Here is a 143,714-nt window from a genome sequence, read left to right as displayed (position 1 = left end):
CATTAAAGGAGTAATTTCCATGCTCCTTTTAAAGGGTATCAAATGTGTGCCCCAAGAGGGTCACTTTGGTGCATATAAATGTTCATGAAAGCAGGTTCTTTCTTTTTTCCTAGTATCCCCATCTTGATTATTAGGATATTTGATACTGGCATTTTTGGCTTTCCATGCATGAGCAGTTCAACACAAATGTGCATGCTTGAGAACTTAAAATGATAATCCAGATTAGGTAATTCCATCATTAAATTGACTATAATTCATAATTACCAGCTGCTTCAGTATTTTAGCAAATTAGAATAAATGTTTCATCACAGATAGATCTCTCTCTAGCAGTGCAGTCCATAACATTTGACCATGAAGAGTAAGAAGAAAGTAAAAAAAAAAAAAAAAAGGAAATGTTTCCAGTTACACAGTTACCCTCCAGTGCACTTTTTAAGGATTTTTACAAAGCCAGAAAATACCTTAAGAGGAGAAAACTCGTCAACACACATTTCATTTCTTAAATGAAATCAGTGGTTTTCTTTCTGAAGTGAATGTGTGAAACCCCCTGAAAGAGAAATCAGACACTTGGACAGCACGTGTTTAAAGACCTGAGCTCTTCCATCCAACACCGGTGTGTTGCAAGTAATCAGCTCTCCAGTGTGTAGGGTACAAGTCAAGCAGCAAAAGAATTTCCAGAGCCTTGTAGAGAATATTAACTTGTTTGTGTTGAGAGAAGTTTTACTTGTGGATTTGCCCATTTAGTTGCATTTCCCTTGTCCTTTCTTTTAGATGGCCTACCAGGACAGCAAACACACCAAGCTATTCCTGTCCTGGACAGGGGAAAAATGGCAGGTAGGTCATTTCTAGAAAATGGCTCCCTATTGCAGTGGCAAGTACTTTCCTTCTGCCTTAAAAGGAAAAAAAAAAAAAAAAAGAGATAGTTGGCTGGGATATCCCATGTCTGAGGATGGATAAAAGAGGAGCTGCCATTTCTAAAAAATTTCAAGTAGTTCTTCAGACATCCAAGTAACAAAAAAGATGCTCAATCTGTTAATAATCTCACTGTAATTGGATACTGAATTTGCAACACTGGAATTCCACAAAACCCGTATAAATGAAACTGCAATTAATCTTTAGGTCTGAGCATTTTTTCCCTCTACCCAACACAGGTCAGTTACCATAGAGATAGTACCTATGTGATCTGCAGATGTGACTCAAGAACCGCTGGAGTCTCCAGCTCAGCCACATCTCAGTATGGCATCAGGATAATTAAAAACCTGAAACACTAATAAAGGGGGAAAAAAGGAAAAAGAAAAAAAGCACAACTGTTAAAAGGAAAATTGTCATGGGCGAAAGGACCTTGAAACTTGGAAAAAAAGACTCCTTTTATCAAGACAAGATGCTTGGCCAGACCCTGATAGTGTCCTCTGGAGGTTAACGCTCCGTGAATGTTTGGTGTCTCATGTGGCTCAGAGCCCAGCACAGAGCAGGTCCCGCTCCGTTCACCAGCTGAACTCAACGGGCTCAATGCTTTATAGCTGAGCCACGCAACACCATGCACTTACACCCTATAGTAATTGATTCTACTTGTCTCTGAGTGTAGCTCTCTGCAGCCATCGAAGGAGTACACTGACACACTGAAATAACTGTTCTAGCCAATGCTTTATGAAGAATGCATTTAAATTAGTTGGCAGGAGAGATCATGCTTTCGTGATGAGATTTTCTCAAGGGCTTTTCACCAGCTTCCAGAAAAGCCTGGAAAAGATCAAAAACATAGTGGGAGGGTGCTATAAGGAATCAAACAGAAAGAGGAGGCTTCACAGTTTTGATTAGCCTCCTAATTTTAGGTAGAATTGTATCTTGGTTGCCCTTCCAAAATTATCTATATAGGCATTCACATGATACAATTGCCACAGAATCTCTACAATGCCTTCTAAATGGAAAAGCTTTGTGCAGTTTCTTTTAGGCATCATCTGAGAGGTTTGTTAAAAATTCTTTCTCCGATGGGTTCAAAAGGAAATTTGGCTGCACGGCGTTCTCATTTATGGCATGGATATTCCTTTGAGAGAGTAACCTGGGCTTCAGAAAGAGCCAAGAGTGCACAAAGTGCTTGGAAAACACACGTGGCCTTTTCCTCTGCAAAAGAAATGAGATTAAAAGTAGTGCCTGTGTCCCACAGCCTGGATGGTGCAGTTAGTGCACTGCTATGTTTTTTGGGAACCATCATCATAAACTTCAGGCAGGGCTGCCCATGTTAATGTATCACAAAAAGCTTCCCAGGCTGAGGAACATCTAGAGAAGCAAGACAATCATTTATGGAGCTCTGCAGAGGAGCTGTATGAGTGGATAATGTACTCATAATATACTCTGTATGTACACAGTGCCTTTTACCTTGACAATTGCAACTGGGAAACTGAGGCAAGGACAATTAATTTTTCACTCCAAAATGTGAAATACATATCAGAAATACAGTCCCTGTTCCCTGATAGAGCCTGTGCTTCTAAGCAATGCATTGCATTGCCTTGAAGTTCCAGCAGAAGGAAGGAGGGGAAAAGAGAGCTGAAGAGATAAAAGCGTTGAAAAGCAGGGGATTTTCATCTGAAATCACAGCAAAGGTATTAAATCGGTTACATAGATAGGCACAAAGCAGAATCTTGGATGAAAAGCCTTATGCATTTGGCTTTCTTGGGGAGAAGATAAGAAAACTAAGTACCAGAACCCCAACACTCCAGAAATGTCAGTTGATGAGCAGGGGTCAGTGTGCACCCCTGTCATGAGCTATAGCTGCTCGGGTGATTTGCTTTGAACCAGTCTTCACAGCCACCCAGCAAGCAGTGCAGAAAGGACTGATTACATGGGCCCTAGCACATCCTTCCTGGATTTTACTTCCCAGAAGCTGGTGATGGAAATTATTCTGAATTGCTGTTTCTACAGTGCTTGGGCAATGTAAATCACTGTTTCTTTCTAAGTCACATGCATTATTAACGCTATCGCCCTCATGAAACTAAACATCTTTATTCTACTGGGCGAAGTGTGTAGAAATTAATGACCAAAGTAGAGTAGCACTGCTGTAAAAGAACAACACCGTTCTTCCCTTTGAAACAAGGCCAGGAAGTAATCCCAGATGGAGCTGAAGTACATGACATGGGAGGCTGAATATCGCTTCTGCTACCAAGCTATGTCTGTGTGCAAGAGGCAGAAAGTGCCATTACCTCCACTTGTGCATGAAATCCTATTCAGAACATTTCAGTGATATGGATAGGAAGGGTAAACCTGCCACCTGGGATTGCTTAATGAACATTGTAATTAGCAGCACCAATTAACTAATTGTTAACCTGTCAGGAGATAGCGCAGAAGCAGCCAGCCTGCCTGTGTTGTCTAGGATGGTGTTTTAGAGCTAAGGAGTCTTGTAGCATATTAGGGCTCCTTTCCCTCATGGTTTGAAGCTGATGGCTTGGTATTTTTCCTAATGCATCTATCTTAAATGGAGTACCAGCACTGCCTTGAAAAATTTCCAATGCAGCAATCAGAAATTGCCAGTTTGCCAACCCAGACAACACTTCTGCTCCCGATAAAGGTTTTTTCTTCTTTTCCCCAGGCAAACCCAAACCAACCCTTGAAGAAAATTTTGATTCTGATGGTCAAAGTTTCAGATAAGGAAGAAATTCTAGAAAGATTAGACCAAGCAGAAGCTCAAGGAAGACCTGTGCCCTAAAAGTGATGCTGGATTTTAGGAGCAGCAGAATGAAAGATAGTTTCAAACTAGTTGATATGAAATTATAATCCTGAGTACACCCTCGGTAAATCTGCAGATGATGTCAAATTGGGTGGGAGTGTTAACCTGCTCTACAGAGAGATCTGGACAGGCTGGATCAATGAGCTGAGCCCAACTGTATCATGTTCAACAAGGCTCAGTGCTGGCTCCAGCACTTGGGACACAACAACCCCCTACACCACTACAGGCTTGGGGAAGAGTGGCTGGAAAGCTGTTGTGGGGAAAAGGACCTTGGGATTTGGTCAACAGCTCGGTAAACATGAGCCAGCAGTGTGCCCAGGTGGCCATGAAGGCCAACAGCATCCTGGCTTATATCAGAATTAGTATAGCAAGCAGGACCAGAGAAGCGATCATCTGGTGAGGCCACACCTTGAGTACTGTGTTCAATTTTGGGATTCTCACTACAAGAAGGCTACTGAGGTGCCAGAGCATGTCCAAAGAAGGGCAACAAATCTGGTGAAGGGTCTAGAGTACAACATTTATGAGAAGTGGCTAAAGGATCAGGGTTTATTTATCCTGGAGAAATGGAAGTTGAGGGGATACCTTATTGGTCTCTACAGCTACCCGACAGGAGGTTGTAACCATGTGGGTGTTGGTCTTTTCTCCCAAGTAGCAAGTGATAGGACAAGAGAAAATGGCCTCAAGTTATGCCAGGGGAAGTTTAGATTGGATATGAGGAAAAATGTCTTCACCAAAAGGGTTGTCGAGCACTGGAACAGGCTGCCTGGGGAAGGGGTTGAGTCACTATCCCTGGAAGTATTTAGAAGAGGTGTAGACTTGCTGCTTAGGGATGTGGATTAGCTGTGAACTTGGTGGTGCTAAGTTAATGGATGGACTCGATGATCTTAAAAGTCTTTTCCAACCAAAAACAACCCTCACTGCTGCCCTGCCACTGAGCCCAGCCTGCTCCAGGGACTTGATGCAGCCCCTGAGTCCAGAGGACTGGCCTTCTCATCTGTGTGGTTTCCTAGAACAATGTCCCACTTCTACAGATGCATTGTAAATGTCAATGCTTGTCAGCATGTGGGTAGCATATGGGTTTGGTTTCACTACAGCTAAGCACCAGCAAAGTTTGCAGTAGCAACTGCCATAATGTATAGTAATCTGTTCCTGAAGGAATGAAAGGAAACTGCACTTGATGAGGAAATCATTGGAGGTTCCACCTTGCTTCCTGCAGATTTCTAGCGAAATGCAGATTTATTTCTGAATGAATAACTCATAGAATGCTGGTGGAAATAAGGAAATACAGTGACACTAGCTAGAATTAAACACTTTCCCATTTTTCTGCCATCCCTAGATACTTCTTCCTTAAATTTTACTTAGGCACACCCAAGCCAGTCAATGAGCAGAAGTGTGCTCCTCCAGAGCTTTTTAGTCCACAGCTACCCCCACTGCTCTACTAATCTCTTCACAGCAGTCTCCAGTGCTCTGGGCACCACATCCCTCCCAGAGTGCTGTCAGCTTTAGCAGTCCGGATGGCTCTGTATGAAACTGTAGTGTTTGTTTAAATGCCAAAAGTCCCTCAGCACTTCCGTGAGGTATTCCAATGGCTTTGGAATCCCTGTATTCGTGTCACACACACACAAAAATGCAACTTCTGCCCCAAATACTTGCAAGCAGGACAACGTATAACACTGAGAAGCAAAGAAAATTCAAAATGCAATCTATAATGTTAATTACAATCTCTTAACTAGCTTGTTTAGATTATTTCTAACTTACTAGCACTATTTAACTGAATGGACTAACATTAAGTTTACATTTGGCAGACATTCAGTGGTACAGAGGACTAAAATCACCATTTCAGAATGTTCAGTGTGTTTTGATATGCTGAATCTAGTTCTAATTACATGGCAGGGATGTTTGTAGTCTGCAGAATTCAGTGTAGCATACAGAACCTAAGTTGGCTTTAAAAAAAAAACCCACTACCTTAGGTACCAAAAATAGCTTAGCTATGGCAACACAGGTCTCCATTTAGGTTAATTTACACTTTACCCAGGCAATCATCACTGCAATAGGATCAGTCTTCCCGATGCAGCAAACTTACACAGGAGGAAATAGAAAACCCCAAAACTGGAGCTGGAGAAATGAGGGAAATAGGGCAATAGCAAGCTAGAACAAAATGTATGTTGGAGAGTTCTGATAAGGCAGGATTTCATCTCTGAAGGGATGGAGGCACAGGCTGCTAGTGGGGAGACACCCCTTATTACCCTCTATTATAGGAGCCACCTCCTAGAGCCCAGTTCCAGCTCTTTGCCTTTGGAAAGTAAGGCAATAATGGGACCCAGCTTATGTCACTGCCCCTCTTGCTCACTTTACCTTCTGGTTCTTGATCCACCTCTCCCAGCTGTTTAAAACTATCCCAGGTTATCAGTGCTACAGCACAGTCTGACCATGGTGTAGCCTTACCCCTGGTGTGACTCGGTGTGCCTCTGACTCACTGGGCATCAGGCATTCCTGTTGTTACTGCCAACCAGACTCACTTTGAACATATGAGATGTTTGCCTTGAGTCATCAAAACAAGCTGACACTTGTTGGCGGTTACATTGGAGATTTCTATTTTTGAGGAGGGCATATGGCATGAGTAGCCCCTTTCCTTTTTAGCAGGGGCTCTTCTAGGTATCCTGGCAGGCTTCTACTTTTGATTCCTTCAAGCTCCACTGTACCTACGCTGATAAAATGAGAATCTGAGTCTTCAGGGACATCAAAAAAGCTAGCGCCTTCAATTAGCATCAAATCTCCTGAAAGTACTATTTATAGATGCCTTTTGTTTGACTTGTTCTTAGGGGTAAGATGACATCAGTGAGTTTTGCAGTGTTTAGAATTTTCTCATCTATCCTTCAATATCACTCTGTGTCCTATATTTGACATTTCTGTTAGGGAATGCACATCACGATGCTATCTGACTTTTACCCCATAATAACAATAAAACAAAAAGCCAGACCACCTAACTGTGTGTCAAGCACACATCATTACTTCTCTTTTCTATTTCTCAGGGTGTGACTGAGATTCTTTCATTGCCTAAAGAACTTCTTGCAGCTTATCTAGCTTCAAACACACTTTGAAGTCCAAACCCACGGTCTCACAATAATGACGCTTTCACATCTTCTGATCACTTTTGGGAAATCCAAACTGAAAAGCAGATTTGAGTGGCAACTTTGGGTCATGTGTCCATGCAGTGGAATTCTTAGCTGGGGCTTCATGAGGTGTGACCAGCACAGGAAAGACAGAGGAGCTGATCTATGCTGTAAGGTGTACTTGAGGGGCAAGAAAGTAGAAAATGACATAATAGGCTTATTTGAGGGTAAACTCTTTGATAAAAGGCTGTAGTAAGGAGAAGCGGACAAGTTTCATACAAAAGGTTGTGAAGTGACAGAATTTTTTTAAGTTTCTCTTTGCATTCTGAGTATCTCAGAGAATGTAAGTTTTTATTCCTCATTCGTACTTAGAGAAGGTAAGCAGATACATTTAATTTGTCCAGGATTGCACAGCTAATGACAAAGGCGGCAGAAGAACCAAGAAAAGAATCCATAGCAAAGTCCCCAGGTGTGAGGGACCTAGGGGCAGAACTTCCTGCTGTGTTGTACTCACTAGGTCTCTCTCAATTTGTTCTAAAAGCTCTTCCACTTCCTAAAAACATAGTTGTTTGCTGGGAAGCGGGAAAAAATAAACTTGAGATGACTGAAATGTGTTTCAGATGAACATTTAGTAGGTTTCATACAATGAGAGTGGGAATCTTCTGAGAATGTTTCCAGATATTCTAATCGCATCTAACTGCGACTTGTCACAGCTCAGGTAATAGATGATGAGTGTTGGTTAAATAAAATGGGTCTGTAAATACCAAACAACTTCAGGTGTCCAGCCCTTAAACTTCCATTCACAGCTTGAATGCAAAAGGAAAAAAAAAAAAAAAAAAAAAAAAGAAAGACTTTTTAAATGGAAAAATGAATGGCACCCTTTGTAACCAACCTCCTCATTAAGTTTTCCTCTTTCCTCCTTTGGGCTCCCCAGTACTCAAGATTATGCTAAATTACGCTTACAGTGCAGCGTAGTTGAACAGTCTGTATTTTCATCTTCTTCCCTGGGAACTGTCAAGGTCAATCTACTAATCAGTTCATTTTTCTCAGAGATCCACAAGGGTTGATTACTCCAAGGGTAGCACTAATTAATATTCAGGGTTGCAATAGAAGACAGTTAAGCTTGATGCTAATTAAAGCTGGAGACTTCCATCCCCAGAAGCCCACAATGAAATCAGTTTTAGTGTTAGAATGTTTTTTGCACCACATGTTTTTTCTTCTCTTTTACAATTTCAGAAATTTCTTCTGGAATCAAACATGCCAGACATTTTTTCAGTCCAGTTTAATTGTCTGAGACACATTTGGTTTGCTTTGAAAATCCCTGCTACTATTTCAAAGGTCATCAGACACCTTACACTACTTTTTCTTCATGCAATCTAGAGGGGCATTTGTGAACATCTAGCAAACTCCCCATCTTAAAGCATTCACAACACAGACTGCTTCCTCTTGCAGCTTTGCCCTTGACAGGAGATCTCAGTGGGCATGAATCAGTTCAGAAGATCAGAGAACTTTTCTTTGGCCTCACCCAAGCAAAGCTGGTTACAATACCCCCCAATACTTATACAAAGTTCTCTGAAGACCTCTACTAAACCCTGTAAAATCAGTGGGAAGATTGTCACCTATTTAAATGGTCTTCATATCGCACCTTAGAAAGACTTGAAAGTTTTATATGCCCCTAATGTATATTCATGCTCTCAGATATCTTTACGTTACGGAGTTCCTGCCGTTCCTAACTTACCCCCTGGATATATGCAATAATTACTCTCAATACACTCCAGGAACTCTCAATAGACTATTAACTTGTCATTTCCAGATCTATACACAGGGCACTGCATCACCCTCTGTGTCACTGACATTTGATGTCCTGATATTTGCTTGATAGGGTCAGGGTCTCTGAGGGACAAAGGATTGGAAGTAATGTGCTGCACCCATTAAAATTAATTGCATTCAAACATTAGAAACCAGCCACCCATCTCCGTCATGAAATATGGATAAGGATTTGCTGAAAGCCATTTATATTAAATTACTTTTATGATAATATTTAACTTTTTGGTATTAAATATTTAGGACCCTTTAGCTTCCCCAATACGATGAACGTTCAAGCTTCCATATTTTTGACAGAACTGCAGAAAGTGGTTCACTAGTACCTTCCACACTTGTCTTTGAACCTACAATGTGATCCTTAAGAGCAGGGGGTGGACAAACAAGCCAGAGCTGTGAGCGCTTGCATGACACAGCACTGGACCACGTGCCAGCCAGTTCAGATGAGGGTGGTGCATACATTCCCTTCCACAGCCTAGGTAAAAGGTAGCTAATATCTCACGTACCCGTGATGGTAGGTCTTTGTCACCAAACCAACCCTTTCCTGACAGCGAGTCACCAGACAGGGCTGCAGGGCTTGTCTGTGCTGTAGCAGTACATCCACAGTCACCCCCGGGGTCTTTCCTAGAGCTCACTGAGAGGATTTGCCAGCCTTTCAGGCATCAGAGAACTTTGTGGCCTAATGTAGAACAGCAAATGCCAGAGACCAGCTCCAGTCTCACCTCCATGTTGCAGCCAAGGAAATCTTTGGCACTACAACAGCAGTCCCATTTAGCTCAACTGGGAGTTCTTGCTGTAGTAGAGCCAAGATTGCCTCCCACTCCCTTACAAAAAACCCTTTTCCCTTATTGCCTTTTTCCTTTATGTTCCACAATAATTCAAAGGGGGAAAAATAACATCAAAAGCAATTCTGTATCTTGACTCCGCTTCTCTTCCCAGTTTATGCAAACTTGATGTTGACCTGAACTTCCCAGTTAGTTAACATGGGAGCTCTCTGTGTACCAGCTGCCTCTGCTAATATGACGATCAAAACCAATAGCTCAGATTATGTTGCACTAACAGCAAAAGAAATGTTTCAGCTGCTCATAAGGGAAAGACTGGAGTGGGATCAGCATTTATGGTGTTGAAATATTGGCCTCTGAACAGCCTGGAGCAATAATATGATACACAGAAAAGCACCCAGCTGCTGGTTGTGAACAGAATCTAAAGTGAAGGACCATGCAAATAACCCCAGCTTATCACTGGTAGTATCAAAGATTATGGAAGGCACATTCACTGTGCCACACAGAGTTGTTGAGTCCTGGGGATGCAGAGGAATTAACGACAGGAATACTAACTGACTGGGGAAGCTGGTGGTACTTGCCCTCTTGCTAAAGAAGTGTTTTTGTTTAGGTGACTGAAAAGCTGTCCAGAGCAGTTTAATCATGCCTGTGGCAAATATTTCATGTCTTTCATAGATATCTATGCTTAGTTCACATTTAATTTCACTTAAATGAGAAACTACTGTACAGTGTTGAAATACTAAATTAATATTTATAGGTGTTTACTTAGCATTAATAGCAAGCAATTCTGTGGAATTCGTTTTGTGAATATAATCTAGGGCAAAGCCTGGGCAAAGCCAGTTTAGAATTGGGTCCATCTATTTTGTGTTTTTGAATCAAGTAAAGACAGAACACCTCCAACCAATTAGCATAAGCAGGCTCAAAGCTCCCCTTCAGTCTCAAAGAGAAGCCACTTCCATTGCTTGAGTCAGAATCATTTGTTCCTGCCCCATCCACTAACACTAAAATGAACCATCAGGTTTCTTCCTCTTCTCTCCAGAGGTAAGGAGAGTCTGTGTTTAGTGGTGATGAGCACTGCAGTACCTTTTTGGAAGTATCCAGCATGTTTCTTCATTTGCTTAAGTGCTTCAAGGAGAATTTAGACTACCCATCAGTCACTGTCAGCAGTAATCAGAGGAGCAGCTCTGTTATTCAACCAAAGCTCATGAATGAAAAGCAGGTGCTTGAAGTTGAATTCAAGCAAGTTAGGCCAACTGGCAGTGCTCTGCTCATGGAGATCACAGTTATGGTGCAGGCACCTTAGGCTATGGATATAAACGCCCATTTGGTCAATGCTGTGCAGAGATAGAGTTCCTCAGTCTCTGATGGCATACTCACAGTGCTTCATAGGAAAATCCAGCCAGTGAAGAAAGCTACAGTACATTAGCTCAGCTACAGGGGTTATGGCAGATGCACCTACCAGTCTTCAGCTCTGTACATGAGCTTCCCAGAGGACATGGAATTAAGTTCTTAGTCTTGGTCTCTATCCTCAACATGTTCAATGGCTTGAGGCCAAAGTAAGCTAGAAGCTAGGCACCCAGAAAATGAGAAACACACACATGCTGTGTTAGAAAAAAAATGTTTAAATGACTTGCCAACTTCATAATAGAATTCTCCTACGAAGATTTTTTCAGAATAGATGAGGAAATGGAGAAGTAAGCGTAACATCTTCTTCTGTAATATGTCAGGCAGCTGCCAATTCCTAAGAACTTCCTTTTCTTTCCGACACTTTTTGTCTTATTGACTGCACATAGTTTAACATCTCCAGCACACAACAAAGTCATCTCACATGAAATGATTTCACGCCCTGTGTAAACCTGACACAGTCCACAAGCAGAGCCCATGCTGTGTTGTGAATGAGACTCCCGGAGAAAAGGTATGCCATTGCATCATCAAAGAGTACACTGTGAAGTTGTAAAAGGACAGCTAAGATTTCAAGGGCAAGTTTAGTCACATTTACATTTCTTGCTGCGGCTAAAACCCTGTTATCTGAGCTGTCCCAACTTCTATTGCCAGGTAGTGTAACGACTTAGAGTGAAAAGGTGAGTGAACACAAGGCAGAAATCAACTAGTTTGGGCTTCGGTGCCACCTAGGCCCCTGAGATAGTATAAAAATACAACCTTTCTTAGTGCATCCTTTACTGTTCTTTGGCTTGTGGAATTCACAGGCTTAATGTTCTTCCTGTGGTGTGTAAAGTCTCAAGCTTTTCTCAAACAATGTTACCCGGGAGTGTCAGCTGAAAAGCAAGTCCTCACTGATTTCTGTGGAGGCAAGGCCAGAACCTAAATGAGAATGATGATCCATCAAGCCTGCCGATCTGCTCCTAAGGGCCTTGACCCAATCCATAAAATTGCAGCTTTTCTCCTGTTTGAGGAGGTATCTCTTCAAGCATCACTTTGCGCAGGAGAGCAAGCTGTAAAAACCCTGAGTGTTTGAATTTTTTAAACATTATCTTTGAGCATACAAATTCTGCGTGCTGGTGGTGGGCAGGATCAGACCCTCCTGCTCTTCCTATCCTCCATCACCTAGGTTTTCCTTTGTACCTTCTCTGGGGCATGGCAATGCATTCATAGAGCAGAGAGCAGAAAGTGGCATAAAGCCTTAGGGGCCTACAAACACTTACCGCAGAAATAGCAGGTAAGAATTAGACCTCTGCACTCACTGGGCCAACTGAGTCTAGGGGGCAATTGCCTGTAGAGGAAAAAGGTTGTACTTTGCCCCACCATGTAAAGAGTTTTGTGTTATAGTGGCACAATGGTCCACTGGAAATATTTAGGACAGGCTCCTTTGTACAAAATCAGAGCATATCCTGAACATCTTCTGATCCAGAGTTGTGGGCCTGGGTGCTGAGCTGCCTTTCAGCTTGCTGCTGGTGAGACATAGAGCTCCTTGTGCCTTATGCCTCATCCTCTGACCCGTTGGTGTTATGGCCTGCTGTTCAGAGCAGGCTCTGCCAGATCCTACCAGCTTCTTCACTCTGCTTCTGCATATTATTTCCTCACTGAGTGAGTGTGAGGGTGCTGTAACTCCCCAGTCCTATGCTACTAATGTCCAATGTTAGGCTGAGAGCAAACGATCGACTGAGAACCACCTTTGATCATAACGTGGCAAGTAAAACTTGGCCTGTAAGTGGCATGTCTTGGCAGAGTAAACACCAGTCGTTGGAGGCTGGTGACATTTTGCCTCCCACTATGTAGAGATGCTCACTTGTTGCAAGTACATGTTGCGCTTGTCTCATGCTTTACAGCCATCAGCCCTTTGCTTGGATTTAGGTGAAATGGTCTGAAAGGGACAAAGGTCCGTGGTGTGGCAGCAGCAGCTTAAGAAGTGGTTTTGATGTCTGCCCAAAGAGCCATTAGAGGCAAAAGAAATGCCAATCTGGAGCGTGCAAAGTGTTTCAGGGGCTGTGAGTGCACACAACTGCGTGATGGAAGTGACAATCAGATGAGGCCCCAATCATCTGTTCGCATTGGAAAAAGCTTAAACGCACAGTCACTCTCTAGGAGGTAAAATTATTTGAGGGAAGAAGGTCTAGTTTGAGAGCTTGATGGGGGTACTGAAAAAGCCAAAACATATTTTAAAGAAATCATTCATAACCAGTGCATGTATTAGAAATGTCTAGGGGAAAATTAATCATATCAAGAAAGATGAAGGTATTAAAAGCATAAACCTCTAGTGGAAGAATAAAACAAACATTTGAAGAGTTTCATACCTGATATAATTCCATCTTTTCATGAAATCCATCCCCTACATCATGTTGGTTATTCCAGTCTCCAGAAATGCATGAAAAAGAAAGAATTTTGATTTTCAGAATTAAATGATGCTTTCTAATCAGCCTACAAAACTATGTTCTAAATACTACCATTTCAATTTTTCTAGAACAACCCATAATTTGACTTGATTATCCCAAAAGACTATCCCTTGAGATAATCTCATCAAGCCAGGGTCTTCTAAAACTATTTCAGTTCTTCTGTTGACTCTGGCAAGTTTTTCTCAGAACTGTTGCCATCCCCACTGAGCAATTCCAGTTGTCACTGTAGGGCCCTCTCCAGCGTGCAGCATAGATGCCCACATGCATCCTTTATTTGACTGAGGGAAGAACTATGCTGCTATAGGCACAGCTGTGGATGGAGCATACAGCAGGGATGCACATGTTCTGACTTGATTTAATACTGCATTTTGCTGAGCAGAAAAATATCCCAGCGTATAAATGTCTTTGGCAGAACCTCACCCTGTAATGTCAATCCTCCCTTCCATTCCCCTGCATCTCAAACAGCTGTGGTACTCTCCCCAGTGTTACTCTCATGCCAAAATGTTTGTTCATATCACAGAGATTTTGGTGATACAAGCAAGGGGTGGGGGACAAGGTGTCTCTGTGTCTGTGTAATGATTTTTGGAATATCTCCCCCACTGTCAGCAGAAAGGCACCACATGGGAAGGATCCAAACATCTGCAAGAACTGGTGAATTTAGTCACCTGTAAAAAAAAAAAAGTACCTGCCAGAAATTCTCTTCTTTATCACTCCACAGACCTCTCCTTCCTATCCCATGTCAGCAAAATGTGCTTAATGGATAATTCTGAACCTTTGCAGAATAGCAGCTGCTCATTTTACAGATCTAATAAATTAAAGGCCAGATCCAATGGGCTATGAGCCTGCTAGAGCCAGACACCAATTGCTCGAAAAGCACATGCTGGATCTGGGCTGTTCTGTGATCTTCATTTTCCCAGACTACAGGCCAAGAATTCAAGTTAAATGGCCAGCCATAGCAGTAGTGAAATAAGAGTTTGTCAAAATCAATACAGAAGGTGCCACACTTGTGAGCTGAGTTCAATAATACACGTTTTATGGTTCCAAGCAATAGCCCAGTTGAGAAAAAAAAAAGGCTCCATTAATTCAACAAAGGACCTGTAGCTGTATTATTGCTGGTAGACTCTGAAAAAAATAAACATTGTCAAAGAACCGCCTGAGCCCCTCACCGCTGAGCTGGGTTCTCAGCCATCTAAGTCAAGGTGAAGTAGTAATGATTTTCATCCAAGAAAACACTCAATCACATCCCTAACTTTGGTATTATAACTAGTCCTGCTGGAATCTATTGCACAGCTCGAACGCTTAAAGGTAGACACACGTCTAAGCATTTTCCTGCCTAAATCCATCAAAAGAAGGCCTAATGTGTATAAGCAGGAGACAAGCTGAATAAAAGAAAGGGATCGAGACCAGGCAAAAATGGAGACAAGTAAATGCAATTGCAGTAGGGGAGAGGCAGAGAGAGACTAAAGGTATGCACAGCTCCAGAGGTACACATCAGATGTTGTACATGGATTGCAGTACTGAGTAACGATGCAGCAAAAGGAGCGCTCTCCCGAAATGCTTGGGCACAGTATTGCCACTGAGGAAATTAACTGAATTAGATTGATAAGAATATGAAAGTCGCCTTTGAAAGCATAAATGCTCGCACACAAATGTAATTATTTTGTGTTTAACTGACAGGATAAGTTTGTGTGTGAAATTACCAAGGGGAAGAACTATTGCAAACCAAACAGACAGCATGGGAAAGTGCTAACTGCAGCCACTGCGGCAGAGAGCCGGTGTGCTGCCTGCGACTCCAGGAATGGAATAGAAAAGTTAAGAGCTCACACCATGAGCTCCCAGCAGCGTGACTGTTTATGTGCAACAAAAGGACTAAATAAATACAAGGAAATGGGCAGAAAAAAAGTTCCATCAGCAATTTTTAACCATATGTTTTCTAAAGAAATAGCATCTCATGGAGCTTTAGCTCCACTTACTGGCTGTAAATTAAAGTCTGTGTATATATATCTATATACATATATCGTCTCAGGACAGTTCTCGGATAATTTTTACCACCTTCAGTCTGATCTCCCTCACTGCCCAGCCCAGTTACCCTGACTGGCCTTGGTGCAGCATAAATCAGGGGCACAGCATTAAGTAGAAGTCATTGAGGTCTGCATGACCAACCATCACCGCGTTTGGGATGCTCTGAGCTCCTCTAGGCTACCTGCTTCTACCAAGCAGGTCCACACCTGGCAAAGCGAGGATGCAGAGAGCTAGAGATAAACTCACAAGCAGGAAGAAGGCAAATCTCTTCCAAACTAGGGGAAACAGCACATGCTGTCCATCGTCCATGTAAGGGTATTAAGCCCTTACTACCCCAATTAAGCCTGAACAACTAATGGCAAAAATTCCTTTACAAGGCCAGAAAGCAGTAAAAGGTGGGCTCAGAAAGCCATGAGACAACTGCCTACCAAAAAACCCACACTTTCATGATGCCTATAACATCAGACCATCCTCAAGAATGGAAACATGGTGTTTCAGTACTGTGTATTCTGAATGTGTACAGCTTTACAGTTGCTAATTTTCACAAATTTTTCAAACCTTCAGTAGGGTGAAACAGGCTGGGGGTTTCCTTACAGATTTCCCTGCCATTCCCTAGTTCTCATGGAAGGAATCTAGTGTGAATTAACCTGCTGCTCTTGCTCCCAGCCACATACTTCACCCAAGCACCTGATGCCCATTGCGACCGGACAGGCTGTGGGTTGCATGTGCAGGCAGTGGGTAAAGCAGCAGCAGAGGAATAGAAAATGTTGCAGGGAGTCCAGGCTACCTCTTGACCTGCTCTTCTGAGGTAAAAAACGTTGCAGCACAACTGTACTAGCAAAGCAGTCATCTTTAGGCCAGAGTGAGATGAACTGAACGTGACCTTACCTCTGCTCATTTCTCTGGTGTAGAAAAGCCCAAAGGCAAAATGCAAAGTCACATGTATTAAGAGGGGCTACCTCAGAAAGGTTACCTCTTCATTTAATCATGCATTTCAGTTATTGCTCAATTAACTTACCTCATGCATTTTCATCCCTCTATTACAGCAGCAGTATCTTTAGACCTGGGGCTGTATGGCTCTGTGCCAGGCATTTACTGTTATCTGCTCAGACAGGTAAATCATTTTCTTTAGTGCAGGCTGTGAGCATGTATCCTTCCAAAGCAGAGGGTAATTTCTTGGTCTTTTGTGAGGAAGTGTGCCGGGTGTGTAATACAGTGCGAGCAGCCTCATTTCTTGTCAGCTCCCTACCCACATGGGGATTGAAGGTAGGCCAGGCTGTGCACAGGATCCCCATCTCTAAAGCCTCCTGCTCATCAGGAGCTTTGATCTCGATACACCAGATAGCACCTAATTTCTCTGTCATGGCTGTGAATAAGACGTCCAATGCAACACTTTGGAAGTTCAGAAAGAAATGGTGAGGAATTTCACAAAGTTTCTTTTATGGATGGAATTATCCCTGAAGCACAGGGTGAAAGATTTTATTCGTTTATACAACAGCTTGTCATCATGACTGTCTTGCACCATAAATTAGAGTGCACACATGCAAGCAGGTCCCCAGGCAGTACAGCCCAGCACAGGTCCAGAGAGAATTAGCTACATCTCATATAGACCTTCTTGCTGAGCCGATCATGCTACTTTCAGGGCAAAAGCTAGTAGCCAGAGCTACTGCCCTACCTATATGTGCCAGCCTACTTCGTGGTCACGCAGAGGCCTTGGTCCAGCACCCCACTGCACTGGAGATGAGTGTTGTGCTGCTTATGATGTGAACAAACAGGATTTCTAAGCATGGCAAGTGAGTCACTGTTTTGTCCAAAGTGAACTCTGGACTCCCAGATAGTTCTTACTGCATCTCTCTTTTGCCTCTCCAGAGGAATCCCCTCTGGCACGTCACACTCAGGCTTTACCAGTTTGTACACAGTGCAACTGCTGCCCCAGCTGCTTGTCGCTGTGAGTGGCTGAAGCTTAAAAGGGGTGTACAGAAAAGATCAATTGGGTTCAACACAGGAACACTGTGTGACCATCCTGCGGGACATGACCTTCCAAATCCCTAGGGAAGAAAAGGATATTAAATAATAGGTGCACACTGGTAGAAAGCTACTTTGCACAAGCAACTACCATGTTCAGGCTTAAAGGGCTGTTTGACTCAGTTGATGAAGTGGAGATGTTGCTGTTCTGGTGAATGGGAGAGTGAGTTCATGCTCCCACAGCTCCATATGCAGAGCTCAAGGTTTATGTCTTCATTTTCCAGTACAAAGCACAGAGGTTTTATGCCAGCTATCTCCACAGGGAAGAATCATTCCCAACAAAAGCCAGGAGAAAAAAACCACGATCACAAAAGCCCTTCTAATGGAAATATATAAAGGACAAAGAGAAAAAAAAATTAAACCCAAGAAGGCTTTGCTTGCCCAGAAACATTTACCTATTTAATATAAAGCCCCAGGAAGGAAATGCAATAATTTACAATATTATCACTGAACTGCTGCATTATCTAAAATATACATTAAAATGTCACCCTGCTGCAAGACAAAATATCATTAACTTCCTGATCTTTACAGCAGCCAAGTCCTTCAAGGGATACTTGCTATCAAAGCATAGCCTGCCTCAGTTCTTACCATTGAGGTGGCTCTGTACAAAGTACAGAAAAAACACAGGTCTTATTGCCATTAAGCTTGAAAGCTGAAGACTACAACAGAAAATGTTGATCCTTCCATACCTCTGAAATGGAACAACTGTATGAAAGAAGTACAGCTTCATGGAGAAATTGTCAGGTTTTGGAATATGGTTTTTGTTTTTCCTTGGGGTGTTTCAGATAAAGATAACAGTGATGCCAATGCACCTGCCAGCCAGAAAAGCCTCAGCAAGAAACAGGTATGGAGTTCCTTGGGCAAAACTGAGTGGAATAGGCTGCAGGAGGCAGAGTTCACAACTCGTGTGCAATCATTTAGAGTGGGATTCTTGTTCAGAAATTGAGCTCGACGTCTTTCTATTGCTTAAGTCCTATAAAGAGTATTAAAATGGTGCAGAGGCCTTGAGCTGGCCAAGTGTGCAGCTGTTCATACTGAGCTGTGAGCCTTATCTAAAACCAAATGATCCATTATACTTATGGCAAATTCATAGGAGATTGGTGAAGATTAAGGGATTGAAAATCAATATAACATTTAAATGTAGTTTTGAAAGTAATTCTTAACGGTTCCTGAGTCTGATGCTCTTGAAATGTGGGGGAATAGTAGGCACGCTATGAGGAGTCACAATCCATTTCTACATGCTGACTGTGGAAACAGAAGTGCCTATGGCAAAACAGTGGCAATGGTCTTGCAATATCTCTTCAAGAACAGGTAAAGATCAAAAGATTACGGGAGAACATCTAAATCTCATTTTATCTCCATGTACTCTCTTACAGGTGGAAATGACAACCCTCTGAGTCTGCTTTTTCCTCACGATGGGATTTACCACCTGCTCCCTCACCCCAGCGTTGTAGACAGCACCAGTGCCTTACACACCAGACACGCTTCTGCAAAACAAGGTACTGTGCATATATAGAAAGGAGGAAATAGAATTTAGTATAAATTTAGGGTCACTGTTCCATGAGGATTGCTCAAAAATGTCACAAGTTATGAAAGGATACTGTGTTTCTCTTATTATTGCTAATGTGGAAAAGATAGTGGGATGCAGAGAAAATTACCTGCAACAGGGAAAGGAGACTTTCCAGGGAAAGGAGTTGCATGTAACTTCACTACTCCTTTAAAAAAAAGGTGTTTAAAAACTCTAGATGTGTAGGCAATTTGGACTTCCAAGAAATTAAATGCCAGTATAGGGTGCTGTTGTGCACTGGATTATTTTATGCTCTAGGTATCTGTAAATGTTCCCTTGTGTTTAAGGGAGCTTAACTAACACAGTATGTATCCACCTGAGAGGTGTATATATGAAAAGCACGTAAAGTGATCCCCTGGCATGCATGTCAGTGTTGTGAACTGACGGACACCTTAAATCACGTTTGCAAGCACATCACTCCTCTCATGGGCTGCCCCTCCCCAGCATGGTGTTCAGGGATATTCATTAAAACTGGTGATGCAGCTTGAGTAAAGGGAATAATAGAGGGGTACTTGGAAAGGAGGGCTCAAAGCACGAACAGGACATCTTTGTATCCCACCTGCCAATGCTGTTTGTGGCAGTCTTGCCACAGCCCTGCAGCAGCACCAGGAGCGGAGCAGCTGAGCGCAGAGGCTCTTTTCTCTCTGGGTTCTCAGCCCTGTGTAGCTCTCACTCCTGCAGGCTGCCATCTGACAGCCAAAATAAGGGGAAAAAAGGGCTTTTTCATGTTTTTTTTCTCTGCTTAAGTCTCAGCTGACTCTTCAGCCATGTCAGTTGCGACTGGAGTGGTACGTAGTGGCAAAGGAATAAACTCCAGCTTTGGTGCTGTACAGTTTGCAGTGGCTGCTTTTACCTCTCACCTGAGACATCTGTAACAGAAATATTAATACTAGAAATACAAACATTAGAATGAATGAGATGTGAACGGAAATGTGGGTAATGGTTAGACTTGATGATCTTAAAGGTCTTCTCCAACCTTGTAATTCTGTGATTCTGTATATAAAAGCATAAGGAAAAGATACCAGAACAAGTGTCAAAGGGCTGGTGTGCATTAATTGCTATGGAACACCTTATCTGTGATTTTATGCAAATTACTAAAATAACGGAAGAAAAAATTCACTTAAGCACAAGGTGAAGGTGGAGAACAGTGCTGGAGCCATAAAATACTCAGATAAGGAAAAACTTAAATTCATGGGTTTTAACCAAAAACCTGTATCGGGCGAGAAATAATACGGGGCAACAGGTCCAAACACCACGAACTCCACATAAAGGCATGTATATTTCTTATATTCCTTGTTTTTAACTGCAATAGCGTAGCACTGCAGAAGCATTTCAGAATGAGCATGTGTATATATATGTATTTTCTTCTTCATAAGTCATTTCCTCCATCCCTTTATTGTCTGGTCTCACTCTAGTTTACCAGCATCCTGTCTTTCTAGGACGTCAAACAGCAAAAGAAATATCTCCACAGTTCCTTTGGTGCACACCCTCTTCAAAAATTGTGCCTTCTGATCTACTTGGATAGTTACTGTTTGCTATGTGAGTCTCCTAACAAGCAGTAAGCAGCCTGCAGCACACAGGACAAAGAGCTTTGTTTGCAGGTCTGATGTTTCTCTTCTAAAAAGGTGTTAAGAGAAGAGTCGATAGGTCCTTGAAGCTGCTTAAAGTGTGTTGCTTAGCTGCTGGAGTGATGGGCATTTCTTCACTGGAAACTTTTCAACACCAGAGATAGACCTAGGACTGCCACTGCCCTTGGCAGTGTTTAACAGCAGTAGCAGGAGACTGGCCCCTGCGGCAGGACACAAATCACTGTGAGGTTTTAGGTGAGATGCTGACAGGATCAAAGTACAGAGCAGACACTTGGCCTAAGGATGGACTCTGAGAACCAGACTGCGCAGCCCATGATAACGCCCAGTTTAAGCTTGTCAGAATAAAACACGTGGTGCACAGCTCCTGCCTGTGGCAAGTTTGAAATAACCATTGTTGGCCCAAGAAGACTGTCTTCCTTTCATTCACCCACAGTACCTAAGCCCTAAATCCAAGTTATAGCCAAAGGAGGAAGCACTACATGCAATAGGTGGGTTGTGCTGACCACGGCAGGGACATTTCATTACAGTGCCTCTTGTGACTCCAGGTCACAAACATCAGTCTGACCTCAGCAGACCAGCAGCCAGCTGCTGAGAAGGCAGAAGCACTCAGTTTCTGAGCCTTGTGCTCTATGGGAGAAGAACCAGTTGAAGTCTGCAGAACAAATGTGTGCATGTTGCACCCGGACAATTCTCAGCCCATTCCTTTGCTGTCTTTGTCTAGCCCTGGCACAGGTGAAAAATTAGGTCCCCTTAAAACAATCAAGCAATGGAATACATTCTCTAAGTTTCTCTTAAGGATGTAACTGAAGACAGAGTGGGTTGGGCTGCCACATGAAGTGAGATACATGTAGGGAAGGAACTACACACCCCGTGAAATGTCACATTATTCTAGCCTGTGAAAGAGGCCACTTACCAACTTAATGAAGGATCAGGAAGAAAGCGATGGGTTAGGAGCAAGACAGAGCATGAAGAGAAAAACAGGAGAGATTAAATGGAATGAGAAAGTACAACCGAGCTCTCCTAAATCCACTGCCACGTGATGTACCACACTCAGACTGCTGGATTGAACGTAATGCTAATGCAGAAACAAGAGAGGTAACTTGGCCGTTTCACTACCTGCAGCTATTGCAGTTAATCCAGTTTCAACACTGCGCTTTTCTTTCCTTTTTCTTCTACCCCAGACTAATCCAACACAGAGACAGTGTGTTCCCGCAAAGGAGCAGGGGCCAAAGAAGCAGATGGGGACAGGCCTGTTCCTCGCTAGTCCTGGTTTGCTTTTCACATCATTTCCTGTGCTTTGCCTTGTGCTGTTAAAATTCCTGCAGGCAAGGGAGAGAGGATGGCTTGTAACACAAGCACAGCATGTGAGCTGTGAATTTTGTCTTTATTTCTAGTCCAGGTCCCTGCATCATAGAACATGTGTTAATTCTTGAAGCAAGAAGATACTCCTCAACTGCTTCAACAATCTCATTTTTAAAAAATTAATCTCCTGTTTCTTCTAGCATCTTGCAACTTCAGTCTCTCTTTAGATATCTCTATTATTCTTATTATTGCTCAAATCAAGATAGAAGGTGTACCATACTATTGAAAACTGACAGAGATACTTGCACAGAGGATGCACTTCATTTGCTCCACCACAGGCTGACTGCATCCTCCCAGAGGTAAGAGCTGTTATTCTTGCTTTTGTCAGACCTTTTCCCATGCAAGGCTATACAAAGTTATACACGCCACCCTGTTGGAGCAGCTCTCCTGAGGGAAGCCCATGCTGAATACCACAGCGTGCTTTCTTCAGCAATTACCCAGCTGGTGCTGTTTCCACGTCGCTGCAGACTTCCGATGACACTAACAGAATGGTAAGTCAGACAGAACTACCTTCGGTTCTGATGCATTGGGAACGTGGTCATTGTGCAGCCTAAGTTCGCTCTTTTTGTACGCTTGAAGACAGCATCTCCTATTTTATTTTATTCTGGGCTATGCAACAGAAGGGAGAACACCAGATGATTTGCCAAATGGAGAGGAATTTTACTGTGCCAAGTGCTATCTGGAGTTTACTCACAGACACATACGCCCATATCACAAACTGTCTCACTGCAATGTCTTCCCATTAAAAGTAAAAATGGTGCAAGATGCCTTCCTTCATAGGTTACAAGCTTCCTGTGTACTCCAACGCCTCTGTATTGGTTATATGTGCCCTGCTGCTTTTGAAATCCATGTTTGCTACATCAGATCTGTCGGCATTGAAACTGTTAATGCATCAGATGCAACAAAGCTTCAAGAGAAATAGCACCCCCTTAAATGCTTTCCTTATCGTTCTGACTCAAGGCCTCTGAGGTCTCTTCCAGCCCTGACAATTTCTTACACAACACACCAACCCCAGGTGTTCACATGCAGTGGGCACCCCTGTGTCCTGCAAACAGGACTGTAAGTTTATTAGAAATGGCTGGGCTCTCAAAGCCGGGTCTGTTGAAATACATAGGCCATCTTGTAATTGACTGTCAGCTTGATTTACAATGGCAGTTGTGATGGGTTTGGAGATTTCAATCCAAATTGCTCTCTGAAATAAACGAGAGGAAAAGTCAATCCAGTGAGGCAACTCGATTTGTTAATATCATCAAAGAACAGGGAAAGGTTTAGGCAACACATCAGCCCCAAGCAAAATGCACCAGGGACAGAAGCAGCCCAGGCAGAGGCAGTTTATAAACCAAATCACAACAGCTGTAGAAATTACAGAAGCAGATGGAGGAATGAAGGTCAGAAATGGGAAATAAAAAAATCACTTTGTTCAGAAACAAAGCAAGGAATGAGCAACATTTTAGTTCTGAAGATTTTGACCTTTCAAATGCTTCATAAGGACCCGCATCATATTTTATGGGTTTGAGTTAGTGGCACCGTGCATCTTCCTGTCACAGTTTGCTTCAGTCACAGCATGCCTGGCCATTTCATTTTCATAAAATCCTGACCCTCTGGTTTAAAATTAGGAAGGAAGGTAAAGGGGAAGAAAATGTTGATGGAGACCTCCGTGTTCCTGGGCTGGTCTCTGGAACAGCAGAGCCTCATCTTCACACCTTGCATTTTGCAGCCATTGCCTTTCCATTTTTAAAATGAATAGAGACACTTCAGACACAGTCAGGTTATCCAAAACGGAGAGGACTAAGGGGAAATGGATTTTGCACCTACTGCAAGAGCTTCTCATTAGGTGGAAAACATTAATACCTTGTTTTCCAGCCACAACTTTGTCAAGTCTCACTCTTGTGTTTAAGCTCATTTTCCTTGTCTGAAGAGTTTTGCTGAGCTAGAATCATTCATGGACGTTTTTGCCTTTGTTCAGATGTAATAAACAACAGTAAAAAGTAAAGTAAAGCTGACTTCACAATCCATCACATATTTTACACAGAAATGTATGCATTACAATCAGACAAATTAATCCTTGATTCTTCATATAGACTCAACTGACTGATTTGCATAGTTAATTGCTTTGCCACAGGTATCCTCACATCTCCTGCTTCTGATTTCTCTGCTTTTCTGTTAGATGACAAGAGCTCAATAAATCAAACAATTAACCACCTCAACAAGCAGCTGCTTGGTAATAATACTTTCTCCATGCCAGTTTTGAACTTGACATTGCAAGCTGCGGGTGCTGGGGCCTGTCTGTAGGTGTACCAATCCTGTGGCCCACCCCTTTGGTAACTGATGTGGGCACACACCGACATTGGGTTCAAAATCAAAAGTTTCTCCAAAGTGACCAACAGAGTAAGTCTCCATTTACTAGCACTGCAATGAAGTCACCTCTGTCCTCTTGCCACTGAGGAAGGACTTTGCAATGCGTGATTCCCGTCAGCAAGGGGACCATATATATCCTGGCCTCCGTCAGAAGAGGGGTGGCAGCAGGGACAGGGAGGGGATTGTCCCTCTCCTACTCTCCCCTTGTGAGGTCCCATCTGGAGTCCTGTGTCCAGAGCTGGGGCCCCCAATACAAGAAAGATGTGGAACTGTTGGAGAGGGTTCGGAGGAGGCCACAAAGATGATTAGAGGGCTGGAGCATCTGTCCTACAAAGAGAGGCTGAGGGAGCTGGGTTTGTTCAGCCTGGAGAAGAGAAGGCTGCGGGGGGACCTCATGGCAGCCTTCCAGTACCTGAAGGGAACATACAAACAGGAGGGGAATCAACTTTTTAAAAGGGTAGACAATGGCAGGACAAGGGGGAATGGATTAAAACTAAAGGAAGGAAGGTTTAGATTAGATATTAGTGGGAAGTTTTTTACAGAAACAGTGGTGAGGTGCTGGAACAGGCTGCCCAGAGAGGTGGTGGATGCCCCGTCCATGGTGTTCAAGGCCAGGTTGGATGGGGCCCTGGGCAACCTTGTGTAGATCCAGGCTGGAGGTTGGTGTTCCTGCCTGTGGCAGGGGGTTTGGAGCTTTGTGATCCTTGGGGTCCCTTCCAACCCATGCCATTCTGTGATTCTATGATTCTGTGATATACATATGCCAGATATCCAAGCCCAAGTCCCATTCCTAGTGCTCCAGTTCTCCTCTTCCCTTGTATAGTTAAGGCACAGTTCTTCACACCTTGAGAAGGTTTGATTATTTCTGGATTTAAAACACTTTTTCTCCCTTAGGAAATTATGTCCATATTGTTTCAGTGACAATGTTTACAAAAAAGTTCTTTTTTTCAGCTAAAAATGAGTATATTTTTAAAAGAACATAATTCTGTTCCAGTTTCTGTTGAAAAATATTTACCTTAGGAAATCAGAGGAAAACATAAACCAAAAACTGTGTGAAAATATGTTCTAAATAAACTGATATACTAAAAACAGATGGTGCTTTTCACTGACCTTAATTCTCCTTCTTTACATCAACTTCACTCCTGTTTTCCTCGTCTTCAGAGCTTAGTATAAGTTGATTCAAGATGCATCACCATTCTCCTTCCATTACTTCCTATCTTCTTGGACACATATTGGAAACTCTCTTACCTTTCCATTCACAGGCACCTCCTAATATCATATTGATACCTCCTCTTTCCTGCTGCCCACTACTCCCAAAGCGCCTTTCAAGCCAGAAAAAAGCAGTGTTCTAGCTTTACAGCTCTACCACAGCTACTCCGAATACATCAGCTACAGCTATGTTCCCTGTTACACATAAGCACATCCATTAACCAGAGATTTATGATTCTCTTGACTTAATTCATTGAATTTTGTCTTTGGATATTATCACTTACCTGGCACAAAACAATTAAAATTGCTTTCTTTTGCCCTTCTCCCAGAAAGCAATGTAGAACAACTGTATTAATTAAAAAACAGGTAGCTCCTGAAGTCTCAACAACATGCTCACAAAATTACATCCATTCACATTCCCCAGGATCTGGGCTGTCTGTAGCCCTCTAGGGATTGTTGGCTGGAGACTGTCAGAGGTAAGGGAGGAACTGCTGCAGCTGCATCATGCAACTGAGATGAATCGTTTAGCACATTTCCATATACAAATGGCTTTACTGAAGTCATTTAAATAGGGCCAGAGATGCTGAGGTTCAAATTGGAAGTCTTTGAATATAATCTGAAATAAGGGTATGCCAAACATAGCATCATCAGCATGTTGTGATCAGTGAGTTGACTTAAACTAGGTTAAAACAGGAAGAAGCAGATGCTTCCTTCAAAGCTGAAATTTAAAAAAAAAAAAAAAAAAAAGGATTGAGAAAGGATAAAATATAAAATAGCTGGAGTTCCCTGAAAGATGAGATACATCAAGAGAAAACCTCTCTGGGAAAGCTTGCTTTTTACCACAGCACTCTGCTCCCCAGGACTGTCAAACCCACAGCCTGGGTAGCAAAGTGCAGTTGCTTGAAAAGGAGGTTTCACTCTGATTCTGAAGGAAGTGGCAATTGTTTCCACATTGCCCTGTTCAAAAATGCAACGACAATGTCTTACAGTGAGAAAAGCTGCCGTGGAAGTAAAGGATTTCAAAGGATAGCCCAGGAAGACAAGGTAAGGAGGAAGAGGTGGTCAAAGGCAGCCTTCCGCAGAGCACAGGGAACTTCTGAAAGAAACTTGGAAAGGACGGTCCCCAAATTAGGTAGCATTTCTATGCTGAGAGCTGTATGGATAAAATCAGGCTTTGAGTTCTGTACCTCCTTTGGATCCATCTGCTTCTTGACTGTTACATCTAAGTTCTGCTTCGAAGCTGGTATTTTACATGCTGACAGGAAGATGGAACGAGAGATACAAACTAATGCATATTCTCAGTAGAAGGCTCCTGTGAACATAAAGGTGGGAGGACTGAGGGCCAGAGACTGGCTCAGTGTTCAGGAACAAATCCAAAATTATGCCATTGGCATCAGAAAGCCTATTCCAGTTTTTGCTGCTGTAACTGAGAGCAGAATCCACCTTTATTTAGTGCTGGTCAGTCACATTGCTCCCCAGCGAGATGTCCCACAGCACAGAATCACAGAATCACAGAATTGCAGAATCACAAGGTTGGAAAAGACCTTTGAAGATCATCAAGTCCAACCATTCCCATCCTATGCTAAACCATATCACTAAGTACCTCATCAACCCTTTCTTTGAACACATCCAGGGAAGGTGACTCAATCACCTCCCTGGGCAGCCTGTTCCAGGCCCTGACAACTCTTTCAGTAAAAAAATATTTTCTAATATCTAATCTAAACCTGCCCTGGCACAGCTTCAGGCCATTTCCCCCTGTCCTATCTCCTGTCACCTGGCTGAAGAGACATCACCCACTGCTCTACAACCTCCCTTCAGGTAGTTGTAGGTGGTGATAAGGTCTCCCCTCAGCCTCCTCTTCTCCAGGCTAAACATCCCCAGCTCCCTCAGCCGCTCCTCATAGGATTTGCCCTCCAGCCCCTTCCCCAGCCTGGTTGCCCTTCTCTGCACTCGCTCGAGGACCTCCATGTCCTTCTTATGGTGAGGAGCCCAAAACTGCACACAGTACTCGAGGTGTGGCCTCACCAATGCTGAGTACAGGGGCAGAATTACTTCCCTAGACCTACTGGCCACACTGTTCTTGGTACAAGCCAAGATGCCATTGGCCTTCTTGGCCACCTGGGCACACTGCTGGCTCATATTCAGCCTGCAGTCACCCAACACCCCCGGGTCCTTCTCTTCCTGACAGCATTCCAGCCAGTCTCCCCAAATCCTGTAGCGCTGCATGGGGTTGTTATGTCCCATGTGCAGCACTCTACACTTGGCCATGTTAAACTTCATCCCATTGGTCTGAGTTCATCCATCCAGTCTGTTCAGATCCCTCTGAAGAGCCTCCCTACCCTCAGGCAGATCAACACTTCCTCCTAGTTTAGTGTCATCTGCAAACTTACTGAGGGAACATTCAATCCCTTCATCGAGGTCATTGATAAAGATGTTGAACAAGACTGGACCCAGGACTGAGCCCTGGGGGATGCCACTGGTGACTGGCCTCCAGCTGGATTTTGTTCCATTCACCACCACCCTTTGGGCCCGTCCATCCAGCCAGTTTTTAACCCAGCTGAGGGTCCACCTGTCAAGGCCAGTGGCAGCCACTTTCTCAGTCAGAATGCTGTGAGAAACCGTGTCAAAGGCTTTACTGAAGTCCAGGTAGACCACATCCACAGCCTTCCCCTTGTCCATTAAGCGGGTCACCTTGTCATAGAAGGTGATCACATTAGTTTGGCAGGATCTACCTTTTGTAAACCCATGTTGACTAGGCCTGATTCCCTGGCCATCATGGATGTGCTGCATGATAGCTCCCAAGATGACCCTCTCCATGATCTTCCCCAGAACTGAGGACAGACTGACAGGCCTGTAGTTCCCTGGATCCTCCTTCCAGCCATTCTTATATATGGGTTTCACATCTGCCAGCCTCCAGTCGAGTGGAACTTCCCCAGTCTGCCAGGACTCACCCTGTCAGGTGGTGCTACCCTGCTGTCTACCATGAGAGGATGTCTGTAACAGACAGGAGCTGTATACCTGGAGCATCCTCTGGGTAGGAAGCTGTTGGGGAAAGCAAGGGAAAGATGCTTTTATCTGCCACTCAGAAACAGTTTGCTGGGTGTTTGTTTGATTTCAGAGCTGGCATAGGATTTTTATTATTTTTCTTCTTTTGCCTAGCCTCTGAAAACATTCTTATTCCTCTTATACAAGAGAGTGAAGCTTATTCAGCTCTTGTGAAAATTCATTAACTCATGTTAGGGCTAAATTTGCCCCTCAGGACTCAAAAGTAAGCAGTCAAAGCATTCTGGCATGCAAGGAATCACACCTGCTTCTAAAATCCTTCCTGGGGTAGAGCATATTCTTCTCACCCACGCAACTAGCAGGCTGTGATAGCTGGTACGGGGATGGAAGCAGAACAGTATCTCTGCATCTCCTCCTTCTCACCTTGCTTTTCACCAACCACTCTCCCACCAGACTGCATGAGAGCTACCTGCTGAGCACTGCTTAGCCCTTCTGTCCTGGTTCTGGCCAGGTCAGGGTTAACGTCCCCAAGCAGCCAGCCATGGGGAGCTGAGTGAGCCCTGTCTGTTCCCACACTACCTGACATCACTCCCCCATAAAAGGGCTGGTTGGGGAAGGGCAGGGGCTTGGTGCCTCTAGGACAGGCTGAGAGTGGATGGGGTGTCAGCTGGTCCTTGCTGTCAGGCAGCACTATGTAGTACTAGGGTAGGTAAGGTACTCTGTGTTATCACTGAGCATGAATGTAACTGGCTGTTACTGTTCTATGTTCACAGTGATTTTTGTCGGTGAACTGTCCTTATCCCAACCCACAGAGGCTCTGCCTGTTTCTTCTGTGGGAGTGAGGGAGTGGCATGTGGTGCTCAGCCACAGCTTGGAGCTGAACCACCGCAACTCCCCAGGCACAGAACACAGAAAGGCTATCTCCTGTCACAGAACCACAGAACTGTAGGGGTTGGAAGGGACCTCAAGAGATCACTGAGTCCAACTGTCTTTGGCCCCACATGCTTCCCCAGTCACTTGCCTGAACACCACCAGGCACACTCACTTATAGACTAAAACCTTAGAAGTCCTCCCAGCTGACAGGGGCTGTGGAACCACAACATGAATCTTAATGGCTTCCTGTTGGTAGTATCTGGGATCATCCTTGCCTGCCCACAAGCATTTATTGAGGTCAGTAAAACGGCTCTGACATTTATGTGTTGTTTGCAGAAGGAAAGGGGTGGGTAAAAAACTTGCATTGAAGGCTGAGTCTCCTTTTTGTCAGGAGCTATTTGAAGAGTGCTATTTGAAGAGTCAGACTAGATTTAGCGATGTGGTTCAGGAGGGATCAAGGGAGCTTTATTTCATATAGTCCGGACTTGAAGAGCAGGATTGCTTTAGCTGAAGTTGCTCTCAAGCTGTTTCTGAGCAGAATGCATGTGGATTTTATGCAACTTGCCACCATCTTCTCTCCTTAAAGCCTGTTAGCTGATGTCTCAAGATTTGAATCTTTGAGGCTGCATTATTTGACTTTTACAAGATGACCTCTTTGATGCATCAGGGTACACAAGGAAGCCTTACAGTTGCAAAAAGGCCCAAAGCAACAGTATTAAGTAAGCACAGGAGGCAGGGTTTTCTTTGATATAAATATATATATAAATAAAACCTACAAAATTTCCATGGTGAAGTTCCCATCTTTATTTGTCTCCCAAACAGACCAGGCAACAGCAACCTTTATCACGTCATCAGTACCAGGAATAACACTGCAGTTTTGGGTGCTCACTGGAGGGTAGTGCAATTAGGTCAGCAGAGAAGATCCCCAAGTTCAGCCCTGGCACAGGCAGCTCTGCCAGACTGCTCTGCATCTCGCTGAGGCCCAAGCACCTCACACAATGAGTCCCCTCCAGATTCTTCCGCGTGTCCTTTCGAACACGTAAAAGATGCTGTGCCAAACCAGCCCAGCCTCCTCGCTTCATTGTGAGGTTCGGCAGCTTTCCTTAGCCCAAAGCAGAAAAGGAGACAGACAAGGTCACTGCTGAGAACCACGTGTGCTTCATCCCTCCTCTCCGAAGTCCCAGAGCGCAGGAACTAGGATACGAGACTGACCTCCTCTGCTCTGATACTCCTAAGTTCTCTGAAAGTAACAGCTGAGTTTTTACCAAGGGCCTGTAAAAGTCTTTTAACTAACATGAGGCTGAAAAGACTAACTCATTATTGAGACCAGACTGTGATTCTCCTGATTCAGCAGTACTCACTCAATGTGCCTGAAAGTGCTCATGAATTTCATCACTCAGAGCCTACGTGGGTGACAGATGGAGACAAAGTGGTGATGACAGGGGTGGAGGGTGCTCTATTTCCTTCCCTTTTTTTGTTCCTTAGTCAAACAAATGACAACCAAATAACACACTCCAAACTCCACCATCCCTGCATGTCAGTGGTGGCTACAAGATGTAATATTCATTACTTCAGTGGTTTGCACTGTAACTGAAGGCTCAGCTGGTATTTTTCACGTGGAATGAGGCAAGAAAATGTAATTGGAAGGCTTGCTGGCTGCTTGATGCCTATTTCTAATTTCTCCAACTATACCTGAGAGTTAAGTGTGAAATTTTGCTTTAAAAAAAGGTTATGTCATAGTAATAACCCAATAAAACTGACTGTGGAGCTTTTAAAAAGTTGGAAAGCAATGAACTCTTAGTACTCAATTCTAGGAGTATTTCAAGTGGTCCTTTTAATTAGCTTTTATTCTTGACCATTTTTTCCAATAAATTGATTTGGTACTGGTGAAAAAAAAAAAAAACCCACAGCAAGAATCTGGGAACCTGAAGCTGGCTCACTGAAGAGTAACTGTAGCACTTGCAGCAGCAATAGAGTCTCTCCATCTTTCATTATTATTATTGCCATCTTCTTGGTGCCAAAAAAGTGGCAAAGCAAACGGTGTCCTTGCTTTGGGCCATATATCTCTTAATCCAGGTCTTTGGGTGTGGAGCAAGAAATGTCAGTCTTGCTCCTAGGTTACATCTCTTTAATCCATGGGCCAGATCTGCTGGCCTGTTCTCTATATCCTCTTTATTCCCTGTGCCAAAAACACAGGCTGTAAGTGCCCCAAATAGCTCTGTAGGCCTATTTTCCTATTGTTGTTTGCTGTTACATTCTTCCAGCTTCTTCCTCTGTATCTACACATCTATTATCATTGACCCTGTCGTTTTCTACATTTGATTCCCTGTGAACACATCCATCATACAGTTATATTAACTGTGCCTCTTCATGCCCAGCACCTGCCTCTCACCCCAGCAATGCCTGCATATTGCAAACGCAACAGGAATGGACTGCTAAGGAGCAAACATTCTGCTGCTGCCTGTTTTCTGCCCTTCAACGAGTTGTCTGCTCCTGAAGAAATTATTTTCCTTGCTAACTTAGAAGCTAAAGCTTTGCTATTTTTATGGTGGGTGGGTTTTTTTTGCTTAGCTCAGTAATGGTCTGTTGTTATTGTCCAGAAGGGAGCCCCAGGTGGGATCTAGGCCTGAGACATCAGCTGTTTAAACAAGTGGAACGTCTGTCATTAATCTTTGCTTCTGGAGCTCATAACAGGAAAATGGAGCAAGCAGGGAATTGGTTCTCAATAAAAGAAGCGTCCTTCAGCCTTGCAGAGTTTCGTGTCCAGCCACTAATCAATATATATTGTTCCCATAGATCCCAGTAGCAGCAGGTGAGAAATTGCTTGGGCTAGAGGCTTGTGCAGAGTGGACATGTGAGGATTTCCCATGTGCACTACAGACAAATCAATCTTCTGGAATAAGACTGGAAAGAAGTATCAGGAAAAGGCAAGAGAGGATACCACGGATGTTTGGAAACAGACCTTTTGAGGGTAATATTTAAGACAGAAGGAAAGTCTGGTTCTTGTCATAAGGGCTTCCTGGTACTTCAAAGATCAATATAAATATGTTAGAAGATATGTCTTTGCAAAAATACTGTTAGCTGAGAGCTAACTGAAACGTGTTGCCTGCCTGCACACCAGACCCTCCTTGTCTCAATGCCTCACGTCTCAAACACATGCATCCTCTGGTCCACACAGGGCATATTTCTCTATATGGCTTCTTTAATCTGACCTTCTTTCTTCTCTCCACTAAATCTTTCTTTGCCACACTGGGGCCATGTTCATCAGTAAAAAGGGATTCTTCTCACACAGGAAGGTTCTTGAGTGCTATAAGCTGATCCAGCAGCCCTTCTGCACTCTTGGATTGGCAAAGCAGTTGCTGTAACTTACAACAGCCCATGAGAGTGGCCCCAAGTTGCAAGAGACCCTTAGATACAGGAATGTAATCTTCAGATTAAGGCTGCATGAGTACACAGAGCTGAGTTCAGTCTGGCTGAGGCATTACACTGAAATTTGACAGCAAGACAGAAGTTCCTATTGTGCCCTTGGTTCTGTGTTAACAGCTACTAAAACTTCGCCAGTTCAGAGCTATGTTTCTTGCTAGAGGCTTTGGATACAAGCAAATCAGTTTTCTTCAGGAACAAAGTAAAATAGCAACAACATTTAAGTGGTTCTGGTGATAAAACTCTGTGCTAAAGCTGCTATTTCATGGCTCATCACAACCTTATCTCTTTCCACGGCAGGACAGTAGGGCATGTTAGTTCTGGCATACACTGGATTGAGCAGCTCTGAAGGAATGGTTTAATGGGCCTGACAGCTGTCTTTTATGTTAAGAACAGAGGGTACCTTAAAGTAGACTGTGATGGAGAATAGAAAGGTTTTAATGGCTGAGAATTTGCCCAGTAGGTACCACAGCCCCTGTGTTTTCAGCTGCTGTGCCAGAGAGGTTACAGCGAGAGGCGATTCAATTCCCAGAAGGAAGAAAGCACTTCTCGTTGTATTACCAAGACAAACAGCACAGTGAAATCAGTTGTGAGAGACAAGAATTGGTCCCAGAAGATTGAGTGAGTAAATTTTCAATACAATTCAATTCATATGCTCCTCTGGTAGGTTCTGTTTTTCCCTGTAAGCAGGTGGTAGGCAGTGCAGAACGTGGTGAGCTCTTGTATATGATTGACGGTTTAGGCCCTTCAATTAAAAGCACATTTGCAGGTTTGAGCATGTCTCTGTGATGAGGGAGAAGAAAGAGCTCTGTGTGTGTAAAGAGGAAAGACACGTTTTGTTTGCCGTTTGTTAGCACCTCCGCTCCTCTTTTAATTCCGTCAGCACTTGGCCAAGGGGCAGGAGGCACCAGGGCACACTGCTGCTGGCTGGCAGTGACACCCAGCTCCTTCCCCGGGCAGTGCCCGCACCACCCTGCCAAGGACATGGGGAAATCCAGCATGAGCTGGGAGTTCTGCCACTGCTGACTGAGACTGGGTGCCACCACCACACAAGGACTGAACGAGACGTTGTTCTTGATGCCTTCTGTCACCCACCTCCTCACTCTCTAAAGGCCTGGCTAGGGGCACTCAAGGAAGCTGTGTGTCATACAGACCCCAGCGGTTGGGAAAAAACAGGAAAAAAGGCAAAGATTACTTCTGCTCTGGGACTTTATTGTGCTGTTCCCTTTTTCTCCTTGAGAACACTGGAAATACCTGCTGCAGGTGTAACGTCTCCTCCAAGCCAAGGAATGCCTTGCTTTGGTTCAGCAGATCTGGGGTCACAATGCACCCTTGATCCAAGGCTGTGCCCATGGGCTGAGCAGGTACTGCTGGGCTGCTTCTGAGCACCCGGGCTTCACACACGTGCTGCTTGGTTTTTACAGATGCTCTAATAAGCACTGAGAGCAGATTGGTGTGCTGCTGAAGAGACCCTGGTTCCTGGCAGTGGTGTTGAAAAGGACGTTTCCCCTTTTTTTGCTGAAAGAAAATGACTTGTTGAGGATGGCACTCGGTGAATATTCAGATTCCCTGCAGTTCTTAAGATAACTAAACTTCTTACTCTATAAATGGTAGCCTGTAACATGTCCTCAGTACGGTGGTTTTTTATGGACTTCAGTATCTTTAGTATTCAGATATTTCTTTAGCCCTCTCAGAAATGAGATTTTTATCATTGAAATGATAAAATGATAAATTATTTTTATCATTGAAATGATTTTTTTTATCAATGGCATTTCATTATGGTTGTTACCATTGTGATTGCTGAGAGTGATCATAAACAGGTGGGGTTTTTTCTTTAGTTTTGGCTAATTTATTGCAAATTACACTCAGGAGCACCCACTGAATGACCGATACCTTTACTGCCTGAAGAATCCTGGGATGAAAAATGCCTGTTGTCTGCTGGCTGTGAGGAAAGCAGACTCTTGTAACCATGTTGCCATTAGCTATATCCTGAGCAGGGAATTCACTGACAGTTATTTACAAGGTACCAAAACAACATTGCAAATTGGCTGGGCTCCAGCTGTACTTTGGAAGGAGCTGCATAAACAGCGTACATCATTCAATCCCACCACGTTTCAGAGATGTGGGGGTTTGTAAGTTTGGGATACAAAGCCACGGTAATGCATCTATACTGCTTCTGGACTACAGGTGTTACTTCAGTTAGCTGTCATGTTCTGTTAATCTAAAGGATGTTCCTTCAAACTGCCTCTCACTAACTGAATCTGAGTTATCCTCTGGAGGTGCCTCTCTTTCCTTCCCTCGATTATAGATACGTTGGTATGTCTTGATGCCCAGTGGAAGTATTTAAACCTCTCAGATTAGATGGAATGACACTGGTTGTGTACATATCCCCTGAGAGCCATGGAAATTAATGCAATCCTGATGTGATCAGAGATTAAGGCAGTGCAATTTTTAGCAAGATTGCTAAAGTGCCCACATACAACAGGCTGGATATACAATTAGGATGCTGAAGACAGTCTCATTGGCACAAACATAATCTCTGGTTCAGAGGTGGCTTGGGCCTCTTGTATTAATTTTATAAATGTATTTAGAGAACAAAACAGATGAGCAGTCTTTTGTATGGAGTGCTGTGGTATTTGGTGCAGGAAGGCGTTTTAATCAGCAGAAGATACAATGGGGTATAAGCCACATTGTTGTATCATCTCCACAACTCCCAGTCCCTTGCAGGTTGACAGATTGCATTGCAGAAAGGTTTCCTGTGGCCATAGGCTGTGTTCTGGAGTGATAAGCCTGGCCTTTCAGTCTTCTGTTGTCTGTGGTGACCCAGGTCTGAATCGTGCATGGCCAAACCTTACCTGAGTTTCCCTTTGCGGCAGCAAAGATAAAACCTGAGACGTGCACGGGGATGTAGCGTCACATTATTCTGACAGGACTAAGATTACTTGCCCAGAATGTCAGTCAGGAGAAAGCAAGAAGACAACATACTGATAAGGCAGCCAAGACAGGAGTCCAGAGAAGTGTCCTTTGAGGTAGAAATGCAGCAGCCTGGGCATAGAGCTTTTCAGAAGAGGCACACCTGGTAGCATCTGCAATGTTATGCCTTGAATCCTGCAGCACTCTGAGAGCCCCTGCCCTTTGAATGTCTATGGCTGTTGAAAACAAGCAGGGCATGAGCGGTGGTAATTTGCATCTCACTATCTTTTGTATGCAGTCACTCATTTCGCAGTGCCACGGCACAAACACCCTAAAACATTACTGTTTAAGAGCGACTAAATCAACTTTTATCTGCATTTCCATACGTTTCTTACAAATATTCAGGTTTTTAGTTTCATAGCACAGCGATACGGTACAGAAGTATTATTGTTTCCATGTTGTGAATACAGATCGTTTCAGCAGATGCAATTTTATGCCTTCAGTTTAGATCTTATTGATGTCTAAGTCCTTTGTTAGCTCCTCCAAAACAGGGATTTAAGCATGTAAATGACCAAAACTTCCAGCACCACTACTACTCTGAAGGTAGAGGGGAGGGGGCTAACGCCTTAAAATCTCACCCTAGGTAATGCTCTACATCAACTCAGGAACACATGCAGTATAGAAAAAAGGGGCTTGCAGAGTCTTAAGTTCTCATGCCATTTTGTAGCCTAAATACCATCTTTTATGTGTATTGTTGTTCCAGCATAAACTGCTAAACTGTATCTTTGTTTAAAAGGAAATGAGTCTTAAAGGAGTGTGAGGAAGTAGCAAGTGAAAAAGTTCTACTTCATATGTATGGTTTAAGATCTGCCTGCATAACTTCATTAAATATTTTCCAAGAAAGTGGATGTGAGACAGGCATTTGGGGTTTTATACACATAACTTCATCAAGCAGAGAGTCTTACTACAGCCTGTGAAGTTATTACCTGCTTGTAACACTCATAACCCCGGGCACAGTATCACAGCCAGCCATGGCTTCTGTCCTGGTTTCGGCTCGGATAGAGGTAATTTTCTTCCCAGTAGCTGGTATAGCGCTGTGGTTTGGATCGACTATGAAAACAATGTTGATAATGTGCTGATATTTTAGTGTTTATAATTATGTCAATGACTTTGCAGCTTCCCAGCAAGGAGGCAGGAGGCATGAGCCTTCTGTTGGAGGGGGCGGGGGGGGGGGGGGGGGGGGGTGGGAGGGGTTGCACACAAGAAGCTGGGAGGGGACACAGCCAGGACAGCCAACCCAAAGTGGCCAACAATACGATGCTGTGCCTAGCATATCATCTGGGGGAAGCTGGCCCAGGAGGGCTCTTGTTTGGGAATTAGCTGGGCATTGGTCATCAGGTGGCAAGCAACTGTGCTGCGCATCACTTATTTTGTATATTCTTTTATCATTATTATCATCATCATCTTCCTTTTCTGTCCTATTAAACTGGTTTTATCTCAACCAACAAGTTTTAGTGTTTTTCCTATGTGCTCCCTGATTCCACTGGTTGGGGGGAGTGAGCAAACAGCTGCGTGGCTGGTTGAGCTGCCTGCCAGGTTAAACCATGACAGCTCCTGCCTGTTCACTTGTAGCAGTTTCTGTGCCCTTCCCTGGATGGATGAAGCTGTGGAACTAAGGGGCTGTGAATGTTTCTCACCTGTTCTTGAAGTTGTAATTCCAGTTCACAGCATCGCCACTAGAATAATTGCTTATTAAATTTGTTATTAATCCTAATTCTTTGTAATGTATTAGCATACAGCACAGAAGCTGTAAGAACCAAGGGAACAGAAACATTGACAGTTACTTCTCACACATCAGTGAAATAATAAAACACTATGAACTGAAAGAGGAACATGAGTTAAAAAGAACAAATTGCATCTGAAAATTTTATTTATGTATCAAAACTAATTATTGCAAATTCCACCTTGGTGGCACTTGAGGTTTTCATTACAAGATCTAATTGGACTTATATGTGCTGTAAAGTTCTTTATCTTTTAATTGGTAGCAGAAATCAAAGCAGAGAGAATGAGAGACAGACTTGGTATTTGTTCCATAAACTCATCTTCTGCCTTCATTTGCATTTACATGGCTCTTTGGAGCCACTCACAGCACTGGCTTGTATTAGCATGCCAAAAGAGAATCTGCTCCTGGTCCTTCAGTTCAGTGCTTCAGAAATTTGTCAGAGTCATTCAGCCAGTCAGATCTTAATTACCAAAGGATGCTACTTCAATTCAGCTGAGCTTCTCCTGCCCCTCCTCAAGCATCTCTGGAACACAATCAGCAGCTGTTGTGCCATTTCACTGCACTGTCCATGATGAAGCTGCAAGCCTATTTTCCCAAGAGTGAGTGAGTCCTTGGAATAGCTCATCTGAATTAAGTTTGTGGGTCTAGCCCATAGCCCTTTTGAGCTTCACCCAACTGGTAGCATGAACATTTTTTTTGGTTGATTCTGTCTTAAATGTAGCCAAGCTGAAAAAGCTCCTTCAGAGCCCGTGGGTGTTAGGAATGAGAATGACTGAACTCTGCCTTCACTGCACAGTGCTGTTTTGTGCATTCACCCCCACTAATGCCCTCACCACAGACACCAAAACCAAAAGCACTATAGCTGTTCTAATTGGCCCAAGTTAAAAATTAAAGATAAACAACAGTTTATAAAAATGAGAAGCCAGTCAGAAACTCATCCTGACCATCACTTTCCACAGTACCATCCAACAGACACTGGAGCTGAAACAACTGTGAATGAGGGTGAGTGAAACATCTCTTCAACTCCTGGGGACACACTTCTAGAGTTGGTGATGAGGAGATGGGGTCCTCCAGTTCAGTGAATCAGTAATAGCTAAATTCATTAATACTGAGGTATCAACAGGATGGTGATGTGCAAAGAGCTGGCTGGATGATAGTGCTACTGACACACAGCACAGCAAGACAGCCTGTATCATCACCTGTAGATATGGTGTGTAGATACACAGTAGCAGCTCCAAGACTACAGGTGGTAAGGAAATGGTGGGTGGGTTTAGGGCCCCAGTGGAAAGGCCAGCAAGAGATCACACATTGGTGACACCAAAATATATCATCATAAAAGTCAGGCAAAAGTCTTACTCACAGCTCAAGCTGAACTAGCCCAGGTGCACTCATACACTGGTACTGGCCACCCAGCCAGGGAGAAAAGTTAGATGAGTCACAAGTATAACACCTCCCAGCCTCTCCAGTTTGAAACTACGGCAGTTGCCAGTCCACCTTTCTAGTTCTCCAGGAAAAAGAGTGTAGATTTTTTTTCTAAATTTGCAAATACGAAAAACTATCAAGCTGCATTCATACTACAGCTGGAAGCAGAGAGGGTGCAGGAATGTCATTTTCAGAGGCTGTTGACCTCCTTGCTGTCACCTTGCTGTGTCACCTTGCACTTCACTTTGCCAGGTAGAGAAAGGAGACAACATTTACACATAGATTTCCAGATGGCAGGAGGCCAAAATGTCATTGTCCTGTTGCTTTGGGAACCCTCAGAGAAAGAGACTCAAGAAAGACAAAAGGGGATGCTGACCCCCAACTGCACCTTTATTTTCTCTCTGTGATGGTCCTGCTTCCCATGAGGAGGAAGTCTTTCAGGAAGATGCTTTATTTCTTTTTCTCCAGCTCATTCTAACTCTCACCCTCTCCTTGAAATGGCCCAAGGGGTTCAACAGTCGATCCTTCCCTTTCTTTTCCAGATATTAATTAAAGAGCTCAATCTTCAATGCATTTATTATAATAAAATAGCCTCACAGTGTAGAGCAATCTAATTTTCCTTACTCTGCAGAGGCCAACAAAAGGCCCCACTTTGGGGCCTTAATATAATGAAAGAGCTGAAGAGTTATTTAGAGCCAAGCTGAAGATTCACGTGTTTGAGTGGGTCACGGCTGCTTTATTACACCCTCATCATTACAAAAAAATGATTATTCTGTGATGAGTTTCAGGGTGACAGGAAGCAGGCAGAGCATGCTTGATAAAAGCACTTCTAAGAGCAGCCAACATTCTGTAGAAAGTATGTGCAGTCCTTTCTCTAAATTATTAGCTTCTCCCAGCTAAACAGCTGCAGAACTGTTTGTGGCCTGTGGTACAGATGGACCACATAGCAGCACATTTCTTCCTGAATCCAATGTTAGTGCACTGTACCAGGCCATATAAATGGACAGATGGGAGGAAAGGCTACAGCTACTTTCTCATGGTTAGTATGCCCCAGTGGCAATGCTGGAAAGTAAATTTTTATCTTACCTGGTATATTTCCTATCTGAGAAAATGAGGATTTTTGAGATAGGATCATCATAGAATCATAGAATGGTTTGGGTTGTAAAGAACCTTAAAGATCACAAAGTTCCAACTCCCATGCCATGGGATCACTCAAAGATCCATCCAGCCTGGCCTTAAACACTCACAGGGAGGGGGCAGCCACAACTTAGCTGGGCAGCCTGTTCCAGGGCCTCACCACCCTCATAGTGAAGAATTTCTTCCTAATATTTAATCTAAATCTTTCTTTTAATTTAAGGCCATTAAGCCTTGTCCTGTCACTACATTCCCTCTCCATCTTTCTTATAGTCCCCCTTTAGGTACTGGAAGGCTGTAATAAAGTCTCCCCAGAGCTTTCTCTTCTCCACGCTGAGCAGGCCTCACTCTCTCAGCCTGTCCTCATAACAGAGGAGCTCCAGCCCTCTAATCATTTTTGCAGCCCTCCTCTGGACTCAATCCAACAGCTCAATATCTTTCTTGTACTGGGGAACCCAGAGCTGGACACAGTACCCCAGGTGGGGTGTCATGAGAGCAGAGGGGCAGAATCCCCTCCTTCAATCTGCTGGTCATGCTGTTTTTGATGCAGCCCAGGACATGGTTGGGCTTCTGGGCTGCCAGCATGCATTGATGGCTCATGTTGAGTGTCTCTCCCAACAGTGTTCCCAAGTCTTTCTCCTCAGGGCTGATTTCAACCCATTTGCCATTGAGTTTGTCCAGGAGCTCCTTGTTCATCCATGCAGGCCTTCAAGCATTATTGCCTGACTTCCTCTTCATTGGAATGCATCATTCCTGAGCTTGGAGGAGGTGATCCCTGAATGCTAACCAGCTTTCTGGGGCCCCTCTTCCCTCCAGGCTTTTGTCCCATGGTACTCTACCAAGCAGATCCCTGAAGAGGCCAAAGTCTGCCCTCTGGAAGGCCAGGGTAGCAAGGATCTTGAACTCCACCATTTTGTGGTCACTAAGTCAAGGCTGTCCCTTAGCTTCAGATCATCTACCAACCCCTCCTTGTTGGTAAGAACAAGGTCCAGCATGGCACCTCCTTCACTTGGAGAAGGAAGTTGTCATCAATGCATTCCAGGAACTTTCTGGATTGCATATGCCCTGCTGCATTTTCCCTCCAATAGATACTGCAATTGTTTAAGTCCCCCATGAGGATCAGAGACCATGAACATGAGGCTGCTCCTATCTGTTTATAGAAGACCTCATCTGGTTGGTATCCCTGGTCAGGTGGCCTGTAGCAGACCCCCGCTATAGTGCCCCCAGTTCCTGTGCTCCCTTTAATCCTGACCCATAAGCTCTTCCTTCTGACAGGCTCTGGCACTCTCCGCAGCCTCAGAGCTGGGTGGCTGCATGTTTCTGCAACAGCGCTGTCTGAGCTGCCACATCCATTCTGGCAAGTGCAGAGGTCAGAGCTTTATGCCAGGTGGATACTATGGCTAAGGGCCTTCTGAGGGGGTGATGACCACCAATGGAAGTCACCTCCTCACTGGTAGGGTAGCAAGGCTGTCCCTGTGCACCCTCCCATGGGAACTGTGGCACCATGTTCTGGTTGTACCACTCCCCAGGTAGATCTTTCCAAGCGTGGGGGCGGAGCCCAGTGCTCTGGCAATGCTCAGGACTCCTCAGTGGATCCTATGAGAGCTGTCGGCTCATGGTGGGTCTCTTCCACTCCCCTGCTGTTTCCCTGCCTCAGGAAAGTCATTAAAAACCCCTGTGCACTGAGATCTGCTGCTTCGCTGTGGGTCAGGTCAACACCGGAGCGGCTGCCCTCACTCAACATTAGATAATCCACATGAAGAAAGCTGTCTGAAGTGCCTCAACTGCAGTTTGCACATTACCAGACACTAGAAAATCCAACCACAATACACAAAACCATGGGAAACCAGACTTCATTAGTTCGTTTGCTCTCAGAACTATGTGTTTATTTACAATGGTAATTCCCTTGCAAAGAAGCTCTTCATTGCGTGGAAGTTCTCCTGCATTCATAATCCACTGCCTGGAACATCCTAATCCTCTGTTTGTGCAGGGCTGCCTATATTTTGAAGTGTTAAATCATTGAAAGAGGACACTTCACAGACCAACAGCCCAAAAATGGCTTTGCAGCTTTGGTGCATCAAAATATTCACAGGGGACGGCTCTCCCCCTGCCTAGGTAATCATTTTACATCTGTGCAAAATGAACTTGAAGCTTTTCCACTCTGATTCAGTTGAGTTCTGACACCCTTTGTGGGTTAGTTTAAATGACAGCATAAGCAGCAAGACAATGGAAAGTGAAGTGCTGTGATATGGATATGCCAGCTCAAAATGGATAAAGCAATAATAAAAAAGATTATCATTGTGGCTTTCATGCCAGCAATCCTAATATAATTTACATACTCTACAGGAATCACAGAAAAATAGGGACATAGGATTGGCAGGGACTGCCTAGGTCATTGAGTCCAGTTCTCTGCTATCACAGGCAACACTGTCATATAATCCCTTTCATAAATCCTGAGACTTGCCAATGAAATGCAGTGAACACAGGGGAGAACAGTGCAGCTGTTCAGAAGAGCACAGAAAAACGCACAGCCAATTTGTAATTAAAAATGCAATTGAAGTTACACAGATTTTTAATAGGGATGAACCCAAAAGTTTGGTTTAGTTCATCTCTGGCTCCAAACTTTTCTGGCATCCTGGTGGAAAAGGGTTACATGTGAATATCTGATGCAAAACATGCGTTTTCGTCTTGCACATATAAAGAGGGACTATGAAATCTGAGATTTGATTTAAGATTTCCTGAGATGAGCACCAGCATCATCAAGATCCAGGGATCTTGAATAATCAAGACTGGTTGAAAATTCCCTTTTATATATCACATGAGGTATATTCAAGATGACGTTTGACTAGGTTGCCTGTTGGCTCCAGAAAAGGTAAAACAAATCCAGAAGAGAGAACAGATCAGCTTAATCCGTGTTTTGCATGGGATATCAGAGGCATTCATCTATGACATGGGGAATTCTGAGAAAACCACAGTGTTTCCCACAAACTTGGAAATGTCTGTTGAATTTGTGATTCATATTTTTTTTCTTTCTTACTCCTTTGCAAGTTACATATAAAAACCCCATTGGTAGTTGAGTTGGCTGCCAGAAGAGCCAAATTCAATAGCAAGGGAAAAGGACTAGCTGGAATGGTTTGCTGGGACCGATAAGACTAATGAGGAAACAGTCTGTGTGGTTGTCCTGGTTCTGGCCAGGCTGGAGTTCAGCTCCCCAAGCAGCCAGCCCAGGTGAGCTGTGTCAGCCCAGGTGAGCTGAGTCAGCCCAGGAGAGCTGAGTTATCCCAGGGGAGCTGAGTCAGCCATCACCTGACATCACTCCCCAGTAAAAGGGGTTGCCTCCCAGGCAGGCTGAGTGTGGGTTGGGATGTTGGGTCAGTCATTGTGTTGAGCAGTGTCATTGTCAGGTTGTAAAGTACTCTGTGTTATCACTGCGTGTGAGTGTAACTGGCTGCAGGCTGTTATTTTTTCCCTTTCATGGTGATTTTGTCTGTGAGCTGTCCTTATCCCAGCTCCCAGAGGCTCTGTTTTTCTGCTCTGGGAGTGACTGCATGGTATCTGGTGCTCAGCCGCTGTCTGAGGCTGAACCACCATGGTCCTTTTTGGTACCCAATGGGGATAATGGTAGATCTGACCCCATTGTGTTAAAAAGCAGAGGTAAATATTTATCATCTTCAAAGAGGTGATGGCAACTACGATGCCTTGTTTCATCACCTGGATCTGGTATGTGAGCCTCCACCCACTTTGTGTAATTCTTGCTGTGTTGTTTATCCCCTTAGGGAGGGGAGTCAGGATTCTAATTTCATTGTACTGTGTGATATTGATTTATGATAAGATATCTGTGCTTGTCAGCCTCAGAGGGTATTTCTGTGTGGCATTTCTGTCACTTCCATCTATTGGGAAACATATTTTAGCATTACTTAATAATCACACAATTTATGGAGAAGATGGGGGAATACTTTCTCCTCCCTTTTTTCCTTGTTACAGCATCTTTTGAGACCTTAGACTATCCCTGGGATGTTCAGATCAGTCTATACCTGTTGCTCACTCTCCTGTATGTCTTTTGAGTCTTACATTTTACCAAAAATCATTTCAAGAATACTACCAAGAGATCTTCCCTGGGGCTGAAGGGTCACGGGTGGCATGGTATATGAGAGGGGATAAGCAAATACCTGACAAGAAAAACAGGTCCATAGGCACTGTGGCTGTCCAAACCTTAGAAACTAATACCAGAAAGAACCCTTAAAACAGGTAGCTGCTCAGACTGCAGTTCCTCCAATCCCCACAACAAGCACTGTGGGTATTCAAACCTCCAAGGCCAACCCTGTTGTTGAGTCAGAAAGCCAACCAGAACCAATACCAGTTGTCCCTACACAAAGAGGAAATGCACAGAGAAATCAGTCTGCATTGTGAAAGATTATGATGAACTGGGACCATTGTAAGAACCTGAAGTAACAGGCATGATAACCTGATCCTTGTCCTTGAGTGAGCTGAGACATGAGAAGATTTCAGCCACCTCCCAGGGGATCACATCATCACCTGGCTACTCTGATGTTGGGATGATGGGGCCAGCAGCCTGGAATTAGAAGGCAGGGAGGCCACGCAGCTGGGATCCCTGTGCAGAGAAGGAGGCATTGACAAGGTGATAGGAAAGAAGTCTCAAGCCCTCAGCCTCCGGAGGTGGCTTTTATCAAGTGTAATGGAAAGGTACCTGGTCATTCAGCCACTCTTTGGGGCTGAACCATGACAATTGTGAACCTCTAGATGCATGTCAAGGGGTTTAACCATTTGCTGTTTCCTTGCTGGTAGCTTATATTCCTGTCTGTACCTTAACAGGGGAAGTGTAGGACCCTCTTTTCAGAGCTCTTCATGCTCCATACTGTGTTGTTAGCCAAACTAAATAATCAAGACACTTGAGCCCATCTGAGAAGCCCTGACTGTTTCCTAAACTAAAGATGGCTGTTCCTTCCTTGTTCCCTACAAGAAGTGATTCTAGTCTGGGTTCAGCAGCTTTTACAGGGCAGGCATGCCACAGGAAAGGATGGAACTGAAAATCTAGGGGGATATAAGAAGGAAGAAAAGTCAAGTTTAGCAGTAAATTTATCTGGAGTCTTCTGGTAATGGACTGATTTGCAAGGAAATTCCTCTCACACTTACTTGGTGCAAAATACAATGTTGATATTTCTGTGTATTTGTATTACAAGAATTTCTTTATATTTATACTCAGTGGACTAACCTTTCTGCAACATTCTTGTCTGCTTCTGAAAGCTACATTTTAGTGTATTTTCTCATAGGTATGAGCTGGACAGATAAGGAACAGTTCCCCTCCATGCTTCTATGGTCCACACAAAACTGATCCAAACCAATTGTGCACAGACAATGTATGCTTTTAAGGGAGGTCAGGAAATTTAGAGGTGAAGAGCACAGAGGCAAATATTTCTAAAGCAAAATAACCTTGTTCTTGTCAAACTGATTGTACAAAGAAAGGTGTTCTGCAAATGCACGTGGCAAACTTAGGGAAGGCTTTGTCAGCAGGCAAGCCTACTAAATATTCACATTTCTTTAATCTTTAAAATATATCTTTCTGTCCTTCTTCAAAAGTTTTGAAAAGTTAGAGGCACTTTCTTGAAAGCCTTTTATTGCAAGACTCTTGTGTTCTCACTTCCCTTTTCTTCGCTGAAGTATGTTCATCACACAATGGACAGATACCCTCCCACTTCCTGATAAGCATTATATGTATATCCCCTACATTTCCTTGGCACTTGCTTAGGTCCATATCTTAATTTGTTCTTTCCCTTTGAAGAAGCAGGGAAACTCAACCATGTGCAGTGTCCATAACAGCGTCACAAAACCTTCACACTTTCACTACAGTGGGTGTAAGTAGTGAGTGTCCTGTAACTTTTGTATCTCAACAGAAAAACCCTGGAAATGCCATATGCCAACAGGCCCTCACTTTTTATAAAGGAATTTTTAGATGTCTTGTTCCAGTAAGTTCTGTGCTGATTCTCCTGATCATTACAAACACCATCGATGTCTCAGTCCTTGGTGCCAGAACAGAAAAATGAAGGTGAGGAAGGATGTGCAATGGACCTGAGGCAGCACCCCTCATCTTGGGGTCAGGCTGTGGGGAAATGAGCAGGGACCGAGCAGCTGGCCAGGGGATGAGCTGAGAGGCACTGGTCTAATGAGTTCCTGTTGCCCCAGGAATACATGGGCAGATGTGAAAGCATCCCAAGCATAGTGATTTGATGTGCAAGTGAGAGGGCAGGTAACCCACAGAGCTCATACAAATGGACACAAGGATGGGCCACTCCATACACTGGGCAAGTATCATGGCACAGCCCTGCCAAGAGGTGGCAAGATCTGTATTTCCTGAGATTAAAGGCAGGGGATGGATAACTTCTAACAAGTGCAACAGGAAGTAACAAAGCAAAATAAGTTGAGAAGAGAAAACAAGCTAAGGCAAGGTCTTCCAACGGAGGTCCAAGGCAAGTAATGTCAGTAAGCAAACCAAGCAGGGAGAAAAGGACCCTTACTCATAAAACTAGGGAAAAGCTCTCAATGCTGCCACATGTTGGAGAGTAGAATGATTGTTTACAGTGGCTAATTATGATGTACTTCATGCTTCTCCTTCTCTAGTAGCTATAGCTGCAGCAGCAACTGACTTGCTTCTCCTCCCCTGACAGAAGAGAGGAATGCTGATAAAGTGCACCCAGGTAGTGAACAGTGCCCAGTGCCCTTTCTGCAGACTAGCACTGTCTATCCATGGAAAAAACCACTCCCATGTCAGTTATACCAAAGACATACTGTGCTGTTCTGGAGGGAATGAGATGTCACTTTGGTCTCTGGACGTTCAGTCATCAGCTTCCCTGTTCAACACTCATAAATGCACTGATTGACACAAACAGGGATGGGAGAGATGTTCCTTGTTTCTTTCCTAGCTTTCAGCTTGTGTGGTAATGCTCACCTGTGCATGTAATGTGCAAATGCAGCCTGCTGAGGGTTGTCTCAAGCCTACCTCCTGCTGGGCAGAGTTCCTTTCTACCTGAAGCACAAGAGCGGAGCATATTGCAACTGTGGAAATGTCACCAAATTACAGCAAGGTGAGCATTTGCAAGGTGGGGGGGAAGACACACTAGCCAGCAAGCGCTTTCAAAGCATGTTAACAACTCCAGCTTATCTCACGTGCCAGCTCTCCCCGGCCCCATTCCCATTCCCACTGAATAGACGCTAATTGAAAATTATGTTTTCCATGTGAAGCCTTTTTCTGATGTGGTCTCCTTTAGAAGCATTTAGGGATCCTATGGTTTGTTGTATTTCAAAGTGATTTGTATGAACTCCCCAGGGAAGCCAACAAAGGGCACCATCAACGTTTGGTTGGCAGACAGCAATGGTTTCTACTCAGCGCAGCTTATTCATGTGTTCCAAGGAGCGTGGGTTCTTGGGGTAGAGGAGACAGCTGCAGAGCTCCAGTGCAAAATGTCTAGGAAAATGCTGTAATGTCTGTTCCTCTCCAGGGTTTTTTTGCAGTCCTTTAGCAATCCTAACTTCCCTGGTAGGTACAGGAAAACTCTACTGATTATTTAAACAATTCTCAAAGTGTTTTTAATGGGAAAGGTAGAATTTACCCAACAGAGTATGTAACTGTGCACTCAGGCACCCATTACACACGTGCCTGTATGTCCATGATGCCAGCCAGACACAGTGTATATGCACACGTGTGTGCATTAGGTTATATACAAGTGTCTCTGCAGATCAGAAGGCACAGGAAGAGCCTGCAGCTCACAACATGCCCTGGCAGGGTCTGCACTCAGCCCCCCCTGCCATTAAAGTCCCAATTGCTTCTACCGGTGTGCATTAACATCTGTGCAGCTCACTGCATCCTTTAACCCAGATGTGTGCAATACATGCCTGTATGTTCATTTACTCAGTACAATATGTTATTGAGGAGAAAAATATTGCAATGAAGTGTTCAGAAGGCAATTTCTTAAACAGAAAGTCCAGCTCCTATAAGCATAAGACCTGGTCTAGATGCAAAAGTTTAGTTGGCACAGCTAGGTTAAGAACATAGCAAACTATACCATTAGCTGACATCCCCATGACAACTCAAGTCTGAGATCTATGCCAGAAAAAACTTCTCTGGCAGCCTTAATTTCTCTAGTTCAAAAAACTGGAGGGGGGAAGAAGAACATTTTGCTTCTTTTGGGGGCCTATTGGAGATAGAAGTTATCACCAAAGTTTTTCCAATGTACTGAAGGCCTTGAATCAACTTAAGATAATTTTTCTCATTGGATTGGTTCAGAGTGTGTGTCCTGGGTTCAGCTAGGATAAGGCTAATTTTCACCAGAAGTTGGGATGGGATACTGCCAGGACGGGCGACCCGAACTAACCAAAAGGGATATTCCTTACCCCACGTGGTGTCATGCTGGGTATAAAAGGGGAAGGGTGATGCAGCTCGAGTATGAGCAGCTCAGGAATGATCTGGTTTCAGGATGTTGGATCTGTACAGTCTGAATTGTGTGGTCATTGGATGAGAAACTGCACTGTGTATCACCAGTTTTGTGTATTCCAAGTACTGTTGCTATTACTTCCCTCTCCCATTACTGTCCCACTAAACCATCTTCTCAAACCTCAGGAGGTTTGCCTTTGTCTTCCTATTCTCCTCCCCATCCTGGGGGTGAATGAGTGGCTGCATGGTGCTTAGCTGCTGGCTGGAGCTGAACCACAGTGTTAGAGCGATACTATTGTCGTGGTTTAGCCCTGGCTGGAGGCCAGATGCCCACCAAATTCAGTCTATTACTCCCCTTAGTTGGACAGGGGAGAAATTATATATTACGAGGCTCAGGAGTCAAAATAAGGACAGGGAGAGATCACTCTGTCAATGACATGGGCAAAACAGACTCAACACAAAGTGTAGAGGAGAAAAACTACTCTACTTTATTACACTACACTACAACTATAAAGAACAGTGAAGAAACTGGAGTTGAGAGCACTACCAGATCTTAAAACAAATGTGACCAGACCTTAAAACACTTTCCCCCCACCGTTCCCTTCTTAGCAGACTTTAGTCAGGATTTTGCTCCCTTCTTCACCCCTGCACGCAGTACAGGGGGGGCAGGGACTGGGGAAGATGGGGTTCTGGGTAGCACCTTCCCCCCACCCCTCCATTCTAAGCAGACTTCCCTTTAGCCACGATCTTGCTCCCTTCTTCCCCCTGCTCGCAGTACAGGGGGGCAGGGACTCGGAAAAAAAAGGCATTCTCAGTCACTTCTTCATGAGCTGTTTTCCAGATCTTAAAACACCTCTAACCTCCCCCCTGCTCCCTTCTTAGCAGACTTCACTCTAGTCATGATTTCACTCCCTTCTTCCCCCCAATCACAGCACAGGGGGGCAGGGACTGGGAGATGGGGGCTTCAGTCAGTCCCTTGCAAGTTGGTTTCCCCCTCAGCCAGGGGGTGAGGGGGGGGCATTCATTCCACACTCTCCCCCTGCAGCACCGTGGGGTCTCACCCACAGGCGATAGTCCTCCATGAACTTCTCCAATGTGAATCCTTTCCCCAGGGCTTTATCTATCCACCAACTGCCCTGGCGTGGGTCACTGCTATGGTGGGCAGTCATAAATCACAATGTCTCTCAGTCCCAGTCCTCTGTGGGGTCACCAGCCTCCCCCAGAAAACCTGTTCCAGTGCGAATCTCTCTCTCACTCATCTCTCTGCCTCTGTTTCTCTTCATGGCTGCAAGTGCTGTCAGGGGCTTGTTCCAACATAGGGTCACAGTGTCTTCTCTATGTCTCCACCTGCTCCATCCAGCGTGGAGCCCCTCCACAGGCTGCAGGTGGGGTCTCGGCCTTTTCCATGGGTTTCTCCAGGGGCTGCAGGGGCATCTTTCTCTCAGGCACCTGGGTCACCTCCTCCCCCACCCTTCTCCGGCCTTGTTGTCTGCACAGCTCGTTACATCTTCTCACTCCCTTCTCTGGTGGCAAAATGCAGCTGCTTCCAGGTTGTTCTCTCCTATATGTGATTCTCAGAGGCGCTGTGACTGTCTCTCGGGCCACGACTTTGGCCCTGAATTGCTCGTTGTTTATAGTTTAGGCTGGCAGAAACCTCTAACTGCTGCTTAAAAAAACCCGTCTCATCAGCACAGCCTCACAACACTGCAACAACTATTTAATTCAAATCCAGTAGAGTTCCAAGCAGAAAAGGATCAGCTACTCATAGGTCCCATTCCTGCAGTTTCCACAGCCATGTTTTACACAGCAGTATTTCATACAGGTGGCCCGGACCCTTCATTATTAAGTGCTACTTTGAACATATATTCCAAGTATTCCAGGTATTCTACTCTCACTGCCAGGCTTTTTCGAAGCACCTCTGGAAATCATTGCCAAAAACAGCTAAAAAAATCCTCAGATCTTCATGACTCTTCTCTCTTTTGTCACTGTCTAGCTCCTTCTGCATAGCCAGCATCATTTTCACACTCTTATCAGCCAGCATAGATGAAAACAGTGCTCCATGCCATTGCAAATGCCACTGCAAATACACAGAAGCTGTGGAGAAGTTTTCACAGCTTGCTGCCTTGTGGCTTTAGCACTGGCAATCTGTCACTGCTGTGGAGCAGCTCTCACACAGTTTTGGAAGCAGTGGCAACAGCTGTCTCACCAGCAGCAGCCTCAGGATCCCTGGAAGGGATCAGCCTGGGAGCTGGGTCAGTATCCGTGGCCGAAATGCTGGTTCTGAATTTATCAAGCAAGAGGCAAGTGGTGGGGAAGGTTGTGGGACACTCATCAGCATCTACCGAGTTTCTGAGTAAGACAGACCAACCTTGTGGCTGTCTGTGCATGGTTCAGATTAAAGTCTCTGCCATCTGCCCAAGCAGGGCAGTTCCTGTGGGTAAACATGCCACCCTTTTTTGCCCTGTCTCGGTGTGGTACAGACAGATCAGTGACCAGTGGCATTAGAAAGGCAGCATCAGCAGATGTTGCAAGGTTGGCCAGTGTTCAGAGCTTGTTGAGGGCTTTGTAGGCACATGGCTGGGAGTCTGCAAAAAGAAACGTCGGCTGTCTGCTCTCTCTTCTCCTGCGCGAGGTGTCAGAGGCTGTTAGTAGAAATGGGTACCATCGCCTAGGGCTGCAGTACTGGGAAGATCACAAGAGCAGACTCACTCATACGAATGCAGATGGTCTAGAAACAGTCCTGAGTCTGATAACTCCAGGAACTCTCAAACTCATATGCAACAAAACTGCTGATTTGTTCCTATCACTGTGACAGACATTAATGTTGTTGGTATTGTCCCTGGGAATTCTGGAGAGACTGCTCTTCCTCTATGTGTGATTGAATCTTTTACTTGATAGCATGCGTGCTAGAAATAAGTTGTTTAATTATGTGTAGATAAAGGATAACACTAGAAATCATCCAAGTGTCAAAAGAGGAGATGCTGCTGCCTTTTTTAAGAGGAAATGCCGTGGAGCACTACCTGCTGTTGTTGGAAGTGACAAGCTTTGCCCAATGCTTGCAAGCACAGGGTGGGAAGTGCTTTGTGAGTGCAGTGCAGAGTCTCTACAGTGACAGGTGCTTGGCACGTGTACTCAAGGGTGCCTTATCTTCCTGCTTTTGGTGGGTTTTGTACTTAACGTTTGATTAAATTTGTGAGTGTGTTGCTTTCTTTGTGTAACATTCCATGAATATTGCTATAAATTTCAACACTCTAACAAGGTATTGAGAATGGATACTTCATGGACAGCAGCACAAATATTTTATGTAGTTATCTGAAATATTTCACAAAACATTACATGAGTATTTTGTATAGTCTGATTTGTGTGATTCCAGAGTTATATCTTATTAAAGTTATAGAAATACTTCACAGGAATGGTGGGGAATATTTTATGAAGTATGCCATTAATATTCATATGAAATTGCATTAACAGTTTCATGTTTAGCCACATTCCAATGTTTGGAAAGTATGTTTTATGTTTTTTCTTTTGAAAGTTTCCTAAAAATATTACTACCACCTTGCTTATGTTTAATTCAAAACATTTAAAAAAACAGTAACTTTCATTTTTAATGGTTGTGTAGAAGTGAAAGGGATTTCCAACAACTATGACAAGCAAACCCATTCATTCCTTTAGTGACACACAGGCTAGAATGACAGGACAGAAAATCCCATAGTGAATCCCAGTAGTTACTGGCACTGATGCATAGCCACATGAATAGCAATGATTAAAAGACAAACAGGTACAGAAAGGGGTTCTCTCTCCAGTGCTCATAAGGGAGTACTTGAGCATGGCAAGCACGCTACCACTTCATCCCTAGCTCTTGTGCTTGGATGACTAAGACGTCATCCCTGTTGGTACGACAGTCCTAAAGCTCCTGGCATTTCATTGCCCTTCCAGGGGGTGGGGGTGTTGCAATTTCCATATCCTTATTATTCAACTTCCCCTTGCCTATTTTATTACAACTTCCTAAAAATCCTCCTCCCAGTCTGCCTTTACAAGGGTGCCTGAACATCCTTCTTGTCAGGACTTTAGAAACTGGCTGAAAGTAAACAGTGGGCACAGCCGAGCTACTGCTGTCCTGCTCCACTGTGCTGATCCTGAACTGGCAGCATGGAAATACCTGGAGTCAGAATTCAGAGATGAAACTTGCCCTGACTGAGCAGAGAGAAGCACTGGACTTGTGTGTAAATGTTCCAGGAGGTAGAAAGGAGCATGGCATGACAAGTTGATGATAACCATCCTGGCAGAGAGACACAATGCTTCTGAGCTTCCACACATAGAAAACTAACATCCCAAACATTTCATGACTTTTCAAAAGAATGGATTATTCATTATCTGTCCCATTAATTTGCCCTAACCAGCATTGTATACATGTGGAACTTTTCAACAAAACTAGAATAAACTCAGCATAAACAAGTCATCTGTCCTCTGCCATAGATGCTCTTTGAGCCAAACTGTTTGTAGATGCCACATCCATTTGTAAGTCTTCTTGCCAAATATTATATTTCAGAGTCACATTTTTCTACCCTTCAAGATGTTTCCTCCCTATTTCTGCTGCGTGAACGCTCCACACAAACAAGAGAATCAAATTGACTCTGGCAAGGGCTGAGTTTTCAATCTTTACACAACCTTGCCTGTGTGGAAAGGCACGCAACATTCTGGGTTCCAAATAACAGTGCCAAGTGCCTACAGTTAATATGCAAGGCACAAATGCTTTGTCAGGGCTATGGTAGCTTCCGAACTATGGAACAGAGCAAGCATTACCAACAGGCTCACAAGCCTTTTTAAAGGATACTCTAAAATTCCAGCACAGTGTATTAAACAGTAAGGCATATACAATCAGGCTGCTGTTACACATACAAAGGCAGCAACATGAAAAAATTAAAAAAGGTGGGGGATAAGAAACACCACTTTATGTCTCTAATCTCATTGTCCAGCTGGATTTGGAGATGTCAATTGGAACAGCCAGACAGCAACGCAACACGGTTCTCAGTCCTGCTCGGAAATAATCTAATAGAGGAAATCGTTTAATATTGTTCTGTTTATGGGAGCAGGTATCCCTCGGTTCGGCATCGTCGCCTTTTTTTTCAGAGGGGGATGCTGGCAGCGTCGGCGGGAGACGCCGAGGAGGCGCCCGGCTGCATCTGCGGGGACAGAGCGCCGCCTGCTGCCGCTGCGGGCTGGGCAGCACCTCTGGGCATCGGGGGCTGGGCTGGGCTGCACGACAGGCCGCAGGGACGGCTCTGCGGGGCCTGGGCTGCAGAGAAGGCCACAGGGTCTGGGCTGTGAGGCCTGGCTGCGCGGCAGGCCACAGGGGCTGTTCTGCGGGGCCTGGGCTGTTGGTGCCTCGGCTGCAAGGCAGGCCGCGGGGGCTGCTCTGTGGGACCTGGGCTGCTTTGTGGGGTCTGGGCTGTGGGGCTTGGGCTGCACGACAGGCCACGGGGTCTGGGCTGTGGGGCCTGCACTTGTCTTCCCACCCCATCCACGCAACAGGCACAGGCGCTACCACTCCTCTGGGGAGAAAGAAGCCGGCAGCCTTGCCCGGGAGGAATTTTGCAAGGAAATCAGGTTGCACTGGAAGGAATCTGGGGGAAATCTGCACGGCTGAAGACAGTAGGTCGGGCAGTAGATGCTTATAACCATGCAAGGTACTTGTAATGTATGCCGATAAAAGGCTTCACATCTCTGGATGCCTTTATGCATTCAGCGTGTTCCCTGGTGATATCTGGACACCTTTTTCTGAAACGCACTTAAGGGATTTTTAAGGTGGGGGATAATTGTAATATCCCTTTATTTGTAAAACTGAGCTGTATTTGTGATTCAAGCCCAATTCTACAGAGAAACAGCAAATTCACAAGTGAGTGCTCATCCAGCATAAACCAACAAGTGGACTCAATTTCAGACACATTACTATCCACTGGGTATCTGGCCCACAGAAACCTTCTAGATTTGATATCTGAGAATTCATGTGATTAATATGTAATCATTAGTTAATGATTAATTATTAGAGTGGTCGGGCACTGGAACAGGCTCCCTAGGGAAGTGGTCACAGTACCCAGCTTGACTGAGTTCAAGAAGCGTCTTGATGTGCTCAGTCCCATGCTCTGACTTGGCTGGCCCTGTGTGGAGCCAGGAGAGGGACTGAATGATCCTTGTGGGTCCCTTCCAACGCAGGACATTCTGTGATTCTCTGGGTCTCTAACTTACCATAGGGTTACCTCCACACGCACTGGCATTGAGGGGATTGAGAAGAAAAGAAGAGAGGAATACTGACTGATGGCCAGATTAATCATGTTTCATACAGAGAAATGGAGAGTCTCTGCTGGGAGACTTGCCCTGCAGTTTGAAAAGGCTGTGTCATTCTCAAATGTGCATTTCAAGTTTTTGAGTTTCTAAAGATGTATTTCCCCAAATATCCCAACTTTAACAAACCAAGAAATCCCCGACTAACATTGAAAAATAATTTCAATGTCTCCTCAACTTGTAACACCATGAGCTTTTCATTCATGCTTCCTCTGTATTAATGCTAAAGCCTAAAGGCAATTAATTTTGAACAGGTTCATTATAAAAAAGAAGAGAAAGAATGATGTAAAGCAACAAGATGCACGGAAGATCAAAGCATGGAAATAGAATGAACCTCAAAGAAAACATTTTCTTAATGTGGCTCAGAATGCCCCTTTTCATTTTGCGTGTTCTCTGTTAGAAAGATGATGAGCACAGCTCAGTGTGTCCTTGTCAGAGGTTAAAACGTGTAATTCCAAGGCATATAAATGTTAAGATACAAAATATACAAATGTTATTAAAATAATACATATATACTTATGTTATTATAGTACTTTGAAAGTGCTTACCATCCCGCTCCACCCATTAATCTCCTTGTAATGCAGCCAAAGTCCAAGAGCTGAGTTTACCTTTCCCATTACTCTCCCATATCGCAAGCGCTGGTTCTGCCCCGCCACCAAGTGCCAGTCTTTCCTGAAAGGCACACAACCCCTCCCACATTCATTTTCATTCATGTCTACTTCTTCCCTTTTTTTTTTCCCTCCACTTTTTTCTCCTCAGGTGTCATACATGCAGTAACGTATAAATGCTACGCGTTTATCTGATTATCAATGTTTGCTATAGAATGTAATCACACTTTAATAGCATGCCGTTGAGGAAACAAGCAAGAAAAAGGAGGTAATGAGGCATCTCTATCTGTGCAAACGTTTCGAGGGGGGGTTAAAAACCAATTAAATGGGAGGTTCATCTTTCCTCCTTTCTGGCGTAAAAAGCTTCTGGCGTTGTAGAAGCTTGCCATTGCAGTGCTGTATAAAGAGTTTTAAAATCTGCATTCGGATGCGATGCTGCCTGGAAGACGCTGGAGGGCAAGAGATTGACATCTCTTAATATCCGCCAGACTGCCTGAGGAAGCTGCCCCTTCCTCAGAAAGGTTCAGGTCAGCAAGTTGTGCACGTAGCTCTTGCGATGCATTAAAAATACATTTTTCTCTCGTGTTACTTTTCGTTCCCATTACAAAGAGTAACTATAATATTCTTTTAAGGAGATTGCTCTGGGTAAACGCGGTGATGGTCACACGCACGACGAGGGTTGGGCCATGGTTAATGCTCTCCTGGATCTGCCAGCAGCCACAAGCTCCTGCACCCTCAGACTCTTATCACTGCATGCAAAGACCCAGGCGAATCCACCTGCAAAGTGCGAATCCACATGCAGAGGTAGTGGGGCTCGGTCTGAAGAGCAGGAGGTGACTGATGCGGTCACCGCTGCCGCTTGCTGAAATGCAGCGAGAGCAGAGGAAAAACAACAAAAGGAAGGAAAATGATTGATGCCGCTGTGCATCTCTACAGCTCTGGAGAGGGGGGTTCGAGCAGCTCTGAAAGTGCCCTTCATCCTGCTGGAAAGGATGTCAAAGAAAGGTCCAGCGTTGTGCTTCCCTTGGCCTCAGGCTGATGTGAGGGGAATCCTCTTTCCTTCTAAGCGGCTGTGAAACCAGCAGGATGCTAAAGCGCCTTGAGGTGAGGGAAGATGTTGCTACAGCCTTTTAACTTGGGCCACAACTTGTATTTGGGTCATTTGAGCCTAAGGGGCCCTGCCTCCCTTGGCGCCAGGTGCAGCACACGCTCCAGTCTCTGTACGCTGGAAGGGGGCATTTTCCTCTGCAGGAGAAGGCGAAGTCACCGAATCCCCGGGAAACGGCCCCTTTCCTGCACCAGCTGGGTGCAGGGCAGGCGCTTCCCCCGCCCGTTATAGCGAGTGCGTGTGTCACACAAAGAGGGGCCGACGGGCGAGCGGCGGGGAAGGCGCGAATGCGGGCAGGAGGAGGCCTGCGAAGAAGAAAAGCCAGCAGGGCCGCAAGACCTCACTGACCCAGCTGCGGTAGACGCCGCCGGGTGCCGCCGCTGGAGGCTGCGGGCACGGGGGAAAAAACCGCCGCGTTCTGACGTCTTCCCAACCGCCGGCTCCCGCCCCTCCGCATGCGACGCGGAAGCGGGGCGGCTCCACCGCCGGCCGGGTGTGGGCGCTGTGCCGCCGCCGGCACACGGCCGCTCTGGGAGTTCCGCCTCGTTGGCGCTGACGGCGGCGGCCTGAGTGGTGACGGCGGCCCGAGCGGCGTCGGAGTCGGTGTTGGCCTCGGTTGTAGCGGCGGCTTCTGCCTCGTCCCCGCCGCACCATGCCCACCGTGGAGGAGCTCTACCGCAACTACGGGATCCTGGCGGACGCCACCGAGACGGCAGGCCAGGTGCGGCGTGGCTGCGGCCTGTAAGGCCTCGCTGGGGCTCGGGCTCGAGTAGCGCAACGGCGCCTCCGTGGGGAGTTCCGGGCCGGGCGGGCTGAAACGGGGCGGGCGGTGGGCTAGCGCGGCAGGACTCCTCCAGGGGGGCTGCTGCCCGCGCCAGATAGCCGGCTGTTCCTTGGGGCTGGGCTCAGTGAAGGTTTCCTTGGGGCCTGGGGTTGGGGGACGGAGGGGGCGGGTAGCCATGAGCTTCGCGCCTGCGGCTCCGCAGCGACGGGAGCAGCTCTCGGTGGCTTTCGCAGCGTCCTCCTCCTGTCCTGCCCTCAGCTCTCATGTGAAATGCGGCGTCGCGGATGTTAACTGGTTATTAGTTAGAGTCAGACCCATCTTTGCACGAGGGCGGCAGTTTTGCCTGGTGCGTTCAGGCCTTGAAGACACGGATGGTCACCCAGACCTGATCCAGCGCACTTGCAGCTCCCGGGAGCTTCTGGCAGGCTCTCTTGGAGAAAGGTGAAGTCTTACGGTTTTCATAACTGCCTATAGCCTTTTTCTGGTGTATTTTCCGAAAGCAAGAGCTCGATCCTCATGGCTAAAGGAGATTTTACCTGTAAAATGCTGGCAAGATCTACTATTTGTTTATACTGTTACTGAGTTTGGGGGGGGGGAGAAGCATGACAGTATATTGTCAGTGCAAAATACTGTTGTTAGTTAAAACTAGATTTTTAATTACATTGGGTTCTGGTGTTACTGAACGGCCACCTGAAAAAGTAGTTACTTTTGTTTTTGGTCATAGTGTGCATAAGTAGGAAAGTGGCTTTGCGTGTACCTAGCTGACTTGAAACTAGATACTATTATGTAAAGTCATTTGGAAAGCTCTTTAAGAGAATAAAAAGCATGGTGGTTGTTTGAGAGGGTGGGGTTAAAGGTTTTTGTGTTTTGGGGTGTTTTTTTCTTTTTAAGCCTGCTAACTTGGTGTATTTAGGCCCCAATGAAACAAAGCATCCTTGCAGACAACCCAACAGAAACAACTACAGGGACATGAGGAGGATAAAACATACTATTCCTGTACTTTCACAAATATGTGGTCCATCACAGTTCTGACTATTATGGGTAGCTTTTGCAAGATACGAGTGGCCATCTTATATACAGTAAATTGCAGATAAGACATGTAGCCTGTGACAGGGGTCAATAGCAGATGTGTGGGAACCTCTAGGGGTGACTACAGAATTATGGTTTCTGATACACTCCCCCCACTTTGTCTCTCTCCAGATTGAGGGCTTCCAGATTTAGTGTCTTTCTGATTAGTATGTCTTATTAAATTGTTTTTCAGCAGACTTTTCTGATGCTTTGAACACGTGGTTTTTTCTGCCATACAAATGTTCTGTGGCAAAATGTTCCATTATGTTATTAACCTCTGTGAAGGAGTTACTTCCTTTGAACTTGTCATTTCATAATCTTATCTATGTCTCCAATTTTTGCATTCTGAGAAGCCCTGAATTCCTTATTCATCAAGTTTTATCCCACTTATAACTTCATTATCTCCTAACAACCTTATGAGTGTGATTTCTCACTACAAAAAGCCATCACCACGATGTCTCAGAAAAGAAATTTTGAACATGAGAAGAGCAAGGGTGCAACCAGAAGTATGACATTAAGAATAATTAAAAGATGGGAAGTATTGAGCTTCTGAAAGAGTGTTTCAGTTGAGAAAGGGGCCCAGGTATGAGGATCCTTTCTCCTGAGTAGAAAGAAATTGGAAAATGAACTTGGAAAAAAACCCTCTTCAGAAGCAGGCATAAAATAAAGAGTAAGGCAAAGTTCTTCCAGCACACTGTGAAACTTGTCACAGAGCAATCTAGAATATGAATCTATTCGGGAACTAAACTAGAAAAATTAGCAGGTAATCAGTCACTTGACAGATATTAAAAATAAATATTTGAATTAACACAAAAATTTAATACAAGTTCATGGAGCACAAGCTACTCGATTTCATTGTTGTATGAATGCTTTTTTTAATGTGCATTAATTTGTTCCACAGAAAAATAGTGGTTCTTAATATGTGACCTGAGAACCTGTGACTACAGTGATGTACATTGCGTTCTTAGTTTGTGCTGGCTCAGTCCTGCCTTTGCTGTGGAGTGCCCTGTGTTGGCACAGCTACGGAGCAAACGGGATAGGGGCACAGATCAGCTGAAAGAGCAACTTGCTTTTTCCCCTGGTTATTTTTCTTCCAGATCAGTGTCCCAATCCAGTTCAGAATCTGGCAACACAGAGAGGTATCAACAAGGTGCAGGGACTGTTTAAAGAACATTGGTGCTCAATGTTAAAATACAGCTTTAGGGGGAGTTAGTGCAGCACACTCCGTTGTAAGTGAGCATCTCTCTTTGCTAGAAGTGAACTTTTATGTGGGGTAAGGGTGATGATATATGTGGCTCAGAAATTTCGTGTAAATAAAGCCGGACCCCATGTTGCTGATGTTGTTGGTCAGAGTAGGATAAGTTGTCTAAATCATTCTTTTAACAACCATGAGGAAAATTAATCATAGAAGGTTCAGATTTCTACTAACATCCTAGTAATGCTGGCTTTTATTTCACAAACATGCAATTAACTATAACAAAGTCTTCAGTTTATTGTAAAGTTTGAGTCCTGCAGGCACAAAATCAGAAGTGCCTTTGTGATTCTAATTGGAGCAGGTAGAGAATTCCCTGATCTGTTGCTGAAGTGTTTATTTTTATATTCCAAATGGAGGTTGGTTTTTTTCCCTTTAGCATCTAGTCTTCATTAACAGATATTTTAAGAACTGTGTTTTATCTCAGTTTAAGTTAATAGCTGGAATGGATGCCAAAGATGCTTTAGGGCAATATACATTAAAAATCATTGGTGATCCATTCCAGTGGCTCAGTTGTTGGGAGAGATAAACTCTACCTAAGAGACAATAAAGGAGCAGACAAAAGGCAGAAACCCCTTGAAAAACTGCCCACGTTGAGTGAAGGTGATCATGAAAATTTGTGAGTCTGTGCTAATCTAAGCAGGAGTTGTACACAAGAGCCGTTAGCCCTAAGGAGCTGGCAGTTTGAAGAGACAGAGGGACCAAAACAACACTAACAACCTCGCAATAGAGGTAAAGTTTACTAGTAAATTGGCATGGTTATGTTGGCCTGAGACATAAGGTTCCTACAAACAAATACATTTGCATAACATAGTTCACTTAAGTAGCTGGAGTGAATGGGAAATGAAAAACCCTTTTCTTTGTGGTGAGAATGCCCCAAGATCTTTCTGTTAATGTATTCTGTTTCTCCTTCTTTCAGCATAAGGATGCGTACCAGGCGATCTTGGATGGTGTGAAAGGAGGTGCCAAGGAGAAGAGACTTGCTGCCCAGTTTATCCCTAAATTCTTCAAGCATTTTCCTGAGCTAGCTGACTCAGCTATCAATGCCCAGCTGGACCTCTGTGAGGACGAAGATGTTTCTGTAAGAAAGAGAACCTTTTAGCAACTCATTCTTTTTTCTGCTTATAGGCTGTGTCTTTCACAAGGGGAGGGTTGGTCTTTTGCAAAACTTGAGAATACTTAGTTATATTTCTGCAGTACAACAATATATTTTGTGCTGTTTGAATTTGGTTTTTCTCCAGTGATGCTTAGGTCCAAGTAAAATGCACTGTTTTCTTCATAATAGTGTTACAGCAAATACAAAGTGTGGACTGCCATTAAAGTCTGGAACTTTCACTTTCTAATTATGATGCTCATGTTAAAAGCCTACACGGTCATTCTGTCAAATTTGGCTGATTTGGTAGTTGAATTCCCTGTGTATGTGTGTGTGTGTGTGTGTTTGTAATTCGTTTTTTTTAAATTCTTCTTTCCACAATACTAATAATTTGGACAGATCCGGCGACAAGCAATCAAGGAGCTGCCTCAGTTTGCCACTGGAGATAACCTTCCTCGGGTAGCAGACATACTGACCCAGCTTCTGCAGTCAGGTAGGGGCCTCTGGTAGTGCCTTGTGGCATGCCAAAAATGTTTGCTGTTGTCTTAGAACTTACTACAAGTCAGTTGTCCCAGTGCCATTCATATCCTGCTTCTGCTGTTCCCCCCCCTTAATATTTGCTGTACTTTTACTGAAAGGTTGTTAATTACCCTGTTAATTACCCTGATCTAAACTGAATATCTTTCTTTTAAATACAACAAATCTTTTCATTCAACTTCTCTGAGAGCTGAGCATCTGTAGAAAAAGGGTGGGGGGATTCTGGTTATTGACTGTGGCAAATTTCCTCCTGCAAGAGAGTTACTGGATTTCTAATCCAAGTACCTAAGAAACCTAAAAATCCTGAAGGCATTTTCTTCCATACAATGCATTTTTTGGTACAAAATATTTAATTCGTAATTTAACATGCCATACATACTTTTTTATCTCTAAAGTTACAGAGAGCTAAATATTAGATGTTCAAATGTTATTAAAAATGCATTATTAAGTCTAGGCTTCTCTGAAGAGACTTTTTTGAGACTTACACATTTCTCTATTTAGTTCAAGAGGAAAATTATTTCTCCCACCTAGAAATACTGCAGGTAACTTGAGTGTTTAAAAAGAAATAACTTCATTTTACCTTCCTTTACTAAAGGTCAGCTTCTTTATTCAGCTGCTCCTTAAAATGACTAAATATATTGGTTAATAATTTCCCTTCAGGGTTTCAGGCCTATCAGCTTTGTAATGTTCAAGTTTTGTCAGGGAGGCTGAAGTGGCAAATAGCTTTTTGTTTTGCTTCCAGCTTTCATAATCATGACTTTCTACTTCCTCAGTCTAGTGCTAGTCATTAAATACACAAGCCATGATGTTTATAATTAAATGTTGGTGATAGGATGCTTCTGTTGTGATATCAGAAATCTCTGCTCTTATGTTTGTATTTCAAGAATTTGCATATCACCGTTTTTTTCTCTCCAGATGATTCTGCAGAATTCAATTTGGTGAACAATGCCTTGCTCAGTATATTTAAGATGGATGCTAAAGGTAAAGGACACTTTTTCTATAAATGTCTTTTGTTAATATTGTCTATAGTTTGATGAGAACAGGACTCAAATGTGCATCTTCCTAGTACAATGCAGGTTAAAGACACACACTCATAGTTTGGTTTTACAAATTGGACTGAACTTCTCCATAATTCTGGATGTGAATTACACAGACCAATAAAAGATTGTGGATTCTTATGTCCAGCTATGTGAAAACTGTCAGGTTTTAAAAGGGAGTGTGGCAGTCATCTTAAAATGTGTACAGAGTCTTACAAGAGAAAACGTCTTTCTTCTGCATCGAAGGTTCAACTCTTAACTTCTGAAATAATTGGTGTTACCTGACCTCTTCTCCTCTATCCAGGGACCTTGGGAGGCTTATTCAGCCAGATTCTGCAGGGGGAGGATATTGTCAGAGAGCGAGCCATCAAGTTCCTCTCCACAAAACTGAAAACACTGCCTGAGGAGGTGATGACAAAAGAGGTGGAAGAGTTGATATTGACTGAATCAAAGAAGGTGAGTGTCTCTCTTCAGCGCAAACTTAAGTATTATTAAACCATCCCTTATCACTGGTGTGGCTTTGGAAGTCTGTTTAAACCACATGCAGAATTCAGCATTGTACAGATGTAGTCTTCTAGATGTCCTATTCTGCTGCAATCCAAACTTTGCAGCCTTTTTTTTCTCTTTTTTTCTTCTTGTGGGAATGTTAAATAATGCTAAGCTCTCTTTGGTTTGTGGGAGTGACTTTTATTAGAATCATAGAATGACTGATGTTGGAAAGGGACTTCAGGAGATCAGTCACCACAGTGAACCATGCTCAGCTGAATTCAGGTCAGATTTCTTGGTGCTTTGTCCAGTTGAGTTTTAGAAACCTCTAAGGATGGAGATCACCCACGCTGTTTGGACAGCTAGCTCTAATGTTTAATTGTCCTCAGCGTGATATATTTTGTCCTTTGGCACCTCCCATTTCGGTTCTGTATGATTCTCTCTTTCTCACTCTGTCCACCTCAAAAAAGAATCTCTTACTATTGGTGACTCAATAGTTAAGTGGTGAAAAATTAGTGTTAGGTCGCCTCACCCCCTTCTGACTTTTTTTCCTTTAATCTGAAAAATTCAGTCCAGTTTCCTTAGGTACTGATCACCTTTTCAGCTGGCCTTTCTACAGCCTACCGACAACTTTCTCGTAGAGGTGGGCCCAGCACTGGGTCTGGTGTTGCAGATTTGGTCTGATGAGGGCATAGCAAAGAAGAATTCTCAGTCTCTTTGCTTCCATCAGCCATTCTACTGGCTATGCTTTTGTCATAGCCCAGGACACTGTTCATCGCCCAAGGAATGCTGCTGATGTTTATGCTCAGCCTGCTGTTCTCCAGAACCCTCAGGGTCTTTTAATCAGAGCGGTTCCCCAGCCAGTGAGTCCCCTACATGTGCTGATGCAGGAAAGTTAGCCCGTCCCAGGTGCAGGACTGCATTTGTTTATCTTGAATTTGATGAGATTCCTGTGCATTCCCAAAACGGAGAAAGATACAAGAAGCAGTAAAACAATCAGTAATGAGATAATCATTTAATACTTATTTTCCCTTAAGCATATGATTTTGTTAGACAAGACAAGGTTAGAGTTCAAGGAAGACAATGTCAGCTTATTGGCAGTTACTTTATTTTGGAGATGTGTACGCGTATACCACGTGTTTTCATGTGTTCTCTAAACTTGTGGTTTTAAGTAACTAGAGCCTAAATTTAAATGCTAAATATTGTTACCTTTTCAAATCAAATATGATTGGCTTGGAGGTTGGCAGGTTACCACCATAAAATCCTGTCTTCTTCCGTTCTCTGAAGGTGCTGGAAGATGTGACAGGAGAGGAGTTTGTTCTATTCATGAAGATATTATCTGGATTAAAAAGCTTACAGACAGTAAGCGGGAGGCAACAGCTAGTGGAGCTGGTAGCTGAACAGGCTGACCTGGAACAAACGTTCAACCCATCTGATCCAGACTGTGTGGACAGGCTGCTGCAGTGTACCCGGCAGGCAGTGCCACTCTTCTCAGTATGTACTCAGTGCTTTGTGTGAGGAATTTGGGGGAAAGGTAACCACTGTTACTGCTCCACCTTCAGCTTCTAATGTATTCAGATGGTGGAAAACATTGGTAAAGCCTCTGAATACAGAGGTTTTGTTTTATTTTCTGCTCTTTGACACTTATTTTTTCAAATTTAAGACATTAAAGTGAATTCTGACAAGATTCTCACATGAGGTTCATACATGTGTGAGTTTGATCATTTTGAGTCTAGTTGCAGGCAGTTGCAGCATGTAAAGGCCTGTTCTTGGGTTGCAGGTAATCTTTTCAGCCCCTGCTGCAGACAGCCTCCCAGTTTAAGCGACCTGGAATGGTCTCTGGGTTTTAGGAGTTAGAGGAAAGTTTAAGAGAGGTTTAAGGGTATAGCTGTGTTGTGGGCATGTATAAGGGTGGTGGAATGACAGGGGAAAAACATTTAACTCCTTCAAACACAGAGTAGGCCAAGTCATGTGTTGTGGTTTTTTGCAGAAAAATGTCCATTCCACAAAATTTGTTACTTACTTCTGTGAGCATGTTCTGCCAAACCTCAGCTCTCTGACGACTCCAGTGGAGGGGCTTGATATCCAGTTAGAGGTAAGCAAAAGTAAAATGTCCTTTAAATTGTAACAGGTACACATCTGAGACAAAGACAGCTGTTTTAAAAATTGCAAACACTTCTTAAATGTTATTTAGTTCTTGGTGGAAAACTAGCTATGCTAGGGGAGAAAAAGGTTGCTGTATTGAACCATGGCTGTGCATTGCCTTTTAAAGCACATGTCATTTGTCCTGAGCTGCTGAAGCTAATGCTAGAAGTAGTAGATCAGTGTAATCATTTCTGTATTACTGTCGGGTGTTTGTTTGTTGGGGTTTTTTTAAGCACATACCATTTACTGAAAAGATTGTTGTGTGGCTTGTAGTAATTTCGTCTCCTAAGGGAGTGGTCTAATGTCTGTAATTTTGCTTAGGCTAATCAGTGCTGCAGCTTCAGTTAGATCTTTGTGAAGCTCACTTTGAAGGTCAGCTGTGCTCCCACCTTTTTGGGAAGGGAAAAGTTTGTTTATTTGTTGGCTAATGACGTTTGTTGGCACAGAAACCTGGGTTTCTGTTTGAGGAAATGAAAAACAGACTAGATGTGTTCCTTCTTGCATTCTTTCCTGGTGTTGGGGAAATTCGTTGTAGCAGCTGACCTCTACTGTGCCAGCCATAATGATGTGAGAATCACTTTTATGCTGAATGCTAAGCCTTTGTACTTTTCAGTGAACATAAAAAAGCCTGGTTACCCTTGTGTATAGGTTTTGAAGCTCCTTGCTGAAATGAGTTCATTTTGTGGGGATATGGAAAAGCTCGAATCAAATTTGAAGAAGCTGTTTGATAAATTACTGGTAAGAACGATTCAATTTTTACTCATGTAAAAAAAAAAAAAGTTTTCATCAAAATGTGTTATTTTTATCTACTAATCTATCCTTTTCTTAAAGTGGCTGTTTCAGAGAGAGTTCTGACCATCATCTCGGGTCAGTTTTGCAGTTCACAGCCTTTGTAGCTGTAGAGAGCTGTTCCCTGCATCATGCTTCTAACCCAGTAAACGGGCGGGTTTGTTGGTTCAGTTTTCACAGTCCTGCAGACACATGTTGATCTCGGTAAAGGCTGTATTGGTACTGGCAGTTGTAAGCAAATGCAGCGCTGTTTGGGAAGCATTGGGTGCAGTGCCTTGCTGCTTCCTATTGTAGCAGTGCTACTGTAGTACCTCCTCTGAGCCAGAGACGTCAAGTCACAGAAGTGCAGGCAAACCACCTGAGGCTGAGGCAGGACTTCATGCAGTGCTTCATCGTGTTAGTATAGGGATGGGGGATGCTTCTTCAAGTGTCAGCATAGATAAACCTTCCATTTCAAACACTGCCTAAATGTCTTGTGCATTTGTGTTTGGTTTCTGTTCCTCAGGAGTACATGCCTCTTCCTCCAGAGGAAGCAGAGAATGGGGAGAATGCTGGCAATGAAGAGCCAAAGTTGCAGTTCAGTTATGTGGAGTGTTTATTGTATAGCTTCCATCAGCTGGGCCGGAAGCTTCCAGACTTCCTCACAGCCAAGCTGAATGCAGAGAAATTGAAAGACTTCAAAATCAGGTAATCACTTAAGAGTTCTGTGGGGAAAGTGTGAGTTGTTACTGTCTGGATGCCAAAGAAGCACAAGTCAGATTGATGGAACACTTCTTCCGAGCATTCCTGAAGGGTGGGGGGAGGGAAATAAGATCACAGCTTCCCTTTTCTTATGTTTTTTATTTTATGGAAATACGACAGTTAATAAATTGCTTATAAATTTTGTAGGCTACAGTATTTTGCTCGAGGATTGCAGGTGTACATTCGACAGCTCCGTCTAGCGCTCCAAGGAAAAACAGGAGAAGCCTTGAAAACAGAGGAGGTAAGTATTTTTCAGGAATTCTGATTTCTTCTAATTGTGCATGCTGAAATAACCACTGGCAGACATTAATGGGCTGCAGGTAAATTAAGGGAATAGTATACTAACATCTATTGCAACTGTATCTTACCCGATGCCGCATTTTGGAAGCTAGGATGATATTTTAGTTTCTACTGTTAGCTACTCTATGTCTACATCTATGTGGCTTAACTGCATTTCATTTTGAAGGGAAAGTTTTCATGTACTGGGGGAAAATGTTATAGCAGGAAGTACACTGGAACATTTAAAGCAACTAGTTAGTGTAAAATTGCAAGAAGCCTAAAAGTAGTTGTAACGAAAACTCGTAAGTGTGAGTGTCTTTCAGTATCACTCCTGGTACAGCAGCTCACTGGGAAGAGCACTCATTTTGATGTTTCGACTTCATCGAACGCAGTTGATGTAACTTAAAGGTACTGGAAAGGTGTTCAATGGTGTTTCCTTTTTTTTGCAGAACAAGATTAAAGTGGTTGCCTTGAAAATAACCAATAACATTAATGTTTTAATCAAGGTATGTCCTCACATTATGAAGTAAACTCACACAAGCTATGCTGAAAAAAGGAACAGATTGAGCTAAGTTACTAAGTACTGTGTTAAGTTAGCTGGCGTTAGTGAGCTCAGGGTTGCTGCCTGCTTTACTGTTTCTGGGGAGACATGGATCCACTGTTCATGCAAGCTGCTTAGTCTTTGCTGCTACTGCTGTTGGGATGGGGTATTGAGGCCCTTTTTTTCAGCACTAGTTGACCCAGAAGCAGAAGACCTTTAGGGGTCTCTGGATTCTGGGTGAGCTCTTTTCCTTTTAATTTCCTTTTCCTGCAGTGACAGGGAAGGGTAAGAGAAAGTTTGAAGAGATGCAGGGAGATGTAAAGGAGGGAGGAGGGAAAGCGAACTGCTATCCAGACAATCTAGGAGATACAGGCTGCAGAAAGATACTTCCATCCAGAGCCCTTGAAACCTTTCCTATTTCTTGTAAATACCCCTTCTCCCTCACTCCCATCTCTCACTGTCAATCACTATGATAAACCAGAAGTTTGACCCAGAGTTTCGGGAAGCCTTTCTTCTGCCATCATAGCAGCTGTCTCCCTGCAGGGGCCATTGCAGTTCATGATAAGGTGCTTGATAGGTATAGGAAGAGAGGAAGTATATGATGTCAGTGTAAGATGTTGTTCTGTTACCACAAATGTCACTCGAATTTCCCAGTAAAGTCTATGGGCAGAGGTAGCCAGATGAGGCAGTTAGCTGCTGACACCTTCTCCCTCTGTCATGGGACTTCAGAAAGGATTTTAAATTGTTGTAAAGTAACTGATACTGTATAGTCTCAGTAGGTAGCTCAAGTTTTGAGGTGCAGTCAACGCAGACTTAACTGTAGAATAAACTGTCCAATTTTGCGTCCATAGGATCTCTTCCACATTCCTCCTTCTTATAAAAGTACAGTTACGCTGTCCTGGAAACCAGTACAGAAGGCAGATGCAAGGTAAGAGATTTTTAATTTAAAGAAAGGACTGGTGTTAATTTTTGCTGTTTAGAAAATAAACAACTCAAGCTGTGTATACATAGCATGTGAACTAAAAAGTTTCACAATCAAAAGTAGCACCCATCCTGGAGGGAATTAAGGCTGCAGAGTGGTAAGCTTAGTCTTGCTTTAGTGATACAGTGGAGCAAATCAGCTGAAGACGAGCTTAGTTCCTCTTCTGAAGTATTTATTCAGGGCATCTTCATTAGCTGCTGGTAGCTTCCAGCAGTTAATCTTTGAGGCTGAACTGCTATTCCTGTACTTGTCACCACAGGGGTGTAATGATCTGGTTTTGTTTTCTTCTGTCAGTCAAAAAAGAGCAAGTGAAGATACAACCTCAAGTTCACCCCCAAAGAAAGCTTCAGCAGGACCAAAAAGGGATGCCAGGCAAATATATAACCCTCCCAGTGGAAAATACAGCAGTAACCTGGGTAGTTTTTCTTACGGTAAGTTAGGCAGCTTGGAAAAACTTTGTATATTGACAGCTGTGCCGTGGGGGCAGAGGGGACGAACAAGCCAATTTACAGTCCTACTGTCATCAGTTTGTGTGTGTGGTGGTCTCTTTCTGTCTGTTGCTCTATTACAGTGTGTGTTACCAGTCTGTAAACTGTATGTCACTTACATGTTAGTTTTACTACTGTTTCAATACATAGAGTTAGTAATTGAACTGTTGTGTTCTCTGTGATGACATGTGGCACTCTGACCCCACATTTCCCTTTGGACAGACCAGTTTCTGCAGCTGGTGGAACTGGGCCACCTCCTGTCATGTGACTGAACCTGTGCTGAACTCCTGTTCCAGCCACTGCTGGTGTTGCAGGCCTGATCCAGAGCTTGTGGACATTGCCAGGCTCACTGTGCACACTACACAGCTGTGTCCTCATGCTCACAGTCAGAGCCATTCTGTCTCTCTGCAAGCCAGAGTCCTGCACAAAACCTGAGAGCAGTTGCAGACTGGATGGATAGGCCAAACAGTGACTTGTCATCTTCCCTGTAGGCCTGTTGGTCATACCTCTGTCAAGATAACAGCCTGCTATGACAAACTATCGCTCATGCCCACAAGTTGAAAAGCTGATATAAAGCACTGTCTGTATGTATAAACCAAAGAAAAAAGATACAATCTGCAGAGGTACATTACCTGTGTCTTCTAAGATAGGCTTGTAGCCCTACAGCTCTAAAAATTAGGAAGTTTTCAACCAGAAATGTTTTATTACTTGCTACCGTTTTGTGCTAGTGAGATGCTCAGGCCTCTGATCAACTTTTAATTTTAAATAAACACACAGTTCTCTTTGTAGATTAATATGACCCATAATTTAAGACTGTACATTAAGAGACAGGAAGAGGAAGGAGTTTGATGTATTTTCACATAAATCCAAAAAGAAGTTAACAAAACATTTTGTGGGATTTTTTTGCCCTTATCACATTTGTTCTTAAAAAAGGGAAAGGAAAAAACCCTCTATGTTATACAGCTTGTCCAGTATCCATTTCTGTTTAAGATACTTAATTGGGGAAAGTTAAGGTACCAGCCTGGAAAAATTGAATTGGATAAAGTTAAGGTACCAGCCCAGAAAAAAACCCAGGACAGATAAACTGACAAAGTTGTGGTTTTCCATCATTCTGTAAAATCACTAGGAGCAAGTCAGACAAACTTCAAGATCGACATGGTCTTTTCAGACAGAATGTTGAGCTGTGTAGTCTCATGACTGGTCCTTTACAGGTCAGTTTTCAGTTCTGTGCTTGTGGATTGGCCCAAGTACAGTTGTGAAGCAGGACAGTTTGGTGTCACAGTACACACAACGGACTGCATTTCGATTAACGAGGCTGGTTCTGCTGACCTCCTTTTACAGTCAGTGCGGTCCGTTGTCCGTCAGAGCGTAACTCAGCCCGCAGTGGCTCCAGTTATTGCTGTTCCATATGCAGCCTAAAACCTGTATTAATAGTTCTGACTTTGATTTCAGAGCAAAGAGGCGGTTTCCGGGGTGGCCGAGGAAGGGGCTGGGGAGGACGTGGCAATCGTAGCCGAGGACGGATCTACTGAGCACACTGCTAAATCTTCCATGGCCCTGAAGGGCTGCAGTGAAAGTACTACTCAGCAAGTTTTGCTTGGAGTATTGTTTCCTTCAAGGACTGCCTTCCACTAAGACTGACTTAAATGTTCTTTATACCTTTGTATGTATGATCTACTTTTCTAACGGACTACGACTTGTCCATAGTGAAACTACAACTGTATTTTTGAATGCTTACAGTCAGCAGTTCTGGGTTCTTATTTTTGAAGTGTCTTCGGGATTTATTCAAAATTGGAAAAGAGCATAGATGTTTTATCAAGAGCTACATCTCGACAGTTTGTATATTAACCTAAAAATCAGCTACTGCATAACTGAAATGATATAATTGACTTGATGTATTAAGTGCTGGGCAGGAAAGGCATGACAAATAAGATTTGTGTCAGATAAGCTTAGCAGCTGAAGTAATCCTTTCCTCATCTGTAACCATATCTTGCAATATGTGGAGAAGAGTACCGTTGTTAAATTCGCTTTGATTTCCTTTCTTCTTTAATGGAATTGAATGAGATGTGCTGGGGGGTTTTTAAAGTTTGCAACATGGATGGAAGTTTATTTTGCTTGCAGCATGAAACAGTCCTTTTAATTAGAGACGTGGAGAGTGTGGTGTTTTTTGGTTTGCACATCTTACTCTTCTCCGTGCATTGTAATGCAGAAGTGATGTTTTGCAAACGAATTTTTAATGTTTAATATGAATATGTGCATATAGTCATGCCGTGGAATTTCAGTAAATGAACAGGTAAAACAAACCAATAAACGACTAGAATTATTCCAGGAGTGGGTGAAGACTGATGCAGTGATTAAGCTTTGTAGTCTGGAACCAGACCATAGCAGTACCTGGCTCTTTTCTGGTTTTCAGATTTCTGGATTAGTTGGCACTTGAGAGTTGGTTGGCTGTTTTTTGTTGGGTTTGTTGGGTTTTGTTTTGTTTCTGTTTTTTACCAACACAGTTGCATTTAAAAGTATATAAATAAAATAGTATTTTGGGTAACACTGAAAAATTCCAGCTATGTAGTTCAATTCAGGTGGAAAAGTTAACAATTCCATGCTAGCAAATTGGGATTCTTATTTACTGATGTACACCAATGTAAGAGCACAATGGGTTGGGTTTTTTTTATTCTCACCACTCAAGATTTTTACTTCTCAGGTCATTCAGCATTGTAAAGGAATTAACAGATAGTGAAAAGAAAGAAGTTGAGACAGAGGAAAAGAATTTTAATAAGTGTTCAGAGGTGTGTTGATGTAAAATAGTTTAGAGTTTAGATGAATGAAGATTATTTCTTACCCTGTTTTTCCTTTTTTCTTTTTCTTTGTCCAGCCATGCATTACCCACAGACAAATGCCTGATGGTGATGTTCCCCCACCAACTTCCATTTGTATTTGCTTGTGAATCTCACTCAGGTGTCTTCATTAATACTCTGATATTTACCACAACAGTCAGAAGGCCAGAATACCCAAAGTATGTGAAAGTTAGGAGCATTGTTGATGCTAAAGTCTAGTTTTGCTTAACCCTGGAGCAGTAGGCGGCCAACTTTGGACATTCCAGGTCATGTGAGCTAACTTGTATTTCCAATTGTACGCCGGCTGCTAAACTCAGATTTGTCACTAAAACCAACAAACTCAGCAAAGAGTTTTCAAGGACAAATTTGTGATATCAAAGTGTCACTCTGCAAATAGGCACTAAATGGGTCACAGGCTTCCTTTGGGAAAAAAATACAACATTTTGCACTCGTGGCTATAACTTGTGTTTTACGGACTTAAAAATGTAACCTCCAAGCCTAACCGTAGCTTGTATTTAGACTAATCATTAGGTACTAGCAGCTTATTTTCATGCTGAATTTTGAGTGAGTTTTCTTTACGGGACTCCTGTATTTTCAGAGGTGATGTGCAAAGTTCTTGTGGCCTCAGATTATTTCCCCCATCCGGTTTCATATTTAATTTTAATGCAGTGAGTTCTTGTGGAGACACCTGTTTAACATCTTGTTGAATTGTAAATGTTCCCTTATGCTTTTGGAATAAATTGGTTTTGTAATTTTGTTTGGCTCATTTGCTTCACAGTTCCTCTGCAACGTTTTGCTGTGGCTTAGTAAAAGAGACTGTGGTACTTGATTGTTTTAGTGTCTTTCTCCTTAGATTGCCATAGATGTATTGAGCTGTTTGCCACTGAGGAATATATCTTAGCAAGGCTTGCATTTTCTGTTTCAACTTTTAAATGTATAGTTTTGGATAGGAATTTAAATCTTCTGCAAAAGCTAGATGCCATAATGTCATCTTTGGGATTTATCACGTGAAAAGGAGTCTGTCATTGTCTTACTGAACCTCCCTGATGTTGGCAGTACAGTAAGAAGTTGGTGTCTGTGATGGAGCTAGACTGGCTTGGAGTAGCAGCCTAGGGGTTTTTTGTGAACTCTGGTAAGGCCCAGTGGGAAGACTGACACTGCTAAGGAGCTGCCATACTTGTGAGATTACATTCTCTATCCCAAGAGAAACCAAATACTTTCTGTTAGTTTAACGGCCCTGACACTATGTGTACCCTTTCTCCTGTGTACCAGGTCAGAGGGGGAGGCAAGTGTTCCTGTTCCATACCTCTGGAAAGGCCGCAGGCTGCAAACTTAACAGGGTCCAAAAGGCCACAGTTGGAATTCAGCAGCTTTTACCTCTCCCTCATGACTGGGGAAATGGGCTGGCGCTGCTGGGTCGGTATTTAAAGTTAAGGGGAGAGAAAGGACAAGTTTTATTTCCTTCTGCAGCTGGGCTGTTTCGGAAGGAAAAAGGCACGAGGGGTTTCCCAGAGCTACCTGCAGGCAGCGCTTCAGCGAGCGGGCGCCAGCCGCAGCTAGCTGCAGGTGCGGGCAGGTCTGCGGGCAGGACACGCGTTCCGGTGCTTATGAGAGAGTTGGTGTGTTTCTAAAGCGCAGCCCCACGCTGCGTGTCGGCACGGAAAGCCAGCCGGAGGCTGCCCCGACTGACCGGACTCGTCTTTCCCGCCTGGGCTGAACGCGCCTGGAGCCGCCACGATCCGGCCCCCTTCGCCTTGTGGCAGCCCTGGCCGCCGCCGCAGGCGAGGCGGGCGCGCAGCTCCGGCCTGTACGCTCCCGGCGCCGGGAAAGGCCCGCCCCGCGCCCCGTTCCTGCCCCGCAGCGGGAGGCACCGCCCGTGCCGCCCTCCCCTCCCAAAATGGCGGCGGGGGCGGTTCCGTTTCCGGATGTTGCGGGCAGGCCGGGATTGAGGAAGATGGCGGCAGCAGGAGCGTCCGGGTGGGGTGGGCTGGGACGGGTGTGGGTCTTCTCCGGCTGGGCCCTCGGTCTGTGCTCGCTGCTGGCCTCGGGGTCGCAGCCCGCCGCTGCCACCACCCACTGGGTGGTCACCGAGGATGGGAAGATCCAGCAGCAGGTGAGGCTCCGCAGGCACGCGGAGCTGCCCGCCGCCGCCTGCCCCGGCGCTCGCGGCCCGCTGCGGCGGTAGGGAGCGGCGGCGCTCGCGGCGCTGTTCGCCCGCCGCCCCGACACGCCTCGGGCTGTGCGGCGGGGGGACGGGGCCTGTCGGCCCGGCCCGAAGCCCTGTCTGTGCGAAAGCCGCTCTAGCCGGACAGCCGGTCGGCGGTGACAAGCGCTCCCGGCCGCCCCGACGCGGGGCTCTCCCGCGGCGAGCAGGCGTCGCTCCCGAAACCTGTCTGGAAGTTGCCAGGAGCCGCAGCGTGAGGCGGAACGGGCGCGGGAGCTGAGCGGGATTTTGCCGGGAAACGCGCCTCGGGCGGCGGTGGTCCGCGCTCGCCAGCAGCCTCGGGCTGTACGCGCAAAGCCGGGTCCCGCTTCGATGCCGAGCGCGGCAGGACCGACCCTTGCCCCGCGCCGTGCCCTCCCAGCCGCGTTGCGGGCTGCCTTCTCCGCGCCGCTCGCTCCGACCCCAGCGCGCCCCTTCGCCGCCCTATGAATGAGTGTGCGGTTTTCCCCGCCGCCTCCCGTCCCTGCGGGAATCCGGTGGCCGCCCGGCGCGGAAGCACCTTCCCTGTGCCGCCGTGGCTCTGCGGGTTGGCCAGAGCGTCTCGTCTCGGTGCCGGGCTGCGCCTCACGCTCGCAGGGCGGGTGGAGGAGCCGGTGTGTGTTTCGTGTTCGGGCTTTTCCTTACTCGCTTTGTTGCGAGGGGAGCGGCGACGGCACTCCAGGGCAGGCCGGCTTGGCTCCGGAGCAGGACCGCCGGGCCGGTTTCCCTCCGCAGTGGAAGGGTTAATCGCTGTAGCTGGCAGCGTGGCCTTTGCCCCCATAAAAATACGAGTGTCTGTTAACATCACCTTTCTTTGTGAGAGTTGTTGTTCGGGTCCCTGGAGAAAGAAATCTTTAGGTTCCTCAGACTGGCATTCTCTACAAAAACCCTGCTGTCTGTATAGTCCCGAGGCACTTCAGCTGCCTGCATGGTTCCGGGGGTGCTCTCACCCTAGTTAATCACGTAACCTAATGAATGACAACGCTTCCAGTGCTATCTCACCTCCTTTTCCCACTTGGTAAGTGGGGAAGAGTATATGCAAGTGGTCTGAAAGCATCTCTGCCTGCGTATGGATTGCACGTTATCGATGCGTGTGAAGTGTTGATTCTGATTATTGCATGAGAGGCAGCTGCGACTTGAAAAACCTAATTAGCTAAAATGACTCAAATCTGATTAGCTAAATTCAGCCCTGATTTAAGACATGGCTTTTTATGATGCCAGTTCACTGATAGAACAGGTAGAAACTTGTCCCACTGCTGTGCAGTGAGCTGTTCTCTTGCTGCTGTGATGCTTTCTAAGCAGCAGCATTCCCATGTGCAGTGTATAGAGTATTCAGAGTCTGTAGCAGAGGGGACACGACAGTATCTGTGGAGTAACATCTTATCTGCACAGTCAAAATTAATCCATCCGTTTCCAGTGAGGAAACTCCAATTATTTGTATGGCATTACTTGGACTGTGAGGAGCAGAATGCTTCAGAAGCTGGGGTGTCATGCTGCTAACTGCCCAGTACTGGAATGTTTTGTTGTAATGTTGTCTCTCAGGCTCTTGAGAAAACGATACTTCAGTTTGTGGTTGGCTGTGCTGGGTTGACCCTGGCTGGAGGCCAGGTGCCCACCAAAGCTGCTCTATTGCTCTTCTTCCTCAGTTGGACAGGGGAGAGAAAATATAACAAAAGGCTTGAGATAAGGACAGGGAGAGATCACTCACCAGGCACCTTCTCAGGAAAAACAGACTCAACTTAAAAAACAATTATTCCAATTTATTGCCCAAGTAAAGCAGAGAGAAATAAGACCAAATCTTAACACGCCTTTCCTCACCCCTCTCTTTTTTCTGGGCTCAGCTTTATTCCTAAATTCACTACCTCCTTTTCCTGAGCAGCACAGGAGACCAGGGAATGGGGGTTGAGGTCAGGTCATCACACACTCTCTGCCGCTCCTTCCTCCTCACAGTGTTCCTCTGCTCCAGCATGGGGTCCCTCTCATGGGAGACAGTCCTCCATGAACTTCTGAAATGTGAGTTCTTCCTACAGGGGCTTCAGTTCTTCAGAAACTGCTCCAGTGTGGGTCCATGGGGTACAGACCTTCAGGATGGGACTGCTCCAGCATGGGTTCCCCCACAAGGTCACAAGTCCTGCCAGCTAGCCTGTTCCAGCATGGGCTTCTCTTTCCGTAGGCTGCAGGTCCTGCCAGGAGCTTCCCACCAGGTCACAGCCTCCTTCAGGTGTCTCCACCTGCTCTGGTGTGGGGTCGTTCGTGGGCTGCAGAGGAATCCCTGCTCCCCATCATCCTTCCCATCATTCTCCATGGGTTGCAGGAAGACAACTTGTTTCACTGTGGTGTGCATGGAAATCTCTCTTCTGGCACCTGGAACACCTCCTCCCCCTTCTTCGCTGGCCTTGTTGTCTGCAAAGTTTCTTACATCTCCTTTCTCCAGCTACAAAAGCTGCTGCTAGGTTTTGGGGTTTTGTTTGGTTTCTTTTTCCTTCTTAAATATGTTATCACAGTGGCACTACCATTGTCATTTGTTGTCTTGGCCATGGTCAGTGGCAGGTCTGTCTTGGAGTTGACTGGCAGTGCCTCTGTCAGATCAAGCAGGAGCTTCTAGCAGCTTCTCACAGAAGCCACCTCCGTAGCTCCCCCACTACTTAAATCCTGCCACACAAACCCAAAAGGTTATTGTAGTTGCCATCCCTGCAGAGCACATCTGAATTTAATGATTTTATTTGTGGTTTTGGGAATGAGAAGAGTGGGCACATTCTAGAGTTGTTCTAAACACCGATACATAATTGTGGTTCAAAACCAGTCTCCAGTGTCCAGCACGAGGAAGGAATTGTCCTTGTCCCACTCCGTGCTGCACTGGTGCAGCCCCAGCTCGAGTACGGGCACCTCAGTGTGACCAGGACGTTGAACTGTTGGAGCATGTCTAGGGAAGAGTGACCAAGATGGTGAAAGGTCTTGAGGGCAAGAGTTAGGAGGAGTGGCTGAGGGCACTTGGTTTGCTTGGCTTGGAGAAGACTGAGGGGTGATTTCATTACAGGCTGCAGCTTCCTCAAGAGGGGCAGTAGAAGGGGAGGTGCTGATCCCTCTCTGGTGACTACTGATGGGGCATGAGGGAATGGAATGAAGCTGCACCAGGGGAAGTTCAGATAGGAGAAGGCTCTTCACTGAGACAGTGGTTGGACATTGGAACAGGACAGTGAGTTGGACTTGATGAACCTTATGGATCCCTTCCAGCTTGAGATATTCTGTGATTCATTGATTCATTGAGATATTTGTTGCTTCAGAATTGATTTATCAGTTCATTGGTAGAACAACAATATTCGAGCTATCCTTCTCCTAATACCAACACCAAAATACTTATCAGGACATAAGCCTAAAATTTTGCTGCAGAGCATCCCTTTGCTTTAATTTTTTCAGAATATTCTCTTTTAAGTTGGTATTTGTCATGAGAACTTGTATTGTTACCAGTATGCTTTGCCATCCTGTTCTTTTGTCCAGCTATTTTTATTTCATGCTTTTTCAATGGAGCTTCTGTCCACCTTCATCTCTCAAACTGTACAGCTCTCAAAGCAGGGCCAAGGAGATGCACGTGCAGCTAGACTGTGCTTCCAGGGCTGGGGATTTGATGACCTTGCTGGGCACAGCAGTGGACGACTGGTCCAGTGGTCGACTGCCTTCAGTGTGATGTTGTTGCTGTTCATCTTTTCTCATCAGAATTTCCCCGGGTAGCAGCAACAGCTTCCTCTCACTGTCACACCGCAAGAAGATCCTGGCTCTGTCTGCTCTGTGCCTTTCCTCTGGGAAGCAGAAAGCAGCAGCAGTGTTCCCCTGCATCTGAGCCTGCCTGCTGCTCCCGGCTGCTCTGTGGCTCGCGTGCTGCAGGCCCCTCACCACCTCACATGAGCTTTGCTGGCCGTGAAGCCAGGGACAGAAGGCTGAAGCAGGTGCAACCTCACGGGTGCCTGGCAGAGGGGAATAATCACTCCCCTCATTCTGCTGGCTCCAGGCTTGCTGCTGCAGCCCAGGGTGCAGTTGGCCACCTCAGCTGCAAGGGGACAGGACTGCTTATCACCAGCTTTTCCCCACCAGAGCCCAAACACCCTTTTCTGCTGAGGTGGATTCTGTTCAGCCCTACCTGGGCTTGCGCTTGCTGTTGTTGACTTCCTGAGGTCACTGTCAGCCCGTTTTTCCATCTCTCTTAAGTCCAGCCCTCCACTGTGGCCAGCCCCACTTCGTGTTTGCAGAGGACACAAAGCTTGCTGAGGTTCTTTGGTTTTCCCCTGCTGTTCAAGTGACGAGTGACTTCCTTGCTTGTTTAGTTTGCTAATGTGAACCTTGTCTGTCTTGTTACCACTGTGTGCTATGGATGAGATGCTGAAAACAGAAGTTAATGATCGTGACCCATCTACAAAATACAATAGTTGGAATCTGTTTGGAGTAAGAAGGGTGGGAGCATGTTATATTATTGCCCTAAAATCTCTGCTAGCTGTTTCTTCTTGCAGTGCAGCGAGGTGTAAGCCTTTATTACAAGATTACATCCAAGTGAGATTGATTTTCTGTGGCATAGGGCCGCTATCAGTGCCCTGGCTGAGACTTGCACTGGAGTTTAGTGGTATGTGGCAGGGGTGGCAAAGCTGAGACAGACCATTTTCCGTGTCTCGGAAAGATCTCACCTAGTAAATGGGCGTGCTTGCTAAGCAGGCGCTGCTGTGCCCGTGCTTCAGTGGGCATTTCTGAATGATGAAACGGATTAATTCCCAGCAGCGCATGTAACATTTCATTGTCTCAGTGCCCCTCCAAGAGAAAAGCCATCAAGCCCTATCTGTCGCTCTGGTAGCCTGTTTTCAGGTCAAATAAGTCGTTCTCTGGATCAGTCCGTGTTCTTCTTTTGGTTCAAGTCCACCTTCAGGTGTGTGTTCCTGCAAAGCCAGGGACAGAGTAATCGTCTCTGTTTAATGAGATTATATCTGCTCAGTGCACATGTTTATAAGCCTTCTCATTTCACAACTCTATACGGTATAAAGTTCAGGCTAATATATAACTGATTTTAGACTTTTGTCTGCCAGTAGGGAAAGGAGCCACTCTACGGAAATACTAGTGCACTGCAAGAGAAGAGAGAAGCTTGGCTTAAACAGAGAGCAAACAAGTGACAGATTAAATGCAATGTAGGAAGCAGATTCAGTAGTCACTCATGGCTTACTGGTGAGGACCAGGTGCTGTCATATCTCAGACATATCAGAGCTGAGGTCGGGTCTTTCTAAAGACCCCTTGGTGGAGGTGATTAAAGCAGAGCAAGCTGGCAGGGACTCGAAGAACTGCCTTTATATGGACTACTGTAAGCACTAAAAAGTTTGCTCTGAGTAACTAAACCAAAGTAAACAAAGAAACCTCCCAGGCAGATGGTCCAGAGCAGGGCAGCGTTGCGGGGAGCAGAGAGCCTCTGACAAGGGATCTCTGTTGGCAGAAAGTTGTTTTGTTTTTTATGCGCTGTCGTGTGTTTGGAAGTTTGTTAGAGATGATCCGGAGGAGAGAGAAGAGGAGCAGTGCTAGTCAGCCTGCTCAGGGCCAGGAAGACTAGCTGCTCGGTAAAGGTGACATCTGAGTTCCGTGCAGCACTGTAGCGTGCTTAATTCTGGCTCGGGACAAGTGAAGAGAAGAGACGCTGCTGGACGGTTGTTCGTTTGGATGTTACTGTGTGTCAGGTTGTGGCCAGGCAGTTTTGAATCTGAACACCTCAGGGAGCAGCCAAGGTGCTGAACATCCCTGTTCCCAGTAGGGTGCTGCTGACTGAGAACCAGGCTCGATGAGCATCGCCTGCTCGCAGGGGAGCACAGCCTCGTCTTGCTGCGTCGCTGTGAAGAGCACAGCTAGGTAAGAGGTTGATAAAAATAGACATGTGTGTGGAGTGCAGTCAGAAATGCAAATTCTTTGTTCTTGGGGCAGTTATAGAGAAGTAGCTTTTGCTATTCTCAACTTAGCAGTGAAAGATTTGCATCTGAGGCGGAGGAGCTAAGAGGCAAGTCCAAAGGGCTGCTGAGCCACAGCTGTCAGTACCCATGCCTCTCACACCAGCTGCAGTCTAGCAGGTAACCTCATGCCAGGTTTTGACCACTGACAGCAAAGCTTTCATACAAAAAGTTCTGTATTTAGCCCAGCATAGTAGTATATGCTGAGGCAGTTCAATTTCTAAGTCCAGAAAGCCCCAGCGATGGCTCTGACCACACATAGGCACAGTGTCCTACTCTCCCCTCTACAGGTGTTCCTGTACAGCCTTTGTCCTCAGGACACTGGCAGTACCCTGCTCCCACTTCTCAGCATCCTCACACTTCAATTCTCTGGCCTCTTGTCCTGTTTTCTGTTACTTTTAAAACAGGGGTAGGACAAAATGACGAGATGATGGGAGTCAGCTGTTCAGAGCTGGTGGCGAAAGCCGTGCGTGGTACCCGGCATGCCACCTGGCATGCCTTCCCCGAGCCGTGAGCTTCCCAGCGAAAGGGGAACCTCTGAGTGAGCCCAGCACGTGTCAAAGCCACAAAGAGCCGAGTCAGCGAGACTCTGAAATCCACTGTTCTTCTATGTAGGTGAATGCATTGGGGTTTGGGGTTTTTTTTTACATTTCAAGCTGAATCCTAGGAAGTGAAAACCATGGTATAAAGAGCCTGCCCTAAAAATACATCATTGGGTAAAGTCGTTTCCCTTAAAGTTTTTAACGAGAAAAAAACTAATGGGTTGTCTGCCATCCATTTGCTGAAGTGAGTGAATTAGGTTTAATGAGTGAGTCTAATTAGGTTTCTTCTTTTCTGTAGTTTCAATACTAGAACACTTAATATTTCTAGGATTTGGCAGTGAGGAGTCGTCAGGAACCAGTCTGCCTTTGTGAAAACAAGAGCTTGTTCATTACAGATGTATATGAAGGATCTTGCCCTCTCTTGTTCTGATTCGACTAAATGTATGGCTGGCATCTGTTTTGCTGCGACAGAAAATAAACCTTAGCTAGAATATGCACATTGGAAATTGCTTTGTACCTTTAAGTGTGACCAACAACACCAAGTGGTGTTACAAATAAAGTCTTGTTTCCCCTTGATGTACTCAGGTCTGTTATCTTGTAGTTGATGTGTTCTCTGGAAGTGCTCTCAGTTGAGCAGACCCATTCAATAGTACTGAAACTTCTTAGGTTTTATGTTTGAAGTGGTAAAGTGTTTAAAATGTCTGTTTTCTCTGTGCTGCTGCTATTCTTAATAACATCCAATTAATATCTAATGTTGTTTGTTAACAGATTTCGTAGCTGTAAGCTTTTAAATGTCTTAATATTTATTATAAAAGCTCAATGTAATTTTTCTGTGTGCATTTTTTAGTGACATCCCTTGGAACAAATATCTTCAGACACAGCCTGCTCATCATATTTATAAGCCAACGCATATATTTTCCAGTTCTGTAGCTTGTCTTATACTGAAACCTATACAGAATTTTCTGTGGCTTTTCCAGAGCTGTCATGGAGTGCAGAGTATCTCCAGCCAGCAAGAATATAACAACAGACAAGTGTCAGTTTGTAGATCCTTTGCCTTCACTTGAGACTGCAGAGTCCCAGCCTTTTTGAGTGGGAATTGCCTTCAATTCAGAAGAACAGTGACTAAAGATCCACTATAACAAGCATATAAAACAAGTACAAGAAGCCCATTTTTCTGTACACCATGGCATGATGTAATATCTTTTCCAGTTTCTTTCTGTCATCTGCCTCCTGCGTGTAGTAAAAAGCTTTTAGTCCATGCAGAGGCACTCACAGCTGCTTTGATTTTGGTGCTGCTGTGCCTCAGTTAAGAGTGGGATTTCCACATTACTTCAAAAAAAAAGCCTTACCTAAAAATAGTTGACTGAGGCACTCAGTGACCCTCATCTTAAAAGTTTATTTCCTGGTGCAATGTAACTGGATCACAGGCAGGGAAATATACTGGAACGATTGGCAAAGCTTCCAAGTCTGATTATTCAGACACTCTGACACATGTGGGTAACACAGGAGAGGCTCTCAAACTTCAGAGTTTCATTCAACTCTGGTGTCTTTTTTTGTAACACAAATTCTGTGTGCTTCTTGCTGAATCAGGCTCTTGGTGTCCTTTCTGTCAGTGAATAAATTTGAGCTGTGTTTTACAAAGAAACTTTCACCTTTGGGCAAAGTTGAACAGAGAACGCTTATTCTAAGAGTGGTTTGCTGGCAGCTCTCTGCAGCGTAGCTATAGTAGCTACCACAGTTTCAAGGAAAGCTTTTCAGAGCTATTTTTTTTTTTACTGTTTACTGTGTTTGAACAGAAGTCAGGTTCTTGCATTTCAAGCACATCATCTTGGAGTGTCACGCTCTCAACGCTCCAGAGGAGGAGGAAACAATGTGGTGCTCTGCCATCAGCCTAATGCTGCGAGTTAAAAATGAGCAGGTTGGACCAAGCATCTGCTCTGGTGCAGGAGCCGCCTCTTTCCTCAGGAGGAGGCTGTAGGTGCTCTGCAGATTGATGCCTGGTCTCTTTCGTCCCAGCAGAGCCTTGGGGGGAGTTGCTTACATTTTGGAAAAGATGAGCTAAATTACAGTGTCCGTCTGCTTTTTGCTATTCTGACTCACCTAATCAGATGATGAGGCACAGCAGACTTTGCCTGAAGGGGTGAAGGATCTGTAGTATTAGTAAGGCCACTGTTCTACATTGCATAAAAGCAAAGCTACCGTATCTAATACAGTTTAACCTTACAGCAGCATCTGCAGCTCCTGTTAAATGTGACAGGAAGCACCAAAAGTGAAGTTGGGGTTGGGGGGGCAGATATCTGCAACATGGTTCTGACTAAAGGTTTTCCAAAGCTTTGGGGTGTGTTGTCATCTCTTTGAATTTCTCTAAGCAGCAGCCTGCAGGAAGGTTCAGGCATGTCTTGTGTTTTTATTCAGAGTATAACTTTCTGGGGTTTGGGATACAGCTGCACTGGGAAGCTTGAAGATGCTGAGTGGCACTCAAGCACGGGCAGCACCAGCAGCAAGGATGGAGCAAAGTGTGAGCACCCAGACAGCAAGCCCTGTGGGGCTCTGAGTGTGTGTTCTTGTCTTCAGCGTGGCCTACTGCTCACTTATCTCTACTGCTGCCACTACTGTTACCTCTGCTGTGCAGATAATGTAGATGTTCTATCTGTTTGCTGCCTACCCACAAGCTGAGTTCTTCATGATGTGCCATTACTGCCTTTGATGGCAAACGCAGTATTGGTGCTGTTAGCAGGTGAGTAGGTCAGCTTTGCCTTTTTACAGCTGTATAAACCACTGACACTGAAAGAAAAAACATTTGATCTGGGGGGGGGGGGTGTTGTGGAGAGGTGGATGACAAACCAGAAGTCTTGACAGTATTGCTGGTTGGATCCAAGAGGAACAGGTGCAGTGCCAGAGCCATGTGGCTGTCCCTGTGGAGAGGGGGAATGATGAAATGCTCACACCAGACCAATTCAGACTAGCCTGCTGCAAACTAATTGTTTATTCTTTTAAGATATTTTTTCAGCTGAATTGGCTGGCCTGTCTCTTAGTGGAGCTGTAAGCTTACAGGTCGTAAGAAAAGGGAGGATTCCCCTACTTGGCAGCAGGGTGATTTTTTTGGATCAATCTAAGCAGATCAGGAAATGGCACTTTAAATTCTATGAAATTCTTGAATTTGAGCATCATCATCCTACAAACTGATGCCTGTTGAAGGCCAAGTTGGCATTATTTTCCTCATTTGCAGGTATGATATCATGAAGTCTCCTGTGGCTTTCAGTTCAGAATCTGTTTTCCTTTGTGTCATCCAGCCTTTTTTTAGATCAAAATGCTTTTTATTTCCTCAGTTACCATTTTGTAAAGGTAGTATGAGAGAGGGTCAGAATTTAGAGTGTGTATTTGGCTCGCTGTTACAAGCTGCCAAATATGCTCTGAATGTGTTGGATATGCTGGCTCCAGTTTCCTCTGCAAACTTCACACACTTGTCCATTAGCTGCTTAATTTTTCCATTCAAATTATTTTTCAGAAATGGTTGCACCTAAATAGGATTTTAAGGGTGGTCTTAAATGGACAGGGATTGCAAAGGTTATTAAATAATAATAACTTTCTGCAAGGTTGAGGGGTTTTGCTATGATTAGAAAGTGCTCATGACAAAATAAGGACAGATCTGGAAGTGAAAACCTGAAGACTAAAGAAAAATACCACACATGCTGCTGAACTTGAGGTGATTTCCTGGTGGAGTGACAGAATTCTCTGAATTAATTCAGTAACATTGCTGTTCAACTGTGGCTGTCACTTGGGTTTCTGTTCCCAGGTAAGAGTTGATATGAATGTGGCACTTGCTGCATGCTGGGTTGCTAACATACATGTTCCCAAGTCCTGAATTTGGACCTAACTCTGAAGAGACACTTTGACTGGGAATTAAAACCAGATGCTGTTCCTGAATATGAGTTTTGTTTCTGAATAAATGGTAAGCCAGAATCCTTCGTCCTTCAGAAAAAGGCTTTCTGAACAGTGGTGCCTGCAGAACTTGCTGCAAAGAATTGCTCCCCAGATGCAGTCTGTCGTTGGAACTGGAGCTGGTAGTTGAGTTTGCTCTTAGTGGGCTGTGTAGTGTCATACAAGCAGCCTTTAGCTGTTAGGGGAACGGTGCTGTTTTGGAACAGACGATGAAGTAAAACTTTCCCTTATTTTCTTTGCAAATCCACGTCTCTCACGTGGACATATCACAGTAGTTCCTGTAGCTGATGAACAAGTGCTACGTTCAGTCCATGTGCAGCAGTTCAAAGTGAGGTGGGGCCCATAGGAAGAAATCAGAAATGTGACTGCAAGTAAAATGCTGTAGATTTTAATACTTAACAGCATCCTTAGGTTGTTTTGATACAGTGTTTTCTTTGACTGGATCATTGTGGATACTTGTTCATCCTTTGTTGGCAAGAGTTAAATCCATAATCTCCAAATTCATGGTGTGATAATTAATTGGTGTCAATATTATTTTTTATTCATCTGATGATATAAAATTATTAAATTGCTAAGGCAGAAAATGAATGATGTGTAAGTATCTGGACTGTGTAAGTAGTCATCCACCAAAATGGACGACTGTACTAGAAGCAGCACTTCAGCTTTTGATTTGGAAAGGCATGCTCAGCTAAAACCACCCTTAGGGTTTGGTCTGTTGGGTGGTTTCGTCTTAGAGGATAGTATCCTTGCTCAGCAGGGAGACTGGCAAGGAATGTAGACTTCACAGTCAGTGGACCAAAGTACACGTGAGATTCTTACCTGACTCGCGGCTAAGAGAACATGGCCCAAGGCTTGATCTGTTGCAGGAGACATTAAAACGATCGGGAAATTTGCTGTTGTCCTGCTGGAGATGCAGTTCTCTTCCATAAGAGAGAGTCCCAGAAACATGTCCAAGCTGTTTGGAAAGTTGACAAAAAAGCTAAGAGCTCGGGAGGTTCTCCTGCAGATGTGTATATGGCAGACTTTTCCATTACATGGTAAGATCACCAAGTTTGCACAGATTTCCTGGGGGTGGACAGCCCACGCAGAGATATCAGCACTAACTCAGAGGTGCTGCTTACATCTTGATGTGGTACTTCCATATCCTGGAAGCTCCAATGGAAACTGAGCAGATCTGGGAACACTTCAGTATAGATCTTGTGCTGTAACAGCTGTTAGATTAAAAATGGGAGATCTTGCTGTCCTTGTCATCACATACTCCTGTCCATTTCCTTGCTCTGGTCATGTAGTCATTCAATCCTCCTTAAGCTAATGTAATTTACTAGTGCAGAAAAAACAACTGACAGGGGATTGTGCCCTGTTCAGCTGTAGAGTTGAGGACAAGCTCACAAGAGAGCCTGGTGCACACCGGAGCTGGCACGCAGGACTAACTGGCTTCGTGCTGATGGAGTGGAGGAACCGGGGCTGGAAGCCTGGAGGTGGCCCTTTCAGCCCTGCTGAGCCTTTGGGTCAGCTCAGCTGCTCATACACCACCTTCTCCACTGTAGTGACTTTCCCCTACCCAGACAGCAGAACCCATTTGGCATGAAGACAAGGCTGGGGCATGTCAGCTGTGAAGTGCCATAGCTTACTGAGGCCAGTTAGGGACCAGTAAAGGTCTGGCATGCAGCCGCTCTTTGTGATTCACCCATAATGTCACTCTCCTTTGAGCTGCCAGCTCCTGTTGGCAGCTATGGAAGCTGTAGCACACTCATCAGTCTTCGCTTACCTCTTGAGTTTGTTCATTTACTTACTCCTGAAGGTGATAGATCGTAACGCTGGGCCGATGTGGCACATTTGTAGCATGGCAGAGCTGCCTTGGAGCTGAAGTACTTTGTGCCTGTTGAGGGACATGATGGAGGAATTGTAAAGCTATAAAAGAAAATAGCTTTTTGTGCTTGCAGTTTAAGGTGTCGAGTGATTTTGGCAGTAGATACTTGTAGTAATTTTTTTTGGTGAGAAATTTACTTGCCTCATGCTTAGAATTTGTGTGCCTGAATAAACTGAAATAGGTGTAAGATTAAAGCATGGTTTGAATTAGAGCCTCAAATCACAATGTTCTTTGAAGTACAGATTTAAAATACAACATATTATCAGTACTAAGTGGTCAGAAAACCTCTGAACAGACAAACTGTAGTTGAATGCACATAACTTCTTACCTTGTAAAATTGCTCTCTTTAGGCGAATGTCATACCTTATGGGCTGTTGAAATGTCTTGCAGGTGGATTCACCAATGAACTTGAGGAACCCACATGATTTGGTAATACTAATGAGACAAGAAACAACAGTTAACTACCTCAAAGAACTGGAGGTAAAGCATGATGTTAAGTACTGCCTCTGCAAATACAGGATTTTAATGAGCTTTTTAATGATAGAAATAGAAGCCATTACTGGTGTAATTGTGCTTCAGACCACAGGAATTTTGTGTGTCAAGTTTGCTCAACTGTTTTTTCCCACAGATGCATCATTCCCTGTTGTTATCCATAAATCCTAACATTTTTAAGTAAAGTAATTTAGGTACTGGATTCTGTAGCTGACTGCTGTATGCCAGAACTGTTTGTACAAGTGTTGTCTTAGATGTGTCACAGCTGCTATTTAGAGTACAGCCTGTAGGCCATGCATTTCCCTGTGCTCCTCTCTGGGACTGTCGGGCTGCTTTTTCTAGGACACATCAGAGAACAGATGATCTCTGGTTTTCTTCAAACCCATTTATTATTAGAAAAGGGTCTAAAAACACCCTTCTGAAAAGGGCTTTAATGAACTTTGAACTGATAACTTCGAGGTTTAAGTATGAGATGGATTGGGCAAGCTAACAGCTCACAGCCTTTCTTCTGACCATGCACTTTCTATTGTGCCAGCTTTGGCTTTGTCAGAACACTGTAACTAGCTGACTGGGAAGTGAGATGAGCAGAGGTAGCTTTAGGTGAGTTGTAGAAGGGAGGAGAAAAACCCCAACAGGGCTGCCTCTTAGGTCACTGCTTTCAGCCAGTGTTTCTCATTGAGGTGCACTCATTTCTGTGATGATGGAAGTTGTAGCTACAGCTGGAACAACAGCTGTACTCAGGCCACAGGTTTTGATGGCATGCAAATTACTTTCAGCAGAAGTTCTCTCCTGTAAGATCCTGCATAAGTTGCTCTTGCTGTACACATCTCTAGTATTGCACAGTAGCGTGTTACCGAGTGTGTATGACTCCAGTTAAAAATGGAACTTTTCTTCTGGCTTGGCATGCATAAATCCTCATGTTATTTAATGGGCTTTCAATTTGCAGATTTCAGTGAGAATTGAACACAGCTTACTGTGTTGGGACAGATTATTAGTCCATGGACCACTCATAGCAGTCAGTACCTGTGAACTTTGTAGGGCGAAAGGTAGCTCAGCTCCTAAGGCACATCTTAAGCTACCTATGGAAATTATAGAAAAGCTGTGTTTAGCATGCTGAATGGTTAAGATGATGATTTTCCTTGCAATCCCTTAATATTATTTCCATGAGGTCTTCCAGTGGGAGGAAAGGGTCCAAATATGGCAAAGGTGTTAGACTGTTAACAAGTATTTCTTCTTTTGAATGGCCTACCATGGCTTTGGAATGCTATTAGCCCTCTTTTTAGGTACAGCAGGAGAAATAAAGGCCTTTTTCAAGTCATATTCTTTCTAATGAAAGTCTTACATATGTGATAAAATCTAGGGAAATGCTCCCAAAATTTGGAGACAGTGTTTTAGATTTTCTTCAGGTTGACTTTGTTTTAAGCAAAAAGTTGGACTGTTCAGCTCCTGGCAACTACAGAGTTTGCTTTCATCAGTATATATTCTTCTGTTTCCTTTTCTTTTATCCCTACAGAAACAGTTAGTTGCTCAAAAGATTCATATAGAGGAAAATGAGGACAGAGACACAGGGCTGGAACAAAGGCATAATAAAGAGGATCCGGACTGCATTAAAGCAAAGGTGCCCTTGGGGGACTTAGATCTATACGATGGCACATACATCACCTTAGAAAGCAAAGATATCCGGTAATAAGATGCTTTATATTTTAAGATTTTTACTGAATGAAAAAAAAAAATCAAAAAAAATTCCCTAAATGAAATTAAAAAGAAAAATACTGTCACTGACTGTTCTTTATACGACAGTTGTTTTATTTTGTGTTAGGGTGAAAGAAAACTGAGAAAACAACTCTGCCACTAATTACAGATACGTGCTGTCTCCCCAGAACTGTCCATGTTAGCCCGGGCTTGAAACATCTCCATTTCGTTCCCATGCTCACAGCCAGTTCTGTACTGATGTGACCAGACGTGCGACTGTGACACATCATGTAGAAGGGGGTTGAATTCACATGAGTGTACTCTGGGTGTTTTTTGCTAGATACACTTTCATAGTGGGAGCTGTCTGGACTTAAATTGGAATGAAATCCTGTTCATTACCAAGCTGTTGAGCCTTCTGGTCATACACATACTGCTGTGTATAGCAAATAAAGGACATGCCGACAGTTTGCTTGACATTCATCTTCATTGGTAACTCATCTTCGGGGCTGATGGGTTTGTTTTTCTAGTTTTTTGGGGGTACATAATCAGATGAGTACTTGAAGTGGACAAAGACTAATTTTATCCTCAGATACCTTGATTTGGGTTTCCCCCTAATACTTGAGATTTGTTTGTTTCAGTTGAAGAGTCTCCTAATCTGCATGCATTGCCATTTGCTTTGGCAGATCATTAACCGTAGTAGGGAAACACTAGGCTGCTGGTGATATATTTGGGAGGTTATCCAAATGTTGATGTTTCCTCTAAAGCAGACAGAAATTTATGTGCTTTATTCTACAGTGATGACGTGGTGATGCAGCTGAAATCTGGGCAGATACAGCAGTGTTCTGGTGACCTCAAATACAGGATCGTAGTGATGGGCAGAGCAGAATACCATGTTGTCTCTTACAAACTTTAGCAGTATTTTAATCTAAATGTCTGCTGTGTTGCTATGTCCTCAGCCCTGAAGATTATATAGACACGAAGTCGCCAGTGCCTCCAGACCTGCAGCAGCCAGACTGTACCAAAGTTCTTGACCTTCCCTACAGCATTCATGCTTTCCAGCACTTGCGGGTAAGAGAACACATGTGAGGTGCTTTTTGCCCATCAGGAGGAAGAACAGAAAACTTCCTGGCAGTTCTCAGTCAAGGTTGGAAAGTATTGTAATCTTTCAAGACTATTGCAGGCTTTTTTTTTAAATCACAGTTATGCACTGATTAAAGTATCTGCTTATGGGGGACTGTTCCATCAGTTATGCAGATCCTGTTGCTCTTTTGTCATTGTTTGCTTTATTTTAGAGAGCAGTTTTAGGAAAGTGGAGTATTTTGTTTTCATAACGCATTTTTCATTAGTAAAATGGTAGCTTTCATTGGAAATGCTTCTTACTTGCAAATAGTTTCAGTTGAAAATTGGGGAGTGTTGGGCAGGGTCATTAAATGGTATGAAGACTCAGGGTTGGAAAGTTGTTTGGTAGCTCTTATCATACTTGACTGTGTCTTTGGTATCTGAATGCCAAGCCCTAACGCAGAGGATGAGATAATTGTTCTTTGCTAGTACAAAGTTCATCTGTGTTGCAGAGGTTACAGTCATAGTGTGGTGAAAAAATTGGGTTTGTCAACAGTGTTAGATAAGCAGATTTTCTAACGCCGATGCAGCTTTAGTGCTTATAGCTTGATATTTATTTTACTGCAAGCCTTTAATATCATTTCTCATCTACAAATAAGGGGGTTTTCCAGCTTTATGTCTGGGTCTGGATGCACTTCTGAGATGAGTATGCTTGTTCTCTTGGGGAAGGAAGAAAGAGAAGAGATTGAGGGGGACTTTTCATAGTGTGTGTGTAACCTGAGAAGCATGATTCAAGTGCTTCGGTGGTCATTAGTGAAATCAATAGTCACCAGATACCTGGTGTAACCAGAAATTAATCTTTCTCCTATAGCATTCACAAGCTATAGTGTTTGTCTAGCTGTAATTATATATACTGTTCATCTGTCAAAAGTAACATTACCGTGTTCAGTCCCTAATATATTGACATGACAGGAATGTAGAATAACCAAGCTGTAAACTTCTCTGGGAGTCATGCTTTTGTGTATGTTTCTCTACTCTTAGTTACAGTGTCAGCAAATGCCTATATTCAATTTGTATTTTAGGGGGTCCAAGAAAGAGTTAATCTTTCAGCACCCTTGTTACCTAAAGAAGATCCAATCTTCACATACTTATCACGGAGGCTGGGAAGGAGTATAGAGGAAATAGGACATCGCATTTATGATGGGCTAATGAAGGTATGAGGCTAATGAAGTTAATCTTACCATATGCACAGAAGGTCTCACCAGATGAGGCACACCAGGTACACGCATTCAGATCCATCACTAGTTGTGCACTCATATGTTTGGCTTATGTTTCAGTTACAAAAGGCAGACTAAAACCACTTAGTACTGGTCACGCGGAGGTAGGAGAAGGCTTGAGCAAAGCTAGTAAACAGATAGTAAATAATGTTTGTTGACTTGTGTATTCATGTGTGTGGTTTGGCAAGGCACGTTCATTGCTCTGTCAAGGCAGTAAGAGCTTTTAAACACAAATGCAGGTACTTACAGAGCAAAGAAACAATATTATTGAAATGTGTGTGTGTGCCTTCCTGCAAAGTACAGGAACTCTCACTGAACTCCAGCTCATGCTTAAACTACTGTCACTTCTCATTTAATTTTATTCTGAATTTTTACCTGTCTGAAAGGCAGAAGTTCTGTTTCTTTAACACATCTCTGTGCTAGCTTCGTGAACATTCACAGCCATTGCCAAATGGCAGCTTTCCAGAGGAGGAAGATAACTTAGAGTAGGCTTGGTGCTCAGCTTTCCATCCCGTAGTAATTAAATACCTGATTAAGCTCTTAGTTCATGTCTTAGTACATGTCCTGTGTTTCCTGCAGAACTCTTCTTCCTGGGTGCTCTATAACATGGCTTCTTTTTACTGGCGAATAAAGAATGAGCCATACCAAGTAGTAGAATGTGCCATGCGTGCCCTTCATTTCTCTTCAAGGTAAGCATTGCCAACAAAGATTTATTTTCAGATTACTTTTCTAGTCATCCAAATGAGTAAATAGGTTTGAGTTTGTAAGACTATATCCTAAGGAATTATCCATGTTACTTTTCCTTTGTTTTTACATGTTAAGCATATATAATTTAGACATTTTCATATCACATTATGTATTTAATGCCTGTGACCAAAGTGTGAATGTAATGTCATGCATGATTCTACACAGTCTGACCTTTTAATGTCTGTTTTTTTCTTATCGTTTTCTCTTTTTTTAGGCAAAATAAAGATATTGCACTGGTAAATTTGGCAAATATTCTGCACCGGGCTCACTTCTCTGCAGATGCAGCTATTGTGGTCCACGCAGCTCTGGATTACAGTGACTTCTTCACCAGCTACTACACTTTGGGAAATATATACGCAGTAAATACTGTCTTTATTTTCCAAGGCTTGTAGAAACCTAACTATTATTTCACCTTTCTGGCTTGACTTGTAATGCTTTACTCTTTTACGGCATGTCTTGTGTTCCAAATACATTTCACACCTAATGTTTAAGATTACCTCAAGATATTTTCATCCAAATATCTGTCTTTCAGCAAAGATTTTTATCTGCACTTAGAAATAATTCCCAGGGAAACTCTCTTCTGCAGCCACTCTTTAGCATAGTGGCTTGAAGTCTCAGAAACAGCAGGCTGCTTGTTGCCACAGATAAAAACTTGTGTCAATGACTTCTTAAAAAGTGGGCTATTTTGTATTAAATATTACAGAACAATGGCTAATTCTCTCTCTTGGTCATTCTTCAGATGCTTGGTGAGTACAACCATTCAGTCCTGTGTTATGATCATGCTCTACAGGCCAAACCAGGGTTTGAGCAAGCTGTAAAAAGGAAGCATGCTGTCCTGTGTCAGCAAAAACTTGAGCAAAAATTGGAAGCCCAGCATAGGTCAGTAAAAAGAAGCATTTTTGTGGTAATGTCACTTTTCTTGTTCTGTTGCAGGCAATTATTTACGTTTCAAAATATAATAATGTTTTTCAACTTTTTATATCTCTTTGACTCTGCAATAAAATTGTTCATAAAGATACTTTAATAAATCCAATGGTGAAAACATGCAACACTGTAGGAAAAGCTGATGTTTTAAAAAGCAGTTGAAGTAAATCTTTTCTACTGTTAAATTTTCAAGATCACTTCAGCGAACGTTAAATGAATTGAAGGAATATCAGAAGCAGCATGACCATTACCTTAGGCAACAAGATGTTTTAGACAAGTACAAGCTCATCCAGGAGGAACAAATCCTGAGGAACATCATTCACGAGACACAGATGGCAAAAGAAGCTCAATTAGGTACAAGTTTTTAGAATTCATGCTCGTTACAGCAATGAAGAATTACACATATTCAGATTAGTGTCAGGGCATGACTTGTCTATAAAGATGCCCTGACTGGCTGTTGTGTGTTGCTTATTAGAACAAGGGGTTGCAATAGGTTCTTGAACAGTGGCTTGTTTTTTTTCCAAGTCTTTTGAAGACAGAGTTTCCTCTGTGCTGATTAAATAAATAAAAGAATTGCCCAGACTGGGGGTGTCGGGCTTTTTGACTGTATGCTGTCTTAGTCTCCTCGGAAACCTCACTTATACCATAGGAAACAATGTTTTGTGTTCTGCAGGGAACCATCAGATCTGTAGACTGGGCAACCAGCAGCATAGCTTACACTGCCAGTGGGACCAGCCCGTTCGGTATCATCGTGGAGACATATTTGAAAACGTGGAATATGTTCAGGTTTGTGAATTGATTCTGCTCCATGAAGCCGTGTCCCATTTGCCTTATTAGCAAAAGAGTTGAGTTTTTGGGGCTTTAACTGGGGCTTGACAAAGGGGGTACATTTTGGGTCTGGTAATTATAGTGAGAAATAATTTAGTCTCAGTTACTTCAATTGAAAAACTTTATCCCAGAGTCTTAGCTTCCTGTGAGATAGCAGCCACTTCTATATTGACTTTTTCAGTGTGCATAGAACAGCCAAGTATTTCATTCTAGGAAGTACAAGAATCCTCACTTGAGGAATTACAGCTTTCTCTTACATAACTATATGACATTTCAGGCTTACTAATATGAGCATTACTGTTTAATTTTCCAATTTAGTTTCCTTCAGAGTCCAGGAAAAAGCATTAGGCAACTAATGTTAATGAAGAGGCAAAGGTTTTCTAAGGAGTTAGCTTATAGATGTACGCAGTACATGGAACAAGAATTATTCTTCAGTGGAAAGAGTATCCCAATGTAGCAGCTTAAAAGTGTATTTAAGATCATACTGTTTCGATCATGTATATCTCCACTAGCTTAAAATGGATCACAGAGTGGTTTGGGTTGGAAGAGACCTTAAAGATCATCTCATTCCAACCCCTTGCCATGGGCAGGGACACCCTCCAACAGACCAGGTTGCTCAAAGCTCCATCCAACTTCTTTTGTTTATTAGGCTGTCATATGACTTAAGCTACACAGTTTTGGCATGTTCCTTTCAGTTTATGTTTTTTTCTTACCAGAAGGAGCACAAAACTGCCTTAAGCAATTAACAAATGGAAGAGCTCAGTGGTGTTGAATCTAATGAGTGTTTTTGCAGCCCAAAAGTAAGATGTTAGCCCAGTTTTGTGAGTAGTTGCTGATTGTATACCTTGAATCAGTACACCAAAGAGATGTGGTACTGCAATACTGAGAAGTTTTGTAAGCAAGGTTTTAATACTGAAAATCTGAAACAAAAGCAACCACCCAAGCAGCACGGTCCCTGTGATAGAGATTATGGTTTCATTGGTTTTGGAACATGGAATGTGTTCTGCAGTTCTCTGTCAACTAGTTTAAGAAACAGGAATAATTATTTTTAATTATGCTGTCCTTGTAACTCTGACATGAAGTAAAGCTATGGAGTCTAGATGTGTAGGTTTTGTTTAGGGTCTGTTAGAAATGTTTGCTTGGTACCTTTTAGCATTTTTTTGGCAACTTACACTGGTGTTTTCATTGTTAATTACTTTGAGATTAATATTACTTTTCTGTGGTGCAAGTGGATCAAGAGGCTTAAATTTCCCTGCTTCTTTCACCAGTTACCCAAATTTCAGCTCATCAGTGAGGCTTAACTACACTGGGTGGGGGCGCAAATAATATGCAGAAATTCAGCCAGTAATGTAACATCTCTTTTCCTAACTAAATAGTGTTTCTCTGTTGTTACTAGTTTGGTGAAGACTCTTCAACTTCCAGCATGACATCTGTGAATTTGGATCTTCATGCAAACCACAGTGACCACAGCCAGTCCTTGCAGTCTTCCCCTGTTGCCCGTTCAGTTGTTTCAGTGTGGAGCGTGGAATCCAATAGAGTGAGTGAAGAGGATAAGCTCTTTGCCCTCTCAAAGAGGAGCTGTGAAAGAGTGAATCTTGTCCTCCTTTGTTTGAAGCTTGTTAGCAGCTGGGCTACAGTTTTGATTTGTGGCAATGTATCGTTGTCGATTTCTTTGACATTAGAAGCATCTCTGTAGTCTCTCTATACTTGTTTCCCATCATTTGAAACTCTGCTGCAGTGCAGAGGGGCCTTTCTCAGCTACTTTTGCAAACATCTGCTGCAAGTAAATCAGTACAGCTGAGCAGAGGTAGAAAACTGAACTGCTGCTGTTCTAGAAAAGATGGAAAAATAATAGTGTTAAAGATTTCTGCTGCTTTTTTTTCTTCTCCAGACTGTTCCTTATGTTTGTACTGGCTTGTCAATGAGAATATTAAACTGTTGAGAGAAGGATAAGAAAATGATTCTTTTTCCCCTTAGGACAAACAGCATATTCTCTGGCCTCGGCGCTCAGAGTGCAAGAAAGCTTTCCCCAAAATTCCTGATCCAGAAGAACTACCAACTTATTTCCTACCCCCAGAAAATAAGGGATTCAGGCAAGTGTTGAGGGTTTTTTTTTAATTACACTTGTAAATTTTCCCCCTGATGTCTTAATGAGCGTTTTCTTTCTGGAGAGGATGGGTGCAGTTAGTAATCAAAGGCACAGATGTATTTGGACCTCTATCTCCAGCTGTTCCAGATAAGGCAGCTGTTTGCCTTTATTGTCCTTACTGTAACAGTCATATCCAGTTTAATGGTGATTCTTCCCTGACTGTGGATACATTAAATACCTAGAGTATTACTGAAAGAATTGCAGTAATTTCAGCACATCTGAGTGTCTTCTGGAATACATGTTGAAAAACAAAAAGACCTTGAGAGAAAGAGAGGTGTCTATGTAAAAACTACAGTTAACTGCTGTACATTGCACACACGCATGCTCTTTGTTTTTAGTATGACAATAGAAAATTATGAAGACCAGAAAATGCTAAAAACAGGCTAGGAGTGGAAAGCCCTGGCTTTTGAAGTAGAAAAGTAGCTTATAGAACAGTCAGTAGTACTTGTTATTACATAGGCTAAAATGAATGTGCCCCTGCTGTGATAGCTACCTTACAGAGGTGAATGCAATCTCATAAGACTTAAGTCACTTACCAAAACCTCTCTTCTCCTAGTTGGTATGATTCTAGTATTAAGCAAAGATTCCCATCTGCAACTGCCCTGAAGCTTCAGCTGAAAAAAAGAATGTTCAACTTACAAACATTTTAGCTAACTCTTGATGTTTTTAAAATCAAACTTTAGTTTAGAAAAGCACTTCAGTGTTTTCTTTTTTATGTATTTATTTAGTCCTAAATTTCATACAATCCTTATTAGCATAATATGAGAACCTTCTGTGTCTTATCTCTGCTGCACTATCCATTATACTCAGGTATTCTCTGTTTAAAAATGGAAAGTAAAGACCTAATTTATTTGATGATTTTTGAAGGTAAGAATGGTCCTTCAGCTCTCTTGGTGTCACATGGCACTCTGCAGCAGGAGGCTTGTCAGTTGATATGTAGCTGATTCTTACATTTATGTGTCGGTGACGTGCTAATAATTTGTCTTGGTTCTCCTTATTGCTAGAGTCCAGCCAATCCTGAGTATCCCAAGAGATACTGTTGGGCATGGAGAAACCCAGGCCCCAGACTGTTCTTTCATTACTGATGCTCGTAACAATGAATCTCTAAATATACTGGTCAAGGAATTAGACAGTAATCTAGATTTAAAATTCAAGATGCCGGATGATCAAGCAAGACAAGTAAGAGATATTTTTGTTTTGGTTCTCTTCTGTTTTAAGAGAATAAGAGTTCTCCTCTTTATTGCCTTAAAAATCTTACTCAGAATGTGAAAAGTTCTGAGTATTTAAAAGGTTCTGACATTTAAAAGATGACTTGATATCACAAGCCAATCAGTACTTCCAAAAAAGGGGAGCAGTTGCTTTATAATGGGGGGCTGTAGAAGGGGAGAACTTGTCACTCAGCATAAGCTTTGTTGTCTGACTTCTTCCAAATGCTGACCAAAAGCACACATAGTAGGAAACTTAATTTACTATTTAAAATTACTGCTTTCTTTAAAACTTCTGACAGTCACTGGACATGATTCATTACTGTATTCTGCCATGTTGGTAACTTCAGGCTGAGATTAGTCCTTCACACGGCTTTCTGGAGATTGGCTGCATTAATTGTCACATGTTCACATCATCTATTTAGGACAATTTTTAAAATGTTTCCCCCCCCTTTACTAAAGGGAAGACTTAGGTAAGTGAGACTTAAATGACCCCTGTAGAGATATAATGTAAAATTTCTCCAGTTGCTTTAAAAAAAGGTTAAAATCTTTGTCATCCAGGTTTTGCATTCTCGGATCAGCAACCAGACTATTACACAAGCAAAGATTGGAGCATTTCTGGATCATGCCATGAGAAAGGTATGTCACAAACTGTAGCATGAGATAAATTCAGAGTTCTTTGATACTTGTTTCTATATTTCTGAAGAAGTCAGTTGGTGATGTGCAGAAAAATAAGCTTTTTTGCTGCCTATAACCGAGGTTAAACTAATTTAATAATCCATGTTTACATGTTAAGTACAAACATACAGAGAAATATCCATTTAATTAAGTTCAGTGTGGACTGAACAGCCCTGTAATTGTTCTTGTTCTGACTGCAGGACATGGATTAGCTAATACATTGCTAGTCCTGGCAGCTTTTTGCTTAACTGAGAGAAACAGCTTGGAACTGCTTCTCCATGTTTCACCCATGTACTACGTGCCTGCCTTCTGCTCTTCCTCCTTCTCCCCACTACCCTGCCTTCCTCCCCAGCCTGCCCCCAAAGAAACTATTCTGAAGAAGATTGACAGAGGGTTAAGTAGCACTTTGGGGCAAAGAGTTGGATTGAATATGAATTTTAGCTGGTTTTTTTATACTTTAAACTCTTGGTTGAATTGGGTAACTTGGTGTGCTGAAAATATTAAAAAAACTAGAACGTAAGTGTATCTAAGCCATTTCAAACTGCTCCACCTGAAACTGGATGTTCTGTGTAAGTCTGCTCACCTGTTGTCAGTATTTTAAAGGGTTTTTTCCTGTAGGAGAAGTTTTCTCCTCGAAAATTTTGTTTTCTCTGTTATAGGTGAAAGAGGAGGAAGGAATATTCAACGGGCATTTGACCATTTCTCCATTCTTCCACCTGCCCTCACTTGTTGCTTGCTGTTCTATAATCTTTAAACCATATCTAATGCATGTGGCTTGTCAACTTTCATAAGACAAATAGATAACCAAATCAAGAAAAAACAATTCTGAAACCTTTCCATCAGGAAATCTTGATGTTGGATATAGGACCTGAAAGCACATCTTAACTATAATTTAAAAGCTATCTGGCCTTCAAATTGTAACATTTCTACATAGATTTGTATTAATATAACTTTAAGACTCTGAAGTGGCTCACAAATGCTGTTTCCTGACGTGAGCTAACCATTACCATTTTCGTGTTCTAAGGGATTTTGTGGTCATGATACAAGGCAGTCATATGAGTAGAGTGTGAGCAGTGAGTTACAGCCCAGTCCGTAAATCGGTCACTTTGAGTGGGGCAGAGCAGACTGAGCAATGTGCTAGCAGTGACAGCAGTGTCACCTCTATCTAGGTAATAAAGGTAGTCTGTAAGGGTGAGTTTTGTTTGTTTCTTATCAAAGAGCAGGTAATTCGGTCTTCCTGGGACATCTCTTGCTGGGTGTTTTCATCTTTTTCCCTGTCTCTCCTGTAGCCAGAAGATCCTCTATGGCTTGTGCTTAATGAAGCTGGGTTGTACTGGCGTGCAGTTGGAAATGCCACCTTTGCTATCACCTGTTTGCAGAAAGCATTTAATTCAGCCCCACAGGAGTATCGGGACATCCCTCTGGTCAATCTTGCTAACCTCTTGATTCATTATGGTCTCCATTTGGATGCAAGCAGGCTCCTGCTGAAGGCTTTGGCAATCAATGCCTCTGAGGTAAGACAATGTTGTGTTTGCTCAGCAGTGAACGTCCTCTCCGTTACCTCCTAACTGCGCTTGAGTTCCTGTGCTCACTTACCTGTGTGTGCAGTTCAGCTTGCAGCCCACGAGTCACAACAGGTGTTCCTTTTCATTTAAATCATTGATTGCACTGGAGGTGATGTTGGTTGCTGAGAACATAAACATCTAGACCAGAAGTTCTAATGACAGGCTTTTTGGCTTCCCAAACCTGTATTACCAGCAGTGGCTCCAAGGAATCTAATCCTCATGTTTTGACAATGTTTCCATCTAGAACAGAGATCTGTAATGCTGTCAGCATTGTATCTTCTTTTTTTTTTTTTTTTTAAACCCTTAAAGTAGCATGTATGTCATGATCTTTGGCTGTGTAGACATTTTTCTGTGCCACTTTTTACCTATGCTGTTCTGTTTGTCCATAGATTCCATGTATACAATTAGAGGAAAAAGCAGTGTTCTTGTTGTTTCAGTGACTTGACTTCCAACCATAGATTCAAAACCATGTTTTGCGTATCTGAGTGGCAACATTATAAACCCTTTGTAGATGGTCACCTATGTCACGTAGAAAGTTGCTGTACAAACTGCTTAACCTACCAGACTGGCCTGGAGCAGTTGTGAAAAGAATGAGGGGGAAGGATGAAGTGTGGTGGGGAACACCTTTTCTCTAGCAATTCAATCTGTCCTTTCAGTCAGAAGGTCAAGTGACTTTTTCCTGCAGCTCCATGAACAGAGGGTTTAAACCTACTGGGCTGCCAACCATCTGGCAGGTAAAAAAGGCTAAAACCAGAGCAGCCTGTTTCAGTATAGCATCCAGGGAGAACTTCATGATCAGTGACAAGAATCTGGCCCGTTTGGGTGTCAGGTAAGGGTGAAAGGAGAAACTACAAAAAGAGCTCTGCTTGAGAGCCTGTCTTTCAAAGGACACTGTAAAGCACAACCTTGGCAAGCAGGAGCCAAGGGGACCCTAAGGATCCCCATGCTAAGGGTGTGAGTGGGGCTTTTCTTCAGAAACGTTACCAAGTCCTGCCTTGTTACAGGAATGCCTGCTCCTCTACCTTTTGTTTTTAGGCATTCTTAGTCCTGTAGTACTGGTTGTATCAAAACTCTGACAGGAGAATTTGTACTTGAATGGTATTTCCTGGAATATAATGGAAAGTAAATACAAATTAAAATTAATTACAGCTACAGGGGGTGAAGGATGTGTTATACTAGGAAAAGCTTTTTTAAAATAAAATAAAATCCTGTTGCTCAGTGTGCATCTTTTCTTGAGTTGGTGCTTAGGAATAGGAGCTAAGATGTGATCGAAGAATCTGAAGTTATTGATGAGTCCCCACATGTTCAGATAATGAATGCAAAATTATTTCGATGGGAAAAAAGGCTGCTAAGTTTCATTATTATAGTAATTATTCTAGCATTATACTGTTAATTGCTGCGAATTACTTTGTGTAAGTGAAAGACTGTTCAGTCAACAAACTAAATGTAATGCTTTACTATGTGCCTGTATTAAAGTGCTAATCAAATTTTACCCAGTATAAAAGGTGTTTGTACATTTTTTTAAAAATAAATACGTATTTTAGGGAGACTAGCAAAAAAAATGCAGGGGAGAAAAATACTGCATTTTATAAAGAACTTTGTGTAACATCGATGTGTGCCCCTAAGCTAGTGTGACATTGGTGTTTTAAGTAACCTGTTTCTTCTCAAGTAAAAGTGTTAAACACTTGACAAATAAAATGCATCTGTCCTGATAGAACTTCAGAAATATTTTGAGGTTTTTGCTGACTTGTAATCATTCTAAAAGGTCTTCAAGCAGTTCAGTTCAGTTCTTTGCTACTCTGTGCAGCAGGCATAGTGTTTCTGATGGGTTATAAGTAATGCTTCGCTCAGTTTGTGTATATTTAACAGCTGGTTTCCATCATAGGAAGCTGGAATCCTGAACCCAACCTTCTGTCAGAGCAGCTCTGGTTTGGCACCCGTGCACAAGCTGCTCGCTCTCCCTGCTGAGAACAGGCCGTCCCTGGTTCAGAAGTTTTCTAAACTGTTTCCAGCCAAATTTGGGAGGGTGGATTGACAGGGGGTTTTCCTAAGTTGGTTTCAAGTTCAAACAGTGAACGTGTGCTTATTTTGGGGTGTGTTGCTTCTCTCTTTGCAGCCCCTGACTTTGCTGAGCCTGGGAAATGTGTACCTGGCTCTGAACAACATCAGCGGCGCCCTGCAGGCCTTCAGGCAGGCGCTGGATCTGACCACCCAGTGCCTGGAGTGTGAGAGCAGCCTGAAGATGATCCGCTGCTTGCAGTTCTACCCTTTTCTCTACAACATCACCTCCTCTGCGTGCAGTGGTAAGCAACTGCTGAAAGGTGGACCACCAGTGATGAAATAGGGTCTATTTGCCTTGGGTGTTGCACCTGAAGCTCATTATTATTCTAGTTCCCCCCATCCCCCAGGATCTTCCATTTTGCTTTATAGTACTTTCTGTCTGTAAGGACTAAGGTGGAGGCACTGCTTTTAATGGAGAAGTTAGAGTCCATTAAGAAGTGCTTGAGGATGACCTCTTAAATATCTAGAGTGCAAATTACTTCCTGAGTGTGTCAGTTAACACCTTAACAGCCTCCCCAATCTCTCTTACTGGTACCTGAGGAATGCTGGACTCTGTATTTGTGGAAGTTTGCAGCTGTTGCTGCAGGGCTACTTGACAGCCCCTTTGTACATCCCTTCACATTTTACGGTCAGATGCATATGGTTTCTTAAAGCTGAACAATTTGGTGAAGAGCAGTTTAGTTGTAGTTCATACACTTTCAGTGTGTTCAGTACTTTGGGTGACATTGTCTAGTGTGCAGTCTTTACAGAACAGACAGTATTGTGCCGGCACTTTATTTATGTGGGCCTGTGGTCATGGCTCTTGACCCTCCAAAAATATGTGAGAAGAATGACTTTGAACGCTGTCTCTCCCCCAAAAAATGCTTTAAATTGAAATAGAATGCTGTGTTGTCCTTAGTGACTACTTGTATTTAAAAAAACCCCAACAAACAAAAAACACCAAAAAAACCCCAATAAAGAAAAAAACAAACAAAAAATCCCCACCAAAACCCACAATAATAGCTTTTGGAGAGGCATTCTTTCATTTCAGTCAGTCCCACTGAAGTGTTTTATCTGTACTTACATATGGCTAATATGCTGCTCATGAGCAATCTTGAAGAAGCTCTCTAAATATATTTTCTAGTGCCTTCTCTCTCAAGTTGTTTACTGAGGTTCCTTCCCATAGAAAATCTCACATGAGAGAAGTGGGTTTGATTTTTAGTATTGCTGGGACTTTTTGTGACCTTTTTTTTATTATTATTTATTCTTTTTTAATTCCCAGTGAGCAGACGTGGAGAACCCCCTGATTTAGCACCTAGAGTTACACTGTCTAAGCAGACTGGAGGGCCAGCATACCTCCTGGTACAATGCGGATGATGCCGTTGTAGGTGAAATTCCAGCACTATGCCAGTAGAGTAATACTGTTTATTATGGCCTTACACAGTTTTTTGCTCTGATTGACTGTTGTGCAGAGAAATTAATGCTCTTTGGCTAAATGCAGAGCAGTAAGTGGTATTACAGCCCAACTGATGGGTCTCTTACTGACTTCTGTAATGCCAGCTCTTACACTGGTGCCTTTCGTTCAGTCTCTGAATGTCAGATTGCCCTTCTCTTTAAATCCCTACAGATAGTGTAAGCAGCAGCAGAGCATGCCTGTTCCATCACAAGAGACACTTGCACTGGAAAAAAAGATTAATATTTTTTTACTTGAGCTCTTCTTTTAAAAATGGCTGTAACTCACAAGGGTAAAGTTGCTCCAGTCAAACCTTAATTTCAAAGAGTGGCTATCACTAAGGAAAAAGTAGTTTAAAAGCATATTCATAGAATTAAGATGGTAACAAGCAGTGGCTGTATTTGAACCATAAAGTGATCTTTTACAATCGTTCTCTTCTTCTGTTTGCTTAAACTTGTAACACTTTAAAATACATTGCTCTGGTTTGGCTAATTCCTGGCTGAGGGTTGTATTGATTCCTGATCCAGGATGGTCATTCTGAGGTCAGCTATTACTGCCTATGCTGCTTAGGAAGCTTGTGTTTCCTGATAGTGAGGAGAAACCCATCTCAAGACCGCTTATGAGAGAGTGTTATCTTTCCTGTTTTTCTGGCTTGCCCACAGGTTAGCAAAGTGTGTGTGAATATATTGATTTGGTACATTGGAGCCAGTTTGGTTTGTTAAGGAGTCTTCTGAAGCTGCTAAATCAAGACCAAGCTGAATATGCCTTAGCATGTTAATTTGCTCATTCAATTTCAGTATCCCAGTATTTAAGTATTTTACTCTATATTTGGGCCTTTTTCTGGGGCTCTTCCTGTCTTAATATTTCTCTCTTTTTCATTTCTGTTTATAATATCCTTTAGGTCATCTTTTGTCTCCAGTGCAGGAAACCTGAACGTGTGAACCTGAGAAACAGTGTAAATGCTCTTTGTACGTTCTTGTGCAGAGTGTAAAATAAACCTACTGGTTAATTCAACCTTGATGATCTGTGGCTTAAGTCAGAGTTCAAAAATGGAAAGGTAGATTTGCCTATCTTCTTTTTGTAAGGTTTGGGGAAATATTTCTTCACACACACACACACTCTCTCACTGTAAACTTCAACTGATTCAAGAAGAACCGTAACAGGCTATATGAAAGTGAGGTTAAGACTCCAAAACCAGAATTATTTCAAGAATGCATGCCCAGAAATCACACTTAACACTTAGAAGTATCTTCAGGCTTTGGAAGTCTCTTCATCCTTCAGTACAAAGAAAGCAATTGAGATTGCAAGCCTGAATTTTGACCTTGTAATGCAATAGTACATATAGTTATTCAACCATTACAGAGAACCTAAAAAGCTCAAAACTTTATTTACATGATAATACTTAACATATCTTGTTGCACTTACAGCATTTGTCAAAATGTTAATGCCATGTGGTCTTCCAAGATTGGTAGAACAGTGTTATCTGCTCATCTTGTGCCTCCTAGTCTGTCATGGAGCAAATCTGGATGACAAGATGCAAATCAAACACTACTTTCTGTGTGGGCCTTTAGGTACAGAGCTAATGCAGCATGTTTGTAAACACATGGATCAAATATATACTTAACAATCACGGTATCACTGGACAAGATTTTCACAGCCTTTCTTACCCTGTGTTGCTGCTTGGGAACCTATGATCCTGAGTTTAGTTTGTCCTGTTACGCACCTGGTGGCATGTCATAACCACAACTATTTATATCCATATGTTATGCTGAAAAACGTGTCAGTTTTTGTCTCTGGTTTAATAGCTTGTTTTGATAAGCATTCATTCAGTTTTTCTGAAGTTACCAGCAGCAGAGCTGCCTGTGCTTTGGGCTGTAGGCCCATGATATAGGGGCCTTTCCAAAGCCTCTGTTCAGGAGGCATCGCGAGACACAAAGCTCCTTGCACTGCTGCTGTGAGCCATGTGCAGTACCCATGGGTCAGTGGGAGTGACATGCTAGTGTCGGATGGAGTAGGGCATCACAAGTCTGAGTTCCGATGGCCATATGTGCCTGAGACAGATCTCAAGCAGGTGAAATAGGAGTTTCCTCAACCATGTTGAGACATTTGCTGTTAGCACAGGACTTGACATGTGACACACTAATGCTGACGTGTTGGATGCTTGCTTATATGCTCCTGCCTGTACTGCTGCCTGATACTTTTTTCCTAACTGACCTCTGTTCTAGATAGAAATTTGGATTTCAATCCCAGGTCGCTTCATGCATGTGAGAAGAAGAATTTAAAACCTCAGACCTATTGAACTTCTGTCTTCTATACTGAAGTATACATCACTTTTTGTTGTTTCCATTGTAAAAGCATTTGCAAATCTGCAAAGGCTTTGATGGTGGGGGGTTTTTTCGTATGGAGGGGATGTGTGAAGTGTCCAAAATGTGGTACCACTGTATCATGCTTGACATGTATTTTAGGCAACCACAGGAGTTCAGTTGCAACCAACATGGAACTAGTACAGTAACAGTGCTGCACATGCCTCCCTTACTCAGATCAGCTGTCCACCTACAGCCCTATTCTCAAATAACTGGTCAGAAGACTTCATTGTTATGAGGGAGTCCTGTGGTGGTCCTTCCAGAAGCGACTTGGCAGTGTGAAGGGTGATGCTACTGAATGATGAACGTTACAGTCTTCAGTTCCTGTAGCATGTTAAGTGGCAGAAACTTTATGTTGAATGACAGATACCTAAGCAGCCATACCTGACAAAAAACCCCAGGACCAAGCATAAAAAAAACTTAATATGGAAAACATGGTCAATTCTTAGAGCAGCAGGAATGCGATGCTTTGGCTCTGTGCTGTTCATGAAGCCAGCAGAGAGAGTTAGCATTATTTTTGTCTGATACTGAAATGGTATCTTGCCAGGACTGATTTTTTTTTTTGCACAGCTTTATGGCTTAAAATTGTAATTAGCTTTTATCATGTGATAGGGTCTGTAGAGGTGTATCCAGAAGATGCTGTGGGATTGTCCCTGTAGCACTTCCCTGGCTGATGTGAACATCCATGTGTTGCCAAGCCTTATCAGAAAGGGTATAAAGTATTCTTGAAGCACACTTGTAGTGTGATGATCCTCTGGCTGTTGAAACCTGCCGATTTGTTAATTGCTGTTGCACAGGATTTCTCCTTGTGTGTGTAAACAGACTTGCTGCTTGGACAAGCACCCAAAATGTTGTTGTCTGCCCGTGAGCATCCAGCTCTGACTGACAGTTCCAGTTCATTCTGAGCTCGTGCCCTTCACGTGCCTGTAGACGAGATCAAAATTCAAAATCTTAAACTTGATTAATTAGAGTGGTGGCATTCAAAGCACAAAGCACAGCTTCCTTAAAGCATCGAGTTCCTTCGGTCTCACGCCTTTCATTCCTTGGCAGGGAATTGCTCTGCAAAGGGCTTTGTGCCGCTCTGTTGGAAGCAGAAGCGGCGTGAGGACATGACAAACCTATGTGCATGCCACAGAAGGTGCCTGAATGCTGCCGTGCAGCGAGTGTGTCGGTTTGGGGGAGCGGTGGGTGCTTCCTTGCTGTGTGACACGGCGGTGGATGCGCACAGCAAGGGCTGTGCGTGTGCGCCTGGTGCCCTCTTGCGGCACGGACACCCGGCACCGCATGGAACCGGCAGCCTGGCTCTTGAAATAAAACACGGGGAAAAAGGCATTGGATCTGTTAAGTGTATGGTGTTCCCGTTGTTCCCCAGCACTTCGGTTCTTACAAAGTGAATGAGCCGAGACCTTTAAGCAAATTGGCTCAGAGAGGGGAGGTGGATGCTTGACACTCAGGTAGAGATCAGCAACAGATTAAGTCACTAAAGTCAGCAGCAGAGTTTAAGCCTCTGATTCTCCCTTAACAGCTGCAGGTGCCCGACACACAAACACTAAGCACAGTCGTCACATGCATTTTCTGTACAGTAGTGCATTGAAAGAGGGATGTGAAATACTTTGCGTTTTTAAATGCACCTTTCACTTCATCAGAGGACCTGTACAAGCTGTGACTGACTTGACAGTCCCAGCAAGGGGCTACTAAATCTTGTTGCCATTTGCTGTAGCATGAGGTCTTTCTAGGCATTGTTACCATAATAGCATTTTAGTTTCCTCCTTCTCAAGCTGTTGTATCTTGTTACTCTAAGGAATGCTCATCACTTACAGACTTAATAGGTGTAAAGAAGGGGTAGAGGGTGTTGAGCTTAGCTCAGAATTTAGTCTTGAGCATTCACCCTTGTTTTACTTGAAGCAAAAGGCCAGAATCTACCATTTGTACAGGATTCTGAACTGCACATACTGTATATTTGAAATCCAACTTTTTCTTTCTTTGACTTGCGCGATGTGTAAAGGCAGAGTTCTTGAGTGCTCCTGAGCCTTGTTTAGACTACCACAAGTGTTAATACTCTCATTTATCTGATTGTATCGATGAAAAGGGAGGGTTCTGTGACTGTTCATTTCTCTGTTCCTTTTACTCTGCTGTCTTATGGAAAAATTCATCTCTATAAACAGAACGGCCAACCCCGGTAAGGTTTAAAACAAGCTGGATCCTGTGAAGCTCACAGCCCCTCGGAGCACTCAGGAACACGTCAGGGCAAGTGTTTGCGTTGTCTTCATAGTAATGTAGGGAAAATGGGGTCTGTCTTAGAGTAGCATTTCTAAAATCAGTCTTACCTCCTGAAGTGAAATACTCAGCTGCTTATTCCTACCCTCTGCGTGCACATGCGTGCACCCCTGTGCCTACGGTTTGCCCTGCAAGTTCCAGCCGGGATCTGGAAATCAAGCTGGATTCTTTCTCTCTTGAACATCTCTGGCATTAGAGATGGTACAGTGTCAGTCCATCTGAAAGGTCTGCTGGTACTGCAAAAGTGGAAACGAGGTCACGGTGTTTGGGCTTTGCAGTGCTGGAGTGTAAGAGGAGGTGAAATTGTGCTTGTGTAGAATGAAAACGTCTTATTACCAAATGCACTCAGGTTGGAGATAGGTAGTGTGAGGATGACTTTTTGTCCTCTTGAAGATAGGCATCCCTGGGAGTTGGGGGTGTCAGATGTCAGACTGACACACAGATGTGTGCCTCTGACTGGGAGATCCTGGAGAAATCTTAGGTGAGAATGTGCTTTGTGGGGATAACATGACTCAATTACTCTTTCAGTTCTGTGCTGCTGTTTCTGTCCCATTAGCCCAGCAAGGGAGGAAGCAGTTCCTACCATCCACCTTTTCTGCAGCAACCATGGCTTTCCTAGAGTTTCAGGGCTGTGATCTGCAAGAGAGTTGACTAGATGCAGTCTTAGATTTGGTGTTTGCTGTATAAATTGGGTCTTTCCTTGAAAAGTCTTTGTCTGGAGTGGCTGAAGTAAGTTGAAAGTGAAGGACCTCATCATGATAACATCACACCAAACTCGTTTTGAAACCTGTTTTTCCTTTCCAAGATCCTTGTATTTTTCTCCCCAAAACTATGCAGAGATGTATAGATTGAGAATCATAAATTTACAAAGCAAAGAATGTGGTACTGTGTTAAACATGGCATTTTTAGCTACAGCGGTACCCAAAGGCTGGATGCCCACTGCTGGTACTCCTTACTGCCAAGCTGCTGCTTCCTGGAAAGCCATTCTGCATCTGAAAAGTTTCTGTAACCAGCAGACAAAGCTTGCTGCCTTAAATGTATCTCCACATCATTCTCTTTTTGCATTTGTGATGCTAATGGATGAGTTTGGTCTGCAGCTTCTTTTTATGCTAGCATTAGGTGCTTTCTTTGTCACATAAAGTCTCACTTGCTAGCTCAAGCTCAGTCTGCTTATTTACAGCAGGACAGTGTACCTAACAGCTTTTTCCCAACAGACCCTCACTTTGCCCTGCTCTAGGAATGGTGTTTCTGCAATACTGTGTGTCCTGCATTCATTATGTCTTTTCCCAGGACCAGGCAGCCACCTGGCTAGTGGAAAAAGGAGAAGAAAATCATGGCCTCAGCTGCAGGAGTAACTGAAGTGGGGGTACCATGCTGGAAGGAACCATAAGAGTTGGACAAGAGTTAATTGAACGTTTACAGATGCAAAACTCTGAACACATGATGGAAAAAACAGTACAATATTAAACTAAATATCATGTGGCATTCCCTATTTTTATCTGCCTTTATGGTGCAAATGATTCTTCATGATACATTATCTGGATCCTTCAGTTACTTCAGCATAGCTACGTGCTCACGGAGGAGTTAGAGTGGAAGGGAGAAGGTTTTCTTTCCACTAGCTTTTTCAAAACCTGATACCTTCAGTTATCAGACATATTAACATTTCTCTGCAATGTTTTTTGATGCTTTTTGTGATAGGAATGTAGAGAAAATGAGACAATTTGCTACGGCCTGTCTTCCTCTCCTCTGAGGAGGCTGCATTTGCCAGTGGTGATTCCCTGCATGTAGCTGCTCATAAGTCTTACTGAACCTCAGTTGTGCATGCTGCCTACAGCTGGACCTTTTCATAAAGAACCTGCATATGTTCAACAGCCTTTTTAGGAGGAAGAGTAATTCCCAAGCTACATCTCCAGGAAAATGTAGTTGCGTACTTCACAGTAAAGCTGTACAGACTGAACTAGTGAATCGGTTAAAGCATGCATGGGAGAACCAACAATGTGTAGTTTAATGTCATTAGCAACTTACCAAGTCCTTGGAGGCTGTACTCACTTGGCTTAAATCTGAGAACTTGTAAAGTAGTGATGTGTAGCCTCAGCCTGTAATGAGTCATGTTGAGATTGTCTCAAAGCAGCATGCAGTGCCATGTGCTCAGATTAAAATGAGCACTGCATGCTGAGCCATGGAGTGCCAGGCACTTAACTACCCCTCATCTGTCTCCTTTATTGATTTGTTTTTTCTTTTTAAGGTTGGTTGTCTGGTTCATGTGAGTGTGTTGTGCTCTGACTGTCCTCAAAGCTTTAAATCCATCGTCTGCTCTGGCTACTAGTGACTGAAACTAGGACAATTCAAGTTTCCCTAGAGGAAGAGATTGATGCTTCTTGAATGCAGCGGGTTTGGGGAGAAGGGACATTGTTCCAATAAATTCCTTTTGACTTTCTGCAGGCACTGCTCTGTAGCTTTGTAGTGTTCTGGCAGTGTGAGGAGAGTATTTTCCCCCTGAATCCTAAACCTGGGTGGTTGGCAGTATTCATGTCAAACTTTACCTTCTGCAGGTTTCCCTTACCTGGACATAAGAAGAGGCTAATCCAGTTCGAGCTCATCACTCTCTCAAAACCAGGACTGGGGGGGGGGGGGGGGGTTGGGGTGGGGGTGGGTGTTGTTACTTTATTTATAGCAACGACTCTGCTTTTTCATGGCATTGTGTAAAACATGGCCTGTGAGACAAACTGCCAAGCACTTAAGAGCTATCTTAGATTAAGAAGAGGCATCCCTACCTGACCTCTTAACACATTGTTTTGCTGTTTGAGTGTGTCGGTGTCTCTAATGACTTCCAGTTAGGAGGAGGAAGATTTCATGGGGAACTTTCCCAAACAAATTGTTGCGGATCAAGTCTTGACTATTAATCTGTGCTTCTTGAGCAGTGTAACCTAGCAAAGTGATACACAGATAAATGCAGTCTGTCCAAAATACTTTCTTATAAGGAAAAAAAAATAAATCAGGTTCCTGTGGAATACTGTTGAAATTGCCACATCTGCAGCAAACCTTACAGATAGAGTGGTTGGCAAAAGATACACACATAAGGCCACTGCTTGGATTTATAGTATCAACCTCATATGTTGTAAGAAGTGGAAGGCTCACAGTAACTCATAATGGGGCTACTTAGCTGTTGTAGAGTTTAACTATGTGATGACACTTCTCCTGAGTGGGGGAGTTGTACTGAAAAGTCTCTTTTAAACTTGAGTTCATGGGTACTGTAAGACATAACAAGATATTTAATGTTTAGCATAAGAAGGTGTATGGGGCCTATAAAGGAGGGAAGTTTAGAAAGAGAGCAAAGCAAATGTAGGCCGCTGTTGCCTTGGGTTTTACTAGTGGTCCTTAAACAACAAATTTCCATGGCTTAATCAGAGACTGATTTCAGAAGTGCATTGCGTGTAGGGAACTAAATATTAGTCATTTGATATTCACGACATGCATTGCACTGTGACCTCATAGGGCATGTGTTTATTGTTAAGGAATTAATGATTCATTAACATTTAAATTTATTAATAAACAATAAGTTTTGTGATGGTTAAAAAAAAAATCTGGCATGTAGGAGAAATTACTGAGGACAAACCTTTGTCTTCAGCATTTGCATGTGCTTCTTTGGACTTACTTCCTTTCCCCAGAACAGCAGCAAAAAAACCAAAATCAAGGTATTCTTGAGGCACCTGCTGAAACTCAGACTGAAGTGTTACTTACTTTTCCACCTAATATGTAGGGCCAGGGACCCCCGAAAGGGACATTTTCTGGTCTCTTTTATCCACTGGCAGAACTGGAGAGTTTAAATTTTGATGTTTAGATGTTTCTGGTTTGGGCCCTATTTCCAGCGAGTTACTGCTCCTAGAGGTGTGTCATAAAGAAAACCAAGCTCCTGTTTCAGTGAGTGGGGAGGAAGGAGGAGAGTGAAGGTTTTAGGTCGTCATCATCTTTTAGCTTCCCATCTCTGCTTTTAACTATGGAAGAGGTTTTGGGGCTGACATCTTCTACAGTGTAGCCTCCCGAGTTCTTCAGGGGGTTTTGCATATGTGTTCCTTATTAAACTGCATTTGGTTCTAATTTAAATAGGTTTGTCTTTCTTTTGAAACTTCTTTCTGTGTTTTACTCATTATTTCTTAATTTCATAAGGAGAATTTCAGCATGTGCTCATCAGGGACTGGTCTGTCACCCAGTGGTAAGGTATTTCTCTCAATATGAACAAGAAATCTGGTTATGTATTGTTGGCAATTGTATGTTTTGAAAGGTTTAATCAGAACTGCTGTAATGAGGCAAATAGATAATCTTTAAATCTATAGCTAAGCTAATTTAGAGGCATCTTTTGGGTAGAAATTGGGTTTGAAAACTATTTCCCTATGAGTGAGAGCAGTTGTTTTACTATATAATCCTCTTAATTGAAAACCTGTTCTTGGGATAAATAATAAAAAGAAAGACCTTTTCTATGCTTCATTTTGTGCGTTTGAGTCTAAATTTTGACCACATAAATAATCATCCTGTTGTTTGTTGTGCTTCAAACCAAAGCATGTTACATGGCACACTCCACTGACTACTTGATTTTTGAGTGTGCCTCCCTTCCTTAAAGAAGGGCCACTGACCACTCACCCAAGGGAGGAGTTTATGAAAATCAACTTTTAAAATACTTCACGCTGCTTTATTACAGCTGTTAAAGGTGCTGGAGATAGGCTTTGTGGTGCTGGGAGGGAGCTTAGCCATAATTCATTGCAGTTGGGTTCAGAGAGAGCGAGTCGGGGCTGGACTGCTGCTGTTTGGCCCTTTAAGCCTGCAAGGAGGAGGCTTTGAACAGTTCTGGTGTTCTGCAGATACAGGTGCCTGGCTGCTTGGTATCTTTCCTGGGTCCTGTAGTGCCTGGTGAATACGCAGCAGGACATGTGTGTTCCTCCTCAGTTAAATCCAGACCTGTCAGGCGCTCACAGGGCAGCGTTGCATAGCCAGGTAATTGTCATTAAGAACTACTTCTCTCTTTACTTCCCTGTTTGTCCCCTTGATCGTTTCTCATATGCTGGTAGGTGTGGGAAGCACCAAATCCTTTTTGGGTATTGCTTCTGGAGCACAGGGCTGACTTGCAGTTCAGCAGGCGCTGCTTTCTGTGGCCTTTTTGATGGCAGTCCTGGTCAGGCAAGTGGTTTGTAGTTGCTGCTTTCAAAGCTCATTCATGCGATTATTTTGAAATACGTTTGGGGTTTTTTTCAGCAAAACAGTAAGAAAAGGAGCATGTACGTTTCAGAGCAAAATCTTAATAGAATTGTCTTAATTTATAATTATGGTGAGTAGAGCAGCAATAGCTGCTAAAGACAGGTCTCTTGTCTAGTTGCTGCTCATCCTCTTGCTTTTTAAAAGTCATTCCAAAATAACTGGAATGGATCTCTTTTCCCTTAACAAATGTTTTGCAGCCAAATACCTGTTGATACGTGGTTGGAATAACGTGGTTGCTGTTATAGTTTACAAGATCTTTAGCAAACAGCAGTGTTCACCGGTAGTTTGGGTATGTGGTGTGTTAATTGTCAGTGTTCACACTGCTGTGAAAGCTCCTGTGTCATCTGAAGGATGGTCTCTCAAACACCACCTCCCCACAGCACCACCCTGGCTTCTTAATGTTGTGTTGTGGTACAGTCACCATGGTGCAGAAGGTAACACAGCTCTTCAGGTGCTAGTTTAGACCTAAATTCAGATGACTGGGATGCCAGTAGTTGTAGATGCATGAAAGGGTTCTGGTAGGTGAGTTCATTGATTCCAGATTAATTTTGTGAACTCTGGTAAATGGTACTGCTTGTGACATGAAGCACTGAACAGGACTTCTTCCATAAGAACCCTGGGTGACAGTGTGCTGGTTTTCAGTTTCATGTCTATAGTGGATGTGTTCTAGTCTAAATATGCAGTGTCACCAAAACATTGAGCACGCCTAAAGTCTTCATGTGACACCAGTCATCTGCCTTCAGTTCATATATAGGAATCAGAGGGTGAAAGTATTTTGTGAGGCCTCATTCTCTCTGCCAAACATACCATGAGACACCAAGAGCTCCTGACAGTGTAGTTAATTTAGATTTTTAAAACAATCAGTGGTCCTCTGTGATGCTGAAGTTGGGCTACTTTCAAGACTTTCCTCAGTGTGCAGTACTTTGTGTGATAGGCCTGAGAGCCCTGTTTGTTCTTCTTTTCTGTACTTCTCACAGTTCTTTCCTTGCTCTTTAGGTAAGTGGCTTTCAGTCTGAGGGTGTGGAGTCATCTGAAGAGACAGAAGCTTGCTCTTAAACAAAAAAGCCCCAGCTAGTACAAAAGAAAAAGGTGCTATGTGATAAGGGAAGTTCATCCTTGTTTCCAGGTGTGACTTCTCTGAGAAATGTGGTGATAGGAGTTGTGGCTCAGAATAAATACTCCTTTTCCCTTTGTAGGGGAATACATCTTCAATGTCAGTCTTTACACTGCTTCTCCATCCTACTGTTTCTCCTTCCTTGCTACAGATGTCAGTGTTCTCAGTGTGTTGTATGCCCAGTGGTTTTCATCTTAAAAATTGGGAATCATCCAATACCTGAACAAGAACTGAAGTCTGACTTTGGGAGTTTATTAGCCCTATCAACCGTAGGAGGTAGTACAGCTTCAGCAGGCATTCAAGAGGCAGTGGTTAATATCAGATGGGATGGGTGATCTAGCAGATCTTCTCTGTATTTAAAATGTGTGTGGTGTTAGTACTGCACAAGTGCATTCATGTTGGCCCCCAAAATTATGAACTAGAACAACATGAGAGAGAGAGCTTTTATATATATATATATATATATATATATATATATTGTGTTCTGCGTTTAATCTCCAAGGTCTCCATGCTTCTGTTTAGAGTTTGTATATGCTTTTTATATCCAATGGATTTGCTTTATCATTCAGGAATTATTCTTTTTTTCCCCTCCCAATTTCTACATTAACCTGGCACAATCAACCTATTTATCTGCATTATTTCCATCACTTAAAGGCCCAGACACCTGTTTTGTGTCATCTCTGTAGCATTTTTTCTGTTTCACTGCCTGGAACATAGTGACCAGGTCTCATAACACACAAGGTAGGACAGACTCTGATCCACTTTTCTCTGTGGGTTTTTTTTTAGCTCTACAGGATCAATAGGAAAAGTAGCAACAGCTGCTCTCAGACAATAAATGAGCAAGAAAGTGATCCTGCTCTAGTGAGCTTTCAGGATGGAGTAAGCTGAATTGATCCAAGTGTTAGGAAGTTGGTTTTTGACTTGCAAGTTTTGCAGCTGTGTCAGCACCTTATACCTAAAAATCACACGTGCATCTTTAGACAACCAGAATATACGTGAGATGAATAAATAGTAAATAGCTGAGCATGTGTAGGGTGGCAGCTACTGCTGTCCTTCACAGAGCTGAGGGGCTGTAAGGGTTGCAGTGATACAGCTCGTGTTCTGCCGCCAGCCAACGTGCCTGGAGCCTGGGGCTGTGCTGTTCCCTTGCTGGTCTCATGCTTTTACCTGGTGGTCGTCCCTCCCTCTTGGTCTTCAGGCATCCAGCCTGTGCAAGCTGTGAAGGTCTCACTTGCAGCCTCTTGGTTCCACCAGCTTGATGGCACACTCAGCAGTGATCTCAACTTCCACTGGTTTTTCAACCAGTGGTTTTTTTTCTCCTGTGATGTCAGACAACTGAAAGCAGCAATTTGGAAAAATCTAGGCCACTCTGCTTCCTAAATATAGTAACACTCAGATCCCAAGGAAGCCAGTGCTCTCATCCAGTCTGGTTTTAGCTGTCAGTCTAAATTAATATTAACAGAGTTGGTATTAAGTAGAATTTTAAGTGCTATGGTGGTGGGTTTTGTTTCCTTGTGCTTGCTATTTCCATTTTTTTTCTCCTTTTGGCGTTTTAATTTCAATTATAACCATTTGTCTGTTTTTCAGCCTCTTTGCTTTTTTCCTTTACACTACTGACAAGCTGACCTTCAGCAGTGGGACTTGTGGTCATGACAATACTGAGAAGCACCTGACTTGCATCAAAGCCAGGCTGCTTTGGTGTCAGGCAGGGTGACTAGTCTCAGCTTTAGGGTTCTGGGCACACCATTTCTCATCAGTTTAACATGAGCATCTCTATATATTTAAGGTGTTTTTTTTGGGGGGGGGGGTGTTAATTAAACCAAGTAATTTTTTTTTTACAGCATGGGAGAGGTGTGGAGGGGATTAAAGAAAGAGTAAATTACTAATAAAGTAGGAAAGGTAGAATATAACTGTATGGCAGATGTTAGGAGAGTTAATGAAGTTAACTGCTTTTTTAATGTATTTATTCATAAAATAATGTTGGTTTACCCTTTACAGCAGGAAAGGTAGGGCAAGAAATAGTTTTCACGCTGTGTTTGTAACTACAGTCTTATTTGTTTGGTTTTGGTGACACGCACACACACAACCCCAGAACACGCTGGTCTGTTTCTCCTCCAGAGATGCCACCTGAGTGCTCACACATGGAAACACTGAGAGCTTACAGCAAAAAGCCAGAGCTGGGCTTTGCTGAGAGGCACTGGAACAGGCTGCTCTTGCAGGGGAGTTACAACCATCCCCTCATCCTGCTGGCTTGATAAGAGTGAGACCTGAAGCTGTTCTCCTGTCAGGCAAGGTCATTGTGAGGAGAGGAAGGGCATTGCTGATGTGCTCCGTTCTGGCCTTGGTGTTCTGTTGCCAGCTGAAGCTTTCTATAGGCACAGAGCAATGCAATTCACACTCATGGGGGGGAGGACTGGCAATGCACTGGAGAATCTTGCCTTTCCTTTAATCTGCCTTTGATTGGCTACCTGCTTCTTAATTCATTTGTATATGTATGTTGTTGTCACTCACAAGTGATTGTAACAAAGGCAGGAGGGGTTTGAGAGCAGCAGCTGCTTTGTACAGGGTGTTTGTTTTCCTCCATGGTTGGTGACAGGCTTCCTGAGTGAGGAGAGGTGCCCCGCTCCCTGTCTGGCCCATGGCTCTGCAGTGGGGTGTGGGGCAGCTCCCAGCCTCTCCCTGTGCGGCTCTGGGGCTCAGCCCAAGGAGTGACTCTCTAAACACCTCTTGTCCTGGGAGACTGGCGAGTAATTATTGTTAGAAAATCTGAGATCTTCAGTTAAAACATGTTTAAGATCCAAAATACTGCTACAGAGCAACAGGTAACTGTCCTTTAAACTCTGTGAAACCTTAACAGTGTCTCAGTGGAGATGCTCAAAGGCTAGTATTGCAAGTTGGCCCGTAATCTGTTCAGTACTGGCTCTACAATTGAGTTATTTTCAATGTTATTGCTAGATCTTTGAGTTTGGTGGAATGTGAGCCTGTAACCTCACCACAGAATAATAGATGTTACATTTTGAGCTGAATAAGCATCTGATTTTTGGCACAGACTAACACTTGTAGCTTTTGTCTGTCTATTTAACAAGCTGGTCTTACCCATGTACTGTGTGCTGATGGCACAGGAGGTCGGAGTCTAGCAATCCCCTACCAGTCTGCCTGGGCCCTTGTTCTCTTGCACATAAGCACAGTGAGCATTGCAGAGTTGAAGTGAAGTTCGTATGGCAGGCAAACCCCACATCTGGTGCATCCTCACTGAAACTGTGACTTGGGAAGGCTCGTTGCAGTGGCTACCAGCACACAGTAACCTCCTGCAGACTGTGCAGCCATCTCTCGAAAGAGAACTGATCTTTCTCTTGCTAGTAGTGCACTGTGTATACCTAATACCAGATTGTCCTGTAACTTAGAGGTGATCTGCCTTGTCAAGAGGCAGGGCAGCTCTTTAATCGCTGGATGAAGTCTCTGATACCTTGTGGAGTTATTTCGTTGATTCCTGTGTAGAAAACTAGAATACTGTAGCTGCCAGGGTACAGCTTCTGCCTGTGTATCCAGCAGGAGTACTGTTACGTGATGTGTGAGTAAATTTCTCTCTTTCAGGCCATTGTCATGAGAAAAATCCAGATGACAGTCATGACAAGAAGAAATACTTTGATGAGCACCGTGGGTCAGTTACAGCTGTGGCAGAAGGACACTCTGAGGGAGGTACTGGCGATCCAGAAGTCCTTTCTCAGACTTCAGCGAGGGATCCCTCCTTCTTGAGACTGGAAAGTAAGTCAGCCTTACAAAATGAATGCAAGCAAGCGAATCCCTTTCTGGTTTTTTCAGAAGACCTACCATCCTTCCTCCAAGAAGCTATGTTTCCCTCCCCCTCTGTCTGTACAGTGACAAGTAACCCTTAAAATTGGTTTCATTCTGTTCACTGTTGTTCTTCAAGCGTAACATCAAAATGCATTCAATAAAAAAAAAAATAGGAGATCAAGGTTTAGACATTTTCCAAGCCAAAGGATGTTGTTTCTTGCAAGAGTGTAGAGACACGTGTTGGTTGTTCTGCAGTCTGTCAGCTGTGCCAGACAGAAGGGAAGAAAAACAGTGTCTGTGGTTAAGAAACAGAGTGCTTTATTCAGTGTTTAATGCATATATGTAGAGAAAAGACCTGTTTCCTCCCTCGGGCAGAATTCTGTTTTGGAAAGGAAACTGATGAAAGTTGTCTCCAGGCGTTGATTTCTGAAGCAACAGTTGGTGCTTATTTGCAGAGCAGGAGTCTGCATTCTCCAGTCCCCCTCTCCGTTTGCAGTGACAGTCAGCAACAGTTGGTTTATGTAAGTGCAAAAGTCAGGTCACAGGGAAAAAAAAAGGTCCTTTTTTACATGATTTATAGAAGCAGGAAGGAAAGAAACTTTGTGGTTTCTGTGATATTCCCAATTAGACACAGTCGCTGTGGAAAGCAACGGTTCAGAAGGAGTGGAGGGCTTGGAAGACGATCAGATGTCTGAGGAGATGCTGGCTTTGGTGGATGAATTTGAAAACTCTTGGCCTCAGGAAGCTTTTGAAGGGGCTCTGGAGGTAAAAGGTCATCGGATGGACTTGCAGGGAATCCGGGTCCTAAAGAAGGGATCTCAGGATGGACTGGCTAGCTCCTGTTTTGGGGACTGCGGTGACGATGATGAGGCTGAATGGGTAAGTTTGGATGACTTCACTTAAGTCTTGTAAAGACTTACTATTGTGGAGGAGGGAAGGCTGAGAAGAGTTCAAGGGCTTAATGCTGGAATATATATAGGAACTTCTCCATGGGCCTAAAAAAGCTGGGTCATGGCTTGTGTGAAATAACCAAGTAGTTTTAATCCATCTTCTAAAGGAAAGGCCTCTGCATTGCCACAGCTGATATCCAAAGTCTGTTGTCAGCAGCCAAAGCTTAGGTCTTGAATGATGTGGGGTGCCTTCAAACTCCTTGCTCACAGTTACAAAGGAGAAAAGTTCCTAACCAAAAGTTTCTGTTAGTGTGAAAACAATGAAATATCTGTTGTCATTGTGCTACAAGCAAAATAAATAATGAAAAATACCTTTTAGTTAAATTGGATTTGTCTTAGGTTGGAGCTTGGAAGTTGCATACTCTGTTTGCATGGTGTGATGCAGTGAAGTGAACAGGCTTAGAGGATGGCTTGAAAATGTGGAGGGAAGGAGGGAGAGCAAGAAATACTTCATCTGTAACGTCTTTGGGCTAAAACAAGTTGTATGGGAGCTGGTAAGGGTCATGGTATTTCTTACTGCTAACCTTGCTAATACTGTTCTGTTGATAGATCACTTTTCAGGTCAAACGTTTAAAGAAACCAAAAGCTGAAAGCTTGGATCTCCAGGAGCCAGCTGGGAGGAATGGAGAAGAAGGGGCTAATGTAGAAAATGAAAACTTTTACCAAACTGCCCTGGAGATCAGTGGACCAAAGATACCTTCTCCTGGACCAATAGGTAACCTGCTGCTCCCAGAGAGAGCAAGTCATTTGCAGCTTCTGCATTACTGCGGTGTATTTCCCTTCCAGCTTTTATAGTACACTGGTTTGTTACCATAAATATGCATCACATAGACCACGTAGGGAAGTGTTACCTTCTAGATGAGACTGTGGGAAAAGGAGAAGTGATGGTAGCTGTCCTGTGTTTGGCTAGCCCTCTGGCTGCTGGGCTCTGTGCAGCGTTTCCATAGCTCTTGCTGGCTTTTGCCACCAACACAAATAGGAACTCACAACCAGGTAGTTCGCAGTGGTGGGGATGACAACCAATCATTCCCCTCTGAAGTTTCCCAGTATTTCTCAAAGTTAACTTTCCTTTGATCAGAATACTTTGCAGAAGACAAGTTGTTACAGAGCTTCACAGCAGCGTTGCGGTGAGGTGGTTTACTCTGGCTTGGGCAGGAAATAGGGTTTGTATCCAAATGGGCAAAATTTCAGGTAACTAGAAATAAATACTGAAATACTGCCAACATAGCTGGTGCCATAGGCTGGCACGTTGTTAAACTTGGCTTCTCACTGTGCAAATTTATGGCTACAGTGAGTTTTTCTTATGTTCCAAACAGTTCAGGTGTTTATGATATGAGAGGAAAATGTTTCCTAACAGTTAACACAAGCTGAATTCCTAGGACTTGGTATAATATCCACCAAATGTAAGGGAAAGATTTCAGTAGGCTTTGGTTCAAATGTGAAGATCAAGTTCTAGTTTCTCCCAGTGATCCCTTTGTTAACATAAAGCCAGTTATTTAACCTTTCCCAGCCTCACTTCACTCCTCTGCAATATGGGAGGGCTGAAGTGTAATTGCTTAATAGTCTCAGAAATGTTGCTGTCCTGAGTGTAAGAATGCAGTAAAAGCCACTGTCTGTCTTAAACAATATTCATTGAAAAGAAATGGCAGTATTTTTCACTTGGGATTGTCAGAAGATGGAGCAATCAACTTTTATTAGTTTTTAGTGTAGCTGTGGAACATAAATGGTGACTCACTTATGAACTCTCTTTAAGGACATTTAAGTAGAGACTTTACCTGTAAACAAGAGTGGTGATTATTCTTAATCTGTAGCTATTGAAAAAGTGTAATGAAACAGGTTCTAAAACTCCACCTTCTAATCTGTCTTGTGTAGGAACCACTTCTGCTCTGGATCCCATAAAAGTACAGTTCAGTCCATTTAGGTTCATTTCCTTAAATCTGGCTGTGGGACCCTGACTTTTTATAAAGCAGGGAATGTATCCACATGTATGAAGTATTTTTTAAATAGTTTTACTGATGACAGAGCCCTGGGACAGGCTGCCCAGGGGGTGTGGAGTCTCCTTCTCTGGAGATATTCAAGCCCCGTCTGGACACCGACCTGTGCGACCTGTCCTAGGGACCCTGCTTTGGCAGGGGGTTGGACCCGATGGTCTCTGGAGGTCCCTTCCGACCCCAACAGTTCTGTGAATCTGTCTTTCTGCTTCCAGTTTATTTTCTTTTCCCTGTTTTTCAAGGCAAAAGGCGTGACTATCGTAGCCTTGGCTGGCCAAGTCCTGATGAATGCCTGAAACTCCGTAGGTTAGAGCTCACAACTGTAGCCAGCACATGGCTTGCTGTTTCTGCCAAAAACATTGAGTAAGTACCCTGTATACGAACCTTAAATAAGTTACACAAGAGGTAACAGTGTGCGTAAAGTAAAGATTTTAGTATTGCTTTAAAGTAGGAAAGAGCTGCCAGGATTTCAAAGAAGTTTCCAAGTCTACTGATGAAATTCCACAAAATGCTTTGAAAGTGCAAGTGCAGGTGGAAGGTCCAGTTCCTTTTGCTTCTTGGGCTGCTCAGATGAGGTTCTGGGCAGTTCATGCTCACTAGAGAACTTCTGACTATGACTTTTCTGTTTTCTTCTCCTGATTGATTTAACATGTTTTTGTGACCCTTGCAGCATTACAGAACACATTGATTTTGCCACACAGCTGCAAGAACCAGCCATGGAGCCCCTATGTAACCCAAATCTACCAGCTAGTATGCACACTTTGGACCACCTGCAAGGTGTCTCTAGTCGGGCCAGCTTGCATTACACTGGAGAAAGTCAGCTGAAAGAGGTATGCTGGAGCTGAAGGCTGTCACACAGAAATGGTGACACCTCAGCAGACCCAGGGCACGTTTAGCTCAGGGCCCTTCAGTGAGTGAACGTCTGGATAGAACTGGGAGAATAATGCAAGCTGGAAGCGATATTTTACTAGAATGTCTGCCCAGCCATCCACGATCTGGCCTGAGGCAAATCCTAAAACACAGTTGGTGTCTCTGTATTTACAGCTTTTGAAGGACAAATTAGTAAAATAAAAGTCCAGCTGAGCACAGAAAAACTTGTAGCATACATAAACTGGTAGTCTTCTTAGTATTCAGTGCCGTGGACTGATAACACTGTGGTAATACAGATAGTATTAGCTCAAGGTAGATGGTGATGTTTGGGTTGGAACAGGTTACAGCATTTGTATAAAGCTAGGGGAAAGAGCAAGCGAGTGAGGAACATCTCTTACCAGGTTCCGGTGTCTAAACACTTTTCTTCTTCTACAGGTGCTACAGAATCTTGGCAAAGACCAGTACTCACCACAGTCATTAGAACAAGTTGGTACTCGAATAGCCAAAGCTTTGGAAAAGGTACGTGTAAATGAGAGTGATGGGAAGCCTGGGCTTACTGCTCATGACTGACAGAGTGGTCGATTGTGGTGGTTTAGCTCTGGCTGGAGGCCAGACGCCTACCAAATTCAGTCTATTACTCCCCTTCTTAGTTGGGCAGGGGAGAAAATATATATTAAGAGGCTCAGGAGTCAAAGTAAGGACAGGGAGAGATCACTCTGTCATCGACAACGTGGGCAAAACAGACTCAACACAAAGTGAAGAAGAGAAAAACTACCTACTTTATTACACTACATTACAACTACAAAGAACAGTGAAGAAAAAAACAGATTTGGGAGCATGACCGATCTTAAACCAAACGTAACCAGATCTTAAAACACTTTCCCCCCACCACTCCCTTCTTAGCAGACTTTAGTCAGGATTTTGCTCCCTTCTTCCCCCCTGTTCACAGTGGGGGGCAGGGACCGGGGAAAATGGGGTTCCCAGTAGCACCTTCCCCCCACCCCTCCATTCTCAGCAGACTTCCTTTTAGCCATGATCTTGCTCCCTTCTTCCCCCTGCTCGCAGTACAGGGGGGCAGGGACACGGAAAAAATGGGGTTCTCGGTTACTTCTTCATGAGCTGTTTTCCTTTTCCAGATCTTAAAACACCTCTAACCTCCCCCCTGCTCCCTTCTTAGCAGACTTCACTCTAGTCATGATTTCACTCCCTTCTTCCCCCCAATCACAGCACAGGGGGGCAGGGACTGGGAGATGGGGGCTTCGGTCAGTCCCTTGCAAGTTGGTTTCCCTCTTGGCTGGAGAGGGGGTGGCATTCATTCCACACCCTCCCCCTGCTGCACCGTGGGGTCTCACCCACAGGAGATAGTCCTCCACAAACTTCTCCAACATGAATCCTTTCCCCAGGGCTTTATCTATTCACCAACTGCTCTGGCATGGGTCACTGCTATGGCAGGCAGTCATAAATCACAATGTCTCTCAGTCCCAGTCCTCTGTGGGGTCACCAGCCTCCCCCAGAAAACCTGTTCCAGTGCAAATCTCTCTCTCACTCATCTCTCTGTTTCTCTCCATTGCTGCAAGTGCTGTCAGGGGCTTGTTCCAACGTAGGGTCAGTGTCTTCTCTATGTCTCCACCTGCTCCATGCAGCGTGGAGCCCCTCCACGGGCTGCAGGTGGGGTCTCGGCCTTTTCCATGGGTTTCTCCACGGGCTGCAGGGGCATCTTTCTCTCAGGCACCTGGGCCACCTCCTCCCCCCCGTCCTTCTCCGGCCTTGGTGTCTGCACAGCTCGTTACATCTTCTCACTCCCTTTTCTGGTGGCACAATGCAGCTGCTTCCAGGTTGTTTTCTCCTATATGTGACTCTCAGAGGCACTGTGACTGTCTCTCAGGCCGTGACTTTGGCCTTGAATTGCTCATTGTCTATAGTTTAGGCTGGCAGAAACCTCTAACTGCTGCTTAAAGAAACCATCTCAGCAGCACAGCCTCACAAAACTGCAACAACGATCCAGTCTCAGACAGCTTGTCACTCAAGGACCATGTTAGTACTTGTTTTAGGTATTGGTGTCTGCTCAGCATCTGTAACACCCTCAGAGGTATTTTGTTGAGCCTTGTCTCACACTGTCAAGTGTTCTTGCATATTTCTTCACTAAAGCTTGTCAGATTTCCCAAAGCTCCCAGCCCTGTAGAGAGCAGTATTGCTGGCAGTTGGGATGTATTAAATTATCCCAGCAGTTCTCAGCCCTCCTCTTTCTCTTTGTGCTATGTTGACTTGGAGCTTATGGACAGTTGAATTCAGCCGTGGCTCAACTGTCCAGTCGCTCTCCTGGCACTGCAGCCATCAGACCCCTGACCGGCAGGGGCTTCCTCTTCTCTGCCTGCCTCCTTTTGTCTTGTGCAGTGACGATGTGTTCGGGCAGAGGTATAGGACCATGTGCAGAGACAGTCCCTTGTCTCCACAGAGAAAGCCAAGCTTCCTAGCTAGATGAAGGCTGCTGAGGACCTTAGTTGAGGGTCATAAGAGATCATGATTATGGACGGAATATTCCCAGGATTTGCAAGGTAGGTAAGGATGGAGGGATTGTTGTTAGATGTTTACAGCTAGTGGAGAGACTACTATAGAAAAGGGGGCATAGCCAAAACAGTTTGGTGCCCCATGCCATCTGAGAAACTTCCTAGGCTTTGAACTTTATGCTCGTATTTCAAGACTTGGTTTCTTTTCACTTTAGATATGTTCTAACTTTTTCTCTTACATGCCACAGTTTTCCTTGCAGACAGCAAGCTTGATCCAAATAAGCTCAAATTTAGTGCTGAGACCAAAAAAAGAAATCTCAGTCAGGCTAGCTGTGTTGGGAATAAAATGCAGCTCTTATGTCTACCAGTCTCATTCAGTATTCACAAGAGCTAATCAAACAAATCAAGATGGCTACTTATCTAATTGCATATGTGAGCATAAACATTCATTTGTTGTATCTGAGTCCACAGAATTCAAGCACGTAGTATTTTTCTTTCTAGCATGTGACACGTGAGTCAGCCAGCTAGAGGCACCGAACTTCATTAGCTAGATTTGTCAGGCTTCTGCTCCCAGTTGCGTCCCAGAGCTTCCTTTCTCCTTGCAGTGATTACAGAGAGCCTGCCAGGCTGGGCAGATCACTCATGTTTTTGCTTTAGGTTGGGCAGTGTGTATACTCATCTAGGTGCTCAGCGTCGCACAGCTGGTTAGAAGCTGTTGTGGCTGCTGGAACTGTTGGTGCTGTTTAAAGCTGCTGTTCCTTTCTGAAGAAAATGATGTTACATTTGAATTTGCTTCATTTGGGGATCTCCTATACCCAGCCAAACGTAGCACCCTCTACCTCAGTGTACCAAATAAATTGGAAGAGTGAAAGACAGGAAGACCGATCACTACAGGTGTTTGTCTACATGACTGGGTTTTGTGTTGTTCTTTGGCCAGAATCAGACTTCGTGGGTCCTCTCTAGCATGGCAGCTCTTTACTGGAGGGTGAAAGGCCAAGGAAAGAAGGCAATCGATTGCTTACGGCAAGCACTGCACTATGCACCCCATCACATGAAGGTATGTAAGCATGTGCCCACCACTCAGATGAAACAGCACCTTGCTTATCACAATAGAACTTTACAAACTACTGTTAAAGCTAGCACTGTGTGTCAAGTATGAAGTCATAGTCATAGAATCATCAGGGTTGGAAAAGGCCTTCAAGATCATCAGGCCCAACCATCAGCCCTACACCACTGTAACCTCTGAACCATCTCCCAAAGTGCCTCATCTGCCCCTTTTTTTGGACAGCTCTAGGGACAGCAGTTCTACCCCCTCTCTGGGCAGCCTGTTCCAACACTTCTCCACTCTTTCTGTGAAGAAATTTTTCCTTAAAACCAGTCTGAACCTTCCCAGGCACAACTTAAACCCATTCCTTCCTGTCCTGTCACTAGCTACTAGGGAAAAGAGAATGTGTTAGATACTAGCTAGTTGTGGTGAAACCTCAAGACTTTTGCCACCTGTTTAGTGTGGGCTGTCTCCTTTTTTAAAAAATAAATCAATAGGAAGAGAAGGCATCTGTGAAAGCAATTCGGTGGGATTCCGTGCAGTTGTGTTTGACACCTTTGGGCAATGCAGGCTTGAACTTCCCTCTGTTAGGTAGAACTTTGAATCTTCATCAGCTTTGGTCTGGACAAGTCTTCTAACCTAAGATGTGGGGTCTATATTTTCTGATTATGCTTTTAAAGGAGAGTATATCTCCCCTTTAAAAAAGGGGAGGAGGTGATACCGAAAGGAATAACTTAAATGTTTGAATCTTAGGTGTTTGGGCTGTGAATCTCAGCTGGACACTAGTGCCTGACACGGTGCAGCAGCTCTATGCTTTACTCCAAAAAGGGCAGTACATGGGCATAATCCCATGTTTTGTGTATAAGTGCTTTGCACCCTTCCCCTTGCCCTGTGGTGTGCTGGGCATTATAATGGCTGTTCTTAAACACCAGCCTGTCCCTCACAAACCGGTAACTGCCAAGTAGGCCCCTCACTGTAGGCCCCTCACTCCACCTTGCAGATTTCACTCTGGGACCTGAGCAACCAGCTGTGCAGCGTTGCATTGTATTGTACTGCCTTTTGAATATTCCTTTAAAATCCTCCTCTGAAACCCCCTAGACAAGTGATTTGCAGTCTTGGTGTGTATTATCAGTGGGATTGAGCCATTATCAGTAGCAATGCCTCCACTAAGCCGTGCACGCTGCCACCGCACACCCTATGTATCAGTGGCCCCTATAATTCTGTCTCATTGCACTTGTCCTTTTAAACCAAGGTTGGAACCAAGATCTGACACAAGCAGCTCTTGTTTATTTTTCTGTCTTTCTGTGTAACTGGGAATGGTTTCTCAGAAATGGAGCCCTTAGCTGTGTGGCTTGTAAGGGTCAGAGTATGGACTGGAAAGCACAATTTGACAAGATGATGATGTAGTAATGGTGTTTTCTAGAAATGTGATACAGCATTGCTTGGGACTGGCTGACTCTCCAGATTGGTGCCTTGTTTTTGTCCTCTGTATTGAAGCTCCCTCCAGGAAAAGCTGTGGGTCTTGTAAAGATACAAGCTGCAGCTTGAACTCAGTGAGAGTTAGCACTGAATTAACAGCTATTGAGCATCTTGGTTTATTCCCCTCTTCAGTTTTGTGTGCTGTGGTTACCATCTCCTGCCTTTTCTCATTTAAATAAAAGGTAATTAATTTTCCCAGTGAGCTGCTTTTGTGATTCTGACTCCCATAATACCTGCTTTGCAAACATGACTTACCCTCCGAAGGTACTCCTTGCCTTGTGGAGGTCAAGGAGGCAGGGATCAAATACATCCGGAGGTTTTTTTATTGTCCTGTGGAGGGCACCTGAGACTTGCTGCTGAGCAGTATTTTGTCTTTTGAAGGCATAAAGCCTGGCTCCCAGAGCGTCTGTTATGGCTGTCAGAGCTCAACAGTTTTGTCAGACAAGGTCACAATCTGGAAATCCAGGGAATAAAACACCCCATACCATGAGTGACTGAGAATACTGTATGTATAGCTGTTATGCAGCATCATATAGGAATTCTATGGCAGAGGCAGGGTAGAAAACAGTGCACCAGTAGTGCTAACGGTTAGACCCTTTTTTCAATTCCCTGGTGTCCCCTCTTGTTCATGTTCCTCCCCCTTTCATGCAAGTGCTGAAGGAGGAGAGTCAAACCAAGCAGCTTCTCTTGTCTCTGAGGACACATCTCATTCCAGGGAGAAAACGGTGTAAGAGCATCTGAAAACAAATGTGATGCACTTAAGTGAGTTAACTTCTGAGCTGTTTGTCTGTGCAGCAGTAGTGTTTGTCACCATTGTGAGCAGATGTTTGTATGTCAGGGGGGAGTTTGTTTATAACTAGGGTCCAAATGCCCTTTTATAGTAAAATAGGTCTGGCTCATCGCTGGGTATGAACTAAGTGAGAGTGGCCAGGTGGTGGAGTCTTCTGTTTGTGCTGCTGATCCCTAGACAGTTTCAATGGGAAGAATCTCACTGTTCATTGCTTACTCTTCTCTTCCAGGATGTGCCACTAATAAGCCTAGCAAACATCTTCCACAACGCCAAACTCTGGAATGATGCCATCATCGTGGCTACCATGGCAGTGGAGATCGCCCCACACTTTGTGGTTAATCACTTCACACTGGCCAATGTCTACGTAGCGATGGTGAGTGTGCTGCCACCCAGTTACCTCTGCCTTTGGTACAGCGTGTGTGTGTCAAAATCTTAGTCTCACAAATAATTTTGAAGGAACAGCACTGAAGAAATTGGGGTAGAATCAATAAGAAAGAATGTTTTGAATGAGAAAACTCTTATTACTCGTTTTATTACTCATGTAGTAGTTGAATGCTAACCTTTTTATAAACTGGCTTCAGAAGGCTGTCTGCAAAGCTTTAAGGCAGTAACAAACAACTGGTAATTTGGGTTGGCTGCCTGTTTAAAGGTAGAATATTTTTATACTGAATGATAAATTTTTATATATTTAAATTTAAATGTTTTGTATATTTAAATTTAAATGTACTATATATAGATATATTTAGGCTATAAGTTACAGATACTATAATGCTAAATATTAAATACATAAAATTAATGATAAATTGGGTCTCTGTCCTGAAGAGCTGAGCTTAGCATAGTAAATAAAACCCAGGTTACAGTTGTGGTGAACAAACACAAGGGAACTTTCATTTCAGTATCTGGATTACAAACAGCCAAAGTAATTTACAGGTTCAACTCAAATTTTGTCATACTGTCTCTATATTGTGATCTGCAGTTTAGCTTTCAGTGCTTAATCTGAACACACAGTGTTCATGACTGTCATTAATGCTGGCTGGTTCTTGTGTGTTGCATCCTCATCTTTAACAGGGCCACTCTCTCTGGAGGGTAAAAGAGGCACCCTTAAACTGAAGCCTAGTTGATATGTGTATGTCTGTGTTAGAAGAATGTTCAATTTCACGTGCTACTATGTATCCCTACCAGTTTCCATCACTTGTCAGAGATTTGCCCTTAATGTTTTGCTCCTGTGCTTGAGGGGATCAGGGACATAACGGGGCAGGTGGAGCAGGTAATCATGTATCATGGCTCTCAGGGCTGAGAAGAGTGGAAATGCAGTGCTGTCAGACACACAAGGGAAACAAACTGACTTTGTGCTATTAGGGTATTGCTTCTGACAGTTGTTTGAAAGAAATGAAACACAAGTTTGATGCTTGAGTTCCCCATGTGTGTTTAAAGTTAGCACAGGGCCTAAGGATAACATCATTCTCCCCGGAGCCGAGAGAGTTCTCAGTGAAGCTCCAAGTTCATTACAAGCGATTACTGGAGCAACAGGACAAAATTCATCTTGGGCATCAAATATGCTAATATGAAGACAAGGTAGTTGATTTTATGCTGTAATGTAACCAGCTGTATTTGAGAGCAGACTCTGACCAGCAGGCTGTAGATGTCTGTCATGTCAGTCGTATCACGTTAGAGAGGCCAACGTGCCCTTAGTTGCAGAACTTCTCCCTGAATCGCATCACGAAGGGGAAGCAGCTGCCCCTGAGGAGCACTGAGACCTTGGGGTGCTATAGAAACTCTTCATGTGGGAAGCTGAAGGAATGTCAAAATAACATCAGATCACAGCAAATGTAAAGATTGCCTCTAAAGATGGAAAAACCCAACTCTTGTTCCATTGCTCTGTGTGAGTGCTCCCACAGGCCAACAGATTTGCTGTGTAAAATGAACTTTGTCAAAAACCCAGACTTTACAACTCTGATCTAGTTAGTGTTTGTAATCTGGCTAGAGATTAATGCTATCTGCATTGTACAAATAAAGTTTACTGAGAAAAGGAACTGGAGAGAACACAAGCAGCAGTGAAAGTTGCTGAAAAATCCAGGGAGCTTTGGCTCTTGTTTTTTCTTCTAATACGCTCTGGGATTTTGGTGTGCTTTCCTAGCTGGTTAGAGAGCAGGGTGGCACAGGGAATTGGATTTCAGCTATATAAAAAGAGGTGTTATTTCAGTGTGACTGCTGCATACTGCCATTCTGGAGTCCAGCGTGTCAGTTGGAATTGTTTACCTGCTGCATGCTCTTGAAGTTTTGGGGTTGGGTTGGTTTTATGTTCTTCGAGTAATCTTTTAAAAGCAGAATTTCAAGCTGTTTCTAAAAATGTTAGTTTTTCATTCCAGTTGATGTTTTTGCGTTCTCTGGGATTTAAAGTTTTGATCTGTGTAAATTCTAACCGAAGTCTGGTTTTTAAAGTTAGTTTTACAGCAGGAATGCAAATATCTACTAGGAGAGCATTGGGCAATAATGCCTAGCAGTGATTTGACTCCCTTCCATGGATTATGCAGAATTGGGTCATTAGCCCAAGAAAATACCAGGGTTACTGAGGGGATGGGAGAATAAAGAAAATCCTAAACCACAAGTAATTGGTTGGGTAATTGGTTGAGCAATACTACTCAACTACTTGAGACAGGAAAGGCATAGAATATGTGTTTAGTGTTTTTAGAATCTGACTTTTTTCAATCTTCTCTCTTTGCAGGAGGAGTTTGAGAAGGCGATGAAATGGTATGAGTCCACGCTGAAGCTGCAGCCGGAGTTTGCCCCAGCCAAGAACCGAATCCGCACCATCCAGTGTCACCTGCTCCTGAAAAAGGAGCGACGGTCTCCTTAGGGATCAGCATCTTCCTCCTTTCTAAAAATGCCATTATTCTTTATTCTGCTTTGAAGTGTGCTAAGACAAATTGACGAATCAAAAATTTTGACAAGACTTTTGAAAAGAGATGGGATTTGGATCGAGGGGGTTTGGGTTGGTTTTTTTCTTTCCTCTCAAATATAGGAACATCTTTGGAAGGTATATCTCACAGGCCATCCTTTCAAAACATCCCTGTAAATATAAAACTGAGAAACTCCCATGAGTCCATGTCACCTGGATCAGGACCCAGGCACTGTTAGTTTTTCCTTAATGCTCAGATTGGCATCAGCATCCAAAATAACTTGCTTCATGTCTTATAATCTAAGTCAGTGGAAATGCAAAGCACACACTTGTACCAAATAGTAAGAGATAATCAGCAAATTATCCGTGTGAGACTCATGCCTTGTCCAGCCTTGTTCACTCCATACCACATTACCTGCTTTTTTGGAAGGAGAGGGATGGGATTTTAAATGTCTATGAACAAAAATGACAAGCATCAAGCATTTTTTTAATTCTTTCCTTTGAGGGGTGAGGAGGAAATGAGCAGGAGGAAGCAACAGGACACTAAAGCCAAGGGTTTTAATCTTACCTGCAGAAAACAAAACGGTCAAAATCTCAATAAGATGTTTTAGATTTGTCTCTATATTCATAGCCCTCTGCCTCCTTGACTGGTTGATTTACTAATTCTTTGTTCACTGTATTTCTAGCCATTTGGGAATAAGGTGCAAGTTTATGCTCACTCTGAGCCATACTTTCAGCTGCCAAGGAGGAGGGAGGCAGTGTCAAGGTATTATCAGCAAATAAGTCAGGTGGAAGGTTTCCAAATCAGTTCTCTCTTTGGTTGGTGGAGGACGTGATTCTCCAGATGCTGTTGAATCAACAAGGGCACATATTTGAAATAAAATAAATTATGAACAAATCACAGCTGCTCCTGTACTCTGTGTGTCGTGCCATCCATGAGAGTCCCGACCTGGGGAGCTGCAGCCTTTCCTGGGGAGCAGGCAGAGCTGGAGGCAGGGAAGCCTATAACACTCCTGATCAGTGGTTATCTGCACACCCTGGAAAATTCCCTGCACCTCCCTGCCCAACTCCTTTTCCATGGCAGAAAAACATAAGGGAAAATTAACTAAATCATCTGTCTGTCATGTACCCTACCCTCCAGCTTTCAAGTGTCAAACATCACTGCTTAGTGATTCCTTTTAAAGAACTAACAATGTTTATGAACCTACTCCTTTATTTTTTTTCCCCCAATCATCTTCCTCTTTCAGTGATGCAAATAAAGAGCAGGTATGGCAGTGATGGGAACCGAGGTCAAAGCAGATTTTTTAATAATGTCACTTTCTACTTCATAACAGGATCATGGAATATTGTTACATACAGCTGAAGATGACCAGTTCTAATGCAAATTTTACCTCTGTTTTATTCCAAGTTTTTTTTTTGTTTGTTTGTCTAGAAAGCCTGACAGAGGTATTACTCGTTACTGTTGGGTTGATTTTCATTACAAAAATGGGTGAATGTGTCAACAGAGCCAACAGCATTTTGTTCCCTTGCCAGGGTACTTGAAGGCTGGATGGTGTTGACCTGAGACAGGTGTAGCTGTATCTACGTAAACCTTCTGGAAGGTCTGATAGGACCATGGACTGGGATAAGGAATTACAAAGATTCCTGACAGAGGTGTGGGAGGGAAAACCAGCAAGAGACAGGTACAAGTAAATTAAGGAAAATCCAAGCTCAAAGGCTTTTCCTTGAACTAAAGCAATGTATAGAGAGTTTACTTCAGCTTTATTGATCTGCTTTACTTTTAGAGTGGTTGATAAATACTTGGGAGTCACCTAAATATATTTGGTAAATCTTCCATTTTGTGTGTAACTAGTTTTTAAGACGTAATATGCAAACTTCTCTTGGTGCAGAGCATCCACCACACTGTACTGCTTGGTTGCCTAGTGTACCCTGTGGTCATATCAAGTGATTGCCACATGCTGAACTCTCTTCCACTGCATCTGTCTCCCTGCTGCTGGGAAAGGCTGGGATTTAAGTGAGGAGTAAGGCTGGTCCTTCAGAACCTAAAGCAGCGACACCTGGAGCATAGATGGTCATCCTTGGCTTTGACAGCAGGTGGAATTAAAATAGACCTTCTCTGGATCACCAAGGATCACATTCATCAACAGCACTGGTGGGCGCTCCAGATGAGCCCTCAGTGGTGGTGTTCAGCTCACATCTGGCTGGCTGCAGTAGTAGTTTGGTTTTTATTAAATGCAGCAGGTTGCCTGGTACACAGACATTGTGTGAAAGGCAGGAACAGCCAGTTTAGTGTGTGTGACCATGGTGTGAACTGGTAACCCCACCAAAGGAGAAGGCAGGCAGCAGCTGCTGGTGCTGTTCCCCTCTCCAGGGAACTTGCACCTTACCAACAGTTCTTGCAAGCGGCAGTAGGCTGACTTCAAGCAGCGTTTCTCTGAGTCTCAGTTAAGTCCTGTGAGGGAATGTGTACTGCCTTGCTTGTGGCACAAGCGTGTACAGCTCTTCATTTGCTACTTGGCTGCTCTATGTGACGTACAACCAATGTTCAGATAGCCCTTGCTTCCCTCCTAACTGTATTTTCAGAGATGTGGGGTGATTCCTAACAGTGTACTGCGTAAGCACTGCATGAAACCGAAGCAGGGGAGCCCAAGGATCCCCTTCAGAGCATCAACCTGACTAACACCAGCAGCTGAATGCGTGTTGTAAAGATCCCATCTGCTGATGAAGGCACCAGGAACACCAGCTCCTGCCCTTGGAGAGGGTGAATGGCAGACTGGCCTCCCTCATCTCTGTGTCTCCAGCCCCCTGTGTAAATGCAAAGAACGGTGGGGTTGAGTGGTTTGGCTGCTTTCAAATGTTGGCGGAGGAAAAACTTCCTGAGCTGATCTTAGGAACAGAAGACAAATTGGGGAGCATGTTGGAAGGGAATCCAGGGGCTCTTCACAGAGCAAATGTGTGATTCTCTGCAGGATGAGCTAGCTGCGTGAGGATGATGTTCATCTCCTTCCATTGAAGCTGTTTTAAAATAAGCTACAGCAGTTGTCTAGGCCCCATCTTAACTAAATGGGAAAGATGATTGTCTTGGGAGGGTGGGTCATCCTCCCTGTTGGAGAGGTGGCAAGTTACCTGTTGGAGCTGCCTGCTCCTTTCTGTTGCCTGCTGAGGTGCCTTTGGCCAACTGAACTTCAATGCAGTTTCTAACAACGGGACTTCAACTCGTTTGGTGTTGCCTTTCTCTGCTAAACACACTGCTACAGTGGGCCAGTTCCAGGGTGATGTAACCAAAGGTAAGTGGCAACATCTCAAAAAAAGGTTTTTTTCCTGGGTTGTTTTCAGAGCATGGCCACAAATGGAATGTGGATGAGGAGAAAGTCTCCATTTGTTTGCAGATAGCATCATGCCCCTGACGTTCAGGGGCTTTTGCCTTCAGAAGCTACAGGAAGGGAACAGATACTTCTGTTTATGGAGAGGGGGTTTTGTTTCGCTGTTGATGCCACAGTTGTACTGGTCAGGGCTGCACTGACACCATTTAAAAAAAAACCCAAAACAAAACCCCACATGCTGGGACCCAGTGTGACCATAGCCTGATCTCAGGAACAGAAGACAAATTGGGGAGCGTGGTGCATTCAAAGAGCAGATTTTATGATGCGATGGAGATGGGGAGCTCCATTTCCACCACCTGCAGACACCTCGCATCGCCCGTGATGGCAAATTTTCCTAACAGACCAAAATTAATCAGAGAAGTTTTCTGATGAAGATTGCAACCTTTCCCCACTCTCTCCTTCCTTCCAGGAAAACAGCTCCCCCCCCTCCCCGAAGTCTCCCTTGCAGCTGTATGGCACAGCTAGAGAGGGTGTGTTGGCTCCATCGCGGTGTCGGGATGGTTTTGCTTCCTGTGATTTTCAGTAGATGCCACGAACTTGTCTGGCTAGCAATTCAGGAGCTGCTGGGTTTAGCCCTGCTTCATGAATAGTAATGTTCTTACCCTGTCCTCCCGCCTGACTTCGGGGGAGGCGTTTCCCCTCCCCGCTGCACCTCTCCTCCTCCCACACATTGTCTGGTGTCTTTAGGAACATATGGGGGTTTTCTGGAGCTGGAATTGATGCTGTTTACACCCCGGAGAAACAGTTGCAGTGCCAGAGAATACAAATAGCAGCAACACAAATTAAAAACAACTGCGTGGAGACCTATGAAGTGAGGCATGAGGGGGGTTTAATAGTCTATCAGCACTGAGAGAGTGAAAACGCTTTAGAAGAACTTCCCTCTGCATTCAGAAAAAAGGCAAGCTCCTCCTCTTCTCTAGAACTCCTGGATGTTGTGCCGCAGGAGCAGGGTGGTCCTGTCTTAAGCATCCCTGGAGGTGACCTGGAGCGCTGCAGCTTGCCTCAATTTCTTAGACGAACAGCTGGACATGTTTGTCTCAACAAGATGCTCTTGAAAGAAATGCCCCCGAAGAGTCAGCTTGCTCACTTGTGGGGTTGCTTTTGTTGTTTGTTTGGGGTTTGTTTTTAACTTGCTGCTTGTACCCGAGTGAGCGTGCCAGCATTGATCCAAGCAAAGCAGGTCTGCAAACAATGAGACTTAGGAAGCCTCCCTATCAACCTGTGGTTATCTTGCAGAAGGTTGATGGCTGGTCATCTGTGAGAGGCTACAGAAGGTCATCCTGCAAGTGACTACCAGGACAGGGCAGGCAGGGAGCTTAAAAGCACTTTGTTCCTGTTTTTAAGGAACACTAAACCCTACCACCAGTCTCTGCAATGCTGGGGGAGTGACTGAAGCCAGAGTGTTCTTGTACTTCAAAGTTTTTCTCATTTTTTAAATATTGAGAAGCTCAGAGTTGCTCAGGAGCAGTGTTCTGGTAAGACTGCCTGCTTTAAAAAGCAGGTCCTTGAACTGTGGGGAGTAGTTGATCTATTAATTTTCTGTTAACCTTTCAATCCTGATGATCCGCTCCGGGTCTGCAGTATCAGAGGTCAGCAGTGCCAGGAGACGCGCAGTGGCAGTGCCACCAAAGGGCAGGTGAGCATGCATGAGTTAGCCTCCTGGTGTTTATAACCTCAGGGGATTGTCCTAAACCTGATGTTTTGATTTGTTATGGTGGGGTTTTTTTCTTTAACCTGGTTCCAGGCTGCTCCTTCCCCATGCAGCCCTTCAGAACAGGGTACTCCAAGTCTAGCAAAGTTTTGCTGTTTGTACTTACTTGTGCCCGTGGCACCACAGAAGAGCCAGGCTCTGCTCTGTGGGGTGTGCAGCCCCAGGCATCGGCCCACCATCGGAGGCTTTCAGTGGTGGCAGGCTCTATGGGGCTCGCTCCATGGCCAGGGCTCAGGTGTTGGGTCAAACCTCCTGGCTGTGGCTGCTGGTTTTAAAATCTGAGCAACCTGCGTTTCTCTGAGGAGCAGACAGCTCTCTGTGGAACCAACTGCTCGTTGTTCTGGTACAATTTAATGGAAAACCTACAATTTTTTGCTGGTTTGACTTCTGATCAAACTCCAGCCTTGTCTTCTCTCGAATTCTACTGACGGTTTTAACCAAAAAACCCTCCTTGTTTCCCAGAGCCATGGGTGTGAGGGTGGCAGTGTGATAGCAGGAGTTACCCCTGTGTCTTGGGTGCCTTTTGCTGTACCCTGTCTTATGATCCATGTGCTGAGGAGGAAAGTATTATTTCAAAGTCATTAGAGGAGAGACACTAACCTGTGGTCAGATGCAATCCAAATGAAATAATTGGAAGTGGGAATCACAGAATCACAGAATTGTAGGGGTTGGAAGCGACCTCCAGAGATCATCGGGTCCAACCCCCTGCCAAGGCAGGGTCCCTAGGACAGAAGAGAAGGAGACTCCACACCCCCCTGGGCAGCCTGTCCCAGAGCTCCGTCACCTTCACCAGGAAGAAGTTCTTCCCCAGATTGGTGCGGAACTCCCTGTGCTCCAGCTTGAGGCCATTGCCCCTTGTCCTGTCCCCACAGACACTGAAAAGATGCTGGCCATTTCCCCTGTGTCCCACACTTGAGAAATTTCACAGAATCACAGAACTGTAGGGGTTGGAAGGGACTTCCAGAGCTCATCGAGTCCAACCCCCCTGCCAAAGCAGCTCCCTAGCTCATATTGGACAGGTTGGCATCCAGACAAGTCTTGAATATCTCCAGAGATGGAGACTCCACCACCTCCGTAGACAGCCTGTCCCAGGACTCTGTCACCCTCACTGTGTAAAGGTTCTTCTGCATGTTAAGAAAATCCCCTCTTAGCCTTCTTTTCTCCAGGCTGAACAGCCCCACTTCTTTCAACCTTTCCTCATAAGAGAGATGCTCCAGAAGCCAGTTGTTTCTTAGCATGGCATTTGGATAAAAGGTAGGAAACCATGTTCTTTGGGAACAAGGAAAAGAAACCAGGCTCTACTAGTGAGAGTCTCAGATGAGTGAGAGAAACCTCCACATAAGAGCAAGGAAGCTGAGGGTCGTACTTTTCTGGCATGAGAGACTTTCTGTCTGCAGGACTGGACAAGGTAGCAAGGACAAAGAGTCTGATGGTTTCTTCTGGTTGTCTGGAGAAGTCAGAGAAGGACATCTAAGAAGCCATGAATGAATGCTACAAAACTGTTGCAGATGATCCTCATGGGTCCCTTCCGACTCAGGATATTCTACGATTCCAAGGTACGTCCCCTGCCATTGACATGTACCCCTCTGCATATTCAGAAGTGCCATCTGTCCTTGCAGCCTCCCCAGCCAATGTCAGTGCCAGGGAAAGAGCATAAGCACAGAAACATCCCCCACACGCTGGGATTAAAGCTCACAGAACACCCTCCCAGCTTCCAGTGCAGAGGGAGGTCCCAGAGCCCTGGGACCTCTGCTCAGCCCTTCTGACCAGCCCCTTGCTGTGCTGCCACCCCTCCCTTTGAGCACAGTTCTGTCACACTGCAGAGTGTTCTCCCATGACCTTGTCAGTCCATTTTCCAAACTGTAGAAGTTTCAGCACCCAGCGCTACAGCCAGGGGCTCCAGAGTTCAGTTCAGTTTCCAGTGAAGAAGTATCTGTTTGTTTTGGACCTGCTGGTTTCAAGTGATGGTTCCTACTTCTTGTACTGGAAGAGAACGTGAGCAGTTGTTCTCCCTCACCTTTCCACTGTGTCCTTATCTCAGTGCCCTACTTTTGGCTGGGATAGAGTTCATGTTCCTCCCAGCAGCTGGTATAGTGCTGTGTTTTGGGTGTAGGGTGAGAGTAATGTTGATAACATGATGATGTTTTGGTTGTAGCTAAGTGGTGTTTACACTAAGTAAAGGACTTTCCAGCTTCTCATACCTTCCCACCAGCAAGGACACACGGGGAGCACCAGAAGCTGGGAGGGGACACGGCCAGGACAGCTGACCCAAACCAACCAAAAGGATATTCCACACCATATGATGTCACGCTCAACACGTAACTCTGGGGAAGCTCCCTGGGTTCAGACCATGGCTTGGGAACTAGCTGGGCAATGGTGGTCTCTGGATGGTGAGTAGCTGTGCAATTGTGTTGTTATTATTCACTTCCTTTTCTTTCATGTTAAACTGGCTTTATCTGGACCCCTGAGTTTCACTCTGCCCCCCTCCAATTCTCTCTCCATCCTGCTAAGGGGGGGAAGGGGGAGTGAGCAAACAGCTGTGTGGTTGTTGTAGCTGCCTGCCAGGTTAAAACACACTCCCTTTTTGGCACCCAACATGGGGCACAATGGGGTGAGATGATGACAGACCTGACCAGAGCTCATTAGAAGGAACTGGCTACAAGCATTGGTTATGTTAGGTGAACAGTCGTGGGTCACGGTGTTGATTTATTTGCCCTCAAAGCTGTTGCGCTTGTTCTCAGAGCTGTGTTATGTGACCCCTTGCTTGCAGCGTGTGGTCCCTGGTGTGTGTCACCTCTGAGAACTGGGGCAAGGTCATCATTACGTTGTACTTTGTAATACGGATTTACACTATGATGAACTTGGTGGTCATGAGATTAATCTCAGCACTGTTGTCATCTCCATACTTAGGGATGTAAACTACTAATAATTACACTACTGAGCTTTTCTCCTCAAAGAGCCAATCTATGGGGAGAGGAGAGACACTTCCCTTCACCTTCTTCTCCAGGCTAATTACAGCAGCTTTTGAGAATGCCAAATATCCTTGGGATGTTCAAGCCAGCACGTTGCTATTGTTGGGTCTCCTCAGCATGGTTCAGGTCTTGTCTAGGGTTAAACAACAGTTTAAGAGTAACACCCCGAGATTTAACCCTGGGGACAGACACTGTGACTGTTCAAACCTTGCTGAGAGACACTGCAGCTGAACCAAAAACCCAATGCGTGCTGGTGTCAGTCAGGCCTGTATGGAAGAATACACAAAACCATCATATATATATTTATATATATATATAAAGCACCTATCACCGTATTGATAAGCATTCTTTGGAACCTTGTAAGGGATGGTAAAGATCCATGACCATCACGAGAACAGGAGGAAGAGGCAGAACCAGAGGCCATCACCTGATCCCTGGCCCTGAGTGAGCTGAGAGACACATGAAAAGATTTCAGCCATCATCCAGGCAAGCGCATTGTTACCTGTCTGCTCCAGTGCTGGGACAACGGCCTTACCAGACTAGGTTTGGCTTTTACACCACTGGCTGGTTCAGGAAGGTAGAACACTTGCTCTGAAGTTAGGGGTTTTTTTATAACGAGATTGCAGAGCATCTGCTCCTTTCCCCTGTTTCTCCACCTGGGTTGCAAATACTGCTGGAAAAGAAAGGTCAGGACGTGATTCAGGTAACTGAGGTGTTAACACTGGGGTGGCCAATCTGCAGCCCACACACCAGATGCATCTTCTGGCCCACTCCCTCCCTCCTCCTTCCCCCGAGCCCTGCAGGTGCAGGGAGGTCTGCATCTTGTCGTGCTGCACAGGAACGTCCCTGCTCTGGTGTCATCCACGGGAGAGTTTCTGTACGCACGCGGATGGGGTGGTGGCATGTGCCTGTGTCCCTAAGCACAGGCAGACACACACATCTGCCTCACCAAGCACCTGACGCATGCCCAAGCTTATCAGGGTACAGAAACAGAACACCTGTTTGCTGGCCATTTGGCGATGGATGGCACATCTGGCTGGCCACAGCACATCTGGCCACGCAAGCTCAGCAGGGTCACCACACAAGCTTTTCTGTAAGTCTCTGTGCTAGGTGGATGGCACTGTCTGCCCTACCCCAGCAGCACCTCTGCACACCCACATGGCACTGAGAGACAGCCCCATGGTTGATGGTGACCATGGGGTACAGGATACATCCCCGATTCGCTCACACAACCGGTCCTGGTAACTATTAGGCTGCCGCAATGGAAACTGGAGCTTTGTAATCCATGTGTCACCTGTTGATTACCACAGTGTCTGCGGCCTTCTCCAGTCAGCTGAGAGAGGTGAAGTGAGTGTCTTCCGAGCCCCATTTAACTAATTTCTGACCATCATCATAGGGCAATTTGATTGTTTGGAGCAACCTGGCCAGGTTGCAAGAACTCTGTGAGGCCTCTTATCCTAGACATCGTAGGTTTACTTGGGCTTTCCTTGAAATTTCTATAGCAACACCCCCCCTTAAACCCTTAGACAACAGCCAGCCATCCTTAGCAGGAGCATCACTAAAACCTCTTAAGCAATGGGGTGGCTACAACCTGCCTGAAGTCCTTTCCAGCCGAGGCGGGAAGGATAGTGTTGCCTCAGGAGCAGGTCGGAGCGGCGTAGCACTAGCGCTGGTGTCCTGATGAAGACAAACAGGGTATTCTGTGCTTTCAGAAACACGGATTGTTTCTTACCAACCACTTTACCCTAAAACGTTTCAAAGACATTTTGACCAGAGGAACAAACAATTGGACGTACTTTAGTGTAGGCAAGGCTTTTTTTCTTCAACTGGAGGACCTGCAAGAGGAAAAAAAGCCCACACCTGGGTGGGAGTTTCCTTAGAAACCCTTCAGAAGAGAAGCTAGGACAAACTCCTATGCTGACTGTAGTTTCAACCTTCCCCAGTGCTAGGAGTGGAGCCTGCCCATTAGCTTCAGGAATCCAGGGACACAGCTGCTTTTTTTTTTTTTTCCTTTTTATTTGTTAGCCTAGCCCTGAGCTTTTTTCCCCACACCCACCCCCCCACTCCCCACCCCGCGTTTTGTTTTGTGTTTCTTTGAGTGGCAGGGTGGCAGGCTTAGCTCTCTGGTCTGGGTAGCATGTCCCAATGTATCAGGTTACTGTGATTTGTCTGCTCAACATGTAGCCCTTTGAGTTAGTGAAAAAGAAGAACAAGACTTTCTAATATTGTCAGCGTGTTACCAGGACGTTTGTGAGGAGAATGAGCAGCACAGATGAATCCAGAGTATTAGTTGTTAAAAAGTTGATATTTAGGGGAAGGAACAGGGGTAACAGTGGGTAAGAGGGAAGTTAATTCATCCCTGTGACTTTCACTTTGAGGTGGCATCATGCAACCCTTGCTGACTATCTCAGACCCTTGCTTGCACATTGCTCTTGAGGTGTCCACAGATCCTGGCTGGCACAGCTTGGTTTGGGGGGGGGGGGGGGGGGACGGACTAGCAATGAGTTTTACACTTTTGTGGGTTTTTTTAAAATCCTCCTAGGATCCCCTCTTACTTGCAGCTAAGCGGCAGCTTCTCAGGGCTGTGGTGATCAGCTTTAACTCCCAAGCACCCCCATTTCCCTGTCCCCTGCTTTGCCACGTTGTGCGGCCCAGCCGGCTCTGTGAGCACTGCCGCCAGCTCTGAGCCAGCGGGGGAGACAGCGAAGGTCAAAGGAAGATGGGGCTCTGGAAAGAAACCACAGTCGCAACTGTCAGCCTCTAAGTGCTTCCCCTGTTCCTTACTGTCTCCTCCAGCCTCTTAGAGCTGCTGTGTGGGAGGAAAGAGCAGCACCAGCAGCTGGAATAAAGTGGGAGGAGTGGGAGGAAGAAGAGGGAAGAGCACCTGGGGGCTGCGAGCCAGCCTCGCTGTCTGCTCCCTTCTGCAGCCCCCTCCAGCTGTGTTCTTGTCACCCTCCTAGCAGCTGGAGGGGCTGCGGAGCAGGTAGCGATGTGGGCAGCAGACTGTGGGGTGATCCCCCCACCTCCCTTGCCCTGACTGTGTTTCTGCCTCTCTCCATGCCAGGAAAAGAGCCATTACTGGTACCGAACCTCTCCGGTACTGTCACTGCCTCATCGCCCTTAGCTCTGACTAACCCAGGGGCCAGCAGAGGTGAAAACGAGAAATGCCAGAGGACCAAATTGTTATTGCCTCCTCTCTCCAGACACATTTGGACTTGGATGGATGGTCTGTCCTACTATGAGCAGGTAAGAACGGTCCTGTACCAGCACACTTGTCCCATCCCACAGCCTGTCCCTGTCCCTGCCCCTGGGCGCCCGTGCGATGGGCAGGCCTCGCAGCTCTGAGAGGCTCTGGGAGCACCACGTCTCCTGAGCTGCCTTTCCAATCTGCAGTCTCCTTCTCCTTTGCCACCGCTACCTCAGTCTCTGCTGGCTGGTGTTTGGCAGGCCCCAGTTTCCCCACTGCCTGCCTCTGCGTGCCGGCTTTGGCCCCGTGACCCCGCGGCGGTTCAGTTTCGTGCCCACACACCAGCAGCGCTGAAGCCTCTTCCATACCCACGCGATCCCTTCCCTGCCCATCCAGGGGGTCCGCAGGTTGAGCCCCTCACTGCTGATTCCTGGCAGCGCCCTCCTGTTCCTGGCCGGGCTCTGTCACTGGGGCGACGCCGCGACGGTCACGATGACCCACCTCCCCCCGCCGGTACCCCCAGCTTCGCGGTGAACTGACCCCCTCGGGCAGGAGCCCTTCATGCTGGGGGTCCTTCCCCACCCGCGGCGGGGTGAGTCACCGGCACCTCTCGCCGCAGGTCGCGGCCCCGCCAGGAGCCTGGGACGGGTCGGGGGCGGCGGGGAGGCGCCTTCCCCCCGCTCGGCCTGCAGGTGGCAGCCGGAGCCCGGCTGGCGGCGGCGGCCCGGGCGGGGCAGCGCTTCGCAGCCGGGCACGAAACGACACGGCAGGGCACGGCACGGCACAGCCCGGGCGCCTCGTCGCGCCCCGGCTGCCGGGCCCGGCCGCGTCCCGTACCCCCCTCGGGCCGGGCGGGACCCTTATATCTCCGGGCTGCCGGGGAGAGAGGTGCCCGCCCTCGCTCCGCCGTCGCTGCGGGAGCCGGGTTCCCGTCGGTTTGCCCTCTGTCGTGCTCTGCCCCCACCCCGCACGGAGTGTTGCCCCGGGATCTGTGTCATGGGTCCCTACGGGGCCCGGAATCTCCGCGGGGTCGGAAATCTCAGCGGCCCCCGCGGTCGGTGGCAGGCTGGGTCGCCGCAGCCGCCATCCACGCCGCGCGTGGGGCACGGCACTACGGGCCCCGCCGGCCCGGTGCTGCTCACCCAAAGGGACCCGAGGGACAGCTGCCCTCGGAGGGTGGCGGCGTGGGAAGGGGGGTCCCCTTTTCCCTCCCCCTATCCCGTGACAGAGGTGCGGCCGCCCGTGGGGTGCGCACCTCGGCCCAATTTCACCCCTTCGCGACTCGGGGTCTGGGGAGGGGAGGGGGGAAGGGGTGCGTCTGATGCCTTGTCGGCTCTTTTGGGGGCGGCCCACCCCGCGGCCCACCCCGTGGGGAACCCAGGCTTGGCTGTGTCGGCTCTGAGACCCGCCTTGCGCGGGGGCCGCACGCTGCCTTCGCTTCGCCCCTTTCCAGGAGCGGCTGCGTGCCAGGCTGAGCGGCGTTAGCGGCTCACTCAGCCCCGGAGATGCCGCCGCCAGCTGCTCGGGGTGCAAAGCCCAGCGGCCCCGCAGGCTGGAGCTGGCCGCTCCCCTCGGGCAGCGTAGCGGGGCTGCCGGGCGCTCCCCGCCACCGGGACGGGACGGGGCGGACGAGGAGAGCGGGGGGGAGAGAAGGGGAGCGTGCGGGCGGTGTCCCAGCAGCCAGGCTGGAAACCCCCAGCTCCGCTGCCAGCTCCGGCTGCCGGGAAACCTCCTCCCTCCCAGCCCCCGCCTCCCTTTCTGCCGAACAGCCCCGGGGGCGGCCGCGGCTCCCCGGCGGGCGCTGCAGGGCCCCGGGGGGGTGGGGAGGGCTGGGGGGAACCTTCCCTCCCGCCCACGCCGTCTGAAAACCGGGGCTCTTTAAGGCGGGGGATGCGGAACCTGGGGTACCGGGGGTGGGAACACGGAGGCGGTGCAGTGTTACCGGCGATCCCCTCCCGGGCAGGTAGTACCCTGTATTTCTGAGGGGATTACCCGCTGCAGCTCTAGGTTCAGGAAGGGGAAGGTCTGCCCCACCGGCAGATTGCTCCTGGCGATCGCCACAGCCCGCCGAAAGGCTCCTTTGTGCAGCCTTACGCCGATCCGCCCTGCGATTCCCTCGCCTGTTCGCTGTGGGTTGTTATTTTGGCCCAAAACCTTAGTCACGGCTGGGCTGATCTATATATACTTCACGAATTTCACCATCTTTCCTTTCAAGCTGACCCTCCTCCAGATCAGTCCCTCACCTCTGCGTGCCCTACAGGTCCTCACGCCTCCCCAGAGCTCAGGGGACAGCCTATTTGCAGGGAGTTCCCTGCTCACCTTTCCTGCCTTTGGAGGGGGCAGAGGCATCACCCAGCACTGCATCTGTCCTGAAATGTCTGGAGCTCGGACCGGGAGCCACCTCAGGCTCTGTCGGCTTCAGACCTTTCAGACTGGATCCATACTGGGAGAGCAATGATAGCACTTTCTTCCAAACCGGTTAAAATTCAGGCAAAAACCAAACAAAGGAGTCACGCTCGGGACTGGGCTTGGCTCGGGACCTAGGGAGGGAAACATCAGGGCTTCTTGGTCACGGGTCCCTCGGAGACAGGTGACAGCTACCTGTTTGGAGACCTAGAGGGGGAGAGATGGCACCACCTCAGGTCCCATCACTCTGTGAGTCCCTGCTCAGATCCCCGGGAGGCGATGGGAGAGGGACAGGCATCTTGCCCCTGCAGGGTGTGGCACTGACGGCTGATGTGCGTGAGCCATGGCCATGGTGGGGACTTGTCCTGCCCATGTCTGTGGTGCTTTTTAATATCTTAGGGCATATGAGGGATTGCAGTCTACAGGGGTCTCAGCCTGCCCCCCATTTGCCCGCTTGAAACGCTCTTTAAAATGTATTTTTAAAACCCCCAAAAAACAACAAAAAACAAACCCCCACCAAACCCAAACCTCCAAACACTATTAAATGCAAAGAAATCATGAAAAACAA

The 143,714-nt window shown here is 44.5% G+C and overlaps 2 protein-coding genes across 2 annotated transcripts; both read left to right on the top strand.

Moving 5' to 3' along the window:
• Nucleotides 1-57,108: 57,108 nt before the first annotated feature.
• On the top strand, nt 57,109-72,349 carry API5 (apoptosis inhibitor 5). The gene is made up of 14 exons (XM_084263720.1): nt 57,109-57,190; nt 60,493-60,654; nt 61,066-61,159; nt 62,119-62,184; nt 62,545-62,696; nt 64,014-64,220; nt 64,717-64,821; nt 65,520-65,609; nt 66,166-66,347; nt 66,549-66,642; nt 67,130-67,186; nt 68,073-68,149; nt 68,498-68,634; nt 70,144-72,349. The coding sequence occupies exons 1-14, from the start codon at nt 57,122-57,124 to the stop codon at nt 70,221-70,223; spliced, it is 1,572 nt and encodes a 523-aa protein (XP_084119846.1). The 5' UTR covers nt 57,109-57,121; the 3' UTR covers nt 70,224-72,349.
• Nucleotides 72,350-73,422: 1,073 nt separating this feature from the next.
• On the top strand, nt 73,423-130,376 carry TTC17 (tetratricopeptide repeat domain 17; the record flags this gene model as incomplete). Its single annotated transcript, XM_084264049.1, has 25 exons — nt 73,423-73,638; nt 86,439-86,528; nt 88,054-88,223; nt 89,189-89,300; nt 90,374-90,505; nt 91,148-91,257; nt 91,530-91,674; nt 92,055-92,194; nt 92,433-92,593; nt 92,913-93,025; nt 94,464-94,604; nt 95,045-95,160; nt 96,221-96,395; nt 96,983-97,060; nt 98,389-98,613; nt 100,781-100,967; nt 116,756-116,926; nt 117,585-117,835; nt 118,456-118,621; nt 120,140-120,260; nt 120,568-120,727; nt 121,203-121,286; nt 124,212-124,331; nt 126,818-126,961; nt 129,314-130,376. The coding sequence occupies 25 exons, from the start codon at nt 73,423-73,425 to the stop codon at nt 129,443-129,445; spliced, it is 3,660 nt and encodes a 1,219-aa protein (XP_084120175.1). The 3' UTR covers nt 129,446-130,376.
• Between the last annotated feature and the right edge of the window lie 13,338 nt (nt 130,377-143,714).

The sequence above is a fragment of the Gallinula chloropus genome, assembly GCF_964237585.1.
Source record: "Gallinula chloropus genome assembly, chromosome: 4".
In the NCBI taxonomy this organism is placed as follows: Eukaryota; Metazoa; Chordata; class Aves; order Gruiformes; family Rallidae; genus Gallinula; species Gallinula chloropus.
Note: the sequence above shows the minus strand (reverse complement) of the source record. Positions and strands in the feature narration are given on the sequence as shown.

What these genes read in the sequence shown, in the direction of transcription:
- API5 (XM_084263720.1), top strand. Translation starts at nt 57,122, where the DNA reads ATGCCCACCGTGGAGGAGCTCTACCGCAACTACGGGATCCTGGCGGAC. An exon ending in AGCTGTTTGATAAATTACTG is followed by an intron (nt 65,610 to 66,165) that starts GTAAGAACGATT and finishes TCTGTTCCTCAG; the next exon opens with GAGTACATGCCTCTTCCTCC. An exon ending in CCTGGGTAGTTTTTCTTACG is followed by an intron (nt 68,635 to 70,143) that starts GTAAGTTAGGCA and finishes CTTTGATTTCAG; the next exon opens with AGCAAAGAGGCGGTTTCCGG.